Source organism: Pseudopipra pipra, chromosome 3, assembly GCF_036250125.1.
Source record: "Pseudopipra pipra isolate bDixPip1 chromosome 3, bDixPip1.hap1, whole genome shotgun sequence".
In the NCBI taxonomy this organism is placed as follows: Eukaryota; Metazoa; Chordata; class Aves; order Passeriformes; family Pipridae; genus Pseudopipra; species Pseudopipra pipra.
The window spans coordinates 113,698,279-113,838,776 of record NC_087551.1 but is presented as its reverse complement, the minus strand read 5'-3'; the positions used below and the strand labels follow the sequence as shown (position 1 = coordinate 113,838,776).

At 49.2% G+C, this 140,498-nt stretch overlaps 4 protein-coding genes and 1 long non-coding RNA gene across 9 annotated transcripts; 3 read left to right on the top strand and 2 right to left on the bottom strand.

Moving 5' to 3' along the window:
- Window positions 1-49,938: 49,938 nt before the first annotated feature.
- LOC135412447 (uncharacterized) lies at window positions 49,939-53,267 on the bottom strand. The gene is made up of 2 exons (XR_010429652.1): window positions 52,336-53,267; window positions 49,939-50,109 (listed from the first exon to the last, which is right to left on the bottom strand). It is a non-coding gene; the product is annotated as an uncharacterized LOC135412447 (long non-coding RNA).
- Window positions 53,268-53,666: 399 nt separating this feature from the next.
- Window positions 53,667-84,142, top strand: GATA4 (GATA binding protein 4). Of its 2 annotated transcripts, none has more exons than XM_064651223.1 (6): window positions 53,667-54,528; window positions 73,202-73,368; window positions 76,663-76,788; window positions 78,064-78,151; window positions 78,422-78,564; window positions 79,864-84,142. In XM_064651223.1, the coding sequence occupies exons 1-6, from the start codon at window positions 54,003-54,005 to the stop codon at window positions 80,044-80,046; spliced, it is 1,233 nt and encodes a 410-aa protein (XP_064507293.1). In that variant the 5' UTR covers window positions 53,667-54,002; the 3' UTR covers window positions 80,047-84,142. The 2 variants fall into 2 exon arrangements, with proteins under 2 accessions (XP_064507293.1, XP_064507292.1); XM_064651222.1 differs by having other exon boundaries at window positions 73,199-73,368.
- A 4,668-nt stretch (window positions 84,143-88,810) lies between these two features.
- On the top strand, window positions 88,811-92,546 carry NEIL2 (nei like DNA glycosylase 2). Its single transcript, XM_064651143.1, has 4 exons — window positions 88,811-89,059; window positions 89,838-90,163; window positions 90,856-91,052; window positions 91,399-92,546. Exons 1-4 carry the CDS (start codon window positions 88,922-88,924, stop codon window positions 91,713-91,715), a joined length of 978 nt encoding a protein of 325 aa, XP_064507213.1. The 5' UTR covers window positions 88,811-88,921; the 3' UTR covers window positions 91,716-92,546.
- A 1,225-nt stretch (window positions 92,547-93,771) lies between these two features.
- On the top strand, window positions 93,772-106,062 carry FDFT1 (farnesyl-diphosphate farnesyltransferase 1). Of its 2 annotated transcripts, XM_064651142.1 has the most exons (9): window positions 93,772-93,936; window positions 95,238-95,335; window positions 98,923-99,106; window positions 101,006-101,134; window positions 101,752-101,943; window positions 102,674-102,850; window positions 103,098-103,250; window positions 104,386-104,582; window positions 104,920-106,062. In XM_064651142.1, the coding sequence occupies exons 1-9, from the start codon at window positions 93,835-93,837 to the stop codon at window positions 104,927-104,929; spliced, it is 1,242 nt and encodes a 413-aa protein (XP_064507212.1). In that variant the 5' UTR covers window positions 93,772-93,834; the 3' UTR covers window positions 104,930-106,062. The 2 variants fall into 2 exon arrangements, with proteins under 2 accessions (XP_064507212.1, XP_064507211.1); XM_064651141.1 differs by lacking the exon at window positions 104,920-106,062 and having other exon boundaries at window positions 104,386-104,821.
- A 1,016-nt stretch (window positions 106,063-107,078) lies between these two features.
- CTSB (cathepsin B) lies at window positions 107,079-119,613 on the bottom strand. 3 transcript variants are annotated; one of them, XM_064650806.1, is made up of 10 exons: window positions 119,476-119,613; window positions 113,750-113,901; window positions 113,111-113,196; window positions 112,582-112,696; window positions 111,795-111,913; window positions 111,071-111,156; window positions 110,247-110,393; window positions 109,454-109,570; window positions 108,508-108,636; window positions 107,079-108,425 (listed from the first exon to the last, which is right to left on the bottom strand). In XM_064650806.1, the coding sequence occupies exons 2-10, from the start codon at window positions 113,873-113,875 to the stop codon at window positions 108,328-108,330; spliced, it is 1,023 nt and encodes a 340-aa protein (XP_064506876.1). In that variant the 5' UTR covers window positions 113,876-113,901; window positions 119,476-119,613; the 3' UTR covers window positions 107,079-108,327. The 3 variants fall into 3 exon arrangements, with proteins under 3 accessions (XP_064506876.1, XP_064506877.1, XP_064506878.1); XM_064650807.1 differs by having other exon boundaries at window positions 119,399-119,511; XM_064650808.1 differs by lacking the exon at window positions 119,476-119,613 and adding an exon at window positions 115,820-115,843.
- Between the last annotated feature and the right edge of the window lie 20,885 nt (window positions 119,614-140,498).

Here is a 140,498-nt window from a genome sequence, read left to right as displayed (position 1 = left end):
TAACATACCTTGTGGGGAAGCAGGAGCTAATATTTCTTTCCCCCTTGGATTGGATCATTCAGCTCAGTTCACTGATAAAACATCAGTTTCCACTGTAAAATCTCAGTGTGGAAAGGGCTGAGCCACTGGTGTCTGCAGAAACTTCTGGTGGTCCTTCAAGAAAACATGTACACCTTGAGGTCCTAAATAGCTCCAGAGATCAGGAAGAGGGTAGTGAAGGGGGTCCCATAGCATAGGGATTCCTCGTTCATTTTCAGCCTACAGTAGCTGCACCGGAGACCTTCTTTGGTCCATAAATATTGATTTTGGTCCATTCTCAAAAACCCTTTGCTGATGAGACACAAAAGCTGCCACATCAGCTCATGGATTTGCAGGAATTTTTGGAGTGCTCCTCCAGAGGACAGTCAGAAGATAGGCTGGGTCACACGTTTAGACCATACAAATATCTCTGCACATCTTCTCCCCTTCCCAGATAAATGGCACCACTCTCAGCATTAGAGCCAAAGGATCCCACAAGGTGCTCAACACCCATGTTAAGGCATTTGAATTCATTTTAAGTCTCCAGGCTCCACATTTAATTTTCTTCTTAATGCTTTACTCCTTAATAACTTTGTGCATGTGTGTCTTCTTTTGCCCTCTTTAGTGGTAGAAATTGCTTTGTTATCACCAGAAGGAATGGCTGAAAACTGTAAAGCCTCCATGTTTTAGCTGCTAATGGATAAATTCCCTCTTGAAAATTAGTGGAATCAGTGGAGCTTGGAGTCAGTGGAGCTTGGAGAGCAACTCAGCTGGATGAAGGTGTCTGCTTGAGCATGAGCTGAATCCCTCCAGGTTCTGCTGTCTGAACATCTCCAGTGACCATCATAGGACACATTAAACAGCCACTGTGAGCAAAAGGGAGCTGAAAAACTGCTTAGCTGAGATATTTTTCAGTGCAAAGGCAATAAATGATTAAATCTTATCCTTAGGCTGGAGTTTGATCCGGAGGAAGTGTTGAAACATGTAGGAGGAGGCACAGTGTCTTCAGCTTTTGGAGGCTCCTTATGGGACTGGGTTTTGCTTGGAGGAAGTGGAAAATCCTGGTGGCTGATGGAATTTTCTGTGCTCATTAAACTGTTGTGGCACAGAGCGACTTGTGACAATACAGGGACTAAAATCCCTGAAAATCCCTGAAATCTTCACCTCTTGTTCCCTCCCCCCAGTAAGCTCCATTTCTAGTTGTCACAGGTGTTTTTGGAGAATCTCTTGGTTTGCGTGGGGTTTTGTTCCAGGAGGGTTAAAGGGACAGTCAGCTCCTGGTTTGTTCTGGAGGAATAACGTTGGCTGCAATCAACCCTTCATCACGAGGCACAGGAAGGGCAGTGAACGCCGGGGTAAAGGAGGAAAATTTGGACACTACAAATGCAGAGGGGTTGCCAGGAAACGCTCAGAGGATATCTGAGAGGCAGCAGGGGAAATGACATGGAAGCGGGGTCTAATTTAGGCACAAACTATCCAATTTGCATTTATTATCCTCATCCCACTCCTTGCTCTTGATTTGACCATTTTTAGATCCAGAACCTTTTCTCAGATATTCAGGATTGTTTTCACATTTACTCCAACCACCCAGAGGTAAATGATCCTGTGTGATTTACTGCCTGGTCAGAAACCAGAGGTAAATGAAATCTTCACAATAGATCTATCTCATCTCAGTCCCTGACATCTGGCTTGCTCCAAAAGCTTGTAGCAGCTCCATTGCTTCCAAATCCACACCCGGGGACTTCCTCCAGCTGGGGGAAAGCTGACTTTCTTCTGACATTTCAGATCTTCCCCGTGAACCAAATTTCCAAAGGAAGGGGAGCTGCAAAACACGCAGCTGAGCACCAAAAATGAGTTTCCAAGATGTTCCCACAGTTTAGGTTTTGCTAGTCTGTATTTTATCACTTCGTACAAGTAGTGATAAAAATTTTAGTAGGGCCTGTTGTGAGATGGGGTGATGATTCTATTTTGACTAACTATAAGGAAGAAAATGTTTACAATGATTGTGGTGAAACACTGGCACAGCTTTCCCAGAGAAGTTGTTGATGCCCCATCCCTGGAAATATTCAAGATCAGGTTGGATGGGGCTTGGAGCAACCTGGTCTACTTGAAGATGTCCCTGTTCATTGCAGGACTAGATGATCTTTAAATATCTCTTCCAACCCAAACTATTCCATGATTCTAAGTGCAAATCACAGAAGACCACAAGGAGGGGGAGTCTGTATCCATAAATCAGAGACTACAGCCTCCATCCCCACCAACTGCATCGAGGCAAATGCACAGAGAGCAGCAGAGCCCACCTGTGCAGGGAAGCACCCTGGACATGAAAGGCACCACCAGCCTTCCCTCTCCCCTGTTACCTTCATGGTCTACAGGTCACTTATTTCTTGCTATAGAGTTTTCCACCTTCAGCAAGAAGGCTGGAGAGGAGGTTATGGCTCCTTCCTGGGAACCAGATGATTTGAGTCTCAATTTCCTGAGCCTGAGAGGGGCTATGAACTGAAATATCTTCTTTTCTCCCAAACAACTCAGCCACGAGCCTCCCTTGCACCTTTCCTGCCATGTCACAAAGAGGGTATCCACTCTGGGACAGTATTTGGGAATATGGTGGGAATGGGGACCCAAACTCCTCTCACTAAGTAAGAGTAAAAAAAAGAGTAAAAGTAAGCTTTCCAAGAGTGAATTTATCCATTAGCAGTTAAAACATGAAGGCCTTACAGTTTTCAGCCATTCCTTTTGGTGATAACGAAGCAATTTCTACCACAAAAGAGGACAAAAGACACACATACATAAAAGTATTAAGCAGAAAAGCATTAAGAAGAAAAACTAAATTCTCAGTCCTGTATCCCATTTTCCTTTCCAAAAACATTCAAAGTGGTTAATTTCTGACTGTTCCCATTGCAGTGCCACGGGGCAGAGTGAAGGGAAGCAGCTGAGACCAGCCAACTCAGTGCATGCAGGGCCAGGACTTGCAGCTGGGAAGAACCACTGAGCACTGGGTCACCTTCACGTTGTTCTCAAATCCCCAATCACTCACCAGCAGGCCCTGAAAAGAGATGCAAGTCACTGCAAAGAGTCTCGCTGATTTGGGGGGCAGGGGATGGGGCCAAATCAGTGTTTTCTCATAAATCTGGACAATGTGTATATCACTTTAATTGATGTCAAACTTTCAGCCTGACATGCTTTATAAACCCCGGGCAGCTTTGATCTCCTTGTCTTTGCCTATAAATGCAAGGATTACAAAAACATTCCAAAAAAAAAGTCACCCAAAAAATGTCTTTCACCGAGGTACTTTGCTCCGGCAGATAAGGCTAATAAGCAAAGAAAACCCCAGGTATTAGGGAAACGAGGCTTTTTCAGGAACATACTCCGGGGTGGAGGGAGGGGGGCCCAAAGCAGCTGAAGGATATTGATGCTTGTGCTCCCCCTGTCATTATTCCATACTATTGTTTATATCCCTGGGATGTGGATAAAGGTAGCTGTCACTTCTGGCACCGCTCTCCCCCCGGGAGATTACAGCGAACTGTGGCTGACACTGCCCAACGTCGTGGTGACTGACAGCCCCCCGTGGCATGGTTACTGTCAGACCACTCAGAGGGATGGGGGTGCCCAGCTCTGGGAAAGGGAGGAGGGTTTCCAGGGAGCAACGGGATCTGCTCGGCCTCCAGCACATCCCTGTGAGGGAGGAGGCAGCTCCTCTCCATGCGAGGCTCGACGGTGCTGGCAGAGTTGAGGGAAGGTGTTTTACCGTCCTTTTCATCTGTACAAGACTCAAATCCCAAATGCTGGGGTCTCCTCTCAGGTATTTCAGTGCCCTGCTCCCAGGGGATGCTCAGGGGTAGAAGGGAAGTGGTCCTGCAATACCTCCACCGAGCAGGGAAAGGGGGATCTCTGCATGGGGAAAAGTGGTGGGAATGGAGCAAGTAGATGTGCAAATAGAGCCACGGAGGCTGTAAGACTTGGCACGAGAGTTATGGGTTAAGACTAATAAATTTCTCCAGACCAGTGCCTTCTGTAATGTGGATATCTAAATGCACTTTATATTCCCTCTATTCCCTTTATATTCTCTCTATTCCCTTTATACCCTGAGACACAATTCAGTTGGCCAAACAGAGGCACTGAGAAAATCTGAAAGCATGTGAAATATCAACAGAAGACCAAATGACAGCAGGATCTTTGGCTAAAATTACCTTAGACACTCCTGTGGAAACCAAATCCCACCTCAGTAGTGACTGGACCTCCACTGGACCACACCTTGCTCCACTCTGCAGCAGAGCCCTGGGCTTGGCCAGCTGGATGACCGACCTGTGGACATCTAAATGTGGGGGTTTATATCTGCTTTTCCTCATCTACTTTCATGATGGGAACCACTCTTTGCAATCCCAGGGAAGCTGGGAAGCGTTTGAGTCGTTGGGAAGCTCTGTGGAGTTCTGGCATTATCTTTGAAGTCAGCTATGGAGTTATCTCCTTGGTGCTGGGAAGGTCTCAGCTGGAGCACTGGGCCCCCTCCTGGGCCCTGGGCTTCAAGGAAAAAAGGGGTCAGACTGGGGACAGCCCCAAAAAAATGCAATGGAGTAGAAAAGGAAGATTAAGGAGGGAGCAGTGAAATTGGTCAGCCTGCAGAGACACTTGAGGAGTGACATTCCTTCATGAAAGGTGAAAGAAGGGAGGGAAGGGACTTTTAATGGCAAGGACAGGGAACTCTAGGAAGGAGAGACTGCTTGGGAAACTCAGAACAGCCCTGACAAGGGTAAGAAGATAGATACTGACTCTGCCTTGGGGCAGGAGGATGGGCCAGATGCCCTCAGGGACACTCTTCAGTCCCACAGTTCTTTGACCCTTGTTGGTTGGGGCCGTGGCAGCTGCCATAGAATGTGGCTTGCCCCAGGCATTTTGGGACTTTTGGGGAGGAGCAGGGAACAAGACCCACCTCTGCAGGCACCCACACCGGTGTCTGGCTCTATCTGCCTGCATCTGTCAAACAAGCTGATTAAAACATCTGAGAAAAGCAAAACCCAGGGGCTGGGACTGGTTTTTGATGGCGTTTCTTGGGTCACACTGGGTGAACTCTTAACAGGCTTTATCAATGAAAACAGCAGGCAGGGGTTTCCAAGGGACAGGGATTTCCAAGCTTGACCACCCTTCTCCAGGACCTGTTCCCTTTTCTCACTTTGTGGGCTTTTATTTACAAAAACAACCCCCCTGCAAACTGGATTTTCTTTCCATAAGACTGAGGAATTCAGCTAAACTGCCCACATGATGGGTTCTCATCACAATATGGGTTTCTGAAAAAAAAAAAAAAGGAATCAGGCATTTTTATGAATTAAATGACCCTGTTAATTAACATGATTTAAGATGGCAGACCATCTAGAAGGGACATTAACTCTCCTGATTTGGGGTTGAGAGCAAGCTCTAGTTTTTACAAGTCCAGATAAGTCTTCTTTGAGAAATGGGAATTTGGCTCCTAAATCAATTAGGCCTGCCAGCTCTCCAAAGGGAAATTTATAATGGAGCAGAGAATTAACCCTTGGACCTTGCACACTGGATGTCAGGCTGCTGAGCTCTGCTTTTGCCTCTTCCCCTGCTGGAGTGGAACAGCCCAAGGAGAGAAATTACTTTGCAGTAATGTTGTCAGAGACCAAAGCAAATCTGATGCTCCCAGACATATGGAGGGCACAGGCCTTGACCTGTGACTGTAACCATCTGCAAACAAAGGATTCACCCATCCCAGCATGAGAGGAAGCCAAAAAGTGCAGCATCATTGGTTTTCTGTGAACTGCTTCTTGGCTGCAGATCAGCTGGGTGTGTGAGGAGTCCAGATTTGTTCTAAGATCCACCAGCACAGTTCTGAACTAAGCTTCATACTCACAGAAACATAGAATCATGGAATGGTTTGGATTGGAAGAGATCTTAAAGCTCATCTTGTTCCAACCCCCTGCCATGGGCAGAGACACCTTCCACCAGACCAGGTTGCTCCAAGCCCCATCCAACCTGTCCCACATCATCTGTCTTCATGAAAGATAGAGTTGGGACCCTTCAAGGAAGCATGTTGGACCACTTTGTCTGTCAAACATAGTGACCACAAAGACTGATGAAGGTGCAGTTCATGCCTAAACGATGTTGTAAATACGTCCTTGAGTTTGTTTTAAAGCATTTGGTGACCTCTCTGCTACAACAAACGGGTCACTCAGCAGCCACTTGCAGCACAGAAACACAAATCATGGATGGCCAGTCAATCTGAGCCCAAGCCTGACTCTGGAGCCGCTCCTTAACCTGGTCTGGTGGAAGGTATCCCTGCCCGTGGCAAGGGTTTGGAACAAGATGATCTTTAAGGTCCCTTCCAACTCAAACCATTCTATGATTCCATGATTCTTCCCAGCTATGTATGTAAAACATGGTCAGCTATGGCGAGATATTCAGAGCCCAAGTCATCTACTGCAACTTTATCAGACTGATTCATTTGCCCATGAGTTGGCACCAACTGACATTTTAGATGCCCTCCAGCTGCTCTTCAAGACCTGCACAGGCCTCTCACTGATCTGTTATCACACCTGTGTGACACCAGATAAACGTAAACATCCCAAGAAAATTGTCTTGGAGTTGGAACTAGATGATCTTTAAGGTCCCTTCCATCCCAGGCCATTCTGTGATTCTGCGATTCCAACCCAAACCATGATTCCAATCCAAAACACTCTTTTATTCTAAGATTCCAACACAAACCATTCTATTCTCCCTTTCCAGTGACTGCAGACCCTCACAGACAAGCAGGAATGAATCATTTAATCTCTTTCAGATCCTGCCTTGGTCTGAGTTAGAAGTGCCTTAGAAGTGCCTGTCTCTCTTTGCTGACTACAAAGTGAGCTCAGGATGATTAGCTCAGCTCTGGATGTTTACAGCAAAATTTGACCAGAAGACTCTCACCCTTGGGCCTTTGCTGTTCTGTGTGTCCCTATGTCCCTTCCAAAGCTGAGTTTCTAATGGAAAAAGGGAAAAAAAGAAAGATGAAGAGGCCCTCCCACTCTGACTCTGCTTACAGCGTCCTTACACTAAATGGAGAGGATCCTAATAGGATATTTAGAAGAGGTTAACTCTTCAGAAGCCTCTGCCCTACATCCTGGACGCCTGCCAGAGCAAAGCCAAGGATAACAAACCAGCTTTCGTTCAAGTATTCTGAACCAATTAAAAAAGACAAATTAGTTTGGCCTTATCTCTCCCTCCTCCTCCTCCCCCTTCCCACCCGAGAGACAAGAGGGGATCCGCGGAGGAATGTTTCTCCTCTGTGATGGCTCTGCCTCGCTGAACTCTTCAAGGTCTGTGATGGATGAAAGCTCTCTCTTCCATTATGCTTCCGACAGCCCACTGGGTCCTAATGGGACGGGGGGCAGGGGCAGTGCTGGGGGGACCAGAGTGGCAAAGTGGGGAGGAAGCTTTATGTGGGGAATGAAGGCGAGGGAGCTAATGGACATCTCTTTCCCATCCAAGCTCAGCTTGAGGATCTCTGCAACCTGGCAAGCCCCAGAGTGAGATAAACGAGAACTACCCTGTGTTATCTGCCCTTTTTTTCTGTTCTTTATTCCCTGCATTTTTTGACCTGCAGTTGCTGCATTTTCCGCGCGCTGCAAGCAGAAACTCTGGCACGACCAGAGTATGGCAGGAAGGGGGGAAAAAAAAGCTGGCAAGAAAGGCTTTTGGGAAGAGCTATCTTGTTCAGTTCTGGGCTTTTTAAAGATATCACGTGCTGGTTTGACCTCTGCCGTGGTCTGAGCTCATCTGCATGAAAAGCAGGGCAGGAACATCTGAGCAGCCGCACGGAGTCAGAGCACAGCCCTATCTGCTTACGGCTCTTTCCCAACCCTGGCCACAAGCAAATGTTTATGTAAAGGGTTTAAGAAGCAGCACAAGAGGAGTGATACATCAGCAGGCTCAGCTGTGCTGTGGCCACATGCTCGTTGCACCTAGGGGGGGGTTCATACAGGGCACCCCAAAAGACTTGGTGTTCCATCTGAGCTCCATCTGGGTGAAGCAGCATCCCTGTGCTCCCACCACAGAGACATTGTCCTCTGCAGATTTAGGAGGCCAAAATTATGCCAAGCATCATGTCAATGATAGAGACAATCAAGTTACAGTATCTGTGTTTGACACTTATTTATTAGTGGAGCTGTGTCCTGTGACGGGAAAGATCATCTCATTCCCAAGATTAGAAACCTACTTGTTCTTGTTATTCATGATAGCACCGAGCTCTCTTCTTCTCACTCTTGCACTGCCTTTATTTCACAGCTGGGGAGAAGCATGAAGGAGGGGAGTTTAAATCCCATCTCACTTCCCAGACTAACACTCTACCCAGTGGATAACTAAATATGTCTCACTTGGGTAACTGGCTGCCTGGAGAATGCAGGGACAGGACCCAACACACACTGTGGAAAACCCTGAGACGCTCTGTCCCCACTCTATGGACCTTGGGATGAAGAAAGCCAAAATATCCAACCGATTCTGGAGAACAAGACTGCTTGGTTTCCATCCAGTCTCAGTCTCCTAGAGCCTTTAGGTGTTTTGCAATATCCTGCTTCTGTGAGTCTGAGAGAAATGCTCCAGGATGCCTTCACAGAAATGCTGTGTCTTTACAGAAGGAACAAGAAAGACTCTATAGAAAGGTCCTGGGGAGGTCTCCAGTTCCCTTTGTGGAACATCTGTTGGGAAGGAGTTGCATGTGTTTGACTTTCTGCTAATGCTGTCCAGCATTTGGGAATGTGGAGAAACAGCAGCAGGCCAGGAGGTGTGGGGACAACAAGAGAACGGGCTCACAGAGACTGAAAAAGAATGGAAATAACAAACCAAGTCAGAGATCCACGGAGAGATGATGCTCACTTGTGCTTTGTTAGTTCCATGTGATTTGGGTTGAAAGTTGGGTTTGAAGGGCTGGGAAAGTGCTGGGAAAGTGATGGGTAGTGATGTTCTCCCTTCTCCTATTTAATCCTCCTGACCAGACACTGCTGTCAATGAGGATGCCAGAAAGGGCCAGATTTCCCGCAGCACAAGCATCTCCCAGACTACACAAGTGCAAGACCTCTCTTACCTCACCCCACCACTTGCCTCTTCCCCACCACCACTGCTTTGGCACAGGGTGGGTGCCATCACAAGGAGAGTGGTTCCTGATCTGCATCCCTACATGTGCCCTGGGATGGATGAAACCGAGACTAAGGAAAAGGACACACAGATTACCTAGGAAGTGGTAGCCATGAAGAGCTCCTGGAGATGGGAGACATGAAGAGCTGGAGGGAAACGTCATGTCATACAAAATCACAGAATCATTTAGGTTGGAAAAGCCCTCTAAGGTCATTGAGTCCAACCAGTAACACAGCACTGCCAAGCCCATCACTTAGAGACATTATGGCCCATGTCTCTAAGCCATAATATGGGTTTTTTTAAGGACCTGGTCTCTGCACAGTGTCTGCAGCAGCAGGGACTTTGCAGAGACACATGGCCAACACCAGGCATGGCCTTCCCAGGGCAGAGCTGTGACTATACCCCGTGGGCAAAGTGCCAGGAGGGTTTTCTAGGAACTACTCAAAGGACCTGCAGGGCTCGAGGTCAACACTGCAGCACTTTCACATCAGTCCCGGGGACAGGGAGTGTAAAAGAGGCACAGGAGCAGTCCCTCAGAGGGGCTCTGGCCAGGCTATAAAAGGAGCTGGTCTCTTCTGAATTCCACAGGGAGGGAACATGCTGTAATAACACCGGTGCTGTCTCAATCGACAGTGGCACAAACCAGAACCTTCCAGTTCTGCGGTGGAGGGCAACAGCCGAAAAAAACCCGCCTGGTGCCCTTGAAACAGGGAGCGTGAAAATTAAAGTTTAGTCTGAAGCTTCACTCCTCTGCAAGCTCGGAGCTGGCCTTGGGAAGGGGGTGTGCACGTGGGATGCTGGGAGAGAGAAACAGTGGGAGAAAAAGCAGGAAAGGGAGAGGTGGAGGGGGAGACACGAAAAGGAGAAAAGAAAGATTTAGGATAAACATATCCCAGCTGATAAGCAATCAGGGTCAAGATGGGAGGGGCTGAAAAACCTGCTCAGAATGAATGGAAAGGCTTTTTTTTCTTCTGCCACCTAATGAAAGGCATCGAGGTCTCTCTATATGCAAGAGCCTGCAGCCCCTCCTGCCATGCTGAGGGCTGTGTACAGAGGGCATGAAATCCTTGATGCTCCCCAGGGTTGGGAGCCCAGCTCCACCTCATATGGAGAAGACTGGTCTGACTTCCAAAGGGTCTGGATCACCATCAGTTCTGTGGGTGTCAGAGAAACTTGGCAAGGTGAGACCACAGTGTTTACACCTTGGTATAGAAACTGAAAGCTGAATATTTGTGAGAATGCAGGGTAATCTCCATGGATCAAAAGGTTGTGGGGAAAAGGAGGATTTAGTAAAGAAATCCTGCAAGCAGCAAGGTAGGATTGATGGGGACCAACCACAAGGCAGCAGATCAGGAGCAGAAGGGGACCTGTACTGCAGATCAGAAGCTGAACATGAATCAGCTTGTGCAAAGGAGGTTTATTCCACACTGACATGTAGAAACCTGGGATACAGGAGGCCCAGCACAGGGTGCAGCTTGGGCATCACACAGGGTGCAGCTTGGGCATCACACAGGGCTACAGGAGCAAAAGGGGGAATGCAGAAAACAGCAACAAGGATGAGGAGGAGAGTGGAAAACACAGACAATGAGGAGCAGTTGAAGGACGTGGAGTGTTCAGTTCCAAGATAAGACACAGAGTAAATGTGATATGTACCTCATTTCCCTGTCTGGGGAGAGAGTAGAGAGGAAGAACAGTGTCTCCATCACTGGAGACACTGAGTGGTTTATAGGAACAGGCTGCACAAGCAGGAAAGGTTATGCAGGTCTAATCCAGTGTTTGGACTGAGTTTTTCAAGGGCCCATACCTGTTACAATGTCCTTCAGTCCTGTTCACTTTTTATTCCTCTCTTGCTGAAGACTTGCTCAAGATTCACTCAGGTTGCCCTCCTGATGCTCACACCTTGCAACCCATAGTCTAAGTGGGGTTTTTAGACCCTATTGAGCTGCTGGCAGCTCTGCCCAGTGAAGATCTATTGATCTGAGCTGTGCTCAGAATGGCAGGCAGAGCTCAGGAAAGGCATTTTCCAAGCAGCACATTTGGTGAAAATCTGTCCTGTAAATCTTGCCCAGCGAGAAAACCAAAAATTGATAATGAAGCAGTTGAGGATGAAATGTGCCTTCAAAGAAAAAAAAAAAGAAATTAAAAAAAATTAAAAAAAAAAATTAAAAAAACCCCAGAATATTTAAGAAAGGACAAGTCCATTTTGAAGAGGTGAAATACTAAATTGCACAAACTCCTTGTTTGCTTATGACCTGCAAACCCAGCAGAGACAGTATAAAAACACAAGAAAACACAGGATAATAGAATTGTTTGGGTTGGAAGAGACCTTAAAGACCATCTAGTTTCAATTCCCCCTGCCTTGAACAGGGACACCTTCCACTAGCCCAGGTTGCTCCAAGCCCTGTCCAGCCTGGCTTTGGACACTTCCAGGGATGGGGCAGCCACAGTTTCTCTGGGCAACCTGTGCCAGGGCCTCACCACTTTCACAGATGAGAATTCCTTCCCAATATTCCATCAATCCCTGCCCTCTGACAGGGGAAAGCCATTTCCCCTGTCCTGTCCCTCCAGGCCCTTGTCCCAAGCCCCTCTCCAGCTCTCTTGGAGCCCCTTTAGGCACTGGAAGGGGCTCTCAGGTCTCCCCAGAGCCTTCTCTTCTTCTGGTGAACACCCCCTGCTCTCCCAGCCTGGCTCCATAAGCAGAAAGATTTCATGGATTACTCCAAGATTTCCTGGTGAAAATTCTGGTTGGACTAGATGATCTTCAAGGTCTCTTCCAACCCTGATGATTTTGTGGTTCTTGATTCTCACTGTGGTTTCTCCAACACCTTGATTTGCTGTGCCCTCAAACAAGGAATAAATGTCACAGCTCTCATAAACTGGATTTACTGAAGCAAATCCAACTGAAATCTCCATCCACCAAAGCTCAACCCATGACATTTCAGCACTCTAAGTATGGTATTTGGATGTAGCTCCTGCCTGTAACTCAACAGCTTGCACTTGGCTAAAGCATTGCTTCCAGAAGGGCATCTGTTCCTGATATAAAGGTATCCAGGGATGAAGAACCTGAGTAGCCTAGTGACTATCCTCGGCAGTAACCATAAGCTTGAGTGGTTTAGCTCTGCTTTTCAGCAATGGGAAAGACATTTTTTTCTAGATTAAGGTGATTTTTCCTATCAGGCATTTTTCTCCCCAAGCAATTCTTTTCCAGTCACTTCTCCATCTCTTTTTCTGATAAGCCAACCAGGACAAATTTTCTGAGCCTTCCATGTCAAAGCTTCCTCTTCACATAATCTCTGTAGCCCTTTTTTTCATGCCCTTTCTCATTTTTTTCGGGATCTTCTTTAAAGCAGCAACGTGGCTTTCCCAGTGTCTAGTAACAATCTATCTGTGCATTCACAGAGAGAAGACCTCTCTGGTTTAAGTTGTGTGACCTGGTTAGAAATGACAGGAAAAGAGTTGAGAGGTTTTATAATGGTAAGGAAATAAGGATGTTTTCATCTTTTTTTTTTTCTGGGATTTGGCCTCTTCTCCCAGGCAACAAGTGATAGGAAAAGGGGAAATGGCCTCAAGTTGCACCAGGAGAGGTTCAGGATGGATATTAGGAAAAATTTCTTCACTGAAGGCTTGGAATTGGAATTGGAAGCATTGGAATAGGCTGCCCAGGGAAGTGGTGGATTCACTATCCCTGAAAGTGTTCAAAAAATGAGTAGATGTGGCACTTCATGATATGGTTTTGGTGATGGGTAATAGACTGGACTTGATCTTGGAGGTCTTTTCCAAGCTTAATGATTCTATGATTTGTTCCTTTCTGTTTACAATGAAAACTCATAATAAAAAAATCACTACGGAATCTATATTTGGGGACACTCATCTAGGTGTGTCTGTATGCGTGTGTCTTGTTTTTCACCTTCATTTTCTGAAAAGAGCAAGAAAGTTTCAGAAATGGGGACATTCCCTGCAGATCCTTGCCTTTTCACCAAGCTATTCCAGTCAAGGACATAAGGCCAGGAACAACCTTTGGCACTGACCCACAGTCAGCCACATTTTTAGTGAAGTCTTTGCCATGGCCTTTGCCCTTAGCAACCTTCAGCTGAGCTTCTCAACAAGCAGTTGAGCTTCCCAAGACCTAAATCTTACCTGAAAGACATGACCAAGCCCACAGCATCACTGACCCTGGACTGCAGGGCTCTCCAGCTTTTCCCTGGCCTCTGGCTCCCAAGAGAAGCTGGATAATTAACACAAGAGCCAAAGTGTTGGGTAGTGGGGAGAGGTGAAGGAGAGGGAGCTGCTGTTTAGATGGGGGCTGGTGTGGGTGTGTCAGGTGAGCCATAACACCTCACAAGCGTCCCTTTGTTTTCAGACCCCCAACACGGCCACCCTGACCAGGTCCAGGGAAGACCAGGACCACCTGGCTTAGAAGCAATGCACATCCCAGAGAATTTTGGAAATGGGACTCAGTGTTGTTTGGGGACACAGAAAATGGAAGAGCTCGCCAGAGGCCAAGGAGTGCTGGGTTTCATGGGCAGAGCTTTGTCCCATCTCGTTCTACAGCCAAACCAAAACCTGTTGTGTCCATAGAGGTGAGTGTCCCACCTCTCCTCCAGGAATGCTACGAAGGAATACAAAACCGGGGCATGGACAGAGCAGTGCTTCCCCAACACTCTCTTCCAGCCTCCAGCAAGTTACTACCACGTGACATCCTGAGCTGGATAAGCTGATCTCAAGTTTAATCGCCCTTGATAGAATATTTTTCCTCCACCCAACCGTCCAGTTGCTTTTCTGAACCCACATGAACCTCCAGCTTGGCCTGGAGTTGATCCCATGCCCCGGTGTCAGGAGGCCAAGCCTCTTGCAGGCGTTAGGTTTGAGGATGCAGAGGGGGCCAGAGGAGCCCTATCAGCCTCACCCACCCCTGAACTCCCGCTGACACCGAGAGGAGCCAGACAGACTCCCCGGGATGCTGAGCACAGGCCACATCCCAAACAAACAGGAGGGAAAAGGCAGAAATTGGCCCGCGTGAAAAATGAGAGGGGGAAATAAGGGGCAAAGTGGGAAGGGAAACGTCTGATTCATTACGAGCTTGTTTGGCTTTTGTCTTCTCCAAGGAGGAAGAGGATGGAGCGCCGTCGAAGACGGAGACAGAAGGATGTTTCCTGGCCAGGCCTGGGAGAGGATCAGATAATGGGCAGATAACAATAGAAATGATGACTGAGACGAAATCACAGCCACTCGCAGCGCAGGGACAGCAGCCGGTCCACCTCAGGCAGAGGAGGCTGAGGAGGAAGAGGTGAGAGCACAAGTAAATTCAGGGCATGAGATGTCCAGGTAGGACCTCTAAGAGCCAAGACGCTCCAGGAATTCTGCATCCCATTGCATGAGCCCTTCCACGTTTTTATTTGGGGTCTGAGGACACAGCAGCAAATTTGAACCACAGATGTGGCTGGGGATGAGCAGTAACCATCTCCCATGACTCCTTCTGCCCACCATGTTTTGTATTTCTAGTCTTGCTTTCCCTTCATCAGCACTTCAGAACTGCCACCTAAACACTCCATTTGAACCCACGTCTGTTGAGTCCCCATCACGTGGGATTTCCACTAATCTGAGGGAAGCTGTCCTGTACGGAGGAGAAGGAGCCATAAATGAAAGAGAAATAAATGAAACTGGCTCTGAAGGTCTTCTCAGAAAGATCTGTTTTGGTTTCTCCATTGCAAGTAAAACAAGGTGTGGTCTTCACACATCTCCAGGGGTCAACATGCAAACATAGTCACCTGGGTATGCAAACACAGATGCAAAAGTACTGGTAGGCAAATGCCAAAGCCCCAGGCTGAAGCCTGCTGGCTATGGATGAAAAGTCCAATTGTTCCCCCAGCGCTCCTAAGGCCACCACTAACCCATGTCCCCAAGTGTCACATCTACATGGCTTTTAAATCCCTCCAGTAAGAGTGACTCCACCACTGCCCTGGGCAGCATATGTATGTCCCACTCACCTTCTCCTCTGTGTGTGAGAACTCCTGCAGCTGGAGAACCATGTCCATCATACCCTAGACAATGGCCCAGAGGATGCTGCTTGCATGTGTGCACATGTGTGGGGTTAGTATTTGCAGTTCACTGTAAGCTCCCCTTGTCTCAAGAATCCTGTTGAAGGGATGCAAATGAGCCCGCAGTAGCTTTTTGGAGCTCCATGGACTCCAGAAAAATCAGGCTATTGGGTTTGAGTGAAGAAAATAGGAAATTAGTAAGTTCATTACGAGCACAGGGGAGGATCATCAAGTTGATTAGAGAGATGGAGCACCTCTGCTATGAGGAAAGGCTGAGAAAATTGAGCTTGTTCAGCCTGGAAAAGAGAAGGGTTTGGGATGATCTAGTTGGGCCCTCCAGTACCTGAAGGGAACCTACAAGGAAGATGGAGAGAGACTATTTACAAGAGCTTGGAGTGACAGGACAAGGGGAAATGGCTTCAAACTGAAAGAAAGAAGGTTTAGATCAGATTTTAGGAAAAAAAACTCTTCTCTGTGAGGGTGGAGGCCCTGGCACAGGTTGCTCAGAGAAGCTGTGGCTGCCCCATCCCTGGAAGTGTCCAAGGCCAGGCTGGATGGGGCTTGGAGCAACCTGGGATAATGGAAGGGTCCCTGCCCTTGGCAGGGGTTTGGAATGAGATGATCTTTAAGGTCCCTTCCAACCCAAACCATTCAATGTTTCTGTGATTATAAGCAATGGAAAACCCAATCTGGCACATGTGCCTGCAAACTTTTTCTGATTCTACCCCTGTGCATAAAGTCAGAAAGGAAAAGCACAAAATCCCATCACAGAAGGCGCAGAGAGCATCTGGTGGGTGCTGGTCTCACACCAGAGACTGCTTCAAGAGGGAGTTACAGGGGATTGAAAATGCTGATGCTGCTGACTTCGGCCAAAGGGTGGTTGCCATGTGGGCTGGGGTAGCTGAGTGACACTAAGCCACAATACTCAAGGATGATGCTCAGGTGTGGCTCCAGATGTTTTGTACTGTGGGTTGACAACCTCACTGTTGCTCTTGCTACAGCTGGATAGACTAAATCTACAGCTGGACAGACTAAATCCAACACACTTAATCCTGCCTGGCCGTATACCTCATGCTGCTGCATGGACATAAATCCAACGTACTTCTCTCTTCCTGTGTAACAGCTGAAGTGACTCTGTCCCTTTTACTGTCATCGAGGTGGGTCCTGAGGGTTTAAACCTTAGGAAGCAAAACCTATGAGGCTGCATCCTAATGTTGCTTCATGTAGGTAGCTCCATTTTTCCTCCCTATCCAATCTCAGAATTATTTTAAGCCATTGACTACTTAGGAATGCCAAGTTGCTGGCCGTTTTTGAGAATAAACGTCTAGAGATGTGGAAAAAAACAAACTAACCCCCCTCCCTTCCCCCCAAAAAAGACAAAAACAAACAAACAAACAATAAACTCAAACAAAAATAAAAAAAACCAACCCAAACAAAAAAATGGGGGGGGGGGAAAGACCCTCTGAGCTCAACTCGTGTATCAGTCAGTGAATATCTGCCCAGGAAAGTGCTATTAGGGATGAGCCTCACTAGGGGAAAAGTTAGGGCTCACTGTGCCACCACCAGCTGGGCCAATCCTGCTGCAGAAAGCCAGGTCTGCACCTTCTGGGACTTACAGAAGGAACCAGAGAGGACATTTATCCTGACAAGCGAATGCTTTGATTAAAAATACTGTCTGGAGGGGAGGAGCAGAAATTATGTTCGTTAAATTACTGGTTGAAAACAGCCTGCTCAATTTGGGCTGGTAGCCCCCCACCACCACCCAGCCAGCCCTCCCTCCCTGCTCCGTGCTGGAGAAGGGCTCCTATCTCCTGAGAATCCCGATAAACCCTCCTCTCGCACCCTCCCCTTCCCCCCCCAGAAATAAAAGTGAGCTGTCTCAGTGCTAGGATGCAGAAACCACTTCCAAGCCAGCATTACATCAACATTGCAGCTGATAAAGGGATGCACAATGGAGTGTTAGACTAATAGAAAAACACAGCTCAGATAAGGCAGGCTCCTGATAGCCTGGGCTGATGTAAAATGCCATTGTCTCCCTTTCTGTCAGCTGAGTCACTGGAGTGATAGGGAATTCCAGTGGCAACGGGCAAGTCAGGGGTCAGAAACCACAAACCCTGGGCAACACAGATCCCTCAGTGTGGGCACCAGTGGGCAGATGAAGTTGGAGTGGGAGGATGTGGAGCAGGGGTGGATGTGGTAACAAATTCCCCATGGCTGTAGGGATGGGGAGCAAGGATGAAGGATGGAAAGGATCCAGCCTGCAAGCCTGCACCAGGCTCTGTGTGCAAGCACAGATCCCTCAGCACCACCACTCCTGGCATGGGACCCACGGATTTTCACGGATTTTCCTTGCTGTTTCACCTCCCTCCCACTGCCTCATCCATCTGTATTTTCCCCAGGTGCTCTGAAGTCAGGGAGGGTGGGAAGTCAAAGAATCATAGAATCAACTAGGTTGAAAAAGACCTCTGAGACCTAACACCACCCTGTCTGGGTATTAAGTGCCACATCCAGTCTCTTCTTAGATACCTGCAGGGATGATGACCTCACCACCTCCCTGGGAACCTCTTCTTAATGTCTAACCAAAACCTAAACCTCCCCTGGCACAGCTTAAGACTGTCAGCTGGGGAACACAGGGGGGGGGATGCTGCTGGCACTGCTGTGAGTAACCACAGTCTCCCAAGTTCTTATGGGTCAAGAACATCCCTTCCATGGGACTTGAACAGGCACAAGAGCAGCTGAATCTTGTCTCAATCTTCTGTCCCACACTGAAAGATAAAATGGGAGAGGCATGGAGAAGAATTCCATGCCCGCACCCAGCCGGGTGCCCGGAGCCAGAGGAGGATGTCTGTCTCCATCTCTCCTGTGAGTGGGAACTCCCAAATCCCACTGAAGGCTGTGATTATTCCCCTGGTTGGCTGGTGAGGGTGTTTTTCTCTCTGTGGGCTCTGCTCTCACTTTCCTGTGCTGCCCTTTGATCTCCTCTCACACAGTTGCCCCAGAGGAGGAACTCCAGATTACGTGCCGGGGTTATGTCATTTTTCCAGCGGACGTGCTGGCCCAGCTCCGGACTGGAAGGGCTTTTTTTAGTGCAGACACTGCACCCATTGGGCAGACAGGTCCTAGAGAAACCCTGCAACCCTGCAAAGACCTTGTGTCGCAGAAAAAATCTGGGATGGCCAGATTGGACCCAGGACAGGCCTCAGGAACCAGCCGTGGCCTTTCTCTTTGTGGGAATACGAGGGGTTCAGAGCTGCCACAAGGCAGCTGGTGCAAGATCAGCGCCAGTGTAAAGGCAGATAATGGGTTTTATGCTGGGGAATTGATGCTGCTTTTACCTAAGTCCTCAGAGGTGGAGCAGAGCTATGAGGACGTTGCACATTATAGGGATAGAAAGCATGAAACTCCAGTGGTGGACAAACAAATCTGACTGAAAAGCTTCACAGATTGCCCTTCTGTTCCATCAGAAGTAAAGACTTCCAAACAAACAAAAAATTTGTTTTCAACAAAGCTTTCTTAAACATTTTTCTTCTGATAAACTTCTGATTAAAATCTTTCTCTTTTTCCCAAACTAGTGGACTTTCTTACCCCTCTGGACACTTAGGGACCATTTCATTGTTGTCCAAAGGTGGAAGCACAACCCAGAACATTGAAGAGTGCAAAAAAATTAGAACAGAGGCTCATCATCTACATGATTGTGAAGATGTCCAGGGAAAGCTGCTGAAGGTGGAAGATTGTGGAGGAGACCCTGTCACGTAAGGGGCTCTGACTCTTGCATCTCCATTCTTCCGATATTCTCTTTGTCTTAATAAACTGATGGTGACCAACAGCCTCCCATGTCAGCAGTACTGGAAATTCTTGTGAGTGTGGAAGGATCCAGCCTGAACTTGGTTTCTGACGGTTGGAGGGTACTTTCTTGTCAAAGTGCCTGGCTTTAGTTCTTGGGTGCATAAGGAAGGAGAGTAGGTCCTCTCCATTTGGAAAAAGAGAGGGATGAAGGTTCAAGCCCCCCTTGCTCATCAGGAGTGTCAGGGGTACAGTTTGTGGCCTGGGTTACATTGCTTTGTAGAGCTGTCCCTGTGAGGGACCAACAGTTTTCCAGAAAGAGCTCCCAAGTTCTAAAGGCTTCCTCTGAGTCATAGAGTCATGGGATGTGTTGGCTTGGAAAGAACCTGAAAGATCTTCTCTTTCCAACCCCCTGCCATGGGCAGGGACACCTCCCACTAGACTAGGTTGCTCCAAGCCCTGTCTAACTCGGCTTTGAGTGAAACAAGATGAAGATTTCAGAGGCTGACCCATATTCCCTCAAAACTCAATATCCTCCAGGAAATTCTCATCCCCTGGAGGTTTCTGCCTCTTGTCTACCAGTGCCTGAAGCAAAACATGGGTCACAGTCTGCATCCCCTGTCCTGGATTAGAGCCTGCAGTCTGACAGCACTGATCACCTCCAGGACAGAGAAGGAGAAGAGGTCTGGCTTTGTATGGAAACTCCAGGGAGATGTTCACAGGAGGAATTCATTACCAATGGACGAACACCTCCATTCCAATGGGGAAATCTTTAATGACCACAGATTCTGCATGAAATTTCCCATGAAGAAAGAACTATTCCAGACAAGGAAAAACAACATCCCTTCAAGAAAACAAGAGTCCCTGAAACAGCCACTGTCTTCCAGGAGAATCCACTCAAGACTACTTGAAGAAGGGGGGCTCTGCAGCCCACAAGAGGAAGGTGTTTCTGTGTTGAAATGATCAAAGCTGCCCAAGAGCTCAAACTACAGTTAATACAACCTCAGTGCTGTGCTGTTCCCATTCCCTGACCTCATTGCTTCCTAGATCTGGCTTTGAAAGGTGGAAGCTGTGTTGTGTTATCTGGAGACATGGTTGGGGACTGGGGAACAGGTTTCAGAGACCCAGGGAGAGGGGATGTGAGGTAAATCCTGAATTTCAGGAAGCAGGACAGCCTGGGGCTGCTCCCAGGTTCTCGCAGATGTCCAGTGTTGTTTTTCAGGGAATTAGAGAATCATTAAGGTTGGAAAAGACCTCCAAGCTCATCAAGTCCAACTATCCATTTTGGAAGTGCTTTGGTAAGAATAGTTATGAAACACAAGAGTCTCCAGACCAGATCCTCAAAGACCTTCTGAAGCCAATGGGATTTCCTTATTGATATGGCTGTGGGAGTACTGGGGTCTTCATTGAACACCCTTCACCTCCCCCAGCACAAAACCCATGGCAAGATCTCCTTCAGTTGCAGCAAAATGCATAGTGTTCCTCTTTCTGCAAAGACATGGATGAGATTCAACTGGAAGTTCCAGGAACCCACATTTAGGGTTTAAGAGGGTTTTCCTCACTGAAGATACACTAGAGCATCCAAGATGCCCACATGGGGCTGGAAGGCAAAGGAAATACAGGCGACTCTGTCCATCAGCTGGAGATTAAGTGATGTATGGACTTTGATGATCCTTGTGGGTCTTTTCCATCACAGGATATTCTACAATTCTACGATACCCTGAGTCTGACCTAAACCTGGTGCCTGGATTAAGTTGAGTTAATCTTCTCCTCTGCCTTCATGGACTGGATCTCCAGTGATTTTGCACCCAGCTCATGCACCTGGAGCCTATGGAGACCCCTCCAATGTATGTACCCAGTGCAGGTGTCTGATCCTGCAAGATCAATCCCTCCCTCCATTCCCTGCTGACAGCACAGGGAGGCCTCAAACTGAGAAGACAGTTGCTCCCATCCATTTTAAACATGGAGTTGTTACCATGGACCTTCTTTCAAGGTAGACTTTGATTTTCCCTTTCCTTTTTTTTTTTTTCCACCAGATGTACTTGTGTGTTGCCTCCACATCAGCATGAGGTTTATGGTCCACAAAAGACCTACAGTGGTGACTGGTCACCTACACCCATTGTAGGTCTGTTTAAATGGAAAAAAAACCCCATGGATTTTATTTTGAAGCAAGATACAAGACTATTTACAACACAAGTGTTGGGAAAGGAGCTATGAGGGTAAACTCTGGAGAGTGCAGATGGCATGTTGAAGATGGCTTAGATCCCACCCTTATGGAATTGACCCTTATGGAGCAAGGAACCCACCCTTACAGGATCCTGACCCTACCACAGATAGAAGCCTATCTTGAGGCTGCTGGGAATATTTGGAGTACTCTTTAATCTATTTTTTTTAAGGTAGAAAGCCAGCTTGTTTAGCTATTATTATTGTTGTTGTTGCTGTTGTTGTTATTACACTTTTATATGAAAATGTACTTGTTTCAGTGAATCCTGTATTTTATTCTTGGTTTCTCAGTACAGGGATCACCTTTTACACTTTGGACATTTCATTTTAATGTTTCTCCCTGACAATCCAGAACAAGACACAAGGGTTATGGCTTCTTGTTCATAATCAAATGTTGAATCATCTTGTTTCCTTTCCTCAAAAGTCTCAGCTTGGTGGTCCTGGCATCCCTGCAACACCACATCTTCTGAGGGAGATATGGAAAGGGAGGAGCTTGGAGCAAGCTGTGGTGTGATCCCAGTTTCTCTCCTCAAGGATTAAAAACGATTCAGACATGAATCAGGCTTCTACAGAGTAAAAGTGTTGTCCCCTGCAGGTAATCTCTTTCCATGATCTCTGCCTGCATAGATGTGAATACAGATCCATTATGATGCTCTGTCATGGTAGAAGGGTTTTACATTATTTATTATGAAATCAGGAATAGAATTCTTTGCGGAAAACAGTCTGGCTTAAAAAGCTGATTTCATTTTGGAAGTGGTGGGCTTGGCATTCCTTAAAAACATGTAGTTTTCATACAACAGCAAACTGAGAATTGGAATTGGGATTAGGCCAGAGCTTCTCTCTTGAGAGAATCAAGGAATGGTTTGGGTTGGAAGGGACCTTAAAAATCATCCAATTCCAACCCCCCTGCCATGAGCAGGGAACCTTGCACTATCCCAGGTCACTCCAAGCCCCATCCAACCTGGCCTTGAACACTTCCAGGGGTGGGGCAGCCACAGCTTCTCTGGGCAACCCGTGCCAGGGCCTCATCGCTCTCATCATAAAAAATTTCTGTCTTATATCTAACCTAAATCAACCTTCTTTTAGTTTGAAACCATCACCCCTTGTCTTATCTCCTGCCCTGAGATGAATCTGTAAAGTGACTGGAGTCCAATCTTCCCAAAGCCATCATTGAATGTCTTGGCCCATCTCAAGAAATTGATTTTGCTGGAGGAGACACCTCCCAGTCTGAGCATCACCACCAGCCTCCTGAGAGCAGCTGTGGGATTGGGAGAGATATCAGCAACCAGAAATCTACTTTTTGCCCCCCCAAACTGGAGCAAGGAGAAATCCTCCCTGCAGCAATCACTGCCACTAAAAATACTCCCTCGTGTAAGCCTGTTGGCAAGTCTGACCATGTTCTATCTGAACACAAGCAAGTTGAAAAGTCCAGGTTGTTTCGGTTTGTTTTGCTTTTCAGGGAGGGAAAGGAGTTTCATTCTCAATCAGTATCTCTGTGTCAAAATTTGGAGTCGAAAAGACAACTTGTGGCTTGGATCAATTTGAAGCTGCCCTGAGGGAAAAAGACATTTTGCACCCACAGAAATTATAAACCAGGTGTGTTCATTTTACAAATGTGTTTTGAAGGAAAGCAACAGCTCTCAGAGCATGTTCTTCCATGGGTGCAGAAGGGTGTGTATGGGTGTATTACTGGTGAATTCCCCTTTTTTGGTTCAACAAATTCCTTCCCCACAGCAAGACCTACGGGGGACACAGACTGGGACATCTACAACAGCAGTTTGGGTGCTGGGGGTGGTTTCCATCACCCCAAATGGGAATATCATCCTCTCCTTCTGGTGCTGCTGATGGGAAAGGGTCCCAGAGCTGAAGGTCCTGGCACAGAAGGAGACCATGGTGAGCACACAGGAGGAGGGGGATGAGGATGGAAAGGACAAGGGGAGAGGCAACATGTATCGATTGGTGTGTGAAAGGCTTCCAGGGAGCCTCGTTGCTGAGAGACAGCCCTGGGAGATGCAAGGCTGGGATTAATAACTGCTCCATTGGGGCCCTGTTTGCTCTCCTTGCCCAGAGCCAGAGGACTTTGGTCCCAGCTTATCACCGGGCCCAAAGCCCCAGGAATGCAGTCACAGGCAAATGTGCATGTTCACACGACATCTATTAATCAAACGGCTCCCCCACCCTTTAACCCTTTGCAGGTCAGGGAAGGGGGAGGAGGGGAGCATAGCTCTGCTTTGTCTAAAACCAGGGTCCCAGGAGTCTCTTTAGAGTGACCAGAGTTGGGGATAAGGCTCCTGTGAACTCCAGTTAGGATACCATCCCCTTACTCAGCATCCAGGGTTTTCCAAAATGCTTAGGGAATTTGTTTTGGTGCTTGCATCTGAAGACATCTCTTTCCAGTGGGAGCCAAGCATCTAATCTCATTAAAATGCCTTAAAAGTTTGAATCAGTGGCCCTGAAATATTATCGCAGACACTGCTTCCTCTTCACTCTGTTTCACATTTCAGGTGCTGTTTGGTGGTTATTCCACAGCTTCCCTGAGCTGCCCATGGCCGTGGTTCCTCTACTGCTGTACACATCTGTAATGGGATGGTGTCTGTCTGAACAGCACAGAGCCAATCAGACACTCCCTGGGGACACAAAATATCACAGGCGAGTGTCTGTGTTGCTGCTCCCAGCAGGTGGGATTTACCCCAACTTCACAGAATCACAGAATATCCTGAATTGGAACTTCATGTCTCCATGACAAGATCAACCATCCCAGAATTATAGAATCATGGAATTGTTAAGGCTGGAAAAGCCCTCTAAGATCATGGATGATACTCTCAGGCACATGGGGATAGTCCTGTGTAGGGCTAAGAGCTGGACTCAATGATCCTTGTGCATCCCTTCCAACTCAGCATATTCTGTGAGTCTAGGATTCTTTGAGTCAAATCATAAACCCAGCACTGCCAGGTCCACCACTACACCATGTCCCCTAGTGTCATGTCCCTCCTCCCTTACTGTTGGGTGTTTCAGTCTCTGCGCTGTGCAGAGAAGTGTGTTCTTGCCTTGAGGCATCAGCCTGAGGAAGGTTTTCAGGCTCTTGTTAGTTTAGCCAGTTAAATTAACCAGAGAGTGTCTGTAGGGCCTCCATAAGCCTCTCTTTTCACTGCTCTCTTTCCTCCAGGGAAGAGACAGTGACATTTCCCAAGGACAACTTAGCACACCAAATTTAGACTCGTGCTCTGTAACATCCCCTGCAAGACACTGGTGACAGACACCCCAGGAAAACATCCCCTGCTGCATTAAGTGTTGTTAATTAAGCTGGCCGGGATGGACATGGCTTCATTCCTTACCCTGAGATGTCTCCTAATCCTTGTCTCTACCTGAAATGCACAGCCTGGATCAACAAGTCAATTGAACATAGAGAGACAACAAAAAGACCCTTCAGGAAGGTACCAGTGATGCTGCAGTACTGTAAGACACATGTGAGCCTGGGAAATGCCAGCTGGGCATTAGAAGATGGCTCCTACAGAGGACTGAGGCTCTGGAATGGCCTCCCAGGAGGAGCAGATTGGTCAAGAATCCCACTCATCCTACGAATGGAGCAGCTTCTGGTGTGGTGACCTGGAGTGGAGGATGATGCTGCCCCTCCCTGTCCTCTGTCCCCTGTTTCCGGAAAAACAGTGCCCAGTGATAAGGTGCCCATTTGTAAAAGGGGTGGAGATTGAGCTGCCTCAACAAGTGTGGTCAGTTCCCTGATGTTTTCCACCCAGGTTGGCATCTCCTCCACCAGTGCCACCCCAGGAGCCACTTTGAGTGACAGGGTGAGGCTGTGGCTTTTGCCCCAGGCCAGATTGGACTGGATGACAGGGTGGATGACTTTTAGCCTTCCTGTACCAGGAAGGAAGGATGGATTTTTTGTGCATCATGTCCTGAGAAGTCTCTAGCCCTGGGTCCTGTCCTGTTGACCTCGCGTCAAGAAGGAGGAGCATGAGCTGAAGGAGCTTGAATGAAGACAGAAGGTACCACCTGAGAGGTGGGATTTGGGGTATTATTTATACTTGCATTTGGTTTCCTAACCCAATTAATGAAATCTCCCAGGCTTGGCTCCATGGGTCTCACAAGCCAAAGGCACCAGGATCACAAACCCCTTCTTGTCAGAGCAGGTTTCACCTGCTAAGGACAGTGCAGAAGACAAAGGACATCTGTCTTCTTATTTGACAATCAGCTGGTATTTATAGGTGAGCAAAATTTTGGGTTCCTTTAACTGTCAAAGAATCAGGAACATCTTTTTGGGATTGAATCAGTTAATTTCTGAAGCATCACCACATTCCAGTCTATGTTTTGAGCCTGTTGGATTTTCCCCCCTCAGATCCAACTGTGCCTAAAAACCTGGATTCCTTCAAAAGATGGACTACAGCTGCTCATGGGTCTGTTTTCTGTGGGACCAGAGTAAACTTCTGAACCAGGTGCAGTGAGGACATCATGTGCTCAGGACCAACCATTTGGCTGCATTGTCCTACTCCTACATGGCCAATTCTTTTCTTACTCTTCCACAGCTTCTTGAGTAGGATTTGCCACATCTCTGTGCAGCAAAGGGAGCTGGTGGGGTCCCTGTGTGAAAGGCAAGCACTAATAAAGACTAACCATACTATAGGATCCCATTCCTTATTCCTGATGACTCAATGCACAGAGAAAGAGAGATATAAAGTGTTATGAATTCTGCAGTTCAAACAACCTCCAGCAAATCAGGTATTAAGAAGGAAGGGGGGGGAAATAAACAACCTGCCAAGCAATTTGACACTTCTACCTGTAAATAATTATTCATCCAAACCCTAGTGATAAGGACATGACACTGTCCATGCAGATTAGGACCCTGCTGGAGAAGAAAACCCTTCTTGCTTCCCCTCTTCCCATCAAAGGCTGTATTGTTCCCAAAGAGTTAACAGCAAAGCAGGTCTGCAATTACCCAGGAATAATGGGGTGTGATTGGGGCACTAAAGAGTTGGAATTGATTTTTTTTTTTTTCCAGGCTTTCAGCTCTAGAAGCCCCTCCCTGACTTCCTGGTAACTCATGACCAGCAGGGTCAATAGAGCAGAAATCCTTCTAAAGGGCCAATCTGTATTTGAATTATTTAAACAATGTAGTACAGCCAAGTTAAATGGGGCTTATCAAACGTTACACCTCTCCAAGCACAATTGGAGGCAGAAGGATATTAACTGCTGAATGCTCCAGAGAGGGCAGACAAGAAAAAAAGGGAGGAGAAAGAAGAAAATAAGAAAGGGTGACAAGACAGGATGATTTGGACAAGGGGACAAACAGGTGTCTGCAGCCAGGTCTGACTGGAGATGGTCTCTTCCCTTTGGAGATCCTCCATGGTTAACCTGGAGTCAGGATGGACTTGCCATCCTCAAGAGTATTAAAAACCATAACTTGGGGTATTTGTGTCCTTAATCTGCATCATCTCCCCCCCTCAGGTTGACAGCACATGGGGATCTGGAGTTAGAGGATATAGGTCTTTTCTACACCTTTTCCTGAAAGGAAAGTAAGGAAGGAGTTGTTTCCATGTCCCGATAGACTGGGATTTATTATCCCTGTGTGCACTTTGCCCAAAGAGGGTTGAGACACTGAGCCATCCACAGGGCACAGTGCAAAAAGAAACAGGAAGATAAAAACCATAATAACAGCAGGATTTTTCTTCAAATTCAGGAGCCAAACAACAAAATCATTCGCTGACATAGACTGAGGACATATAGGAAAATTCCAGCTTGCCAAAAGAGAGCTGAGAGTATTTTTTCCCATAAAAGCATCGAGCTTCCTTAGGTATGGGAGCTGAGAATTCACCCAGGAAAACAGCTCTTGATACTATAAAAAAGGTGAAAGAATCCTCCTGGATGCTTTTCTGGCCATTTATCCTGCTTTACCCCCACACTTTTGTGGTGTTTCAGGTGCATTGGGGAGCTCAGGGGCTCCCAGGTGGGAAGCAGAGGGTAAATAGTTCACAGGTAATTCATGCGCTGACATTTTTGTAGGATTTATTTGACCCGGAGACAAGACAAATATGTTTGCAGGTAAGAAACAAACTGCAAACAGTCCCCAAAAGAGCCTGAATTCACTAGATGATATATGGATGGGTGGGAAATAATCCAGCCACATACAGCTATGCAGTAGGGATGGGACTTGTGAATTATTCATGGACCAAAAATGTAAAAATATTGGTTAACTGACCTACAAAGTTTTTCCAGAAAGTCTCAAGTTTAAAGCAAATGAGAAAAGAGGGGGAAAAAATATTAATAACACTGTCTTAAGGACACAAATCCTTCACTTAGCTACTGTGCTGCCTCTGAGCTGATTAACCCTGTTAATTAATGGGGATTCAGGTATCATCCCCCTGAGAGCTGATTTTTGTGGGGACAGGGTTTGCCCACCCTGATCTGGGCTGCCGTGCCCAGGCTGGACCTTCAGCCTGACAACAGCAGGTTGGGAACGTGCAGTCAGCCAGAGCTGGCCAGGAAAACCCAGAGGGAAACATTTCCTGCTGGGAAAGGCTCTCCCAACCAAACTGGAACATTTCAGGAGACATTGCTGATTTCACTGAGGCTGCAAAAAAAAAAAAAAAAAAAAAGAAAAATAATGAGGGGAAGGAGAGGAAAGTTTTCCTGACTCTGTTCCATCCTTTTTATCAGAAGTCAGGACTATAAGAAGGTGCCTCACGGCTCAAATCCAGCCCGGTGCTATCTCAGTATTTGACATTATTTGTCATTTGGGGAAGAATTTCAAAATGTTTAGATTTCGTTATGGTTCAAAATGAAGGCCCAAACTCGACCCTACCTCCCCCTCCTCCTTGCCACCCTTCCCCAGCCACATTTTTAGGAACATCTTTTGCTGCAAATCCAGAAGGAGGGGTTTTTTTGGGACAACGTCTGTAACCTCCAGCTCTGGGCACTGGGTTTGCTGACGTGGTTGTGGCAGATCCAGCCCCAGGCAGCCTCTGCCTCTCTGAGTGGGGCAGGGGGGGGATTCTGCCCCCACCAGCTCAGGACATCACATCTCCAGAGGGTTCTTGCACCTTGGACACTGATGTCACCATCACCAGCAGCCCCTGCTTTCGCCTGTTGCCTTCCCACCCCTCAGCACCGGGAGATGCTGGGAAGGGACGGGATGATCACAATATTGAGAAAGCTCAACCCAAGCAAATGGAAGGTTTATAAACTCCTGGCCTACCCTGCAAGGCTGCAAGGTCGCCCCTTATCTGAGTTTGCAGAGGGTTTGCAAAGTGCTGGCAGCCCTCCAAATATGTTTGGGAGTTTTTTGCTCCAACCTAAGGCTGCCGGACTCCCACATTTGACATTTTCCAAGTGCTGTTACACGACGAGGCAGCGACCGGGAACAATGTGTGATTATAACAGCGGGGCTGGGGCAGGGGAAGCCTCAAGCTGAGGCTTTCCAAGGGCTGTAGAGAGCATGAAGGCTCAGCCTGGATCTGATTTCCTCAGGGATGCTGCAGGGTGGAGGGAGTGTCCGGCAAAGCCAGTGCTCACCCCTTGAAAACCTTTTAAATTGTGACCTAAAGATGGAATAATGAAGTTTTGCAAAGGGGAAAAATTTGGGGTACCTTTATCAGAGCAACCCTGCCTGATTGTCTCTGCTTTGCCTGCACTGTCAGGGTGCAATATCCTGCAAGGGATCCCTTGTGCTGCTCTTGGGGAGTGAGCTGACACCCCCATTTCACAAAGAAACACGACAAAAAGTAGCCACAAGATGATCCAGAGTCAGTAAAGAAGTTTGTGAACTTGAATCTGGGTTTCTCAAGGTCTGTATTAACCCCTGCATCAGCTATTCCTCCCCTTTATTTAACCCATCAGTAGCAAGTTGGAGCTGGATTCATTAGTGCTCTCAATAATTTAAATGAGCTGAGGTGCCCTAATTCTCAGCTGGGAATATTTCTGTTATTTGGGGGGAAAAAAGGGAAGAGAGGAAAACCATGCTGAAGACAGAGCAAAATATAAACTCACTTGTTGTTTTATTTCCCCTTTTTCTTCCTTTTATCTGGAAACTGAGTGTGCAGGACAGGGAGTAAAAGAAAACAAAAGAAAGAGGAAGGGAAACCAGAAAACCAAAAAAAACAAAAGTACTGGTTTTCTTTCTTTCTCAAGAAAACAAACCCAGAAAACTTATTCCAAAACACAGTTTTTCACTCAGCAGCTGCCTGCACTTAAAAATATACTTTTTGAGCAGGCGAATGAAAGGAGAGGAATGGCTGAGGAGAAGTGGGATGTGCTTGGATACAAATTACATTGGAAGTGCAAAGGGGGTTATTAGTCAGATAGGGAGGATTATTTTACATCTCGACCACCTATACAACCAAATGTGCAACTGCCTGAATGAAATGTTGCCTTAATCGTCCTGGGCAAAGTCCTTTGGCTACAAGCAAGGCTTGTTGTACTGTGGATTAACGGAGGGAAATAATAAGGGGTTCTATATACACAGTTTTTTTGGCTTTGGTTAAAAATCCCAGGGTCAGAGCAAAGCTCTGATTTCAAACAACTGTATTTTGAGTGATCCTGTTTATCCCAAGTGTCTGCTGAGGCTTTGACTCTAAGCTATTAATACAAAATAAATAATTTTCGCACGAGCTATTTTTACGTCCCTTGCCAGAGAAATAAAACAAGGAGGCCACAGAAGCTACAAGCGTGAAAGGCAGAGAGGGAGTGAGATGGGCCATGAGCTCTTGTGAGATTTTTGGCTGCTGAGTGACACATGGAGCACTGCTGGCAGAGGATGCTGAGAAAAACTACCTCGACCAGCATGATGAAGGATGTTTCTGCAACAAATATGAGGGGGTGGGAGACTCATTAGATGTGTTAGACCACAGGTTTTATGAAATCTGAATCTGTTTGAGAGGGTTTCTGACCTGACCCTCTGTGAGCAGTAGCTCCACAAGCTGCCCAGATGATGGAGATGTGCTGGCACAAAATCCTGTGGTGGGTGCAGATGCATCCAGGTGACTGCACTTCTGTGGGGATGGGTGGAAATGTGGTTTTTGGGGAAGCAGCAGCCCATCACAGGGCTCCCAAGTAGAAGTGTCATTCCCTGTGGTGTGGGACCCATCCAGGCTGGCTGGGACGTGCTTGAACTCAGAGCATGTGGATGCTCAAGGCAGGTAGCAAGAGGTCAAGAGGTAAAGGCAGCATCCCTGTGTTCCCAGCTCTCAGGGATGAGCTGTATTTGCACACCTGCAGCTGAGCCCCCTCCCATTCTGATGGTCACACACTCACAGGCCACTACCCTTCTCCACCAGCTGCTTTCCTGGTCCCCTTTTTGCAGGTTGATGTCGTGGGTTCACCAGGTCTCTGCACCTGGGTACAGGATTTCAGGTCTAGTGCTGCAGTGAAATGGGAAGGAGGTTCAAATGGTGGCGTGTGCTCCAACAAATGAGGGCCTCAGAGATGGGAAATAATTCTGCAAAGCCTCTGCAGAGGCCACCTGGCCTCCTTCTGGGGTGTACCTTAAGGGCAGTCCTGCTATTTTTCTCCAAAACCAGTTTAAAGTCTCCACCACTTGTTGTGCACCCTGTAATAAAGGGTATTCACTAGAGTTTAGGGGTTCAGAAGTGATGGTGGGCTTGGGAAGCATTAGTAAGGAAAGGAGAAGGCAGCTGGTGAAAGTGTAAAGTGATTTCCTCTCAAAATCCTAGGCCTTAGGAGGAAATCCTCCCCTGTGAGGGTGGTGAGGCCCTGGCACAGGTTGTCCAGAGAAGCTGTGGCTGCCGCATCCCTGGAAATGTTCAAGGCCAGGTTGGACAGGGCTTGGAACAACCTGGGATAGTGGAAGGTGTCCCTGCCCATGGCAGGGAGTTGGAACCAGGTGAGTTTTAAAGTCCCTTCCAACCCAAACCCTTCTATGATTCTGTGATTAGTATCTGTGTCAGGCACTCCAGTCTGCCTGGGGGAAGGGGGATTCCTGCTCTCAGCTCACATTGTGACCCCTCCATCAAAATAAGAACCAGAGCTCTCCCACCTCTGCTGGATATGGATCATGGAGGGATGCAGCCTGGCCCTGAGGAGTTTTACATGCTCAGACTCACACAGGCACAAGGAAGGACCTTCAACATTGCTGGATCAAGGACCCAGTGTCCGAGGCTCCCTCCAAAGCAGGCGGGGGAAGTGATTGCTGTGGAGATGTGGGAGGCATTCACTGGAGTCTGGGAGTCTGCAGGGAGAGCAAGCAGCTGGAAAACTGCCTGCCATTCACATCTGGGTCCTGTCCTTTTGATACTGGATCTTAAGGTTCTATTACACTATGTATTGATCAATCAACTAACCTGCTTAAATCATCAGGTTATAGTAAGACATAAATTTATTTAAGCTGTAAGATCCCTGAAGTTGTGTCAGGGGAGGTTTAGGTTGGATATTACAAAAAGGTCCTTCCCCCAGAGGGTGGTTGGGCACTGAACAGACTCCCCAGGGCAGTGGGCACAGCACCAAGCCTGACAGAGCTCAAGGAACATTTGGATGATCCTCTGGGATACAGGGTGTGACTCTTGGGGATGGTCCTGTGCAGGGCTAAGGGATGGACTTGATGATCTTTGTGGGTCCCTTCCAACTCAGCATATTCTGTGATTCTGTGATCTCCAAGACAGGACTGTGTCCTACAGAAGGTGAGTGTTGTAGGGAGCTGTAAAATTCCTGTTAAACTACTTGGATGCAGAAGAAGCAGACAAGGCTTTAGATACACAGATGTTTCTAAAGGAAAAAATAAAGTGAAGATAAGGATTTAAACACTATTATATCAAAACTGGTTCTAGATATCCATCACTTGCTATTTTCTAGAGGAAGGAGGAGTGTACCAGGGGAAAATCACTGCAAACTCTCTTTGGTCTCATCTCATTCCACTGATATCTCCTAACTGCCACTACTTTCAGTTTGGAGGAAGGAGGTATGAACACAGTCCACCACTGTCACAAGTCATAGATTTCAGTTTTCCATGTTTGGCAAAGTCAGGGCTCAGCATATCCATAGTGCAAAGCACCAGCTTGATTTTACTGTCACCCTTGGAGCTTCCAGATGTCATGTTAGTAAGGTCTTGATCTCAAACAGAGCACCTGTACACTGCATAATATGACTAAATACCAATAAAATTATGTGTATCGTGCCCATTGTTGATGGCACAACTCAGGATCTCCAGTGCCCCAAAGGAAATCTATGAATAACCCAAATCTGAGTTCCCACCAGCACCTCAAGAGAGAGGGGGACCAGCTGGTTTTCCTGAGCCATGAGCCATAGGCATCTATTAACAACCAGCTTTTTGGCTCCACTAAGTGCACTCAGCCTGACTCGGTTTTATTGGCATCACCCATCTCCCAGTAAACGTGATAAGAAACTCTGATTATCCGTGGCCATCAGACTGAGCTTGGAACTAGGCTCCAGCACAGCTGTCTGAGGGCTCCTTTCCACATGTGCTTTCCATGCCACACTTCCAGGCCCAGGAGGGGCTAATGAAGATTGTCCCTCGACCTCATTGTTTACTTTCAGCGAAGCATCAGAATTAAGACCAATTTAGCTGCCCCTTTTTTTCCTTTCTTTTTTTTTTTTTCACCCAGCTCAGTCTAAACATGCATCTCAAGAAAGAGCCTGTTTTTATTGCCAAGGCAACACGTGATAAGAAAAGATCATCTGTCTGAGAGAAAATTACTTCTGTGGGGCTCAGCAAGTGGTCCCAAGGGTCTGATTCCAGCACAGGAACAGCCCCTGGAGAACATTAAAGAATTATAACCCCCACGATAAGGCACTTTCTTTTATAGTTTTTTATTTCATAGCAATAGTCACAGCTTAAAGATAAGGGCAACATACATTTTGTTTAACTAGGCTCTTGTTCCTTGGTGTGGGGCTCGAAGTGAACTGGCATCCATCAAACCCTTTTGTGATTTACATGAATACCTGATTCTTCAGATAAGGGAAAGTGTAAGTCAACACAGTTCTGTTGTAATTGGGTGTTACCTGTTCAGATACTGCACTGCTATCTCAGCATCAGCTCACAGGCAAGCTCCACTTTACCTTTCCTTGCTTGGTGCAGGGAGAATGTCCCCTGGTTTTACATTAGCCCCAGGGGTTGCAACAAGCTGCCTGGAAGCATCTTTACAGCCTAGTGGAGGTGCCCACAGGACATTGGGTATGCTAAAAGTTCAAACAAGTGATGGCAAAAAATTACAGAATAAAAAAAAAAAAACAACAAAATCCCCACTTGAGGTTCAGCATAATCCTTGGCCACAGACTGTGTGATCTGCCAAAGATATGCTACCATATCCTTATTTTTCTGATATAATTATTTATCTTAGCAAGAAACATTTCATGTTTATAATATTAAATAAATAATCCTGACGTGTGTGTGACAGCAGCAATCTCTGGCTCTCAGCGTACCAGGACTTCTTTGCATTGGATGACAGAGATACTGAGGCATCTCAAAACCTGAGAAGTTTTCAGCCTAAAAACAAATCAGAAAAGGAGCCTAGTAAAGGATTTGATGACTGCCATGAAGCAGGACTTCTCAGAAGAGAACCCATAGCTCCTGTCTTGGGCTGTGCCACTTTTAACTAGATGCCAGTGTCCCAGGAAGCAACTGCTTTAGTGCCACTGAAAATAAGAGCACCTGGACTTCCATGACAAGTATAAGTAGAAACAAAAAAAAGAAGGCAAGACCACAAACATCCTGAATCTCCCACCTGGAGCATCTGAGGGCCAGAGGATTGAAGAAATTAAATGTAAATCACTGACCAAAACCACTCATTTTGGATATGGAATGCCCCAGAGGCTGCCTGGTGTTTTCTTTCTTCTGACAGCTTTATCCTAAAGATCCTAAAGCTGAGCTCAGGAACCTGAAGTGGAGAAACAGTGTGGAAGCTGGCCAAGTTTTAATACCAGCCTGCCACATTTCTGATTTCCTTGGCCTGAGTGGCACAAAGCTGCAGGGATCCCTCAGGAGATGCTGGTAGTGGGGTCAGGAGACCACCCGTCAGTGAGATGAAGACTGGGAAGATCCCCACAAAGGCTGTGAGGAGATATCTGAACGTATCTCTCTCTCAGAACAGAAAATGATTTGCCAGGTCCCAGCTGGGATGATACAGGAACACCCAGAGGTCTTTTATTAAGCCAAATTACCCTTTTCATGTGAATCCACCTGACTGCAGGGAAGGTACAGCAACACTTTGCCATGAAAGGGCTGTTCATGGCAGATCTTCCCAAACCACAAGGATATCCCATGTGCTGATCCTTCTGCCCAGATGGGAAGAACATTTCTTCCTGCCAGCAAACACCCAGAGATGGAAAAATAAGAGGAGTGGCAAGGTAGATAGAGCTTTCTTCCCTGAAATGGGATCCAGGTCTTCAACAAGAGTAAGACTCCGAGTCTGATCCCTCCTCAGCCTCCCAAAAGATTTCTGCTCAATGCTAAGCCTTGGTTGAGCCCCTCTCACCCACATGTTGGGCTCCAGTAGGTCATGGATCACCTAAAGCATCATCTTGGCCTTGCTTGGCCAAAACCCCTCTCTGTGGAGTTCACTATGGGTTGGGTGGGCACCTCTCCACAAGTGGAGATTGTGGCTCTGTTGCCCTCAGGTGTCCTCAGAGGCTGGGAATATTTGACATTGGCAGGGACCTGGCAAAATGTCCAGCCTGTGTAGTTGTACAGGTTGCATTGGCTTGTTTTTGTGAGTTTTAAAGAATTTCTTGGCCACCACACTGTTAGAAGGCCAGGATTTTAAGGTGGTGTAGGGGAAGACAGATATGTAGATATGTACTTATACAAACTGCTGAATATACTTTTAGCACAGAAGAGCTCAGGTTTAAGAGGCAATTTCCTGGCTTAGTCTAATTCTCTCACTAGACATTTTCCTTCACACTAAGTAAAATTCTGACTGAATTAAAGAACCACTTTTCCTCTTATCTGCTGCTGCTGTTATCTAACTCCAAGGAAAGGCTGGGAGCAGAGACAGCCAGGGCTTGCCATTTTACTGTTCCCCTGGGCTTGCATCATACACCAGGAAGATTTGTCAAAAAACAGCCCGTCACTCTCCACACAACCATACAACGGGAACAGCAATGGGAAAGCCACAAAATAGGCACGTTTCCTGGATATCTTGATTTTGTTTTTAAGGAGGATCTCCCAAAATCTCCTACAAACCTCAGCGAAGTGGTATCTCTGGAGCAGGGACCAACCTTTCAGTTAAAAGATCCAGGTCCATTCACATGTTTTAGCCCTCAAGAGTGTCATGAAAGGGAAGGAATCAATAACACCAACCCCATTAGTTGTTTACTGTCTCTACTTCTCTCTTGGTCCTGAGCCAGGTTGGGACAACCAGCAGGAGCCAAGAGACCTCAGACCCCCTCCCTGACTCCACCACTGACTCACTGCTTAGCCCTGGGCAAGTCCCTCCACTTATTTTCATAAAATCATAAAACAGTTTGAGTTGGAAGGGACTTTTAGAGGTTTGACCTCTTTCTCCCCCTTCAGCAAAGTCTCTGTCTTGGTTATAGGGGCTTCCAGTTTGGAGGAAGCAGGAGATGTTGGTCCAGCACCAAACAACTCCTCAGCTCCTACTTACATCTGTTCCTTTTCATGCCGTGGTGAGATCAGTGCTCATGTTTAATTAGAGTAGCCCTTAAATAAGAAACTTCTTTTATCCTTGGATTTTCCATTAGTGTCTCGTCCCAGGGTTATTCACACAGTTTTATCCAGGTTTCCTCCAAGTCCTCCCTTGTCTCAAGGTTTCATAAACCTTTTCCACGCTCCTTGTTTATGTGTCCCAGGCTTTGCAGTGCAGTTGGCTCTGCCAAGAACTGCACTTCTCACTCACCCAGCTTTATCAGCTCTGCATTTCCACTGTGTGACGTGCCTGTTCCCAAAATTCCCAACTCACTCTTGGGCATGGAGGTGTTTGGAGCTCTTGAAACCAAATTAGCCACTGTCCATTTTGCCCACGTGTATGTTTTTTATATTTATCCTTAATTCAGGGGTCTTGCAGCCCAACTCCTTGCACCATCCTGCTGTCTCTGGCAACATCAAAATAAGCCACCACCAAAATAGGTCCTTCCTCATTGGACGTGGACATCCTTCCAAGAAGAGTCCTGCTCCTTGGTCAGCTGGGAATTGCAGCAATCTCAAGAAGAGAAGGTTCCAAGGAGACCTTAGAGCCCCTTCCAGTGTGTAAAAGGGCTCCAAGAGAGCTGGAGAGGGACTTGGGACAACGGCTTGGAGGGACAGGACACAGGGAATGGCTTCAAACTGCCAGAGGGCAGGGATAGATGGGATATTCTGCTTATCCTCCCAGCCCTCTCCCTCATCTCCTGGGGAACTTTAGGAAAGTCTTCTTTTATTTTCCCTCCTATAAAACCCAAGGGAAATCTACATCCTCTGAGACTGGATAGTGAAAAGGGATATCCAGCATCATGAAATGACAGTGATTGGATTGGCTTCCCTCTTCCCATAAGAAGCAGACACAGGTCTTGCCCAAAAATTTCACAAAAAATCCAAGACTGAATATCTTTAACACACTGATCTGATTTAAAAAGAAACAGAAACCTGGAGTTAGAAAGCAGGTGACTTTTATCACCTCTTTTATTATTTAATTTGACTGGAATTTCTTTCTTTTCTTTTAAGATGAATGAACCTTCTGCTGACAGCTACTCCCTTACTTTTTGCTTTCAAACCAAAATTGACGGGATTTTAGGGGATTTCCTGATGGGAAAAAAAAAACAAAACCAAAACCAAAACCAAATACTTTCCTCATAGTAGAAAGTGTGTTCAACTGTGGCCATGAAAAACTCTGGAAAACCACAATATCCTTCTGGGGAAGTTACACCATGTAGAGAAGAATTAGGGAATGGTTTGGGTTTGAAGGGACCTTAAAGATCATCCAGTTCTAAACTCTGCTATGGGCAGGGACACCTTCCACTATCCCAGGTTGCTCCAAGCCCCATCCAACCTGGTCTTGAACACTTCCAGGGATGGGGCAGTTGCAGCCCAGGACATTCCTGGTCTATCCTGCTCCAACAGGTTTAGATACCCAGTCCTTCAGATGTCCACATAAATTTGGGCTGTGGTAAGGACAGTTTTAGGGCTCCTGAGATCAGGTCAGCATCCCTGCACCTACATCCCACAATGAGGTAACCAGGGCTTGGACCTCTGTAAAGGTAAAAGTGAATCAGATGTTGGACACCATGACCAATTCCACCCAAGTGTGCGTGAGCCCCACGTTACTTAGAGCAACCTGGTCTAGTGAAAGGGGGTTGGAATGAGATGATCTTTAAGGTCCCTTCCAACCCAAACCATTCTGGGGTTCTATATAACAGCACTGCCTGGTGATAACTGCAAAATTCACTCAAGTCCTCCCACGCAAATCTACGAGGCTACTCACTTGGATAAGACAAATTAGCTGTAAATTCAGCTCAAAGTCAAGGCTCACAGAGGTTTGGGTCTTGTGGCCTTCACAAATAGGTAGCACAGAGAGGTTGACTCACACTATTTTTGTCCAACTACCCAAGAATCACCACCTGTAAAACACCATGTACGACTTGGTTCAGGTGAAAACATAAACAAACAAGCATCACCTCAGTGATAGCCAAGCACGGATAAACCTGTGGATTCCAGGTATTTGCTAGGAAAATTATTTTTCATCAGGAAACCTCTAGACAAATATCCTCCTGAGCACCAGTGTGAGAGCTGAAAGGCCTCCATCCAGCACAGCATAAGCTGGAGAACTCCAGAACTTCCCTGAGCAACCTTAGATCTCCCCAGAGAAAAGAATATGGTCGCTCCTTTGCATCTCTTCTAGGTTATCACATGGGCCTGTCCAGCCAGCCATCAAGGCCTAGTGAAAGGTGTTCCTGTCCATGGCAGGGGGTTTGGAATAAGATTATCTTTAAGGTCCCTTCCAACTCAGGCCATTCTATGATCCAGTGATTCCATGATCAATGCCTTTATCTCCTTCCTCTCATCCTTGTGGGATAGCACTGCTTGGCCCAGAAGTGAAGGACCTCAGCTGATCCAAGAGACTTTCAAAGCAGAGCAGCAACTTTACAACCTGAATAAAAAAATACAGCAGCCAGCTACATATTTTCTTTAGCAAGGCACACCCCAGACAACTGAAGCCTGGACTTTGCTTCTTTCCATTGTGTGGATTTTGAAGGGTTTTTCTTGCTCTAGCAGCAGTCTGTGCTAACCAGAAGCCACCTCTACATGTTTAAGTGCATCATTTCTGGGCCTGCCAAGTGGACAGGAAATTAATGACATTTAAATGAAGAGCTGCTCCCTTTCCCAGCCCTCTGATTATTTCTTTTGATTTAGTAAAGCCCTGGCAGAGCTCTCCTGATGTAATCATGGGAGCTTGCTCTTCATGATCCAATTACTGCCAAGCTTCTGGACGTTTGTTTTGCTTTGATGGGAACATTTAAATGCGTAAACTTTGCAGAGACTGGCTGAGGGCTCTGGGATCTCATTTTAATTATAGACCTGGTGGAAATGGGTGCAAATTGATCATCTGGAAACAGCACTTTGTGCGAGCAGTTTTGTCTTCATGGAAAAGCTAGAAATGTTTCATTTTGGAAAAGAGGGAATAAAATACCGTGATTTTCTATAGATTAGAATATCTGCCTCACCTTTAGCCAGTCACGGCTTGGACATGCAAACAGCTCCTGGCTCAGCATTGCTTCCAGACAGACTCTGTGAATCCTCATACCTGGTACCTATTCCTACTCCTACCTACAGGTCTCCACCCCTCTGCCAAACCTGGCTTGAAATAACCAGTCAGTGCAAATGTTACGTGCAGCCAGCACACTCACTCAACCTCCTTTTGAAAAAGGAAGCTACAGACACAGAGATAACACCAAGACTGTTTTCCAGCAGCCTTCTCCAGCCCAATATGCACAAGTTTACAAGGAGCGATGGCCATAAACTGAAGCACAAGAAATTCCACCTCAACATGAGGAAGAACTTCTTTCCATTGAGGGTGGCAGAGCACTGGAACAGCTGCCCAGGGAGGTCATGGAGTCTCCATCTCTGGAGACACTCCAAACCCACCTGGACGCTTTCCTGTGTCACTTGTTCTGGGCAACCCTGCCTTGGCAGTGGGGTTGGACTGAATGATCTCCAGCTGTGCCTTCCAACCCAAACTATTCTGTGATTCTGTGAAAACTGGGTTGAGAACTGATGATTTCAGTGCACTTTGTGAGAGTCCAAGACATCTGCTTTGCACGATGATTTTTCAGCGCTGTCACCCAAACCCCATAAAGTTGTACCCTCGGTCTTTCGTGCCTAAAGGTTGCCACAGCCACCAATCCCCTCCCAATCCCTCTCTCCATGTAGGGAAAGCAGCTCCCAGGGTCTGCCTTGTGAGATAGCATCACCCCAGTGACTCCCAAAAGCCTTTCTTGAGATGCCACTGCCCAGTGTTTGCTCATGTCCTGCATTGTCCCCAACCCTGATAATGCCTCTGGTCAACACTATCAACTTATCACCACAGCGGCATCAGCCCTGCACATCTTGCAGGGAGGACATCAAGCTCTACCCGCTGATAGACTTATCCATAAGGCCACTCAGGAGTGTTTTGATCAATGCCTTAATCTCTGTTTGCACGGTCAAATCCCTCCCTCCCTTGTCTATGAGCTGGATGTTGGGATGAATGTCCCATCAGCTCGTGCCACCTCAGATCCTGACTGTGTGGAAAGCACGTCGCAGTCAAAGTCTCACCAGTTGCACCCCATGGGGCTTTATTACCTTTATTTTAGCAGATGGACAGCTGAAGTCCCAAGAGAGGTGCAATGGCCATTCCAAAATCTCAGGACAACTGAGACTGTCCTGGGCTGGGGTTTCACAAGCCTTAAGGACATCTCTATCCTTAAGGACATCTTTCTCCTCCAACAGCTCTGTAAAGGATCAGCCAAGTCAGGGTGTTATTGTGCTGACAGCCCAACACAGAAGCCTTGGCCAGACACACTTTTCCATCCAAATTCCTGATATCTTTTGAAGACGTGACCATTTGCTGAGCTTTATTTACTGAGCAACCCTCTTGCAGTCAATGGAGAGGAGATAAGCACATGTAGAGATCTTGATGAGATCAGGACTCATCTGACAGGATAAGAATAGGGTGGGGAAGAAGAAAGAAAAAAAGTAAAAGTAAAATTAGAAGCTCATTGATGATCCTGGCTCCAAAAGAGACCAAATCTAAAGGAAGACTTCTCCCCTAAATACTTCTCTTTTATTGTTTTCAGAAATGTCCATATAAGGCATTTGGGCTCCACCAGCAGCAGAGACGAAAAAAATGAGTGAGGGGAAAAGAGAAACCAGAAAAAATGGATAAAAATAGGAAAAAGCTCTGTATGTTTTCCTCCTTTTTTTTTATCCTCCAAACATGCAAAATGTGAAATTGGCCAAGAATTCTGAAAAAAATCCCACCAAAATCCATCACCGACAGGAGATCTCCAAACCCTCCACCACATGGTGGCCAACATTATACAGGAAGGAAACAGAGACCTTTTCATGGAAGGATCTAACCCGGAGGCCCAGCTATATCCCCTTCAGATGCTTCCCTGTGGTATCTAAATTATTGTCAGTAATTGATGGAGAGGGACAGTTCCTACACCTGAGAAGGACCCACCTCTCTGGAGTGACTGCAGAGGGACATTAAGCCCAGATTTGCTCAGAAGTTCCCGGGCAGCCTGCAGTGGAGCCTTGGGAATTGGCCACAGCATCCTCAGAAACACCAAACAAACTATAGCAGAGCAGGCTGTTTTTTGACCAGGTGGCCACATCCATCCTGGTACACTCCAGCTCAGATAGGCAACAGCCAACCCACTTCATGGAAATGGTCTTGGCATGTTCCCACAAAGTGTTTGGGATATGTCTGCTTAGGTGGCTGCCCCGTCCCTGGAATTGTTCAAGGCCAGGCTGGACAAGGCTTGGAGCAACCTTGTCTAGTGGAAGGTGTCACGACCCATGGCAGGGGGCTGGAAAAAGATGATTTTTAAGGTGTCTTCCAACCCAAACTGTTCTGTGGTTCTGTGACTTTGCTGACAGCCTTGACTGTCTGAAGGAAGTAGAGATGGTGAGAGCAATTTTCCAGGCATCTCCCCCATAGTCAAGGCACCCAGGATCCACCAGATGGTGGAGGAAAGGAAAGGGTGGTCAGGTATTGGAAGGGGCTGCTCAGGGAGGTGGTGGAGTCTCCATCCCTGAACGTGTTCAAGGAACAACTGGACGTGGCACTCAGTGCTCTGGGCTGGGTGACAAGGAGGGGACCGGTCAAAGGTTGGACTGGATGATCTTGGAGGTCTTTTCCAACCCAAACGAATCCGTGACCCTATGTTGTGAACAGCTCTGCGTGGCATCTTAACTCACATCACCTCAGACTTGGGGCTGAAATCCTGAGGACAGACAAAAGGCAGGAAATGAGACAGGCACCGATAAGGCTCAGAGATGCTCTTGGCACAACCAACCACTGGAAAACAGAAGATTTTATGGTGTCTTCAAAAAAAACCCTCTGCTTTATTTCAAATGGGATATGAAGTGTGAAGAACAAAGAATCATCGAATGGTTTGGGTTGGAAGGGACTTTAAAGATCAGCAGGTTCCAACCCTCTGCCATGGACAGGGACACCTTCTGCTATCCCAGGTTGCTCCAAGCCCCATCCAACCTGGCCTTGAACACTTCCAGGGAGCAAAATCTGCCTCTAAGTGTTTCTCACCTCAAGGACAGGGACAATGTGACGCAGCTGTGATGCTGAGATTTGCTCAAAGAACAGGTGAGGAACATCTCAGAGGAACATCTGCAAGGGGTGATGACAGAAACACGAACTTGATGCAACTGAGAGAGAAAAAAACCCTGGAGATTTCTTAGTTATCCTGGTGTTTGCAGTGGAGACTTGTGGCTCTCATATTTTTAATAACATTTTCCATACAAGAAGAAAAGCCAGAATTAAACAACAGCCCCGTTGTTTCTTGGCCTTTTTTCCCTTTGTGTGTTTGGTTTTTGCTTGCAACAATATAAAATGTAACATCTTTTGCCCCTGCTTTGGTTTTCCCACTGCCTGCTGTTAATAGTCAAGGTTTTTTTACTGCAATAAGAAGACTGAATTCTGAAAATGTTCTTTATTCTCTATATGAACCACCCCTCCCCCCTCTCAAAAAAAGAGCGAATTTTAATGCAATCTAAGCAAAATAATTCAATGTTTTTTCAGCTATAATTGAAATTGAATTCATCTGAATTCGTGCTCCCATTATATTGTCTTTTCAAAAGCAAAATCAGAACCCTAAACAGAGCTGAAATTAATAGAACTGTTTAACCTTATTGCTTATAGCAATTCAAGCCTAGATTTTTTTGGTTGAGTTTAAACAGTAATTAACCCAGAAATGTATTATAATTTCCTTAAAACAACGAAACCAACCAAAACCAAACCAAAAAGCCTGAAGTAAAAGTAAAATTCAATTAAATTTACAAAAAAATTGAACAAAACTATTAAACTTTGCAGCTTTGTCCGACCAGAATCAACAAATATTGAACCTTCCAGTTTGCTAATTTTGTATTTCTGCCTCTTCCAGATGAAACAAAAAATACGTTTTTCTTTATTTTGGAGGGATTTTCCACTGAACCAAAAAATGTGTTCCCCAAGGAGTTCTACTTCTGCCATGTGTGTTTTTCTGGAGTGAACATTAGATATACTTTTTTACCACAGTCTATGCGGAAAGGTGCTAAAAACAGTCCTTTTTTCACTGTCAGAAGAAGACAGTAAATCAAAAGTATATATTTTGGGGAGGAGCCCTCTCTGGGTGCCTGCAACCATTTCTCCATGGTGTTTTACATATCTTTGGGTGTTACAAATTGGAATATGCTCCAACGTCCCGCTGGCATTACAGTGAGACTTCACAGCTGCTCTGCCAAAATTCCATAATCCTGTGTTAAGGCACGGGGCTAAGTGCTCTGGGAGAGACAGGTCCTGTCCTGGATCTGCTGTCCCCCACAAGGTTTCAATCATCCTTCCCCATGTCTTCCCAGATAATAAGATCTACCTCCCCTGAAGTGCTGTTGTGAGGCTTAACATGGTAATCTTTGTAAAATGGCCAGGGATCTTTTGTAAAAGGGGAAAGGAAAAGAAGGAAAAAAAAAAATATAGGATCCAGCCTGATTGTGGTCAAGGAGCCACAGGACGACTCACAGGGAGCTGCAAGTGATCTTTAAGTTCCCTTTCAACCCAAACTATTCTATGATTCTGCGACAAAAACAAGACCAAGATCGTGTCTCTCTCTCAGAGGTATCGTTGCAGAGCCCAGCAGCCATCCTTCACTCAGGCTCTTGGGTGCCAGCAAGGGTGACACTGCAGTGACACATTTTTCCAGCCCATGGTAAGACCTGTCCTTTCGAGATGTCTTTGCTTTATGTGCTAAATCAAAGTTTGCTTTGTTCCTCTTCCTTGAAATGCTGTTACTGCAACTTTTCACCAGTGCACTATCCCCTTAGAGCCAACCATGAAGGCGGTGGCAACCCGGATGGGAGGGCAAAGGAAGAGCTCTCCCTCCACCCAAGACCTCTGGAAGGTCAGGGAACCCTAAAAAATGTGAGGGCTCCCAGGCCCTCTTTTTTTCACCAGAGTTGTCAACTGGTTTAACTAAAGCTACACCCTTTCCCTGCCCTCCTGTTCCTCCTCCACTGCTGGTTTTATCTCACCAGCAGGAATGTTGAGCAAGAAATCTCAGACTGATTATGGGACGAGAGCCCAAGAGCAGGTGGAGGATGCAGTTCACACTGTCCAGCTAAAGCAGAGGCTTCATCTTCCTTAATTGTAATAGATGAGGGAGTATGTCCCACTTCCTTATGGAAGGGGACATATCCTTATCCATCCAGAGAAGCTGTGGCTGTCCCATCCCTGGAAGTGTTCCAGGGCAGGTTGGACAGGGCTTGAAGCAACCTGGGATAGTGGAAGGTGTCCAGGATTTCACCTGTCCCCTTCCTACACCACCGGCCCCAGGGCTCACATCATTCCTGACTTGTACAATGAAAACCCAGAGGTGCATCTGTTCCCAAGTGCGTTGCCCAACAGATATAACTGTTTATTAACAATATCAACACTGCATTAATGATCTAAGAACAAGGGCTAATTAGATATAAATTTGGCAACGCGCCTGAGTATTCCTTCCCCTTGTGCTGCACTGGAGCTTTGCCTGACGATAACAATATCATTTCATGATAAAACAAACTTTCATGTTATGATGCCTTTTACAATTACAGCCTGTTGTGTATTTTCTTGCTCTTCACCATGGATGACAAAACGCCACCTTCACCCAAGGTTTTCCATCCTGGACAGCCTTCCTAGGTGGGTGTGAAGCTGCTTTTGGATGAGTCCAAAAGCCAAAGCCAGAGTGGATTCCAGCAGATTTAAGGGACCATCGGATGCATCAAAAAATATCACACCATCCATATTTGTCTTCACAGTACAAACCCAAAGGAGGAGAAGCAGAATAAGGAGAAGACTCTTCCCAATAGTAAAGGGAAACCGTGAGCTTTATTTGTGCAGTCATAGGAATCTCAGTGGCATAGTCTGAATTCCTGCTGCTCTGAGGGAAGGCTGCAATGTTTTCTTGGCTGGAGAACAGCAGAGGAAGGGAGGTTTTGGTGGGATATTTCTGAAAAGTTGGGTGGAAGTTAATTAGGAAATAAAAAAATTCCCATGATGTTCCCTCAACTCCTGAAATTGTTGTGTAGATCACATGGAAATTAGATATAATCCAAAGGAGCCCTGGTAGCACTTCATGAAACTATGGAATAGTTTAGATTGGAAAAGCCTCTGAGATTATTGAATCCAATCATTCCCCCAGCACTGCCAATGTCACCACTAAACCGTGTCCCCAAGTGCCACATCCAGACATCTTTTAAATCCCTCCAGGAATGAGGACTCCACCTGCCAGGACTGGGCAACCCTTTGGGTCCTCCTTTCATTTGCAAAGCTGAGGCTAAGAAATTTGGGAGAGGCTGAGTGACCATGTGCTGGGGCCCAGCCCAGTGTCCCAAGCTCAGGAAATTCATCTGTGACAGATCCAGGTGAAGTGAGGAAGAATCCCAGAAATCCCCAGGTGCCCCCAGAGTCCCTTGCTGGAGGACACTGTCAACCTCAGATCACACACCTTGCGCCAGAGGGAGTTTTTTCCTTGTTGGAAAAGACTAGACTTTTTTGCCTTTTTTTTTTTTTAACTTCTCCTTTTTAGAATTGTCAATGTTTCGTGGGTTTTGCCTGGTAATCTCATCCAAGGTCAAACCATCCTCCTGCATTACCACTTAGCCCTCCAGCACTTGTCTGCACACGCAACCCTGTTTGTCCTTTCCTTGTGTGAGAGCATTTCACATGGATTTGGTCTTGGAACTTCAGTGCTTGGAGTTTTTAGTGCATGAAAAACTACTTTGGCTTTGTCGTTTCGCTTTCATATCTGTCTTATTTTTTTAACTCCTCTCCAGAATAGGTGGATTAATTCAACATCAGTGCAGAGAGAGAAACGCTTTTTTTTTTTCATCCCAGAAGGAAATCGGTGTTGGAACCTCCATCCTGACCCCGGGGATGGAGGATTTGGGTTGGGATCGGACCTTTTTCATCACATCCAACTTCAGCGCTGCGGCTCCCACCGGTGCCCGGTGTGAGATGCTCGGAGGGAGAGCAGGGGCATCGCCTCTGGGTCCAGCCCTTCCCTTCCCTTCCCGGCGGCGTCGGGGCTGGTCGGGGCACTGACCCCAGCGCCGGGGAGTCTGGAGCGGAGCCGGCGGCCGCCGCTCCCCGCCGTCAGCCCACACCTCATCAATAGGGGCTGACAGCCCCGGCCCCGCCGCCTCGACGGCACCGCCGACGGCACGGCACGGCTTGGCACGGCCCGGAGTCAGCAGGCAGACCCCTAAGATGGGTTTGGAGGCAGCCCCATCCAGCCGAGATGTAGCGGGACCAATGGTTTTGGGACAGACGTAGTGAAGTTGAGAGCCTTGTGATCGCAGGGATCCAGGTATTCCCACAGGCAGGCAGCCCCATAGGTCTGGGATGTAGAGTATGAACTTCCCAGTGACAGATTCCCAGACAGACTGGGGGGGGTCAAGGCAGCCACGGATCTGGGGGGGGGGGTACAGGTAGCACAGCTTGTCAGGGGACCCCACAGGGACAGGTAAGGACATCTAGTGCATAGAGACAGCCAATAAACACGTAGGTGAGACAGATACAGACATATGGATAGCTATCTATACATTTAAAAAAATAGGTATTTTGGCAAGTAGACAGGCACAAATAGGTAAATGGACACAGTAATGCCTAGAAAGTTACAATAGATGTATGGATATAGGGATATATGGCTGGACGGATACATGGAAAGATGATGGATAGGTGGCTAGATGGATGGCTGAAAGACATAGGGATATATGGATAGAAGATGGAGAGACGGGTAGTGACTGAGGTTCTGCACTGCCAGGACTCCAGCCCGTGCATTCTTAGGCAACTCAGCCTTTTGCCTGGCGAAGGAGGTTTTTCCAGCCTCTCGGAGAATGGGAAGGGGCTTTCCGTCATTTCTGCTGTTGCTACCAGACACGAGGGGCTCTGTCGGGGCCAGTCGGGACCCACCAGCCAGGAGGGCGATTTCACGGCAGGTGTGCTCCACTGCGTCAAAGGGCCGTGACAACAATGACAATAAAACCACACGTGTGGAGGGCGGTGACGGTGGGCGACAGGGACCCCGGCGGTGAGGCACCTCTAATCACTCCCCACCACGGGGGATGCTCGCCCACTCCTCCCTGTGCTGGTGGCCCCGGGCAATCCCCCTGTCCACGGGTGACGCGCTCACAGGATCCCATTCAGCCATTCACGCCACGGTGGCGCAGCCCCCCTCCCCCGGGGGGAGCCCCCTCTGTGCTGGACTTTCATGTCTCCCCACCAATTTAAAGGATCCCGGGTCAGGGAGTGCAGAGCCGCAGTATTTTAGGCTCAGTTCGCTTGATTTGAGCGGTAAAGCTGAACAGGAATGCAGCACATCGATCCACGCTGTGTTTTCAGTGTCCTCTGGGACACCTCTGTCCCCTGCAGCAGGGATCCTCCACGCACACACACTGGCACAGACACGGGTGGTATCACAATTCTTGTGGCCCCCGTTTCCCAAAGATACAAGTTTGAGGTGGGTTTTGGTTCCTGCCTCTCCCCAAATTGCCCTGGCTCTGACCCTCACAGCTCAGCCTCTTTCCTCTCCTGCTGCATCGGAGCACGGACCGCTGCTCCAATACACACCTCCGCATCACACGGCTTTGTCCCTGAGGAAATCGTTTGTATTTATTTCCATTGGAGGTAAAAAAGAAAAGGAAAAAAAAAAAAAAGAGAGGAAAAAGCAATAATATAATACTTGGAGGCATACGGCGTGGTCGGAAAGGATTTAGAAATGCCCCTGAAGCATCGCTGAGCCGTGATGTTCCTTGGACACCCTTCTCCCACGGGTAGTACCCGGCCTTTGGGAGATGGGGGGAGTAGGCGGGGTGGTGGTGGTGGTGGCATTTTAGGACCACTGCCGTCCTGTAAACAGATGTGACGTTTGTTTAGGGAAGTGTCTCTGAAGGTGTGACAAGAGACTTTCGCGAGCCGGGGTGCGGGGTGGCAGCCACAGCAGGATTCCCTCCTCCTCACACAAGCCCTCGGTTGGGGGGGGGAGTTGTCCCATTGTCCCACTGGTCCCCTCCAGCCGTGTGGGAGATTGTCCGCAGTCTCCCGTGGGGTTTCCTTGGGCTGGAATGTTTCTGTGGGGGGCAGGGATAAAGGGAATGTACGGGGATCCCTGGGCAGGGGTGAGAGGGGTCCATGGGCAGGGGTGCAAGGGAGTGAAATGGGTTCCGTGGGCAGGGATGCAGGGGATTGCATTAGGGTTGCCCCAAAAGGACATCCACGAGCAGGGGTGAAGGGGAATGCGGGGGTCCATGGGCAGGAGGTTCCAGGGGGTCCATGAGCAGGAGTGCAGGGGGTTGAAAGTCGGTCCGTGGCCAGGAATTAAGGGGGTGCAAGCGGGTCGGTGGACAGGGGTGTAGGAAGGCGCAAGGGGGTCCCGGAGTGGGAACTCCAAGGCTCATCGGGGAGGAGGGTTCAGGATCTATCCCCCAGGAGGGCAAACGGGTCCATCCCTCCCCCAGTGGCGGTCCATCGGGGGGTGACGCTCCGGGGTCCCCCCTTTGCTGGACCAGGGGAGGGCTGGAGCAGGCAGGGACGGGGGCAGGGCCCCCCTCTCCATCCCTGGACCCCCGTGACGGGTGGGAAGGAGGCGGGAGGAGGCGATGCCGTCCCGAGACGTCTCCGGGCTCGCAGGGAGCCTCATCCCCCACCCCTGACCAACCCCGGCTCCCAGCCCGGCCCGGTCCTGCCGCGCTGCCCCAAAAAATCAGGGGTGCAGCCGAGCAGTCCCTCCTGCTTTGGGACCCCCCTTCCCATGCCCAGTTGCACCGGCTGCTCTGACACAAGACGGGGCCGGCTGCAGCTCCATATCCCCCGTACCTATGGATACCTATAGATAGATACCTATGGGTAGATACCTACAGATGATCTATACCGCCCGCGAGGGCACTGATATTTTGGAGATCGGTTTCTCCCCTTCCCGGCTAACCCAGGGTGGCCGGTTCCCTCCCGCAGCCCTTCACCACCACCCCCCTCCAGACCCCTTCCCGGCCGCAGCCAAGGCATGGAATAAATAAAATAATTAAAAACATAATAATAAAAATCCGAAATACTGGTGAATGCTTGGCCCAGCAGCCGCTGACCGCATTTATCCCTTTTTCTCTGCTAGAACCACATTTCCCCACTGGTTTTTTTCCCAATTTTTAACGGATTTTCTCCATGATTTTTTAAAAACTCGATTTTCAGCACAGAGAAAATTTTAAGTCAACTTTCCTTCCATCTTCATCACCCCCCCCCCCCCAGTTGCTAATGTCTTTTCTTTTCTTTTCTTTTCTTTTCTTTTCTTTTCTTTTCTTTTCTTTTCTTTTCTTTTCTTTTCTTTTCTTTTCTTTTCTTTTCTTTTCTTTTCTTTTCTTTTCTTTTCTTTTCTTTTCTTCTTTTCTTTTCTTTTCTTTTCTTTTCTTTTTCTTTTATTTTCTTTTTTCCCCCCCTTTTCTTTTCTTTCTTTTTCTTCCTTTGTTTTTCTTTTTTTTCTTTTCTTTACTTTCTTTTGCACCAACCCAATCTTTAAAACCGCCACGGAATTAACCTCAATACGGAAAAATAAAAAAGAAAAAGAACCCTTAAAACAAAAAATACGCATCGTATTGAGTTTTTTCCTGTCTAGGGAAGAAGGGAGGACTGGAAAGGAGAGGGGTAAAGTCGAGTTTTGTTCTTCTGGGTTATTTTCAGCCAGATTTCGTTAATCGCAAGTGAAAAAAAAAACTCCGAGTGCGGAGCAGAGCTTTTTTCTTGTCGCTGCGTTCTGCTGTGTCCCATCTTCTGCTTTTATTCGGGAGAAAAAGTGTCCGAAATCCATCCTGTCCCTCCCTGTTGTTGGGTTACACCAGGCCGGGCTCGGCTCGGTTTCTCACCTCTTGGATTTTTGGGATGCGCATTCCCGCGATTCGCTGCCCGGACCGATATTTCCCCGCGGAAAGAGACTGAATCCGTCCATGGACACGCAAAACAATCCACGGGAATTGCTTTTGCACTTTTTTTCCTGGAAGTTGCAAAGCCAAGGCAGGTCCTTGAAGTTCTCTCTGCTCCCCGTGTTGCTGCTCGGGCGAGTTTAATCAGTTTTAATTGTATTTTGGCTTTATTTTTTTTTTTTTTTAAGGAAAGCGCTTCTATCCTGAAGTAATTCAACGAATCTTCAGCAAATCGCTGCTTTGGGAGAGAAAATCGTCAGGGATTTTGCAAAGGAGGGAAAGATGCGTCTCAAAAACCCGGCATATCTGGATAGGCAGCTGCTTCGGATAAGGGATATAAAGAGAGACACTGATATATTTAATTCTCCTTTCTTTCCCTGCATGCTGATAGCTCGATGTTCATAAGGGTTTTTTTATATATACAAATATTTTATATATATTAATATCCTGTATATATATATTTAGATATTATATATTAATTTTATATACATTAATTAGTATAGTATATGTCTCTTTATAGATATGTAATAGTTTACATATTTTATATATATATCTAAAATTTATACCATAGCGTGTTATAAATTATAAATTATTTTGCTATGAAAGTATATACATGTTTATATGTAAAACACATTCCTTTCAATTCTAATACCCATTAAGTTCCATCTGTACTCAATTTTTTATCGGTAGGTATATAATTACACATTTATTAAATACATATTTTTGTATTTACATATATTTATATTAAATACTCTTTAAATACATAGTTTTCCCAGTGTGCTTAAAGTACAAATATCTACAGTAACACCGTTGCTGAAATTTATTTATGTATTTCTGTACTTATAATTTTATTTCTATACGTCTATAACTATTTTCATTCCGATGTTTGCGTTTCAACAGGATTTCTCTCCTGCCGCGTTTTTAGCCTCTGCCAATGCACACCGGTATCCCCCTTTTGGGGTTTTGGGGAGTCCTTGTGCTCCCTCTGGATTCTCCGGAGTAATAAGGAGAGTGCGGGCGGCTGCGGGCAGAGGATATGGGGATGCCACGTCCCCGGGGACCCATTTCCGACCCTGGAGCACCCTCCAAGTGCTCCCTTCGCCTTCCATCCCTCTCCCATAAATCGTTTTCCCCACCCCCTCTTTTTTACCCCCTCCTCCTTTTGCCTCTTACATACGGAATTTTTAAATTTTAATTTACTTTTTTTCTTTCCAAGCCCCAGAAGGCGCTTCCAGCCGCCTCCCACCCTCCCAAGCAGGACCCTCAGATTTCCACGGGAACCCCGGAGTGTAGGAAATTTTTAGACTGTGAGGCTTATTCCGGGGAACGGGGCAGTGGGAAACTCCCCCCGACAACTCTCAGAGGCTGGAGCCATCCCAGCGTGAAAGGAGCCCCCGGGAGAAGGGGGACAGTGGAAAGGGGACTGAGCCCCCCGTGGACTCCGCGCCCGTGGGATCGGGCCCAAATTGCAGAGCCCCCCTGCACTGCATCATTCACCTTTAGACCCTCTGCAGCACATGGGGTGCCAAGAGAGGGGTGCCTAGTTTGAGGAGGGCACCCCCAAACAGGCTGGGATGACGGGCAGAGCAGCTGCCACCTCTCCACTATATGATTTGGGACAAAGATTTGAGGCAGGAGCTTGGAAAAATCCCCCCTGCGCGACATCCCCAAGGAAAGGGGTTGTCTCCAAAGGGATTGGGGAACTGGGGGGGGGGGGGGGGGGGGTGTCCGTACCCCTCAGGAAACACCCCTGATTATTTCTGGGGGCTGGACACGGGTGTCCCTTGGGTGCACGGGGGACACGACGCTGCCCGGCTGGACTTTGCCTGCAGCGTGGGCTGCCCGTGGGGCCGTCCCGTGGCGCTGCTTTGATTTTATTATTTTATTCCTTTTTTTTTTTCCTTCCTTCCCAGCAATGAAACCTGGCGCCCGGCTGATGGTGCAACAGATACCAACCACCCCCCTCACCCCCCCCCTTTTCCTCCCATCGCCGCCCACTTCCACGTGACGTGGGCAAACCAGTCAGAGAGTGGAACTGGGGAGCCTGGCCATACTGGGGAGCCAAGGAGGGGGGAGACAGAGCCCCCCTACCCCTAAGCCCCCCAAGAAGCAGGAGCCAGGCATGTCTTAGCCCTGTGCCTTTCCCGCAGCGAGGGAGTGTCCTACCCCACGGCCTCGCCCCCTCCGCCCCCTGCCCCCCCAGCACCGAAGGTGGGTAGCTCTTCCCTGTCCCCTCGCTCCTCTTCCTCGCTGTCACGCCGGGACCCCAACGAGCCCCTTCCTACAGGCCTCCCCGAAAGCTTCCTCCTATTGTCTCCTCGGGCTTGAAAACGAACTCGATTTTGGTGGGTTTTTGGTTGATTTTTTTATTATCACCATTCCTGTTTGTAAAGCAGGAGGGGAGCTCGCTCCTTTTCCGTCTCCTGTGGAGATTCCCGTGGAAACGCTCCGTTCTAGGCCGGTTACACACCAACCACCCCTGAGTTTCAGGGGGACACAGAGCTCCCTTAAACCCCCTTCTTCCCGGCTCGATTCCATCCTTACCCCTTCCCAACGCTGTCTCCGGCTTCTCTCCCTTTCCTCGGCCGCCTGCCCGTCTCCCGCTGTCCTCCCAGGGTATCAGTCCTTATCTCTTGGTTATCTCTTCTGCTGCTAAATTCGGCCCAGCGCAGGGGTTCAGCCGGGGGAATCTGTTAGTTAAACCTAAAGCAGTCCCAGGAGTTATTTCTCCGGCCATAATTCCCCCCCCCCCATCCAGGCCTTGTCCCGGCGTGAAACGGTTTTCAGAGAATCCTAGAACTCCAGAATAGTTTGGGTTGGAAGGGATCTTAAAGATCATCTACTTCCAACTCCCCACCATGTGTAGGGGCACCTTTCACTAGACCAGGTGGCTCCAAACCCCATCCAACAGGATCCCTCCATGATCTACAGAGAAAACAGCATGTCAAATTTTCATACCCCCTTCCCAGACCCTCCCTGGGAAGACGGTACCCTCCTGACTCCCTTGCATACGTGTTTTTTGGGGTCTTGCCATTGTGAGCCACCTACAAGGCCCTGATGGCATCCCACGGCCCAAACCCACCCCAAATTCCCCTAAAGGAGCCCAAATCAGAAACCAACCAATGTGAGACAAAGCACCTCTCACCCTCCCCCTGCCCCACGGCTCCAGAAGGCACCTCCCTACCCATACCCATGGCATTCCCGGTCCCCAGTGGGTCACCTTCCTATGCTCACAGCTTCTTCCAGCTCCCTACACGGAAAAAATGGAAATGAGAGATAAAAAACACAAGGAAGGGGGAGTTTTGAGGGTGCTGCTGGAGGTCTGCTCCCCCTTTTGGGCAGCACTGATGGGGGGTGCAGTGGGTAACAACCCCCCTCTCCTTTAAGCCCCCCTCGTTCACGCATGGTCGGGCTTTGGGGGGTGCGCACACGAGTGGGGCAGGCGCGGGGTGGGAGGGTCGAACCAGCCTTCCTCCTCCTCCTCCTTTTTCCCCCCTTTTCCCTAATTTAACTCCCCCCAAGCCCTCCTCAGCCGCCTCCCGCCGCCCACATCAAACGCCGGCCCCGGGGGCCATTAACAACTTAAAGCACTGATCGTACCTGCGGGACAAAGGTTTTTGCTCCAGGCCACAGGAGAGAGCATCGCTGTCTCTCACCTTCCCGGCTGTGAACCCCCTCCTTTCACCTCCCCCCTCTTCTCTAACCTCCTTATCTCCCCGCCCCGGAGGGGTCCCGGCCCGGCCGCCGCCGCATCCCGCATCCCGGCAGCATCTCCCCGTGCTCCCCCGGGGGGTGTTGGACGGGGGGGGGGGGGGGAGGAGACTGACCGAGGGTTTTAAACAGCCCAGCCCCATGGTGGAGGGCGGGGGGGGGGGCGGGAGGTGATGGATGGAGACCGGTGGTAGCAGCTAAATCCAGGCGGGAGCTAAATCTCCCCTCCGGAGGGACCTGGACTTCTTGCTTGGGGTCTGGAAGACGCGGCGGGGACCTGCTGAAGGTGGGGAAGGTGGGCGGTGGGGAAAGGGGGGTGGTGGAGGAAAATCGCATCGCTGGTGGTGTTTTGGTTTTGGCTGGAAGGCTGTGCCCACGCGAGACCGCTCCGGCCGCTGCTCACCTCGGGGGAAAGTGGAGCCGGGGGTTTTCCGCCCGCTCCCCATCGCTCTGGATCGCGGCCGGGGACCCGGCTGGGGTTTGGGGAGGCCCGTCGCGAGATGTACCAGAGTTTAGCCATGGCAGCGAACCCCGGCCCTCCGGCGTACGAGGGGGCAGGTGGCTTCATGCACAGCGCGGCCGCAGCGTCCCCGGTCTATGTGCCCACCACGAGAGTCACCTCCATGCTCCCCAGCCTGCCCTACCTCCAGAGCAGCGGCTCTTCCCAGCAAGGCAGCCCCGTCTCCAGCCACTCCATCTGGACTCAACCCGGAGCCGAAAGCGCCGCTTACAATCCCGGATCTTCTCACCCTCCCGTGTCACCTCGGTTCTCCTTCTCCACCAGCACCCCCATCCCTGCCACCTCTTCCCGGGAAGCGGCGGCGGCTTACAGCGGCTCCTTGAACCTTTCTGCTAACGGGAGGGAGCAGTACAGCAGGGGCTTCGGCAGCTCCTACTCCAGCCCCTACCCGGCCTATATGAGCCCCGAAATGGCCACGACCTGGACTTCCTCGCCCTTCGACAGCCCGATGCTGCACAACCTGCAGAGCCGAGGGACGCCCGCGGCCGCCCGGCACGCCAACATCGGTGAGCACAGACGGGATTGGCACAGGGGAGGGAGGCTTTCACCCCGTCACCCCCCTAGATTTTGGTGCACGTACCCCTCTGCGTGTAGATTCAGGATGGGCGAAGGGCAGGAGGGAGAAATTCGGGGTATTCGGGATGTCGCTGTCGGAGCCGCCTCTCCGGCTTCAACCCCGCTGTGCTGCGGTTGCCCCCCCTGCACACGCATTTACTCTGAAAAACCATTTCCAAATATCCTCAAAGACTACAGCCGCCAAAAAAAAATTGATAAAATTTAAATAAAATTTAGGGTAGGCCCGAGGCAGCAAGGAATGATGTGACGAGCTCTGGCGCCAAGGCCCTGCTGGCTCCACAAATAGCTCCGAGGGGATTTGGGGGTTGCGATGGGGATGGTCGTGGTCTCCAGGACCACAATATTCCATGGGCACGCAGGTAGCCCCTCCCTGAGCTGGATTTAGGTGTAAAACGGGGAAAGTTTGTTTGGAAAATCAAGAAATCAAAGTTTGGCCAGTGAATCCCAGATCTTTCCTTTGGGTTGTTTTACATTCCAGCCTTTTTAAAATTATTTTTGGGGAGTTTAGTTAGGCCGGGAAAAGGGAGATTGAAGGGAAATTTAGAGCTGAGGTGAGAGAGACAATGGAGAAGGAGAAAAAGAAATGCCTCCACATTTATTATCCTGCTTTTTGGGGAACTCAGGCACATCGGAACAACCCAACCGTGTATTTCAGCGTCACTTTGGTCCTAAAAATCTCAGCCCTGATCTCTTGTGCTGTTCCCAGTCTTGGAACTTTTCATTTCATTATGCCTCTGGTTCCTACGACCAAAAATTGGTCCAAATGGCTTAAAATATTGTTTTTATTTTTTCCTGGGGTGGAAGAGGGATAAATGGACAGAGAAATGTGGGGCACAAATTCGCATTGCAGCTTCATAAACCCTTTTTTCCTTCCCGCCTTCTCTCAGTGAAGGTATTTCTGTCGGCTTCGGGGTCGGGGTTAACAAAGAAAATGCCTCAAATTTGTCTGCAGATATTTTTTAAGATTGTGTTCTTAAGACTGAATTTTGGAGTGTGAGCTTTTCATCGTGTCTAGCAAGATTTGCGTTATCTTTAGCATTATTTTAAGATGCTAAAAGATGGAAAGTTGGGCGTCGGTGAAGACTTGGCCTTGCCAATGTCTTTTACTTTTCTTTGGGTGCTAAGAAATTGGTTAAGATGGGGAACAGATTAAGGATAAAATTTTAACCAGCCAGGCAATGTTTTCGGGAAGCCATGAGAAGGTGGAAAGTAGAGGAAAAAAGCAAGATGAATTAAATAATCAAATATTAATTGAATATCAATGAAGACATATTAATATTTGTATTTGACTGTGGTGCCATCTGTTCCTTGGGGAAAAAAAAAATCACCTTTTTTTTTGCTGTGGTCTCAAAAGACTCTTAATAAAAAATAAACTAAACCCGAAATAATATTAATGAAGAATAGCAGTTGAAAAATACCCGGCAGCTTTTAAAGTGCCGGAGACTAAGCGTGGGGATTTGGGGGTTTCGAGCCCTGTGGTTTGCATTGCAGGTCTGCATGTTGGTGGCAAAAAGTGGGTTTTATCCAGGCTTTTAAATAGTACTGGGAAGGGCGGACGAGTTAAACCAGTCCAGAAAAGGGTTGTTAATGACGGAGAAAGGCGACGGGACTCCCCTTCATGGCCAGGTCCTGATTCGGGTGCCGGATTCACGGGATCGCCGAGGGCAGCGCGGCAGAATCCACGGGATTCATTAGCACGGGTCTGATTACGTCTCTGCCTTGAATATGGAAAAGCCCTTGGATTTTAAATCAGAAGTGCTTGGGTTTTGATTAAAAAAAAAATAATAAATAGAAACTTCCAGAGAGCTGGAAAGTTTTAAATCCAGGATTAAGATGGATTTTTGGAAGACAGCTCCTTGGGGAAGCAGGACCTGCCCCGTTCCCCCTTCTCCCCCGAGTCGGGACGCGATCGCTGCCCGGTCCCTCCTCGACGGCCGGGCGATGCTTTGCGCAGGCTGTGGGGATCGAGGGGGTTGTGTGAAGCGTGTAAAGGCTGGCTGGGTGTTCTGAGCTTGGAGAAGTGTTTTATTTTAATGATTTTAAGAGTAAAAAACCCTGAAGGCACTGAAAGATGTAGTGGGGGGGGGAAACACCGTTGTGGATTGCACCCAACACAGACCCACTTTAACACCACATCCGAGCCTGGCTCACCACCTGAGCAGTCCCTGCATGTGGAATCGACTCCTTCTTTGCCTTTCCTTAATTTTATTCTCCACACAATGAGGAATCTCAAGGTGGAAACGGAATCCTTCGCTCAAGGCTCTATTAAATCAAGCGATATTTGCAATGGTCTTGTTTTCTCTTCCCAAAGAACCACTTTTGGATAGTGCTAAATGCAGGGTATCTGCAAGGCCACTGAAATTTTAATTATTATAATTTTTTAATAATAAAGATCAAATCTAGGCATGCATAGCTGATTATGCAGACATGGATTCACAGTCTATGCAATTGGGCATTACATTTTTTCCCCTTTTTATGTGTATATATATCCCAGTAACAATAAAGAAACACGCAGGGGAAAGAAGTTTAGTGAAAATGTATTCGGAGAAAATAACACTAAAAGAAATACAAATCTTCTTTTTTTTTTTTTTTTTTCCTAAGAAGAGGAATTTTGGCTTGGGTTGAAACATCATAAAGCACTGAGAAGGCTGGGTGGGTAAACTACAAGGGCCCATTTGAAAAACTTCCCCTTGGTGTAAGTTCAAAATGCCGAATTTGGGCTTTTTAGGGTAAGTTTGGTGACTGATTTCATTACCCTGAAGAGCAGGATCAGACCATACGGTCGAGGCAGTGAACTTGCTCCAGGCATTGCCTGGGATGGAGTTACAGTGAATTCCCGACTTAATGAGGCATGAAAAGGACCTGCTGCAAAGTCCCCTCTCAAAAGACTTCCCTGCCAGCACCAAAAATCTCTCGAAATCTCTCCCCAAATAAGCCTGGATGGGCAATTTGCCTCTTGCCCCTTCTCCAGGCAGAGGGGAGCAGGGATGGAGGGCGGCACGGGCGACTGAGCGCATCCAGCCCACGGCGATTTGCTGCCTCCTGGATGTTTCCAGGCTGGGAATAGAGGGTCAGATTCCAGTTTGCCATCCCCACTCCCTTTAATTTTGCTTACAGCGGGGATTTTACTTTTCCTGTGGGCTCAGGAGGTTAGGAATAAATCGGGGCGGGGGGCTGTGGGCATTCCTGGTGGGTGCTTTTAGGGCTTTTTTTGGCTAAGTCGAAGTCAGGGCTCCTCAAACAGGCACCGCTGGAACACAGTAACAGCATCTGGGAAGATCAAAGCCTGGAGCAGACGCTGGGCTGGAAAATGCTGGTGGTGGGGGAGATATTGGGAAACAGATCTTAAGCTTTGCCATAGGGATGCTAAGAGATTTGTCCTGTCGCATCCCGGGGCCGGCATTCCCAGTGATTCATTGGCATTTGTTACAACCCTCTGCCCTACAAGCAGCCCCTGACCTTCCCCACTCACCGCAGGACACGGTGGTTTGTCCCTGTGGGGTGGCAGGCGATGAGGAGAGCCCAGAATCTCTCCTGTCCCTGCCCCCGGAGAGATGGGACCGTCCGATGGAAGGATGGGGCTGTCGGATGGAGGGTTGAGACCGTGGGGTGGTGGGATGGGGCTGTAGGATGGAAGGATGGGGCCACAGGACAGAGAGACGGGGCTGAAGAATGGCGGGAATGGCTGGAGGATGGCGAGATGGGGCTGTGGGACAGCAGGATGGGATCGTAGGACGTGTCTGCATTTTACAGGGGATCCTACATCCCCTGTTTCGCAATCGGTTGCATTTCTCACCTCGGGGAAGGTTTGCCCAGGGCTTTGTTCCCCTCTGTGGGTTTCAAGCCACCTCCTGCTCTCCTGCCTAATTTAATTGTCACTCGTCAGTCTGGGATTTGGGATGAAACCCACAGAATTAGGGTTTCTAATCTTTGAGCAAGACCAAGCTCAAACAGGCAAATGTTTATTCCCCCTCAAATTCCCAAACAGTAGATTTTAAATTGCAAATAAAGCAGCAATAATAATAAAAATATCACCGTCATGGGCACTCTGTCATCCTTATTAATAACTCAATTCCTTAATTAAAAATTGCACCCCATTACCAAATACCAGTGCATATGTTGCATAGAACATTTGGTGTAGTATATAATATATTATAAATGGTCATCAATTTTTGTAGAGCAATAAAACTTAAGGTAGTGGATAGTGGTGCTTAATGTAAGCCTTTATTAAGCCAGGATTAATTATTTTTCTCCTCCACACACACCCTCATGTGCATTTCTTTATCCCTACAAGAATAACAGCAATATTTTTTTTAAGAGCCTGTATTATGCTCTCCATATTTTTTTTTGCCAGCAATTTAGGAAGAAAGAGGTAAAATCCTTGGAAACAGATGAGTATTTATCAGGCAGTGTTTCCCAAAGGAAACCAGCCCAAACCTGATGCCTCTGTATTCTTCTCATGATGGGAAAACCTTGGCTTTGAGGGCAGGGAGGAAGCCCCCAAAACTAGTTATCCCAAATGCAGAGGGGTATTTTGAATGTGCAAACTCTCTCACTCTAAAAATTTGAGGATAAATTAGAAAAAAAAAAAAAAACCACCAAAAAAGCACCAAACAGCAAATAAAATCCCAAACTGGGTGAAAAAGCGGCAGCACAGTGAGTTTTTGTGCCTGAAGGTCAGCAGCCTGTTGCTGCTGGGGGAGGACATGTGGAGGGGCTGCTAAAATAAGGTGGGAAAATGTGATTTGAAGGAAAATCCAATTTAAAAAAATTGATAGTGTTGTCCCAAACTCACAGAGACCTTGTTTCTCATCGGCACAGGGCTCTGCATTGAAAATTTTGCTCCTTGAGCCCCGTGGAGTGTTGTGAACACAGGAAAAAAGGGATGGAGAAATGGGATATTTGGGGATCTCCCCTTGCTTGGTGATGTTCCTGGGGGTACACAGGACAGAGAAAGGTGGGGGGATCCAGATCAACGTCTTGGGTCCTTCCAGGCTTTTGCAACCTAATTATAATGAGACTTAAAGAAGCTTCTGCTTCCCATTTGAGGCTCATCCCTGCCTGTGAAACCAGGTGGAAACCTACCCAGAGAGCTCAGTGCATGGGCTGAAAGCAGACAGTTTTGCTCATGCTGGGAGGGAAGAGGCAGAAATGCAGATTTTTTTGCTGGGACAACCATGCTGGCCCCAAATTCCAGGCACGTATTGTCCCCGAATAAGGTGATTACGCTGCCAAAACCTCTTGGTTGTAACAGCGAGGTTGGGTTGTTACAGGCACCACTCCATTTGGAGAGAGGAATGTGTGTAATTATGCCTGTAGGACTGCAAAAAAAGGGAGATTGGAATATTTGGAAATGCCAAACATTCACCTTGTCGATGGGTCTGAATTCGCGGTGCCGTCTGGCAGGAAGGCGTAAATACACCTTTGGCAGGCGAATGTGAAACACTGCTTAAATAACCAGGGAAATAGGTGAGAATATGCTCTTACCTCTCAAATTTACTCTAATAATAGAAGAAAATTTCATTATAAGGTTGGATTGAGGTTTTTTTTAATCTAGTGCCTAAGAAAAAAGCGGTGGGTCCCCTTTGCAGGACAAAACCCTTCGCAGCGTGTCTACGCTAACATCCCACATTATAAAACATTAAAACCTCTCTGGCCTTTCCAAGTCTTCCCCACATCACTGGTCACAGTGACCCAAGCTGTAAGTACATCTGTAATGACAAATTAAACCCAATTATCTGCCATGCCTGAGCAGTGAGGTCTTTCTGCACACGGGTGCGTGACAGCGCTTGAGAATAATTCGATCACCGTTGGCTGTGGCACGAGTGGTATTAAATTAAAGGTTCTTCTGAAAGGCCCTGAGTTTCTGCCATGCCTAGGGATGCCGTGTTCCTGCTCCAAAAATGTTGGGTGTTTTCCTTTGCACTTTTTCAGGAGCTCCTTGCTGCAGAGTATGTTGAGCTTGCAGCACACCCCGTGCTGTTGCAGCCTTTCAAACACTTGCGGCACTCGGTGGTGATTTCTTTTCCAATATGATAAGTTTGAGCTGGATTTTCTCATCCCCCAAAAAAGCACAGGCTGGGTTTGCTTAGAAAGAAGAGTCGGGTAGAGATTTTCCAAGCTGGATGCAGATCTGACCCCGCCATCAGTGCTGAAATGTTTCAGCTTTCGGGTTTTGGCAAGGGCTGGGTTTTAAAGCCAAGTATGGGGCAGTGTCAACGGGAAGCAAATATATTATTTTCCTTTCCAAGAAGTGCCCAGTGATTAATTTTTTTCTCAATTATTTGCTGGCACAGAGGGGTTTTTTATGCTTAATTAGGTGGATACCTAAATGTAGACTGAGCCCTTTGGCTGGGGGGAACAAAGTTGAGTCATTCCCATGTCTTTTCACTGTTTTCTCTGTCTTTCTAAGGCCAAACCCGGGGTGTTTTGCCCAGGTTGCAGGACCAGCCCTCCCCCAAAAACCAGATTCTATATGGACAAAAAAACCTCAACCTCAAAAATACCCACATTCATTGCTTAGAGGTGAAACCATCCCTGTTTTAAAGTACAGGGAGGTTCACTGGGAGCTGATGCAGGATCAGGCCCATGTAAAAAGATTCCATAGGGAAGAAATGCAGCCCACTGCAAATTACATGGGAATTTACATGTTTTCTTGGGAAGATGAAGGCCCAAAATCCAGTGGGACCTCTCTTTTTTTTTTTTTTTTTGAAAAGCGGTCACTTGCTTTATATGGTGCAGCATAAAGGGATTTGTGATTTTTTAAAATTATTTTTAGAGACCCGTAAAGCTTGTGAGCTCCTTATCAGAGCCAGCTGGGCTTGCACCTCTCACACCAGCCTTGGGACACACTCAGAAATTCATTTTGTTTGTGAAAGAGGAAAACAAAAAATCATGGAAAGTCAAGGAAAAATAAGTTTTCCACCAGAGGTGGGGTGAGGGCAGCCGGATGAGGGACACAGCCGGGCCAGTCTCCCATCTCCACCAGGGACTGGTACTGGATGCTTTTGAATCTGGGATAACAAAATCGCTGCCTGGAAATGTTTCCTCCTAATCCCTGGGAATTAAGTTGGTGTCTGCTGGGGGAGCATTTCAGGAGAGGTCCCGTGGTGGGGGACCTGCTCTTGCTCTTCTTCGCAAACCTCAGCCCTTTTCCATTGGTCGGTGCTTCCAGCGACAGCGGGGTGGAATTACAGGGTGCTGGGATAGGGCTGGGAGCCTGTTGCCTCCAGGCTCTTCTAAAAGGTTAAAACCCAAGTTTGGGGGCAGAGATGGAGAAAGGGGGGAGAAGGATACCAGGCCGGTCCATGAGAGCAGGATTTTGCCAATTCTTCCTGGTTTTTCCACACTGCTTGCACAGAGCTCTCTAACATTTAAGCAAATTCCAGGTTGTCCTCTGACCTCGAGGGCCAGGGGGTTGTGTTGTCTCCTTTGGCTCTGCAAACATCTCCAGACAGTTCAGGAGACATCCCCCTCTTGCAAGATTCTCAGCTGCCTGTGCTTTGGAGAACGTCAATTTTCTTTCAAGCTCCAGGTTCCAGACTCATGTTATCATATGTCAGGCTCTGCTTTTGCAGAAAAGGAAGGAGCAACTTTTCTGGACAGGGGAGAGGATGGAAAACTCTGATTCCTTAATCTTAATGCTGAAATTCTAGAAGAGGCAAAAAAAACACCCCAACTAATATTTATTAGTTAAACTCCTATGAGTTTCCAAGCCAGGCTCTTGGGTCTGCAAGTCAGGGAGCCACCATTATTCAATATTCAGGGAGCCACCAGTGTTTAATATTCAGAGAACCACCACTATTCAATATTCAGGGAGCCACCACTATTCAATATTCAGGGTTTACAGTGCTGGAGCTGTAAAAAAATCAGTGAGGCTGTGAGCCCCAGACATCAGGACTCCTCTGAATGACGCTTGGCCCCAGATGTCTGAGATTATTTTGGGAAGAGAGTGCTGGCCCCAGGGGCTGGCTGCTCTGGGGACTGGTTGCTGAGAAGTTGGGACACGCCTCGGTGGCGTGGAGCATGAGAGGGGAAGCTGGTTCGGGAGGGTTGTCTCATCCTCATGCTCCCCTGGGCTGGGAGGATGCTCTGGGTCCCAGGCACGACTGAGGTTTTTATCCGGGGGTATCCCATGTTCAGTCCTTCCTTACTTCAATATGACAAATCAGTAGTGCTGTATCCTGACCCTCTGGATGTGAAGATCTGTCCTGGAGGGTCTTTCCACCTCCCAAAACAAGTAGGACCACAAGCAGGAGGGTGAAATCCCTCTCATGCCCCTCCCCTTTGCCTCCAGCCAGGGAAGGGTCTCACTCGGTCAGAGTGAACTGCCTGCCCTCCCCATCCACTTCTATTCCTAAACCCACATCCCAGTCAGGCTCTGCCACCTCCCTTCACACAAAATCAATAACAACGGGTGAGCAGGTTAATTATAATCACAGAATAAACGCCACGGTCTCAAAGTTCACTCAACTCCAGCAGCATTTCGAAAATGAGCGGACGACGCCAAGAAACTTTCATTGATTCCTCCGGGGCAGGTGTGGGAGTTTGAACCTGTCCCCAGGCTGATCTTGATTTGAGACCTGCTCAATTTTCCTCCTTATCTCGACTTTCGCCTATCTTATAATGCCTGTTATTTTAGATAAAAAGTCCAATCAATTGAGTTAGAAAAACTGCAAGTTATATGTTGCCCTGATAAGTTCGGTACCTGCCGTTTTATTGGCCTGGGCTGTGAACTGACCTCTGCAGATGCTTTATTGTCCCTTCCTCCCGCCCCGCTCGGGGGCTGAGTTGACTTAACATCCAGAATAACTAATAAAAGAGGAAAAGAGAAGGGCCAGGGGTTAGACAAACTCACTGTCCCCTCTAATGGCATGAGCCATAGTAAACACCTTTTTTGTTTATCCCTGGCTGGCATCCCACAGGGAAGCCAAAATCTGGCCTGGCTTATGGTGGAGCTCCTCTGAGCGGGATTTATCAGTGTAACACCTCCAAACTGGAGGCAGAGTCTGTGACTAAATTAGTGAAATTAGAAGAAAACTGGGACAGGGGTTTGGATATGTCAATATTGGCCAGTGCCATCATTCTCAGCCATGGGCTGGACATGTGGAGCCCAGCATATCTCATATATTCCTACACATGGTATATACATGTTTTATGTTCATAAAATGGAGGCTTTTAATGTATCACATGTGTTTTACATATACAAAGTGAGTTTTTAAAAATATATGTGTGTCTGTGTGGGTTATATTTGTGCACATATGTATAGATATAAATGCACACATGATTCTATATGTTCTATATCGTAATATAATAATAATAATTTTAATAGCAAAATCAGAGAGAATTGATTGGAGATGATTCTTATCTTGTTACAAAGGAATTCTTAAGGACATTCCTGGCACCCTTGCCCTTGGAGGGGGGGTTGGAACTACAAGATTTTTAAGGTCCCTTCCAACTCAAACCATTCTGTGATTCTATGGCATGGTATATATATATATGTATATACACACACACACATATAATAATAATAATACAATTGACTGTATTCCTACAAGAAGGACCTTGCCCATTTGACTTGGATAAATGTCTTTCCTTCTGATCTGCACCAGCCTGAGAAAAAAAGCCACCCCAACCTTTGAGTTTCTGGAGTTGCAGAAATGCGGGTTGGAAGATCTCTAGTCCAGTCTCCTGTTTGAAGCAGGACAACCAGCAGCAGTGGCTGAGGGCAGTGGTGATTTCATGTGGATGAGACTTGGGAATGCCCAGGGATGGACACTACTCCAGCTCCTAAAGAAAACCAAACAGACCACGCTCTTCAGTCACTGGTGGTTTTTGGAGTTGTCCTGTGCAGGGCCAGGAGTTGGACTTGATGATCCTTGTGGGTCCCTTCCAACTCAGGATGTTCTTTGACTCTGTATCAGGGCTCCTGACACAGTCCAAGCACAGACCACCTCAGCCTGACCACAGCATCTCCTGGTGCAGCTCCTGGGGAGCAGTTTGGATGTGACCACTGCAGATTGGGGTCTCAGAACATCTGAACATGGCCTGACTCTGTTGGCTGGGCTTAGGGTGAGGGTTCACTGGTTACCCAGTAACTGGTCCAGGTTCACCAGTTACCCTGTAGCCATAAGGCCAATTCCCATGGCTCAGCCACAGAACAGCAGCTTGGCATGACTCCACAGCACACCTGCTTGTGGTCCCCTGTGGGTTCACCATGTACAGCTGCATGACAGCCGTGATCCTTTACATGTGCTCGACTCGGGAACAGCTGCCCAGGTGGGATCATGGCATTGCAGATTCCAAGCTTTTCTGATCTTCTACATTTTTTCCCCACTGTCCCTTCCCTGAGGTCATCAAAGAAGAGTCTCTTGTCGGACCAGTCCATTTGGAGATGGGCCATATTTCAAGGAGGATAACATTGAGGCTGTTTTTCCCTAGTCAAAAGAGAGAAAGACCATTTCCAGATGCCTTCTGCCAAGTAGACCCCAGGCTGTGGATGGCCCCATCCTGCCCATTCCCTGGGCTCTCTGTGCTAATCTGAGATTTGTTAAAAAATATTTGGACAGTCGATAAGCAGAGGAATCTCCTGTTTAACAGAAGAGCCCCAGATATTTACAAGTGTAAGAATTGTAAGTACAAGTAAAGAAGGGGAGGTCACCTTGGTGGGTGGGATCAGGCCTGAATCCCAGCAGAAGGAAACAGACCTTGGAGTTCACTCAGGCACAGCCTGACAGTCAGCAGAAGTTGCTGTTGGACACCAGGTTGCTATCAAAGGGGTGGCCATGTTCCAACCAAAAGACCCTGCATCCTTGGGATGCCTGCATTCCTGTCCCCTGCAGAGCAGGCTGTGCACCTTTGGGATGTGAAACATGGTACTTCAGTGTGGAGGTCGACTGTCCCTCCACTCAGCACTGGTACAACCATTGGGATTGGTGGTTTGGGGTCTGGTGGTTCTGGTGAGCTGCAGAGCTGTGAGTGCTTTTCCGAGCAACCAGGTTGGCCAGTCCCCAGGGACCATCTCCTATCCCTTCCTACAAACAGTTTGTTTAGACATGATTTAGAGGCATCCAGGCTGTTTCCACCCACCCTTCTTCCACCCATTTCTTGCCTCCATACTTATGACTGTGGCCTTTGAAAGCTGTCCTCTTGCCCCCCTATAGTTTTGCTCCTTCTCATAGGGGAAGAACATTGCCACAGAGAGATGAAAAGCGTTCAAGGGAATCTTTTTGCAGAGCCAAGACTGAACTCAAAGCCAGGCCCAGAATTTGACCAACTGTGTCTCTCTTGCACATGATCTCAGCTGGTCCTTTGGCTGCTTCTACCTCCACTGTCCTTCAAATCGGAGAAAACATATCCATAAAGGAAAGGAGTATTCCTGGCTGCTGGCAATGGTGTGTGCCACAGACCTTGGCTTGCCTCAGGCAGAGGAGGGAACGTTGCAGAGGAGGGACACAATGTTCCCTTTGCCTTGACAGGAAACATTTGGCCTGGGAAGGATTGCACAGGAACAGTCTCTCAGTGGTGTTTCACGAGGCGAGGGAAAACCAGCTTCCTTTGCCTTTTAGAAAGCCAGACTGGAAGTTGAATGTTTCATCAGCAGTCAGTAGGGTCTTTATGTTTTCAGAGGAAAACTGTTGGGTCCAGGCAGCCAACTGAGTACACAACCATTTTCTCCACCATAGACGTGTGAGATAAACCCTAAACCTTTCTGGGACAGCACCAAGCCATTTCTGTGCAGCCGCACAATGGTGCTTTTTGCTTGAAACCATATTTCTGGCTAAGTCTGGGGAATTTACCTGTTTCTCCACTTCCTGCAGATCATCAATCACACAAGTGATGCCTTCTGTTAATCCAGAGCAGGGGAGAGTAGGGAGTCACATTCCACCAGCACCCAGACCAGTGATGGGCATTACTCAGACAGGCGCTGTTCTGCTCTCCCTACATCTAGGTCCACTAGTCTCTAAAATAGTGGGGCCTTGGATGAATCTCTCCCAAATTCTGTCATAGGGGAAACAGGCAGAGAAGAGGGAGGTGGCAAAAAAGCCAATGGGCAGAACCTGTTTTTACAGAAAAACGCTCAACTCCATTAGCTCCATTCTCAGCTTTCTGATCCCAGCCTGTGTGCTGAGCTGATGACGTCCCCATGGACAAAGGACAGCTTTCCTTTGGCTCCCCCATACATAAATTTGGGCTTTTTTATTTACAGTCACTCCCTGCCCTTCTACTTTTCCTTATCCTTGTTTTGTTGTTACCTTCCTTTCCAGTTCAGCCCTTCTCCACCATGGTCTTGGACCGAGCAGCACTTTTAACTGTTGTGATCTGACCAGAAAAATTTTGGTGGTTTTTTTCCCCTTGAAACTTTGGCTTCTGGAATTGTGCAATTTATGGGAACATCTCAACCCATTCCAAAGAAATAGAAGATGTGACTTTGAGCTCCACTACCTGCAGCAAAACACCGACTAAAAGGAGCCTGAAAGGCTTGTAGTGTAGGAATGGTTTCCATACCATCACTTTTTAATGGAAACAATCTTGGGATTTGGGACAAAGCAGCTGGGAATACTGAATCCTTTTCCCCCTTGCCATGCTGTTGTGGCTGTCCCCTGAAGCAGAAGGTGAGGGTGTCTTGATGGAATTCCAGTGTGTCCACGTCCTTTGCCTCAGCTGCGAGTGCCCCGAGAGTCCATTTGGAATTTGTGTATACACAGGATCGTGGCTCTCACCTCTTATCATAACAAATTGTTTTAGGAAACTGCTTCTCTGCTGGGAAAACTGCTCTCAGGGTCTGTTTAGAGCCTGTAAGTGGCCTGACTGTGTTTGAAGGACAGCTTCTCCTTTGTTGAGTTGCTTCATTGGGTTGAGAAGACACTTCTGCAGGGGGAAATGTTGATATCAAATATCTCTCCAGTTGTAAACAAAACTCCAGTGCTGTATTAATGGAAGTCTCTTTCCATTCCTCTTCACCCAGAGGGGGTGAAGGCAGGAGGGGGCTGGAGGGAAGCAGAAGGTAGACAAACTCATTGTTTCTCATGTGGGAGGATCTGACCCAAACCAGTGTAGGGAGGGCTCTTTGTCCCCTTCCAGAGGCTGGTTTGGGAATAGAAACTTAGGAACTGGGTGCTGGCTCTGAGCTGAAGGATTCAAAGTCCTTCCTTTTTCTGTTTTTATTTCTTTGGGTCCTGATCCATCAGTTTCATGTGTTCAAGATGATCCCTTCATTGCTAATAGATTTCTCTGTAGAGTCATGGAATCCCAGAACAGTTTGGGTCGGAAGGGACCTTGAAGATCACCTTGTTCCAACCCCCCATACCTTCCACTAGACCAGGTTACTCCAAGCACCATCCAACTCAGTCTTAAACACTTTTAGAGGTGGATTGTTTTAAAAAAGCCCAAAGATCTTGACCTAGGAGTGGACATAGTGTCAGGTTGGCAGAGTTGGGGTTTTCAGAGATGGTGGAAAGGCCCAGAGAAGGTGCTTCAAGCCTCTCTCTAGACTCAAGCCCTGGACAAGCTCCCTCTGATCCCCAGCTGACTTGTTGCAAGAGGATATCTGGTTTTCCTGACTGGGAAGGCAAAAGTCCTCAGGCTTTGGGTGAGCCACGTCCTCGATCAGAGATGCTGTCATGACCTTCCTATGCTAGGAAAAGTGCCTGTAGGAGTGGGCTGGTTGTGCTCAGATCTGCTCTGTTGTTGATCCCAGCATTGTCTCTAAAGGTTGATCCCTTCAGACCTGGAGGTGGATGTGAAGGACCCCTCCCAATGACTAAGAGTCATGAAGGACCATATCCAAGAACTCTTTTTCCCTACAAGACCGCAGCACCCCACTTAGGAGTTGCTCCTGGCTCCCTGGGGACTGAATGTCCCATTGTGGAAAGTATTTCTGACATGAGTGTGCTCAAGGCCTCACCCAAGATTAGGAGGCTGTTGTGCAACACACAAGTGACATTTCCTGCCCTGGGGACCTTGCAGTGCCCATAAACTGTAGGTGTGAGGGGAAAAAATCTCCTTTGACAGAGCAAGATGATGACCAGGATAGGGATTGGACACAATCCGTCCTCTCCACTGGTCATTCAGAGACATTTCATGATCTGCTTTCACGTGACAAGCTCCTTCATTGACTAAAGGCAGGGTTTTATGAAGAATTAAGTAGAGGGCCATCAGCATTAGTCAACACCAGGAGCCTAGCCCATAAAATGATCCAAAGACTGATATTATACAAGATAAGGCCTCTACAAAGGCACGTGGGGGAGTTCAAAGAGGAAGATGAGGCCACTCAGCAAACACAAGGCTACTCCAGCCATGAGCTGGCGTCCTTCTCAGCCTGATCAGCAAACCTTATCCTTCCCCCAATCCTGTCCCACTGCTGGCCATACCTGGCTTTGGGAGAGGGAGTAAATCTTTCCAGCAGAAAGGCTGTTACAGAGGTCACCGGATGGACCCATAAATCTCCATTATCAGGCAGCGGCTCCTGTGCCACGGGACGGAAATTATTGCCCTGAGTGTGACTGGGGGAGCCTTTCCTTCCCCCCTCATTGTTCAGGGCCCTCCGGGAGCCGCTCGGGCAATTTGCTGCCTGAATAAACGTTTCCTTTCCCGGCTGCTAAGTACAAGGAATAAGTGTCAGGAGATCTCATAATGCCAGGATTTAGAGCTCCAGTCCCGAGACAGAAGCCAAGAAAACACTTTGCTGCTTTTTCCTGGGGAGTCTCCCTAATCCCCATTATTAATAACAGTGACAAATTAAACAATTAGTGCACTTGAAGGCCAGTGACCTCCATGCCCAATATAGCTCGGACTGATGGTGCATCCTGGTTCCTGTGGGCTTGGAGCCCTGGGAACATTTGGGTTTCCTAGGTCTTGGACACCCATCCACATCAAACCACATGGGCTGTGGGGCTTCAGGTGATATCTTCTCATTATTTTGGAGACCTTCAGGTTTTTGAGAGCAGGTGTGGCCGGAAGGACAGCTCAGAAAGCTCCCCTTGAAAACTTCATCCCTAAATTTAGTGATGTTATGAAATCATATATACATATATATATATATATAATTTCTTTGAGAAAGAAATCCAGTCCCTTGTCTTCCTTCTTTGGGGCTCAAACATCCTTTGTTAATTAAAGGACATGCACTAAGCCCATGCCATCTTCTCTAAGCCAATACCCAGCAGTGTCCCAGACGTTTCCTTTGCCATCCTCAAGCTCGCTTTGGAGCAGGTGAGGATATTTTTCCTCCAGGTGGTATCTCTGGAGGTCAAGGAGCTCTGAGAGGGCTCCAGGAATGTTTTTAATGAGGTTGCACTCTGTGGATGTCATCTTCTGACTCAGCACAGGGTGGTGCACGTAGGGGACGCACCCATCTGATATGGCCCCGTGATTAGGGAGAGCCACCCATCGCGTGGAGCCTCTGTGTGCCCTGGGAACAAAGTCTGTGCCTTCCCCGTCTGATTCCTGTTTAAGAATATTCCCAAGGATCACCTCTGTCTGCAGCTGAGAGGGAAAATCGCACAAATATTTATTATTATTACTATTATTATTTATTATCGTTATTATCGTTGTTATTATTATTATTATTATTATTATTATTATTATTATTATTATTATTATTATTATTATTATTATTATTATTATTGGAAGACGACGACTTCTAGAAAATTAAACCAGTGAAAGTCTGGATGGGAATCTGAGTAATCTGGTCTAGTGAGCAATTTGCCCATAGGAGGGGGTTGGAAGGAGATGATATTTAAAGTCTCTTCCAAACCAAAACTTTCTGTGATTTTACGTTTCTATGATTCTATGAAAGTCCCTCAGGAGAGAAGTTCCAGTTCAAATCCCATGTAAAGTGAAAAAAAAACCAAAATCAAAACCAAACCCACCAAAGAAAAAGGGAAGAATACAGCTCAGACAAACACAGATTGGAAAGGAGAGCAAGTCTCAAGACTGGTTTGTACTGGTGTTTTGGATGTCTGATGACAACTACCAGTGAAAATAATGTGGGCAAATTAGCTGGGTGCCACACAAACTCTTGGGAAATAACACTCAGCAGCAAATTTGATTATTTTCAGAAAACAAGAGACTCACACTTTTCCTGGTTTCTACTCCACATCCTCTTCTTTTTTTCCTAAAAACAGAAATATGCCCATACTTGACATTTCTTCATATCAAAATAATTTTCAGAGACCTTCTTATTGAAGAGCTAGTCCAATTCTTAGCATTTCTGAGAGACATGAGGGATTTCCTCCTTTTTATTTGATTAAAAACTTCCATAGTTTGTTTTTCTGGTAGAGAAATGTCCAGGAAAGATTGTATTTTGTAGTTAGTCACACAACTCAAATCACTCAGGTTTCAACTGTTACCTTTTGATTACCTCTGCTCTGCTAAATTCTCCTGGATTATGTCCACAGTTCTGTACTGAATTACTTTCAAAGAAGAAGGGATTCTTCTCACAGGACAAAAATTACTGTGAAAGTAATTTGCCTTTTTCTTTGGAAAACGATAATCAAAAACCTCAATAACTTCTAAGATGAAAAAAAAAAAAAAGTGAAATGTTTTCCTTTCTTGAGATTTTTCAAAGAAATGAGTTCTTTCCTGACCAGCTGTTCCAATCCCTTCTCTTTTCAAAGGGAATTTATTTGATCTAGATTTTGGCTGTAACTCAATTGCCATTTTAAAGGGGAAAGCGAGGCATTATGGTTGTGGTATCACTGAATCCATGTGGATAAAAATCACCTGGAGGGATTCCCGTCTCTTTGAAACCACCAGAATTGCTCAAGAGTAATTTTCCTAAGCTGCTGAGAAGATATTGGATTCCTACTTTTCTGGCTCCAGAGCCCCTTGGATACACTCATGTACTGCTTTCTACCATTTCCTCATGGGCACATGGTGTAACCTCTCAGAATTTTTAGCCTGATTTTCTAGGGAGAATCAGGCTCCTGTAAATCATTTTTTATGGATCTCTGTTTACTGGCGCCACTTCATTATTTTTTTAATCCTTTGGCTCCTCCATGGTTATGCAGTTTCCTGCAGATTTTCCAAAAATAGTCTGGGTAAAAGAGAAAATAAGGCTGATGTCTGAACATAACCCCTGCTGGATATCAGAGAATCCACTTGGGGTTGAGACACAGCTCGGCAAGAAGCCAAATTTTTTTGGTTTGCTCCTTGGGGACCTATTGTCTTCCAGCAGGAAGATACTCATATATATGAGTATCTCATATATGAGATACTCATATAACAAGCAGGTGGACAAGCACAAAATACAGTGATGTTCTTGGCTTCTTGAAGGCTTTGTAGGGAAGGGTGAGCTGATTTATGTCTTTCCAAATGATGGTGCAGTCGAGGTATGTTGTGCTGACCTCTGCATCGCCTTGCAGATGATCTGGACCTCCCACAGTCAGAGGGATTGGACTGACCCAGCCCAGGGCAGTTCATAGAATCCCAGGACGGTTTAGGACAGAAGGGAACTTAAAGATCATCTCCTTCCAAACCCTATGCCACGAGCAGGGACACCTTCCACTATCCCAGGTTGCTCCAAGCCCCATCCAACCTGGCCTTGGACACTTCCAGGGATGGGGCAGCCACAGCTTCTCTGGGCAACCTGTGCCAGGGCCTCACCACTCTCACAGGGAAGGATTTTTTCTTAACATCCAATCCAACCCCGCTTTCTGTCAGAGTGAAGACATTCCCCCTTGTCCTGTCACTCCAGGCCCAATTGTCCCCGCTCTCATATCACATCTGCAGCTGAGCCTGGTGCAGGATGAACCAGGAAGGTGATTGGTGAGTGCACCAAGCCCTGGATAGTGACATCGAGAACGATGGAGATTTCCATCAAAAGCTGAGCCTCTGACACATATTAATGTCCAATGATGCCTCTTATCTGTCAGCCTGAGCTGGGGTTAGAATCACAGAACCATGGAATATTTTTGGTTGGAAGGAATCTTAAAGATCATCTTGTTTCAACCCCCTGCCATGGGCAGGGAACCTTCATGTTACACATGTGGATTTGTGTAGCTCAGGAGATGCTTCTCTTGCAGAGAACAGGGAGGAGGCACATGAACATCTCTTCCCTTGTCTCTCTGCAGCCCTTCCCCTTGGGAAGGGGAGCATTTCCATGGGGGAGCAGAGCACACGGCACAGCTTTCCTGCCCCACTGAGACGCTCTGGCAGCTCTTTGATGTTGGAGCAGTTCTGCTCTGTGGGTCCAGGCCTGTGTTTATCCATGGTCACAGGAATTTGTCTGGATTGTAAACACAGTCGTTTGCCTGTCCCAATCTGTTTGCCCTGGCTATGTCCAGTCCTGAAAATTGGATAACGTCAGAGCAGAAGGGAAGGTTTCTATTTCTGTCTCCCGGTATCCGTGTCCCAGCACATCCCTGCTGCCACTGAAGTCCTGCAGCCAACACTGTATGGCAGGGAAAGGAGTTCCTCTTCCCAATAACCCCGGGGGCTTCCTTGAGAAAGGAAGAGCTGTTTCTTGCAACCTACAAAACCTGAATATTTTGTGATTTTTTAAAATGTCCTTTCTCTGGGCTAAGCTGAGAACCAGAGCAGTAATTAAATGTATGGCCACCTAATTAACCAAGTGTTTTCCCTTCTCTCCTGCCATGGCAGCAGAATTCTTTGACGATTATTCCGAGGGGCGAGAATGTGTCAACTGTGGGGCCATGTCCACCCCGCTCTGGAGGAGGGATGGCACAGGGCACTACCTCTGCAACGCCTGTGGGCTCTACCACAAGATGAACGGCATCAACCGGCCCCTGTTCAAACCCCAGAGGAGGCTGGTAAGTCCCGATCACACAACGCGTGTGGGGTGAGGATGAGGCACAGACCAGGGCTAGCTGGAGGTGACAGCGATGTTTCAACTCCTTGGGTCCCCATCTGCCCAGCTTAGGTGGTTTTGGTCCAGATTTCCAAAATAAGTCAGATTTTCTCGTGCTTGTGACACTCCAAGGCCTTGTACTGTCCAGACCAGTTCTCCAGGCACTCAGGCCAGGCAGTGGAAGGGGCTCTAGGACAAAGAGCAGTACTTTGGTGTTGATTTAGCAACAGCCACTCTTTGCTGTAGTATCCCTCTTACCCCTAGGGTCCTTATTGCCTGGTCACTGCTGGATGACCCCTCTCACTTCCTGGTGACTGGACACCTTTTCTGGATACCCTGCTCCTGGCTCCATTGGTTGAGCTGAAACAGAGCTTGAGGGGCAGGTCAGGGTATCCCAAAATCTATGGAGTCAGGGTGGGGTACGCATGAGGAACCTGGGGGACAGAAAGGTTCATCCTGGAGAAGAAAAGGCTTTGGGGTGACCTAACTGTGGCCTTCCAGTAACTGAAGAGAGCCTGCAAGGAAGATAGAGAGAGACCTTTCACAAAGACATGTAGTGACATGGAGGAAAAGGTGGAATGGCTTTACACTGACAGTAGATTTAGGTTAGATATTAGGGAGAAATTCTTGGCTGTGAGGGTGGTGAGGTCCTGGCACAGGTTGCCCAGAGAAGCTGTGGCTGCCCCTGGATCCCTGGAAGTGTCCAAGGCCAGGTTGGACAGGGCTTGGAACAACCTGGTGTAGTGGAAGGTGTCCCTGCCCATGGCAGGGGGTTGGAACAAGATGAGCTTTAAGGGTCCTTCCAACTCAAACCATTCTGGGATTTTATGAGCTTGACATTGATATCCCATCTGTCCCTGCCCATTTTGGTGAGGGACTTTTGAGAAGGTCTCTGTGTCCTCAGGGACGCGAGTACATCACAACCTTAGGCAGAAAGGAGCCACCGAGGCACCCCTGAGAGCCTGTTTTCCCAATCCTTGTCTTCCACGAGGCTCCATCACCAACCTGCCCCGCCCTTTGCGTCGCTCAGACCTGTCTGTGCTCAAACCCGGCCGTCCCCTGCAAGCGTCAAAAATGCCACCGGCAGCTCGAGCGCTGCCACCAACCACAGACACCCAGCGCCCTCTTGTGAAAACCCCTTCCAGACACTGCACCGGCCGATCCAGGCAGGATTTCGCCTTGGCACCCAGGACCTTCTCTCTCTCATTTCCTGGCCTACAGATTATCTGTATAGTCAGGAATGGCCCATTGGGTATCAGGGTTGGTCCTTTACAGCAATGGATCTCTGCACAGTCTCGGGATAAGGCTTGGAAAGCTCCATAAGAAATATAAATCCATGAGTTGTGCAGATCCTTATGCGCACTTTTGTCACTTGGCTGGGCAGTTGGCAATCTGGAAATCTTGCAAAAGTGGCCAAATTTCTGCTTTTTCCTCTAGAATATAATTTCCATGAAGAAAAGGAGGACATGTCTCTGGATGCAACACAGGGGTGTGGTGAAAGTAATGCCAGCTGATCTGCCTAAATAAATATATTCAGTGCAAGTGACTTGGTTTAATCTGTGACTGTGTAATCCAGGTTTTTTTGGAGACTGAGATATTCCAGAGAGCCTTACTAGGGGAGATCTTTGCCTTTGCTGCAAGCTCTCTCTTAAGCTCTCACTCCACTTATGATCAAAGCTAAAACATGGTGAGATTACAACTAAAGTTTGGTTTCTATGCACCAAAGGGGTTTCCAGCTTTCAAAGTCTTAAGAAGTACTCTGAGTTTCAATTTTTTCTTGTGCTACAGCTGTAGATTAATTGATCCTATTTAATAATGAGGGAAAAGACATGGAGAGAAAGCTGTGGCAAAGATCACAGAGGAAAGTCCTGGTAGCTGCCAGGTCCTCATCTCCCAGGCTTTCACCCTATTACACAGATGCCAGCTGTGCTGTTCAGGGCTGCAGAGCTGGCTGGATGTCCAAGACCACCAGATTTCCTCCCTGTAGGCTCCTCTTCACGAGAACAGACATTATCACACAGCTCTCATCCTTCTGTTCAGTCCCAAATTTATCAGCAAGCAAAGAAGGAATTTGACCCCTGCCCATTCAGACTTTATCCTCAGCCTCTAAGAGCTGAGCTTTGAAGGACGCTGGGAGGAGTCAGGCAGGTGTGGAACACGTGGCTTTTTCTTCTTCCACCTCCCACTCAGCTTCCAAGCTCAAAACTTGTATTTTTTATGTTTTCAAGCCCATTGCTTTCTCCTGTGGCCTTTTAAGCTAAACCAGTTCACCCAGAAAGGGAACTTCAGAAGGCCTGTTCCCTGCACATTAGTGGGGATTCCTATCCATTATCCCATCGACTTTTACGAAGACAATGCTGCTGGAAGCTCTCTTTTTCTTATCTTCCTCTCAAGCCACATGAGTCACATCACATAAAGCCAGAAAGGAGTATGTAACATTCATGGCATTGAAAACATTCTCTTGGGACAGCCATGATGCCTGGAAAGCGAAGGGTTTGGAAGTCTGAAAGGGTGGGACAGTCTGAGATGCAGACACCTTAGTGTGTGTACAGGTATAGAGGGTCTCCAAGCTGCTACTAGATCTGCTGGCAGTCTGGGCCTCTGTTCAGGTGATGTGTGATTCTGGACAAAAGGAGGCTCAGGGGGGACCTTCTCACTCTCTGCAACTCCTGACAGGAGGGTGGAGCCAGGGAGGGTCCAGCTCTGCTCCCAAGGGACAGGACAAGAGGAAATGGCTTCAAGCTGTGCCAGGAGAGGTTCAGGCACAGCATCAGTAAGAATTTCTTCACTGAAAAGGTGGTCAAGCATTGAAAGGGGCTGCCCAGGGAGGTGGTGGAGGTGTAACATCCCTGGAGGTGTTCAAGAAACTACTGGACATGACACTCAGTGCTCTGGTTTGGTTGACAAGGTGAGGATCAAAGGTTGCACTTGATGATCTTGGAGGTCTTTTCCAACCTAAATGATTCTATCTTATGTCTCTGGCACCATCTGAGATGTGCCAGGACAGCTGAGACATCCTGGCAGGCATGAGGCAGTGGAAAGGCAGTGGAGCAGAAGCCAAAAGGCGAGAGAGGCAGCAAAAGGCAGTTGTGTCACCCACTGCAAAAGACAAGAAAGAGGAAAAACCAGAGAAATAAGAGAGGCAAGAGGAAAGGAAAACCTGGGGCATACTGGTGTGAGCTCACTGGGATCTGGGACGCTGCTAGTGGCAACAGGGGAGGGCTGATGAGTTTTCTCTCTCTGCATCTCCCCGCAGTCGGCGTCTCGCCGCGTCGGCCTCTCCTGTGCCAACTGCCACACGACCACAACCACGCTGTGGCGCAGGAACGCCGAGGGAGAGCCCGTCTGCAACGCCTGTGGACTCTACATGAAGCTCCATGGGGTAACGTGGATCAACACAGTGATTTCTACTCTCTGTGGGAGGGTGCCCATAGCACCAAGCCGGGAATTGGGTTCTTCGCACAACTCTGTGCTCTCCTGGAGCTGTTCTTCCCGATGTTCCTTTGGGTTTTAGTGCCCCTCAACATCCTGGTTATACTGGCAAGGGATGCATGCAGGGCATTTCTCACATACTCATTAGGTCTCCTCTGCAACAAAGTCTTAAAACCTAATAAAACCAGGTCCAGATTCTTCCCACCTAAATTCAGGCCCAGATTCTTCCCACCTAGCTCCTCCACCAGGGTGTCAGATCCCAGCTACAGCTTGGCTGCAGACTTGTCAGGGACTGATGGGTGACTTTTCTTGCAGAAAAGTCTAGACAGTCTCTTCCTGTCAGTGGGGGCTTTCTGTATTGATGTCATGTGTGACATATCCAGAAGAGTCCTGCTGGAGGCCAAGGCATAGCAGGACTTCAAGATGCAAATCTTCAGCCTTTCTCTCATCAGTCAGTGACAACAAGACCACCCCCATGGTAGATTCAGAGGCCCTCAACACCCTGGTGGTCGCTTAGTGGCCAACCCCAGCCCATGGCAGAGGGGTTGGAACTAGATGGTCTTTAAGATCCCTTCCATCCCAAACCATTCCAGGATTCTGTGACTGTTGCTCCTAGCATTTTTATACATCTTTAAATACAATAAAAATCATATAAAGCAATAAATAATTGCTTTATTTTCCTGTATTTCTTGCTTGAACAGTTTGTACCTGACTAAATTTGCTTTCAGTGATGTTCAGTGACTCAGAGTAGATGGATTCATGAGAGACAGGTCAAAGCTGGAAGACAAGTGGGAAACCTTACCAATTATTCCTAGAAATCCCAGCATGTTTCTGACTGTCCCACTTCAGTGGGATCAGCTCCTAAGGGGGGTCACCCCACACAGGCTTGGTATCTTTCCCAAAAGCAGGTATTAGCCAGAAAGAGTGTTTTTGTTCTGAGTTATACAGGAAATTCAATCAGAGGAGTTGTTGTTCCTTCTGGCCTTAAAACACTCAGTACCCAAGGTGTGAGCTGCCTACTTATTCCCATTTGGATGCACATCTTGGAGCATTGACATCTCTCTTCACACAGAAGAGACCAGGGAATCTGGGCTCCATCTTGTTGCTGTTTCTAGTTAAATCACCTGGTTTTCATGGAGCCCACAAGGTAGAGCTGGAATCACGTTCTCCTAGATGATCTTAAGGACCTTCAGAAACCAATGGGCTTTTATACTTTGATCCACAGGTTCCAAGGCCTTTAGCAATGAGAAAAGAGGGCATTCAGACGAGGAAGCGCAAGCCGAAGAACCTTAACAAAACAAAGACACCAGCAGGTGAGTGTTGAACAGGAGGAGTTTATGATATGTGTACAAGTTTGCATTTGTGTTTCTGACCACACTGTTGTATGTCAGAGATCCAACCACAAAACAGGTGGTTTTCCAGAAGAAATGGGGAATGTCTGAATGCCTTTCAGCAGCAACGAAGCCCTTCCCGCTACTTTTTAATCTGTTTTTACCACACTAACTTCTTGGTGGGTGGGTGGGTACAGCTCTGCACTGAAAGGTCTTTGGAAAGAGCCTGTTTTTCCACCTGCTTTCTCCCAGGCCCATCCAGCAGCGAGAGTCTTACCCCGACCACCAGCTCCACCAGCAGCAGCAGCAGCGCCACGACCACCGAGGAAATGCGGCCCATAAAAACCGAGCCCGGGCTCTCATCTCACTACGGGCACCCCAGCCCAGTTTCTCAGGTACAGAGGGGAGGTGATGGTAGTGGGACAAAGATGGGAATTAGGACAGTAGACTTGGGGAGAAGAACATCCTCAAAATGTTACTTAGGTACTTAGAGGTAAGTACCTGAAAGGAGCTTACGAGAAAGATGGAGAGAGACCTTTTACAAAGACATGGAGTGACAGGACAAGGGGGAATGGCTTCAAACTGAAAGAGAGTAGGTTTAGATTGGATATTAAGAAGAAATCCTTCCCTGTGAGGATGGTGAGGCAGTGGAAGAGGTTGCCCAGAGAAGCTGTGGCTGCCCCATCCCTGGAAGTGTCCAAGGCCAGGTTGGACAGGGCTTGGAACAACCTGGGATAGTGGAAGGTGTCCCTGCCCAGGGCAGGGGGTTGGAATGAGATGATTTTTAATATCCTTTCCAACCCAACCCATTCTATGATTCTACAAATCTCTATGGAAAAAGGCTGCTTCTTTTCACCTCAGGGGTCTAGGAGTTCCCAGTGAGAGATTTATCCTTCGGGATGGGGTAAAACCTCAGATTTTTGTCAATTAGGCTTTTTAATGATGTGTGGCTGTTCTAAACAGACAACAGGAAGTAGCAGCTTTTTTAAAAACATTAAATTCTGCTGTTTGAAAAATATTAAATTCTTTTTAGTTGGGCAGCTTTACATGTCCCATAGCAGAAAAATACCCATTACCTTTCTATGATTTGATCTGTCTTGAGCAAGGCAATATTGCCCTGGCAATATTTCCCTACTTTCTCTGCACTGGCTGGCTGAGTGTTGGGTGATATGAGCATGAGGGCAGAGAGCTGCAGAGTAAAGTGGTGTGATCTGTACCACAGCCACCACTAGATGTCTGAGGACCAGCATGATGTGGATTCACACAAGATGTTTTCATTTGAAAGCCATAAGAGCCCAAGGCCAATGAAATTTTAAGCCTTTGAAAGCAAAATGATAATTTCTGACATTTAAAAGAGAACCACATGGCCTGTGTGCAGCAGTAGGAAAGAACAGGGTCTTGGAAGTGTTCAACACCAGGTAGGACAGGGCTTTGAGCAACCTGGTCTAGTGGAAGGTGTCCCTGCCCATGGCAGGGGGGTTGGAACAAGATGGTCTTTAAAGTCCCTTCCAACCCAAACCATTCTGTGATTCCATGATTCTAGAAAAAGAAGGAAAGAGGCTGCCCAAGGTATCACACATAAGCTGCAATCTGCAGCAAATCCAGAGACATTATTACAGTAGCACCAGCTAAATGGATTCACATGTTCCTCTATGGTTGGAAGGTTTGTTCACAGGATTATCCTTTTTCCACAGGCATTCTCAGTCTCTGCCATGTCCGGCCATGGATCCTCCATTCACCCTGTGATCTCAGCTCTGAAGCTTTCCCCGCAGGGTTACCAGTCAGCCATCAGCCAGTCTCCCCAAACCAGCTCCAAACAGGACTCCTGGAACAGCCTGGTGTTAGCTGAGAACCACGGGGACATCATAACTGCATAACCTGGGCTCCCACCCACCAACTTCAGGCTGATCCGCTCAAGAGATGAAGAAGATGCCACGTCAATGCTGTTTCCCACCTCTCCTGCTCTCCTGCCTTCTCTTTCCTTTGTGAGATGTTCCAGCAAAGAGGTAAAGAGGACTGATCTGAGGTCCAGGAGAGCTCTAATGAAGCAGAGACTAAAATCTCAAAGTAACCACTGGATACGAAGCATTTTCCCCCACTTTAAATGAGCCTCTCTATTTGATTGTCACCACCTTCTATGAAACACACAGATGGACCCAGTTCTTGAGTTTTATTTAAAAAGATCTGGCATTTGAGACTCTGACAATGGTGGAGCAGAGACACTTCTTTTCTTCTGTCACCATCCATTCTCTCCCTGACCAGAAGAAAATGCCACTGTCTTCTCATTACCCAAATTCTGTGATCTTCCACCAAATGGAGCCAGTTCCAGAACAGTTTGCTGAACAGACTTCACTAGAGATTCTTTAGTGGCTTTAGTGGATTTGAGATGATCTAGGGCAGAGAAAAAAAGAGACACCTCCCCCTCCTCAGCTCACACATGTAGAGCACTATCTTTATTTTCCTAGATGGTCTGGAAAGCTGATGAATGTCTGTATTTAATAGTAACTCCTTTCCTATTTATCATTATGAAATCATGGGACTGTGTTTCCAAGAGGTTGTTGGCTCAGCCTGGAGAAGGTCTGTCCAAAGTCAAAGCAGGATTTTGGAAGAAGGAACCTGCTGGAAGCAGGTAGAGGAGATCCACGTTGGTAATCAAATCCTGGAGGAAATGGCTGGGCTCTTCCCTTATGGATAGTAACAAGCCAGGCTTAGAGATGATTCAAGTGCACAGCAAGTGAAAGATGCTCTTCTAACGCTGCTGTGCCACTGCTTTTGAGACAGATAATTTAATTATTTTGCCTACTTTTATGTTGTTTGGATGTCATTGATGAAATCTGACTGTCACTTCTTTTTGGCTGTACTGTGAGTGCCCACTTCCTCCCCTAACAGCTGGCTCGTGACCATTTCCCACATCTAATCCTTTAGGATTTCACCTCTGGCAACAAGCAAAGGCTCCAGCCTCTAATGGAGGTGGCAGGGGCCGTTTTCTTTACCAAACATGTACACAGACTTGCTTGCCTGCAAGAGAAGTGTAACTCCATTCCTGCATGAGTACTAAACAAGACTTGTCTATTTTCTTGCCCATATGGCTCTCAAGAACCAGGGAATTGTAGCAAATGGAGTTGGAAGAGGTGCTGAGAGCTCACTGACTCATTCCCTTTTCCCAAAGGGATCAATTCTGCCTAACCCAGCCCTGCCTACTCTGTCTTTAGCATGTGCTTAACAAACTCCAGCATTGCAGATGCCACAGCTCCCCTGTGCAGTCCAAGTTCTTCACCAGATGCTTGCCATGGTGTTTTCATCAATATTTCCAAGGCGAGACAGCTTTGCCTGTCTAGGCAGAGAATTTTTGGGAGAATTTATCCTACAAGATTCTCCACCCTTGTTTCTGTCCACTCCCAAACTCTGTTCCCCTTCCTGTCTTCCCAGCTCCTCTCTTTTCCTCCCTGCATCCATAACTCGAGTATGGAACTACCAAGTGAAAATTTCTAAGAGGGACTGTGCATCCCTCCCAAATGTGCCATCCTCTGTCTCCTGCTGTTCAACATTCCCACAGGGAGTGTTTCCACCCAAACACCAGGCTTGGTGAAGAGGAAAGCCACGTGCAGGTTTGAAGCAAAAGAAGGGCATTGTGTTGTCTTTGTCTGAACTCACCATTTTCCTCCTTAGCCTCTCTAAGGAGAAGGATTCAATTGGATTGGTCATGAGAAAGACTAGGACTGGCACAGCAGAGACCTGGACCCTTCCACATTCCCTCTGCTCTCCGTAACTCAGATTGGCAGGGATTTGGAGGGGTGACAGAGCCTCTGCAATCCCTAGAGAAAAACACCATGGCAATGGTGCCATGGGAACGGCTGCATGATGTTTGCACCAGAGTTTCCACCCTGCCTTGCTGGGCTAATGTAGTGTTTAGCCTCATTAGTGCTAATTACAGATGAGGAAAAGACATTTGTGAAACATGAATAAAAATAAATGAGATTCTGTGATTCTGCTCAGGCCTGGCAGGCTGCAGAGAGGAGGAGAAATAGCACATAAAAATATGAATTTGGGGTGAAAACACAAAGGTGTTTCTCCGTTGGCGTGAAGATTTTTAACCAGCCTCCTCCTTGAACTAAATTCCTTTGTAAATGACACTTGAGCTCTCTTGGGATCTGCCTGTGAATCCCTGGCCATAACAGAGCACCACAACATGCATGAACCACTTGGCTTATGCACATATTGGAGATACCCAGAACTACCCTGGGTAACCTGAGAGGAAGGGGAGCAAGCGGCCTCTTGGAGAGGAGAAGTTCAGATCAACCCCCTCCCCCATTTCTCTTTCCATACTGATGCTCCCATTGGTTCTGCCCACCCTGCCTTATTGCTGTGCTCCTCCTCCTCCCCTCAAAGCCAAAAATCCCTGGTGGAATTTTTCTTCTGTCCTTAAAACACTCCAAGATGTCATAAAGGACTCTGCTTGCAATGCCAGGGGGGAGAATCCCTGCAGAACATAAGTGTGGTTATGCTCCCTCAGGTTATCTAAATGACCACAGCAGAGATTTATTAAATGGTTTTTACCCTTTCTCAAAGCCTTAAAAATAATTCTTGAAACAGAGTGAGAAGCATTCACAAGACCCTAATGGCAGAACAAGATGTCTGCTTTCAAAAGGTGAAGCTCTGGGGGCTGTGAGAACAACTTTAGGCTTAGAGGACAACTACTTAGAGGTCGAATTCAGCTCTTTTGTCCCCCTATTTGCACCAGAAGCAGTAGAAGTTTGGCTACACCTGGTTCTGCAGTTCTTTTCAATCACCCAAAACTGTTGCAAAGCAACACACATGGTGCAAATGTTTTTCCAAATAAATGTTAGATTATAATAAGAGGCATAATCATTGGTAAATTAATTGCTCAGACTTGGGGAGTCCCAAGCCCAGGAATCACACAAAGCCCCTACTCAAAGGTGGGAGCTGGGAAGGCCAATGCAGGAGGACAAACTCTGGAAGTGACAGATGAAGGGATACTCAGAAGACAAGAGGATAAAAGTGCCACCAACTTTCAGGACACTCAGCTCCTTCTAGCAGGAGGGGTAACTCACAAAATTCCAGGTTCCACCTGAGCTCTGCTTTCGTGCCCATGATGGGGGGAGCATTTCGAGCCTGCTTTGGTAATTAAACTAGACACAATTCTTAGAGACCCAGACAGGGTAATTATTGCTATTATTATTGCTATTATTGCTGGAGAACCTTGTGAGGACCATTCCAGGCCAGGTCCTCCACAAATGCAGGACTGAGAACTATCCCTGCTCTGAGGAGCGAGAGGGAAAGAGCCCACTCCTGCAAAACACTTCAGCACGAATATAAATGCATTTGTGGGACTCGTTCCCACAGAGATCATCACTAATCATGAAAATGTTAGTGCTGAAAGGTTTTGCAGCACAAGGTTTGGTTGTGTCAAACCAGACCTTGGCGATGGCTCAGCGGCCACCAAAGTGAGATGAGCAGCTGAAAAGCAGGATGGGGAGACAGGGCGGTAAAAAGGTCACTTAACCATTTCCAAATGTCTTTGCTCTTTGTGGAAGTGCAATATCTTGATTCACTTCAGCTATTCTTTGTAAACTGATCAGAAGAGATCCTTGGATCACTTGCAATCTTATGGGCTTAGATGGAGAGGGTGCAATCAGGAGGAGCTCAGGAATATTGCAAGGGAGCTTTAAAACCAATCACCAACTCAATGCAACATTGAAGCTGTGACTATGTTTTGTTTTGCCTTTTTTTTCTCCCCATGTATAAAGTTTGAAGCTTCCCATGTCATCTGGGAAAGTCTCATGGAAACAGACATTTCTTTGTAAGGGGGAGAGGGAAACCAACCAACTGAACAAGCTGTAATTATTTAAAGATGTAAAAAAATATCTATTATGAAGTAGTATGGCTACCAATCCACGTAACTTCTACACCTTTAGAACTAATGGAAATAAAACAATGATAATAAAATCAGAAGGTTTCTGCTTGACTGTTTGCCCTCATGGGCTTCTTGGAGAGGGATGGGGGTAAATGATAAGATATTAAGTGCACCTGGAGAAGAAATGGTGCAGTGGGTCATGTCCCAGGGAGCTCATAAGGATAGAATTACAGAGTGATTTTAAGTCAGAAGGGAAAAAGATCAGGTTTTTCAAAGCCCTGTTCAGTCAAGTTTTGAATATTCCCAAAGATGGAAATCCTACCACCTCTCTGGGTTCCTGTTCCAGTGTCTGATCACCGTCATGGAGGACATGTTTTGCAAGTCACAGAATCATAGAAAAATAGAATGTTAAGGGTTTGCAAGGAACCTTAAAGACTGTCCAGTTCCATCTCCCTGCCATGGGCAGGGACACCTTCCACTATCCCAGGTTGCTCCAAGCCCCATCCAACCTGGCCTTGGATACTTCCAGGGATGGGGCAGCCACAGCTTCCCTGGGCAACCTACTCCAGTGTCTCACCATCCTCACAGTAAACAATTTGTTCCTAATATCTGTTTCCCCTTTAAATGTGTAGCCACATAAATGTTAGATTATAATGAGAGCTACAATCTTTAGTAAATTAATTGCTCAGACAAGCAATGAGTCATTGCAGGAGACTGAATGTTGTCCCCAAGCCCTGGAGCCACACAGAGCCTCTTCTGTAGAAGTTGGGATGGCCAATGCAGGATGACAAACTCCAGAAGTGACAGACTCAGCAATGGAGCAACTCAAAGCCAGGATAGACCAGAAATGCCCTGGGCTGCAACTGCCCCATCCTGGAAGTGTCCAAGGCCAGGTTGGACGGGGCTTGGAGCAACCTGGGATATTGGAAGGTGTCCTTGCTCATGGCAGGGGGTTGGAAGGAGATGACCTTTCAGGTCACTTCCAACCCAAATTATTCTGTGACTCTGTGATTTTAATGCGAGTGAGGAAAAGCACCCAGTGTGTTTTCCATGGAGCTGGGAACATCCCCAAAAGCACAGAGCAGAAAAGCCCCTCAGGGCACTCTAACAACACTGTGATTTATCGGTTTGGTCTTCTCACTAACATTTTTTTCAATTAGTCAGCTATTCTTCGGCCTAAATCCTTTCACCTGAACTCAGAGGCAACACCCTCAAAACAAAATCACGTTTATAAGAGCAGTGCTCAGCCACCCCCACCCTCCGCAGGAACACAGCCCCCGCAGAAGCACCCACCCTCCTTCCCAGGGTGCCCAGCTTCCTTCCCAGTCCAACCACACCCTCGAGACCGGTACAACTGGTGGGGAGCACCTGAAACCCGCCCACTCCCTCCCCCACCAGCCAACTGAGGAGCTCTCCTGAGATTTGGGGGGAGGGCCCTCCTCCCCTATGAAAGTAGGTGGATGGAAGGGGTTTGGTTGCAGAGGGGTCTGTTGGGGTGGGTAGGGGAGACCGTGAAAGTGCTGTGGGAGGTGGTTGGGGGCAGAGGAAGAGAAACTGGAGACTGTGGAGCCTGGAGGAGCAGTAGGGGGGGAAGGCTGCCCACCCTCCTTCCCGAATGGATGCACAGGGGTTGGCCTGGGGAGAGCTGCGTCTTAAAAGCTGGATGTAGGAATGTGGGGTTTTGGGGGAGTGCAGTGGGTGCTTCCACTGCCCTGGGGAGATGTGGGTGAGAATGTGGGGTGGAATTCAGGGCTTGGTTGTTTTGGAGAGCTGCAAATTGGTGCTTGGCTGAGTGTGAGAAGATGGGAAGCTTTGCGCCCCTCGGATTGCATGTGGAGAGTCAGGGCTGTGCCTTGAAATCCCTGCAGGAGCCTCGTGCAGGGGTGTAAGTGAAATAGAAAATGAAATAAAATTTAGCTATTTAGCGGTGTAAGTGTGACTTTGCAAAATGTAAAACTGCTTAAAAGTTTCTGCCCAAACTGTGGGCAGAAACCTGAAACTGCTTGAAATGATAAAACTTTATGTAACTACTCTATAATGGTAAGAACAGGAGGTAAAACTAAATGTGTATTTAGATAAGGCAGACTGCAAAAAGAGTGTGTGTAAATATAATTTTGAACTTGCTACTTTCATACTGTATAAAAGGCTATGGTATTTCTTGGCTCGGTGGAGTGCACTGGGGAGAACACCTGCCCCTTTGCATTCCCCGGCTGTAATAAAAGTGCTTTTCAGATTGGCAGAGGTTTCTTTGAATCATAAGGTCACAGTGGGATTTTCTGCCATCCCTGGGTGCAGGTGAGCTGGCAGAGCTGGCTTGGGGCAGGTGAATCTGGGCAGCCTTGAGCTTGCTCTGTTCTGCTGTGGGTTCCTGGCTTCTGTCTGAGCGCAAGGACTGGAAACGAGCCCGTACAGGGGGGAGGATTTCTCCTGGAAGCCTGGCTCCGTGCCTCAGACCTGTAGAGGTACCAGCTCAGGTGGTCATGCTCCTGGAGAGATGGGTGTCATGGCCCGTGGAGGGCTGGGGTTGGTCACCCTGCTCTTCCTCCTTGGAGTGTGGAGCATTTTGGAAGAGACTGAAGCAGGTCTAGAGGAAGAAGGTGAAGTAGGGAGGTCCATGGAGAGAAGGGGATCAGAGACATCAGATGCTGGTTATTCTGATGTCCTGGGGAACAGGGCAGTTTCTCCTCTTGAAAAGGAGCATTTTTCTGCTGTCAGAGGGGCTACAACTGGGGAAGTGTGGGCATTAACACATTATGGAGTGCCCAGCACTTCCAGTTTCTCACAATGAGCCTGTTAAGAACTGAATCAGCAGCTGCCTGACATGAAGCCAGTGCTTGAATAATCAGGGCAGACCCCTTGGATGACCTGTGTCCAGCAGCCAAATGCTGCTCCAGGGATCAAGACTTCTTCTGGTGCCTTTGGCAGCACAAGCATCTCTTTAGCTGTCTCTTAATCTGCCTGTTGATCATCACAATATGCAGATTTTTTGGGGTGAAACCGGAGCAGGCCTGTGAATAATTATCCCATGTCCTTGGAGACAGAGGACTAAAGTTCAGTCTTTTACCCTGGTAAAGCTGGTTTGTGTGACCACTTAATATCTGTACCTGGATCTAAGACATTAAATTCTTCCCCTGTACTCAGCGCTGGTGAGGCCACACCTGGAGTGCTGTGTCCAGCTCTGGGCCCCTCAGTTCAGGAAGGATATTGAGGTGCTGGAGCAGGTCCAGAGGAGGGCAACAAGGCTGGTGAAGGGACTGGAGCACAAGTCCTATGAGGAGAGGCTGAGGGAGCTGGGGTTCTTCAGCCTGGAGAAGAGGAGGCTCAGGGGAGACCTCATCACTCTCTACAGCTCCCTGAAAGGAGGTTGTAGCCAGATAGGGGTTGGTCTCTTCTCCCAGGCAACTATCAGCAAGACAAGAGGGCATGGCCTTAAGCTGCACCAGGGGAGGTTTAGGTTAGATATTAGAAAGAATTTCTTTACAGAGAGGGTAATCAGGCATTGGAATGGGCTGTCCAGGGAAGTGGTGGATTCTCCGTCCCTGGAGGTTTTTATGATAAGACTGGATGTGGCATCAGTGCCATGGTCTAGCAACCGCAGCGGTAGTGGATCAAGGGTTAGACTTGATGATCTCAGAGGTCCCTTCCAACCCAGCTGATTCTATGATTCTATGCAATTAATGTTCTCTGACATGTTTTCCTTTTGAGCCCTTCTGAGAGGGATTTGGTTTGTGCTGCAGCACAGGAAGGCTTTTCCAGGCCTTGCCTGCTTCCTGTTGAAGGTATCCCACACCTTACTGCTCCTCACAGCTGTGCTAAAAGTTGTCCCTTCACTATGGCAGGAGCACATGGCACTGGAAGCTTTGGTTTTAGTCAATCTGAGCTGATGAAAACATGGGCTGCTGTCTCTGAGCCAGCCCAGGCAGCAGAAGAAGCTGAGATGCTGGAATGAGGTGGGAATGGCTTTTCTGGTGGGGGACCATGCACAGGACTGCTGTTGATTTTCACATGAAGCTGTCTCAGAACTGTGCCTCAGAGCCTTCTACTGAGTGCTGGGGAGCTTGAAACTGAGCGTCTGGTCAGTGCTGGACTCTGAGAGAATTGGCACACCATGGGATGAAAGCCAGACTGAGCTTTCCTGGTCCTGGAGCCTGCTTTCCTGTACACCCAGTCCTGACAGAAATCCTCAGAAGAGCTGCAAGTGACTGGGATTTCATGCCAGAAATAACTCCTTATATACTGGTGTGACTTCCTGGAGGGAGCCACAGGAAGCTGTAGGATGGTGCTGCTTCATCTCCCCCTCATCCAGAGTCTTCTGATCCCAGATGCTGTTAGTAGAGTGTAGGAATGCTCCCTAACTGGTTACATCTCATTGCATCTCATTGCAGTGGAAAAAGCAAGGGGTGGAGATATGCTAACTCCAGAGCAGCACTTTCCATGGTAACTGTATCAGGAAAAAGATAGGTCACTGGCCTGTGCTGGTTCTGGGTCATTAATCATAAAATCACAGAATGATTTGGGTTGAAGGGACCTTAAAGATCATCTAGATCCCACCCTGTGCTGGGGCAGGAACACCTTCACTAGACCAGGAGAAAGGACTTCTGGAGATCCCCAGGCCAAATTCCTGCTTGTGGGGTGAAAAACTGCCATTGGAGCAGGTTATTATTCAGGGATGTGTTTGATTAAATTACATATATTCCCAGGGATGAAGACTCCTTCACTCCCAGGTCCTCAAAGAAACTTAAGGAAGAAGACTGGGGTGAGGAGACAGTGGTGAGCTCTGCCTCAGACTGGTTTTGTGTATTTCTGAGTGGCAACTTCCCTTCAGGTTTAGGGAAGAGTGTGAGAAGGACCTGCTAATCCCTCAACAACTGCTGGAGATGCCAGAGGGCCCATCAGTGAGGAAGTTCCAGCTACTGACCTCCCCTTTTGTGGGACAAGTGGTGGCCAAGGTGGGGGGAAGCAGCCGCAAGATCAACGTGAATGACCTGAATGCCCTGAGGCTCCAGGACTCCCAGGTGAGCTGTGCTAAAGGATGACACGTCTCAGGGAAACCACCCTTGTCCTGCATCTGGGTCACAGAAGGTGCAGAACCTGGGAGTGTTTCCCTCAGGGTTTCCCCTGGCTGAGCTGAGATGTCTGTGCTGTTGATATATATATGAGATGGTCACACTGGGTTGGTCCTGCTGGAGGCTTCACTTGCCTGACATCGCTCAGATGATGATTTGGACCTGACTGGCCAAATGCTGGTGCAGCCCCAGCTCGGATTAAAAGTGGGAAGCAAAATGAGAAGCACAAAGTGCCCACAGCAAAAGGTGGTGAGGTGAATCAGAAAAAATGATGACAGATTTCGTAACCCTGAGTGTCTCTCCTGGTGCGTCTCTTTGTCTTGACAGGAGCCTCAGGGAGAGATTTACATTTGAGTGGCATCTAAGTACCTTGGCTTCTTAAGGAATGCTGAGAGGATGCCTGCAATCCTGACGGGAATGACTCAGATGCTGATGAATCCTGTGTTCAGGGTGGGGTGATGTGCCCTCTGTCTAAAAGAAGCTGTAGAAAATAGTCACTTGTATGGAAACAGCCAGAGGAAGTGTTCCTCTCTATACCCCCAGTATATCCCTGAAAATGTTCCAAGTCAGGTTGGATGAGGCCTGAACAACCTGGTCTAGTGGAAGATGTCCCTGGCCATGGCAGGGGGTTGAAATGAGATTGTCTTTAAGGTCCCTTCCAACCCAAAGCAGCCTGTGATTCTATGATCCTATATGGATCCTTAGTACAACCCACCTCTTTCCTCAGGTTCATGGGAAGAACTTGTACCTGGCATTTGTGGCAGCCGAAAATCCCTCAGGACCAGCTGCAGAAGAGACAGTGCTGCAGAAAGAAGTTGCTGCTGTGGCAGGTTCTTCTGTCCAGGAAGGGCAAGAACAGGTTTGTGCTCCCCATCCCCAGGATGAGGAGCTGCAGGAACTCCAGCACTCAAGGTCTGAAGCCCCAGAAGCAGCAGAAGGTCCAGGCCACTGGCTGCACTTCCACTTCAGCTTGTTCGGCAGCGTCCGGGCAAACGAGTTCTCCAGAGCAAACAGAGCCAATAAAAGGGGGGACTGGAAGGACCCTGTACCCAGGTATTTCATGGAGCCCTCTCTCTCCCTGCCTCTCATTCTGGAGAGGCACTCTTCTATCCAAACTAAATTTGCCTGGGGGTGCTCTTAGCCTTGATTTTTCTCTGATAATTCCTAAGATAAGTAGGCACGAGAGATGGTGTGAGTGGGTGTGGGGTGTGTTCGATCTGCAGTGGAATTGTGGGATGCATGTTGCCTGCCAGCTTGGGGATCATAGTACCAGCTCTGTTACCATTTTTATCTTAGAGAAGTTTTAGGATGCCAGGCTGAATCATGCTCTGAAGATGCCAGTTTCTCCCAGTTAAGTGTTTAAAAAAAGCCTTGGATGAATGGCAAACGTCTAGGGCAGCTGGAATCACTGTACTTGTTAGGGACACACTCCATGCACCACATCCTGCAGTCTTTTAAAGGATTACTTCATTTCTCTGCAAACGTTTTTAGATACAGTTTTTTGTGCTACTTTTGGCATTGGTTTCCCTGATCTGTGGACCCTACTGCTGGAGCCTTGGTTGTCCAGGGACCACAGGGCAGGAGTAAGAATCCACACAACCTGTGGAGAGTTGTTCACCATCAGGTTTTGTGGCTGAAATCATTAAAGAGGCTACCTTACCTTGAGACAGTGGCCTGGTGCAGAATAGGACAAATGGTTCAAGGATGTTTCTGATGAGACACTTCTGCTTTTCTGCTTCTCCCAGGCTGATTCTCCACTTTGAGAGTGGAGGCTTCCTTGTTTTCTACAACTGCAGAATGCACTGGTGCTCCTCTCCAAGGGCTGATCCCGCTTCTGACATCCTGTCCATGGAGTTCCACCGTGGCCGGGCACTGGATGCCCTCCGTGCACCCAATCCCATCAGCTACACCCTCTTAGACCAACGATACTTTTCAGGGCTGGGTGAGTTCCAGGGAATACTTGGCAGAGCAAGAACTGGAGGGAGGTGGGTAGGATGTCAGCAGATCCAGAGCTGCATGTCTGAGAGTTACTCCTTTGCCTTGTGGCTTCTGGTTCATCCAGCTGAGGGTACATGGTCATCTTCAAGTTCTGCTTCAAAGGTAGAGGGAAGAGAACTCTGTCCAGTCCAATCCCAGCTCTAAGTCTACTCCTTGCATGCCACCTCTGAAACAGGGAATGACATTGTTGGCTGTGATCCTTGAGGGCGAAGTCACGGATTGGAGCCAGAAGTCTGCATTATCTTGATTAGAAAGACCCTTATTGTCTCCTTGTTTCTGTCCCTTTCCAGGGAACATCATTAAGAATGAGATTTTGTACCTGACCAAGATCCACCCACTAACACAAGGCTCTCTCTTGGCTCCCTCGGATCTGGAGCGTCTGCTGGACTGTGCCCTTCAGTTCAGCTCTGACTGGCTGCACCACAAGCTCCGTGGCCAAGGGCTGCACCTCCAGATCTACCAGAGGGAGCAGTGTCCCCTTGGCCATCCAGTGATGAAGGGAACTTTTGGACCACTGGGTGCCTTTAAAAGACTTACATGGTGGTGTCCTCAGTGCCAGCCTGAGGTGCTGCCAGGGGAAGGGGATCCTTCTGCCGTCACAAAGTGACCTGGCTTTGCATTCCTCCTTTCCTGGAGGGTGGTAGGTGATGTCTCAACCATGCTCCTAATTGCCTTGAGGAGGTCTTGGTTTCTTTGAGCTGTTGAATTTGGTTCTTAGTGACAATGAGCTGGCAGAGTTAAGTGCTCAGTGGAGGTCACAGGACTCACTGCAGCACTGAGTGGATGCAGAAAGTAGTAAAGTGGTTGTACATATCTTTTTTTTCACAATGAACAGTATAAAAGGGTTTGAACAAGTATTTTGGTCACCCTGTTCAGACCACAGTGGATGGAAAGTGTAGAGTGTTGAGCAGGTGTTTGCTGTGGTCTGAAGTGACCCTATCCCTCGACCCCAGTGGAGTCAGCAGAACAGAGTATATCCCACTGCCTAAAAAGCTTGATTAATTAGAAATTAAATAATCCTGCCTCTGTTTGGAGCTGAATACCTGTGTGCTGGGTGTGGTTAAATGTAAGGGGCTGTTTCCTCTGTCAGATCAGGAACATCTCCCTCCTTTCAAGGGGACAAAACCTACGTCAGCAGTGCTTGGTGGAGCTCATCTTGTTCACGGGTTTCAGCTTTGTGGCAAACTGCCAAATCCAGATCTCACTGTAACAGTAAAAAAAACTTAAAAATGCTGTGTGTGTAACAGAGATTGCATAAAACTTAGGATCTCCAAGGAAACCTGCAAGCAGAAAGGTTTGGAAATAGAGATGAAACCTTCTTTATTGAGCATCTCTGTATGTGAGGCAGGAGCTGCTGCTGTTCTCTCTCTGTGGATTTGGGTTTATTTTAACAAATTGTTTGCTTGAGGAAAAAAATAAAAGCTGGAAATGGAAAACTGGTGATGTTCATCTTAAATTCAGTGTCTTTTCTGGTAGTTTCTTGGTTAAAAACTGAGGTGTACAGGGAAATTCCAGCTACCTGGAATTGAATAACAGTCAGCTGTTTGGTGCTGCTTGTAGAGGATGGTACTAGGAGCTTTCCTCAGAAGTTTGTTTTAATGGGAACTGGATCTAAAGATGTACTGCAAATCATCTGGGAATGCTAGAGGTAAACTGCACTGTTTTAGGCTGCTGTTTCCCAGGCAAGGCCTGTGCAGCCTCTCCCTTGGGAACTGCAACACCCTTGAGTGGTTGCAGGTTACAGGATTGCTGAATTAATAGGGTTACAGTGTCAAAGAAGGCGGTTGATGTTCCTTCTGATCCTATCCTGAAAGGTATCAGTGAAACGCCCTTTCAGTGCCCTTACAAAACAAAGAATCATAGAATATCTTGAGTGGGAAGGGACCCATAAGGATGATTAAAGTCCAACTTTGGACTTCCAGAAGATAGTCACGTACAATAAAAAACCCCAAAAGCTGAACCTCACACCTTTAAGGATGAGGAGGCAGCAGGGATCTGTTGGGTTCTCAGGCCATGGAGATGCTCCGAGGGCTGGAGCCCCTCTGCTCTGGAGCCAGGCTGGGAGAGCTGGAGGTGTTCACTTGGAGAAGGCTCCAGGGAGACCTGAGAGCCCCTTCCAGTGCCTAAACGGGCTCCAGGAGAGCTGTAGAGGGACTTGGGACAAGGGGAAATGGCTTGAAACTGCCCGAGGGCAGAGTTAGATAGGATATTGGGAAGGAATTCTTGGCTGTGAGGGGCTGGGATGGAATTCCCAGAGAAGCTGTGGCTGCCCCTGGATGCCTGGAAGTGTCCAAGGCCGGGCTGGACGGGGCTGGGAGCAACCTGGGATAGTGGAAGGTGTCAGGGTTGGAACTGGATGAACTTTAAACTCCCTTTCACCCGAACAGCTCCACGTTTCCCTGACAACGCGGCCCCCTCCCCTGACCCTCCCTCACACTCGGGCTCCGGGGCCGCTCCTTCCCGCCCCGCCTGTGCCCACACCCGCCGCAGCCAATCAGCGCCCGCCGCCGGCCGTCACACCAGCCGCAGCGCCTTCCCATTGGCTGGCGCTGCGCTGGTGCGAGCGCGTCTCCGCCAATGGGCGCCGTGCCCGCCCCACCGAGCGATGCGAGGGGCGCTGTGATTGGTGGAGGAGCGCGGCGGGGGCGGGGCTGGCCGGGGCCGGTAGAGCGGCGGGAGGGGGGCGGCGGGAGCGGCGGCGGCGGCGGGGACCGAGCGGGGCCCCCATGGAGCTGCTTCGGAAATGGCTCGGCCACCCCGAGGACATCTACAACCTGCTGCGGTTCAAGATGGGCGGCTACCGCGTCGTCATGCCGCGGATCGACCCGGTGAGCGCGGAGGGATGCAGCAGGGGACGGAGGTGGGGGGGACTGTCATCTCCCGGCGGGGATGCGGCGTTGTCATGGGTGACTGTCGCACGGCCTGGAGTCCATAGGACCGGCCCCGGTGCTACCGGTGGGCAGCGGCCCCTTTGTGGGCCGTGTGTGTCCTCGGTGCTTCCCGGGCATCCCACCTGCTTCGGGCGTCCCGTGTCTTGCTCGGTGCCAGTACCCTGAGAGCATCCCACCGGCTCCGGGTACCCCTTGCATTACTCGGTGCCGGTACCCCGCGTACATCCCACCGGCTCCAGACATACCGCTGGCTCCGGTGCTTTCTGCGCATGGCACCGGCTCCGGGCATCCCGGCGGTTTCAGGCTTCCCGTGCATTGCTCGGTACCCGTACTCCACGAGCATCCCCCGGGCTCCGAGCATCCCCCGGGCTCCGAGCATCCATTGCATTGTCCACTGCCGGTACCCTGCGTGGATCGCACTGACACTGGGCATCGCAGTGTCCCGGTGCTTCCCGAGCATCCCACCGCTTCTGGCTTCCCGTGCATTGCTCGGTGCCGATGCCCTCTGGACATCCAACCGGCTCCGAACATTCCACTTGTTTCAGGCTTCCCCGAGCATTGCTCGGTGCTGGTACTCTGCGTGCATCCCACCGGCTCTGGGAGTTGCACAGTCCCGGTGCTTCCCGAGCATCCCACCGGCTGCTGGCTTCTCATGCACTGCTCGGTGGTGGTACCCTCCGAGCATCCCACCGGCTCCGAACATTCCGCTTGTTTCAGGCTTCCTAAGCATGGCTTGGTGCTCGGTACCCGCGTGCATCCCACCGGCTCCGGGCATCCCTTGCATCTCTCGGTGCCGGTACGCTCCGAGCATCCCACCGGCAGCGAGCGATGCTCGGCCCCGGTGCTGCCCGTGCATGGCATCAACCCCAACCATCGCACAGTCCCGGTACCCCGCGGGCATCCCACTGGCTCCCAGCGACGCTCTGCCCCGGTGCTGCCCGTACATGGCAGCGGCTCCGGCCGCGGGACGGGGCGGGTTAAGGGGCGTGTTTGGGGCCGGGGGCGGAGCGGCCGCAGCCCCCCGCCGCCGCCGCGCCCCCATGGCGGCCGGGTCCCGGGCCATGTCGCTGCTCCGGCGGACACTGACCCTGTCCCCGCCGCGGAACACCCCCCGGGCTCCGGGCCGGCGGCGGGGGCAACAGCGGCAGCAGCAGCGCGGGGTCCCTGCGGCGCCCCCGGTCCCGCCGCCCGCCGCCCCCCCGCTCCAACCGGCCCCCCGGGCTCCGCTCTGCCCGCAGGACTCGCTGGGATGTGGCCTCCGCACCTGCTACCGGTACCTCAACCAGACCAGCCGTAGCTTCGCCGCCGTCATCCAGGCTCTGGATGGAGAGCTGCGGTAAGAGGAGGGTCGCTGGGGTCCCGGGGAGGGGGGCTGAGGGTGCGGTGACCCCCTCGGCACTGGGGCTCTCTCAGAGGTGGTGGGTGTGATGCCCTCCAACACTGGGGATCCCCGGGAGATGGTGGGTGTAATTCTCCTCCTCAACAGGTGGTGTGTGATGCCTCCCAATACTGGGGATCTCCGGGAGCTGGTGGGTGTGACACCTCCCAGTACCAGGGCTCCCTGGCAGAGCTGGCAGGAGTTGGTCCGTGCAGTGCCCTCATATATCATTTTTCTTTGGGAGAGCTGCTGGGACACGCTCCCTCTCCCATCGGGAGCTGCTTGGACTCACTGGGCTCAGCCCCACCCCGTGCAGCGGGACGTGGGGTTTTTCACGTCTGAGCTGGCTGTGCCCCATCCCCCCTCCCCCAAACTGGGTCCCGGGACTGAGCAAGCCCTGGGACAGACACTGCAGCTTCCTGGCCAGCAGATTGTTAAACACAGGGCCTGGCCGTGTGCCGTGTGTGACACTCTGGGAATGTGTCCTGGCAGTGCCAAGGCTGGCACTGGCCTTCGGGCTGGCCAGAGGGAGGAGGTGAGGAGAAACCTGGGGCTGACCAAGGGTCTGGACCCTGCCTGGAAGGTGCTTTTGGAAGCAGCTGCCTCAAAACCTGCACAGTCATGGGAGAGGGATCGTTGCACGCTCATTTTTTGCTGTGCAAACTTTGCTGCCCCGTGAGGGAAAGCAGATGGGAATAATAACAGAGGATGCAAAGCTCAGCTGGCCCAGGGCTTCGTATGAATATGTAAATATTCTCCATATAATTCATTATATTCATATGGTAGTTACTGATTGCAGTTTGTAAATTGCCAGTTAATCCCAAAATGGGTTAGTCATCAAATTAGGGGGTTCTGTAAGTTGAACCAGACACGTTGCAGCTCTGCCGAGCAGTTGAACCCAAACACTGGGTGATCTGTTGGAATTCTGAGCCCTGGTTTGGCATTTTGGATGATGCTCCATAGCTGTGTCCAACAAATATGAAACGGTGTCTGCAGCCCAGTTTACAGGAAAGGCAAAGAAATTCAGTGGTTTGGCTGGAATTGTGTGGAAAAGTACAAGTGGGGCCAAGAATTAAACTTTTTTTTCCGTGCTTGTAATATTAGCTAATGTAGCAATTAAGGGAAAAAAAAGGCCAATTAATAAAACACCATGAAACCTGTTAGCAGTGTCCATCTGCCCTGTGCATGCCTTGATCATCCTGCAGTTATCTTTGTCTGGTTTTTTTTTCTTCTTTAATCCTTGCCTTGGGATCAGGAAGGCTTTCTCCCTTCAGGGCACAGAAACTTCTGCCTGGCATCCTAAAAATGCTCTTGCAGGATCTTTGCAACCCACTGCCATGCAGGGCTGGCGGTTGAATTACAGTGGTGCTGTAGTGGATCAGGAGAAGCTCTAATTTTCAAAGCACAGTAGCTCTGCTGGAGAATTTAGGGGCAAAAGATGGAAATACAAAATAGGGAGGATATAGAAATAGGCAGAGCAGCAACCTTACCAAAGGAATTAATTTTGCTGGATCAAAAAAGTGCTTTCATTGATGTTAACCCCATCAGGGAGTTCAGTTGAACCCCTGTGGTTACAGATATACATCCCAGAAGGACTGCTGGAAAACAGAGAACTTCTGGATGAGTGCTTGAAGCAGAGCTTCCCTGGCCAGGCAGGGTACTGGTAGTTGAGCTGAAATGTTTAGTTCCTTCTTGCTTTTTTTTTTTGGCCCCATAACCTGCATGTTTTGCTGGCCAGGGCCTTGTCCAGCTCATTGCTCCGTGGTTAGGGCGTTGTCTTGGAAGGTGGGAGGCTCAAAACTGCAGTTTCATGGGCAGCTGAGCCAACATCTCAACTGCTGCTGGTGGAGAGGAGTGTGAGCCAACATCATAGCTCCTCTCCTGGGGATGGAGAGGAGGAGAGGGATGCTCCTGCCTTCCCCCTCTGCCAGACCCACAGTTCTACCTGTCGCTGGGACCCTTCCGGATCCATCTCTGAAGGTTTGGACTGTCACAAGGTGAATGTGATGGAAGGAAAAAAGGAGACCTCCTTACCTGGGAACTGGGGAGCTGTGTCTAGGACAGGGCTGAAACTTGAGCCCTGAGATGATCCAGACTTGCTCTTTGGAAGTGGGTGCTTCCAGATGTGCCCAATCCAGCCTGACCTTGAATATTTCCAGGGATGGGGCATCCAGCACCTCTCTGGACAACCTGTGCCAGTGTTTTACCACCCTCACAGTAATAAATTTCTTCCTTTAACTTGCCAAAATTGCTATGGATCTAAATTCAGTATATGATGTAAATTAGGGATGCAGTTATGCTCTGGATGCAGAAGTGGGGTTAAATAAATGTTTAATTATGTTGGCCTCTGGAATTACTACTGGCTCTTCCCTTGGCATGGTACCACTGTGAGAGGTGCTTCTGGGATGGCATTTCAGGTTCTGCTCTGCCTTTCTTGATTACTGCTGCTGGAAGTTGCTGCTGGAATTGGGTTGGAGCCCTGGGCGCTTGGATCCTGTTGGATGAACCTTTGCAGCCCAGTTAGTATGGAAAGGAACAGGAATGAGAGAGCTGCTGTGAGCCCTCAGATGTGTGGTTTGATGGAAGTGTTAAATACCCTTCGGTCGAGGAAAAAAAGCCAAATTTAACAGCATTGGCTCTAAGAGCAAGTCAGTTTTCCCTGGATACTTAATCACTGCTTGCACGTTGTCATCCCAGGAGTACAACACTGTCACCAAGTAATTAGCATTTAAGCAGTCCAAGCTAGTTTCCATTTGTTAAACAATTAATAAAGCCTCATCTCCTTGACATATCACTGTGCTCATGGAGGGCTAGGGATTATTTTATATAAATCCTGGAGCTGGAAACACTGTTTCCTGCCATCAGGACTTCTTTTTTTGCTTCTACTGCAGGAATGTGGAGGCAGGGCTGGGGAAGGCAGGGAATGGGAAAGGAAGCAGGAATAAAGGAAGGCAGGGGCAGTGGGACTGGGAGGAGAAACAGCTTTCCAGCATCTGGGACACGTGGGATGGCCTGAATGTCTTGTGCAGGGAGATATAAAATACAGGGTAGTTTGGCTCTAATGTTCCTGTTGCGCAGTAAGGCACCCTTTTACTGCCCCCCAAACTGGATAAAAGGCTGCTGTGTGCAGAGAAGGGGAAGTGATGAGAAAAGTATGGCTGATTTTTTCCCCTTCCCTATTTCACATTTGCTTTTTCCAATAAAATGACTTCAGGCTCTGTCCTCTGGGTCCTGGCTTTGCTTGCAGGGTTGGATCTTCCCTGCTCAGGGAGATGACAGGCCTGACCCTTCCCTGCTATGCATTTTAGAAAGCCAAAAGCTGGTCATAGTTCTCCTCAGGAAGGGAAAACCTGGATTTCCTGACCCAACTCAGGTGTGTTGGAAGTGCTGGTATTTTCCAGTGGTATCAACAACCTGGAAGTGCCAGTGTGTGTCATACTGAGCTTGAAGTGCCCCTGCTGAAGGCTCTGTGGTTCATCTCAGCTGTTTATCCTGCTCAATAGAAAATCCCAAGTAAGGAATTCCTGTTTTTTCTCTCCTCTCAGACATGCTGTCTGTATATTCTACCTGGTGCTCCGTGCCCTGGACACTGTAGAGGATGACATGAGCATCCCCTTGGATGTGAAGGTCCCAATGCTGCAGGAGTTCCACTCCTACCTCTACCAGCCAGAGTGGAAATACATGGAGAGCAAGGAGAAGGACCGGCAGGTGCTGGAAGATTTCCCAACGGTAAGGAATCCTCCTCCTGGCTGCAGCTGCCTTGTGGCACCTTTGGGAGCCTGGTTGTCTCTCCATGTTGAGCCTGCAGAGCTTGTTCAGTCCCACAGCTCTTCCCAAGAGCTCTATCACCTGCCCATGGGGCTGGATGCTTAGCTGGAGTGAGAAGCACAAGCATTGTGCAACTCTGTGAGTCAGAGGTGATCTGGCTGTGGAAAAGTGCCAGCTCTGAAAAGTGGCTTTTTGCCTCCTCTGTTGAAGAAGTTAAAAAACCATTGTCTTGTGGAGAGAGATTTGGGTTTGTTACCCAACACTGTGCATTGCTTGGATCGGGTGTCCTGTGTCCCCTGACAGGTTGGTGGACAAGGAAGGCTTGTCTGGCACCTTGTCTGGACCACTGGATGGTCCAGTGTTCACAGTGATCCTGCAGGATCTGCTCTAGAGCTCTAGGAGTGTGTCTGCAGATCTTTGAGGTGCATATTAAGGCCAGGCTGGATGGGGTTCTGAGCAGCCTGGTCTAGTGGAAGGTGTCCCTGCCCATCATGGGGGAATTGGAACCAGATGATCTTTAAGTTCCCTTTGAACCCAAGCCATTCTATAATTCTATGATACAAGATAAAAAGCACCCTCACTGTTATTAGTAACAATATTGCCCAAAGTTACTGCTCTAAGGATCCTTCTAAAAGGAAGCCACAGAGAGCCAAGCAAGCCACAGCATTCTGGGGTCTGTTCTCCAGGTCTTCAGCCTCGAGGCTGATTGAGAAAGTCTGACCATGTTCAAACCATTAAACTCTCAATGTGCAGAGTGTAAAATCACAGAATGGTTTGGGTTGGAAGGGACATTAAAGCTCATCTGATTCCAACCCTTTGCCATGGGCAGGGACACCTTCCACTAGACCAGGTTGCTCCAAGCCCCATCCAACTTGACCTTGAATTTTTTGGGGCATTCACAGCTTCTCTTGGCAACCTCTGCCAGTGCCTCACCACCCTCATAGGAAAAAACTTCTAATAATATTTGGTAGAGGTATTTGTAGGTTGTGCTTCTCTTTGTAGGGAGTTGAAGCCACTGAGGCAGAAGCAGAGCTGAAATATTTCTTTTACAGACAGACTGAGACACAGGGCAGGGACGTGTCAGCAGCCATGGAGGAAAACCTGGATCTGCAGTGGTGTCAGGGCTGTGATCATTCACACTGCTGTCCTTACTGCCTGCACTCCTTGGGCTGGCTGCAGTTACTCCCTGAGGGAGAATAAAGCTTAGCACAAAAAAATGTGATGCTCCACAGCTTTGGGAAGGGAAGGATGGAATTTTTAACTTTTTTTGCAGTGTGAGAGCGTTTGAGACCTTGCAGGTGTCCCTGCCCATAGCAGGGGGGTTGGAATTAGATCACCTTTAAGCTCCCTTCCAGCCCAAACCATTCTGTGATTCCATGTTACTGGGCATGCAAAAGAAAGATTTCACACTTCCTCCATTGCTTGATGCCTTTTTTTTTGTGGAAAATGTGCCTCGTGAAGCCAGAGCTGGAGGGAGCTCAGGAGAACAGAGCACCACAAACCTCCCCGTTTTTTTCCCATGGCTGGTGTGATGGAGTGCTCTCAAATTACAAAAGAAAACAACTCTGTGCACCAAGTGTAGTTAGTTTTGTCCTGCAGCTCCCAGATGATACCAGTCCAAGGCCACAGAGCCTTCCCAAAGATGTTGCTGTGTCTGATCTCCCTCCAGAGCCCGTCCCGTTTAGACTGAGAACAGACTGAGCCTGTGCTCCAAGGACCTTGAAACAACTCTGGTTGGGGGAGTTGTCCCAGATCTCCAGCCAGGGCAGGATTAGAGCCTGATAAACAGTACTTTTCTGATTTTTTAATAAAGCTGTTTTTTCCTGACACTGTCTTTTATTTTTTTTTACCGTGCTGCAGATCTCCATGGAGTTCAGGAACCTGTCAAAAGTCTACCAGGATGTGATTTCGGACATTTGCCACAAAATGGGTGTTGGAATGGCAGAGTTCTTGGAGAAAAAAGTAGACTCTCAGCATGAATGGGATAAGGTGAGTCAGCCTGGACAGCAGAGTGAACTGAACATGAGTAGAATCATGGAATCATTAAAGTTGGAAAAGCCCTCTAAGATCATCAAGTCCAACCATTCCCCCAGCACCGGTAGGGCCACCACTAAACCATGTCCCCAGGTGCAAGATCCACACATCTTCAGAACACTTCCATGTAGGGTTCACTGTGTTTCCATGGAAAGAGGAGACAGAGCATCCCTGTGGCAACAGCTAGATGAGGGAGGCTGTGTGGGCTTGGGAAGGCTTTGAGAGTCTGATGGTCCTGTGGGTGACAGGAGGATGGTGTGGACTGTTGGTGTTGCTCACCAGCATGTGTTTTGGGTGACCCATCACATCAGTTGTTCCCTCATGGGCTGTTCATTTGTCTGCTGGAGGCAGAGTGACACCTTGGTGGGACATCCTTAGTGAGGTGTTTGGGAAAATGTTTTGTTTTCGTGGCAAAGCTGAGACAACCCAGGGAGAGAACTTGTGTAAAATTCAACTGTCAGTTCCTTCTGAGCATCATTTTTGTAAATCTCCCTGTGGCAAACAGGCAGCTCTTTGTAACTGCTCTTTTCATCTTGTTTTTTCCCACCCTTTCCCAACCTGGCACCTCACAGTATTGTCACTACGTTGCTGGGCTGGTGGGGATCGGCCTTTCCCGTCTCTTCTCTGCATCAGAGCTGGAAGATCCTATTGTGGGGCAGGACACGGAGCTGGCAAACTCCATGGGCCTCTTCCTGCAGAAAACCAACATCATCCGTGACTACCTGGAGGACCAGATGGAAGGAAGGGAGTTCTGGCCCAGAGAGGTGAGGGAAAACCTCATCAAATCACTACTGTTGGCTGTGCATCTTCTCTGTAACAACGGTTCTTCTAATGACAGCTGGCTCACAAGTTCCACATCTGTCTACAGCTCTCTGGGTACACATGAAGGGATGAGGTGATGTCTCCTCACGCTGCCAAGTACTCGTTGGGCAGCTTTTTCCCCTCTCTGTTAGATTGGCTCTAGAAATGAGGGAGGATAAGGCTGAGTGAGACCTCGAGAGGGTACCTCGTCTGCTCCCAAAGGCAGGATTAGCTCTGCCTGTGCCTGACAGCTGCTTGTCTGCTTGTCTTGATCCTCCAAGAATTTTTCTGTCCCTTTTCTAAGTGGCTCACCTTTCTTAAAGAGCATTTATTGATGTTCAAGTGTTCAAGGCCAGGTTGGACGGAGCTTGGAGCAACCTGGTCTAATGAGCTTTAAGGAAACCATTCTGTGCTTCTGTGTCAGCCTGATGTGTGCCTCATCTTTTCTTTGCCCTACCTAGAGAAGATGTGGGGACGAGTTCATCCTTCTTTACAACCCCTTTGTATCCACCAAGGCCACTGTCACGTCTCCACAGCCTGCCCTTCCTGCTTTCCTTTATCCTAGTAGTGCTTCAAGGCTCTTGTGGGTCTCTGGTGCTTCCTGTTGCTCTCCCACACCTCAGGCTGTTCCTGATGTCTCTCCTATGACATGAATGTCCCCTCCAGCTCATGAGTCCCCATCTTGGTGTGTAGGTTTGGAGCAGATACGCACAGAAGCTCTCGGACCTCGCCAAGCCGGAGAACATCGAGATGGCCGTGCAGTGTCTGAACGAGCTCATCACCAACGCCCTCCACCACGTCCCCGACGTCCTCACCTACTTGTCCCGCCTGAAAAACCAAAGTGTCTTCAACTTCTGTGCCATCCCCCAGGTGAGTTCTGCTTTCAAGTGGTTCTTCACCATCTGGTGAGAAGCTGGAGGTGAAGGAGGTTGTGGATCATGTGTTTCTAGCCTGGTTTATTCTCCCATCTCTTCCTTCTTTCCTGGTACCTACCACTTCTGCCCTTGGTGAGCTTGTGGCTCTGTTACAGTGTCTTGCCATCAATGTGACTAGAATCAAGGTGAGCTCTTGGCATGTTCCTCACAGTGCAGTAAAGGCTCTCCATGTGTGTCCTTAGGTGATGGCCATTGCCACGCTGGCTGCCTGCTACAACAACAAGCAGGTGTTCAGGGGCGTGGTGAAGATCCGGAAGGGACAAGCCGTCACCCTCATGATGGATGCCACCAACATACAAGCTGTCAAAGCCATCATGTACCAGTATGTGGAAGAGGTGGGTTCAGCAGTTGGCTTTGAGTAATTTCTGGCTGTGCCTGTGCCCATTCTTGGTGTGGAATTGGGAACACGTGGTGACTCTTAATCCTTTCCTTGTATCCTTTAGCTCAGTGGTGGCAGGGAATGTGGTTTTGGCCTGGGCCAAACTGGGTGCTTGATGTGTTCCCTTGAACACATCTGGGCCTCTGATGAGAAGTAGAGACTGAGGCCAGTGGCATCCTGGCCTGTGTCAGCCATAGTGTGGCAGCAGGACCTGGGAAGTGATTGTCCCTCTGTGCTGGGCACTGCTAAGGCCACACTTTGAATCCTGGGGTCAGTTTTGGGATCCTCATGACAAGAAAGACATTGAGGGGCTGGAGTGTGTCCAGAGAAGAGAGTGGAACTAGGGAAGGGGCTGGAGCACCACAAACAGCTGAGGGAGCTGGGGGGTTTAGCCTGGAGAAAAGGAGGCTCAGGGGAGACCTTCTTACTCCCTGCTTTAAGGTCTTGTGAAGGTTAAAAATTCGTGTGGAGGAAAAACTACTGTGTGGTTTCATGGGACAAAACCCACCCCACTCCCCAAAACCCAAATCCAGTGGGGGCTGTTAAGTAAAAAGACATCACTTCTGTACTAGAGAGACCCCAAACCATGGGTTATTAGAGCTGCCCTTGTGGGCTGGCCTTGTGGCTCTGCTTGTACCCACCTTGCTAAGACTCGTGCAGACACTTATCCCAAATGCCATGGGATTTGAAGAGAAAACCCAAAAGACCATGGAATTAGCTGATGGATGTGGCTGTTTCCAGGCAGTCACACGCTCAGCTGTCCCCTCTGGTTTTAGCTGAGCTGCAGCACATGTGCAGTGAGTGAGGGTTGCAAGGTGAAAACCACTGGTCCCAGTACCACCACCGGTGGTTGAGGGATCTGTGTGGTCCATGTCCCGTCATGGGGTGCCCTCAAGAGGCAGCTTGGCTTAGTGCACTTCCCAAGGGAGACTCCCTGGATCCATCCAGGCATCCGGTGCTCCATGGCAGTCCACCACCGAGGTTACTCTTGAGGACATGGTGGCCCTTAAACCTTCCTCTTCCACCCAGTGTTCCCATTTCTCTCCTCACCTTTGTGTGGAAACCACAGCTCCTCTTTTCTCCTTCCCTAGATCTACCAGAAGATCCCAAGCACTGACCCCTCCTCCAACAAGACGCAGCAGGTCATCGCCTCCATCCGCGCCATGAGCCTGCCCGGCAGCTCCATGGCATCCCGGCACCACTACTCCCCCATCTACCTGTCCTGTGCCATGCTCCTGGCAGCCCTGAGCTGGCAGTACCTCAGCACCCTCTCCAAGGCCACCGAGGAGTACGTGCAGGCGGGAGAGAACTGATGGGCAGCGGGTGGGCAGGGGGAGAGCTGGTTGGCAGGTGGGCAGCAGGGGCAGGAGGCTCCATCCGTGGGGATGGCCAGGCCCTGGGCACTGGGAATGTGAGAGGATGGGACCCCCCCGGTGAGCTGCAGCCCCGGGGTGACACTGTGGCATTGCTGGACTCCATCCTCACTGCCCTTGCCAGCTGCTTGGATGGTTACAAGTGCTGATTGGAGTCTTTTTGTTTGAGGTTGAGTTATTTTTTTTCCCCTTCTCTTCTGTTGGATGGTTTTACCTGAGGTTTTCTTTTTTTTTTTTTTTTTTTTTTGTTAGGATGATTTGAAATAGAAACTCCAGTTGCTTGTTTTCTTCCTTGAGATTTGAGGCATCTTTTCCAGCTCAGAGCTGAGCAAAACCCCGAAGGTTTTGCCTCCCTTTCTTAGGCAGCCTCTTCCCCATTGCCTCCTGTGCCTGGCCCGTTCTGGAAGGACACTGCTTCAGCTGGGAGAGGAACATGCTTTCTTATCCAGGGAAAAAGCTCTGGCCACCTTCTGGCCCCCAGCCCAGGCTGGTTTACATCCTGCAGCCTGGAAACAGGCAGAGGCAGTAGTGCTATTTCTGTTGTGCTGAAGGATGCTGAAGGAAGCCTTTTTAATGTTAAAGAAATAGAAGGTGAGATGCTCTGTTCACTAAAATGTGCCCCCGGCTGAAAGGCAGCTGTGCAGTTCCCTGCCCTGTGACAGATGATCACTGCACTGGCAAAGCCCTTGTTTTAGTAGTGGGGAGGGGGTTAAAATGAGGAGGATGATGCCAGCATGGCCCTGAGCTCATAACCCCAGGCCTGACTCCTCTGCTGGGTCTGGGCTCAGCCCAAGGGGATGGGTGGTGGTGGCACAGCAAGGCAGGGGAGTGAGGGTTTGCACCCTGCTGTCCCTCGTGGGATGTTTTTTGGGGAGGCACTGGCCACCCTGAAAGGCAGCAGCAATGCCTGCCATGGGCTGGGAAGACTGGAGCCCCTGAGGGGGCGACCAGGGCAGGTTTCCCTGGCCTGCTTGGCTCCAGCTTTGGAATGGTGCTTTGGGTTACACTGATGTGAGAGCTGGAAGAGGCTGGTCTGAAACACATCAGACACATTTGGACTTAGAAGAGGAAAAAAAACACTTTAAAGGCAAGTCCTGTTATCCTGGGGTGGATGGTTGTTGTCAAGGTCCCTACCCACCCCCATCAAATGCTGCTTTGCTGTTGTGAAGGGAAGGAGGGCCCATGTCCTGGAACAGGACAGAGCTGCCAGGGACAGTTTGGTGGCCTTTGCAAGGCCCATCCCCTGTGGCCAGGCTGTTCAAAAGGAGAACCCCAACTCCACAGGTACCAATGTAGATAAGTTTTAAGTTGTCATTCTGAAGAAACTTGCGGTAGCTCTCTTTGTGCAGCTTCCAGTCTTGTTGAGATTAAAGTTTTCTTTGGGAAAAAAAAAAAGTGTTGGATTTTTTTACACCAGTAATTCCACACACAAGTTACAAGCCCTCAGCTCAGATACAATTCCAGTGCTTCCTTGCTGCCAAGTCAGGGTATCACAGCACAGTCCTGTGTGCCAGACACAAAGGAAGAATTTTAACCAGGGTGACAGCTGAGGGGCAGTAAATTAACTTTGAAAGGAGCTTGCCCAGCAGGCAGCAGGAGTGGTGGCACAGCCCTGGGTTGCAGACACGTGCTCCAGTGCCTTGGTGCATCCTCCTCCTCCTCCAGGGATGCTGGGGACAGGTCTGGCTGTTCTCTAATCCAGGCTGAAGCACCTTCCCCACCACCAGCACAAGCCCCAGGCAGTGGCTGTCACCAGCCAGGGAAGTGCAAGTGATTTTCCTGCTCTGCTCAGATCAGACCCCACCTGCAGAGGTGCCTCCAGCTCTGAGTCCCAGCATCTGAAGGACATGGAGCTGCTGGAGAGACTCCAGAGGAGGCCACACAGATGCTCCAAGGGCTGGAGCCCCTCTGCTCTGGAGACAGGCTGGGGGAGCTGAGGGTGTTCACCTGGAGGAGAGAAGGCTCCAGGGAAACCTTAGAGCCCCTTCCAGAGCCTAAAGAGGCTCCAAGAGAGCTGGAGAGGGAATTTGGACAAGGGCCTGGAGGGACAGGACAAGGGGGAATGGCTTCCTACTGCCGGAGGGCAGGGTTAGATGGGATACTGGGAAGGAAATCTTCCATTTGAGGGTGGGGAGGCCCTGGCACAGGTTGCCCAGAGAAGCTGTGGCTGCCCCATCCCTGGGGGATGTTCAAGTGTTCAAGTGTTCAAGGACAAACTGGATGGAGCTTGGAGCAACCTGGGCTAGTGGAAGGTGTCCCTGGCCGTGGCAGGGGGTTGGAACTGAATGATTTTAGAGGTCCCTTCCAACCCAAACTATTCCATGAAGACAGAGAGGTCTCACTTGCTTCCACACCAATCATTTGAGGTGGTTGGAAGTTGAGCAGAAGCAACCAGGGGCCAGGAGACAAGACACTGGAGAAATCATTTATTGGCACGGTTGTTCCAACCACAACAGCACAGCTCTGGCTCACTGGTGTTTGAGTAAGCAGAGGTAAGGGGCTATTTTACAGTGCATGGGAGAGCCTGCTTCACATGTTTCAGCCTGCAGCCTCAGCTCAGTAATATACTTTGTGCTTTAATTAAAAAAAGAAAAAAAGCTCTTTTGCTATATTAGTGTTGGCAAATCATGATTCCTCCTACACAACTATTACACCTCCCCCCAGTAACAAAAATAAGGGTTTTTTTCTTCCTTAACACCTGTGGCTCAAGAAAAAAAATGCTTCAATTGTGTGCAAGTCAGTGAGATACCTCCAAGCATCCGCAGCAGACTTGGGAGCCATCCCTCAGGTCAGCATTCAGTACCTCCAGCGCCAAAGCACCCCCATTTTGGGTGCTGCACCCTTGCCCAGGGTTCTCACACCAAGCTGCCCAGCCATGGATATAAAGTGGTTTGCTCTTTCCAGTGTCCTCCTGGATGCTGGCAGGATATTTGATCAAAGGCTCACGGAGCTCCAGCCAGGCCCTTCCCCGGGATCAAGAACCCCAGACTACAGCAGATAGAAACCACAGCTGAAGTGGTTTAAAAAGCCAAATGGATGGAGCAGAGCAAGCAATGCACAAAGGACTTGGTGCAGGCAGCTCTGGCCAGAGCCAGCCCCACATCAAGTTCATCAGTATTTTGTCACTAATAGGTCTAAATTTAGCCAGTTCAAGGCACACACTAACATTCCCTGCTTGTTTTGGGTACTAACAGTCAGACCAATCCAGCCAAATCCCTCCTGGCTATGGCTTCCCAGCAGGATCTGTCTCTGCTGCCCCAGCAAGTCCCTAATCCCAGCACAAAGCTACTGCTTCCTGCCCTCCCAGTAACAAACTGGGCTGGAAGGGGTCCAGGCTAACCAAACACCAAGAGGCCAGCGAGCTCCCCAGCAGTCCTTTGAGCAGGGAATGCCCCATGGCTGCAACCCACCAGGAGCAGAAGGTTGGCAGAGAGCAGCTCCACCTCCAGCTCTGATGTACAAAAAAAAAAAAAAAAAAAGAAAAACCACCAAAAAACCTGAAAAACAACCAAAAAAAAAAAAAAAGGAAAAAAGAAAAGATAAAAAGCTTTAATAAAGTAATCTCAACTATAGTCTCTTAGAAGGGGGGGGTCTCTGCACCCAACCCACTATCAGTTAAAAGCATCAGGGACTCAGGATTATTTGTGGTTTGATCCAAGGTTACATCCTCTTCCAGTACTGCTCCGTCCTGGGGATGCCGGCCACGACCTCGGATTCGATGCCGCAGTGGTCCTCCCCTCGGAGGATTTTGAAGAAGCCTGGAAGCACACCAAGAACAACACTCAACCTCAACTCACCGTGCCCAGGAGAACAGGGAGGGGGTTCCCTGCAGGGCCTCACCGTTGTCCCCCCAGTCGGTGTTCCAGGAGTTGGCCACCAGCCAGTACGGGGTGTCGTTCTCCACCCCCCAGCCCAGGATCCGGATGGCGTGGCCTCCAACCTGCTCCCCAGACACGTGCTGGTACACCCCTGCAAGGCAACACACCAACATGTCCATGGGCACCGTGTCTCCACGCCACAGAGCAACGAGAGGTTGTGGGACACCTGATTTGGCGACCCAGAGGGCAGCTGAGAAGAGGTTTTTGGTTAAATGTGAACCTGAAACTCAAGGGTCTGGAGGAAGGAATTTTACATGGGGAGACAGTGGCAAGACAAGAGGGAATGTTGTTAAACTAGAAGAGAGATTTAGATTGGATGTTAGGAGGAATTCTTGGTGTGAGGGTGGTGAGGCCCTGGCACAGGTTGCTCAGAGAAGCTGTGGCTGCCCCATCCCTGGAAGTGTTCAAGGACAAATTGGATGGAGCTTGGAGCAACCTGGGCTAGTGGAATGTGTCCCTGCCCATGGCAGAGGGTTGGAATGAGATGATCCTTTAAAGTCCCTTCCAACCCAAACCATTCCACAATTCTATGACTGACGCTCAGCACCAGCTCAGCACACAGGACATCCAGAGACACTCAGCAAGGGGCCAAAAAGCAGTTCAGAACAAGGAATTGGGGTCCTTCTGCCAGGATTTTACCTAAAATCCAAGCTGTTGTTCTCAGCCGGAATTTGGGGCAGTCCCCATTGGGGTTCCCTCCCTGAACCACTCCCAAGCACTGATTCCCTTTGCTATAAACCAATGGATACAGCAGATGGCATCAGCCCATGGTCCTGCCACACCAGATACTCAAGGGTGAGCTTGAGATCTCCTTTCAGACTTGAGTAGAGGGACAAGGGCCACAAAGGAAGGACCCTCTGGATGAAGTAGGGAACAGGGCTCCCCCCAGCCTCAGTGCTGACACTCACCAGACTTGTACATCAGGAAATCCTCATAGACAATAAAGGCTCCTTCCACTGGGCCGTTCTTGTAGATCTCAGCCATGATTTCCTTCTCACTGCGAGGGACTCCATAGGAGGTGATGCCTAAGGAGGAAAAAATTCCCATCATTAGGACAGAACAGTCAGGCCACACAGGGATTGGATAGCTCGGCTGAGACTGCTCAGTGTGACCCTGCAAGAGGCCTCTTCCACTTAAACTCAGGTTAAATTCAAACCCAGCTGCTCTGGAGACACTGACACAGTCAGGCAGGCAAAGTGGGCTCCAGATATCCCTCTTCTACAGGGAATTATTTCATCTGAGTCCTATTCTGTACCCAAAGACCTATTCCAGACAGCTTCAGACGGGATGGACATTTTCTTCTTGTACATCCTCAAAAAACAATCCAAATTACTCAAGGCTGAGACAAATCTTTAAGAAACAGCTGGATTATCCTAAATGTACAGGGCTGGCTCTACCAAGGAGTCAGAAGGAGGCGGCTTTGACACCACACAGGGCTCAGCACCACACTCTTCAACCCAGCCACATGCACCATGAGGACTCAAACCATTTTCTTTCCCCAGTCTCAGTTGATGGGGAATACAAATACAAACTGTGCATCTGCCAGGCTGCTGTTTGCTCCAGGACCATCAGGCTGGGGTCTCCAGGGACAAGGCACAGAAAATAACCACAGTAAACCAGCTTGGGAACAGGTCCAACCCTGCCAACCCCACCAAGTTGCCACAAGGAGCAGCTCTGGAGCTGTGCTGTCAGCTCCCTTACCATAGTGCTTGTCCTCCTTGTAGGAGGGTGAGTACCCAGGTTCACAGTGCCGGCTGCATCTTGGGGTTCCCCCTCCTTCTCCAGTGCAGGGGGGCCGGGAGCCGTTCACGTGGTGCTCGCAGGGTGGGATGGAGTAGGGACGGCAGCCTGTCGAGGACAGAGGTGACATGAACTGGCTGTCCCCAGATTTCCTAACAGCCATGCTGGAGAAGGCACCAGATGCCCCAAGAAAGGGTCTTTCTGACCCAGGAACCCTACAGACCAGTGGGGTGCAAGAGTAGGTCTCTCCCCTGGCAGTTGGGCAATCTCTCCGTCAGCAAAGGGTTTCCCTCTGGATCTGCTTCCCACCACCTGCCTCTTGACAAGGAGATGGAAAAGATGAAAACATGATGGGAACGTGGCCATGCGAGGAGGAGGCTGAGGATTCCACTCTGGAAGTGACTTTTGGAAGGGGAAACATGCCAGGAAGATCTCCTGACCTCATCCAAAATGTACCAAACTAGTCCAAAACCAGCTACAACAAAATATTCACAGCCTGATTCATTCCTGCAATGGAAGCAGGAGCCTTGTGGGATTGTTAAGGGCTACCGGCTCCCTTCCTGGATGGGTCTCCTTTCTCTAGGTGCTGCTCAGGGACTCTTGTCCCAAAGGAGCCACCAGAAATGGGGACAGGAGCTGGGACAGCAGAGGTGTTTGAGCCCAGACATGAAGGAGGGAGCAGCCACAGGGATGCAGAGCAGGACAGAAGCATCCCGAAGGACATGAACCTTAACCAGGCAGAGATGGTCCTCTTTGTTTTCCCAAGGGTATCTGCCAGGACTTACCCACATGGGAATCGTAGAGGCCCCCAGACACGAGGCCCCTCTCTGTCCAGTACCTCCACGCGCCGGAGGGGTAACCACCATTGCACCTGGAGGAAGAGGCAGCAGTTCCAGCCCCAGCCTGCCCATTTCAGGGGAGGCAGGGGAATGCAGGGAGCTTGGGTGGCTGAAGGAAAGTTTTGGGCATATTGAACCCTCTTTTACTCTGTTCCTGCCTTCCCCAGGACTCGCCTTGAGACACCAAAGCCTTCAGGTAAGGAGCTAAGAGCCTCCAAATCCCAAAGTGCCTCCTTACCAGGTCCCTTATCAGCTTCTGCTGCCAGGAGCAACAGGACTTGGAGACCAAACTCCCTACTCTGTGCTCAACAACTGGAAAAGCCACAGGCAAAAGCCTTGTGTCTGAAAACCAAGGATCTGGGACTAGGAAAAGATCCTTCCCTTGGCTTTGGCAACTGCCAGCTCTACATGGGAGAGCATTGCTGTGTGCTTGCCCTCCCTCCACCAGCCATCATCATCCACTATCCTGGGGGCAGGATGTGTCCCAGAGGACTTCCTGTCCATGAAATCACCTTTTTGTTCCCATCTAACTCACAGCACAAAGCTCTGGTGGATCTTCCTGCTCATTAGGGAGACCAGGAAGACAGAGGTGAAGCAATGAGCATCTCCAGGTTGTGGCCCTGCTCCTCCCACCCTCCTTCCAAGTGCACAAGGAACAGGAGCAGCTCACCCCATGCCGCACTCGAAGCCACAGCACGACAGCAAGTCCTCAGCTGACACCTCCACACTGACCTTGGCGTTGGTGTGGACACAGATTCGGTCTGAAATCGCTTCTACGGCGCCAAAAGCCTGTGGGCAGCCCCAAAACACCATTAGAGCTGGTCATGGGAGAGAAACCAGGAGACCTCCTGGCAGTGAGTGCAGCAGGCATGGGCCTGGCTGGGAGAAGACACTGAGGAGCTCAGACACTACAGGATCCCCCCTGTTCCCCCATATAGGGCAGCAAAGATGCTGTGAGGGCTGGAGCCCCTCTGCTCTGGAGACAGGCTGGGAGAGCTGGGGGTGTTAAGCCTGGAGAAGAGAAGGCTCCAGGGAGACCTTATACTCCTTTCCAGTGCCTAAAGGGGCTCCAAGAGAGCTGGAGAGGGACATTGGACAGGGACAAGGGGGAATGGCTTCTTCATAATGCCAGAGGGCAGGGTTAGATGGGATATTGGGAAGGAATTCTTGGCTGTGAGGGTGATGAGGCCCTGGCACAGGTTGCCCAGAGAAGCTGTGCCTGCCCCATCCCTGGAAGTGTTCAAGGCCAGGCTGGATGGGGCTTGGAGAAACTTCGTCAAGTGGAAGGTGTCCCTGCACATGGTAGGGGGGTTGGAACTGGATAAGCTTCAAGGTCCCTTCCCACCCAAACCACTCTGTGATTCTATGATTTATACAGTTCAGTAGCAAACCCAACAGCATGGTTTTTGTCCAGCAAAGTCTGTATTAACAGGACCTTAAGCTGCCTGTGTTCTTACCCAGCAGGAGCCACAGGAGCCCTGGTCTCTTATCTCACTGATGGTGGGACAGTTGGGCCACTGTGTCCGTGAGTCGAAGTTATCAGGCAGCTCCATGTCTGCAGCAAAGTCCACCCTGCGAGTGAAAAGAGGGAAGTCCCGTCACAGGAGCACCAGTGTAACAGGACTGGTTGCTCTGGACTCTTCAACCTCCTCTGAAGGCGACTTGGAGGATGAGGGCTCTTGTTGTTTGCTTACTGAAGGAGCATAAGTGCTTCTGACGTCCTCAGACCAGGTCAGCAGCTCCTCTAGTGTGTTAATTTTCAAGGATAACAAATTACACAGTTGGTCAAGTATCTGGCAGGACATAGGACAGATATTCCCCTCACACATGCTCCATGCTTAATTCCATGCCTGATGTCCACCAGGCCACACCCATGGGAACGCTGCTCACAGTCTGCCAGAAGAGTCCCTCACCCACTCCCCAGACACATCTAGAGGATCCAGACAAGCTTTTACAGGAGCTTCACCTTCTTCTGCCAGCACTCACCTCTCAGGGAGCTTGGCCCCACCCAGGAAGGTGCCACAGAGCTTCTTCACATAGCTCATGTCAGCATTGGGGAAGTTGTGCCCTGCCTGGGAAGAGATACACAGAAATGGGACACAACTCTTCACAGCCACCAAGCACATTGCTGGGACCAGCCTGGTACTCCAGAGCTCCCTGAATCCCAACCAGAGACTGACACTTGCTGTAAAGCCCAGGGGTCAAGAGCCAACTACCCAGAGACACAGAACACAGCCCCTTCCAGGATCAGCCCATCATGACCAGTAAGGTCCATCTCAAGGGTCTGGCCACAGCAAACTGGCCAAGGAGGGTTTGGGCAGGTCACCAACAGAGCTGGACACCTGCTGCTTGTTTCCAGTCTCCTCCAGAGTTTCCTCCTCTTACATTGCTCCTATTCCACAAACTCATCAGTGCTCTGCTCCAAAGAGGAGAAGCTCCAGTTACTGTCACTCCAGGAACCCCTGAGAGCATCACTTCACTGGAAAAATCAACTGGTATCAAGGCTGGTTTGATGTCACCACTGTGGTGAGACTCCCAAAGCCCAGCCACTGAATCCCACAAAGAGACAATATATTACCAATGTATATCCCCCGAAAAACCCCCAAAAATCAACCCAGCACTCACCTTCCAGGTAGTGTTGAGCTTGTTTATGTGGTTGACCAAGTCACTGGAGAGGGGAGGGAAGTAAGGAATGCTGCGAGCATTGGCGAAGGCCACCAGGACACACAGGATGGACACGGATGGCCACATCTTGGCCACAGAATGGGACAATCCACCTGCAGCCAGATTGGAGCATCATTGCAAACTTCCCAAGGTAGGCTCAGACCACAAGCAACACCAAAGGACCATCACAGCAACACGTGGGAGGATAAAACATGTGGCTGCACCAGGCCCCTTTGTATCCTGAATTACCCTAAAAGTCAGGAGAGACACAGGAGCAGAGAAATAACCCCCCTCCTGCAGCTCAGGAGAAATCAGACAAGGCAACCCTATTTGTTGACCAGTGCAGGATTAGCAACAGCAGGAAAATACTTTTTGAAGCAGATCCAAGGGATTTGGAGGTTATTAAAACCTGTGTTTACTTCAACAAAAATGGAGAATAAGGACTAGGAGAAGGAGTAAATGACATCCCACCTCCATGGCAAACCCCAGGCAGGGCTGCAGCCCCAGGGACTTGCTGACTCCTGGCCCTACTGTAGTACTCTTCCTGAAAAGATATCACTCCAAATTTGGACTTTTTGGACTTCACAGCCTCATTTTGGCCAGCCTGTTGCCCTGGGGACCCTGATCGGAGTCACAGCCCCCAGGTGTGACCCCCTGCCCACCCAGAGGGGGTCCCACATGCACTGAAGCTGCCTGTGGCTGCTGCCCCCCTGCTCCCACTCCCATTGGGGCTTTTCAGCAGGGAGGTGCAGGGCACCAGGGCAGTCCCAGTTTGGGGAACAGAGATGCAGGGGAAATCCAAGAGCACGAAAGAATGGACAACAGCCTCCCACGAAGGACCACAAGCACTACCCAGCCAAAGATGCTGCAAGGCTCAGTGGTTTCTCTGCTCTCCTGCCTCCTTTAATATAACTCACATCCAATTGCCCAACTCCAGTTTAACCCCCAACACCAGCAGCTTGTTCCACGTCCCCACGCCTTACTGAGACACATCACCAGGCCACGAGCTCCTCTATCTCTACAAACACACCAGGGCACCCTCCTCCTCCTCCAAACCCTCCCAGCTCCCTCCCGCCAACTCCCACACCCACCCCGGCGAGCTCCAAGCCCGGTGAGCAACCCAAGACCTCGTATGCTCCACAGCAGAGACACTCAGGCTTTAATTCCTGCTCATCCCAGTGAGCTGAATGTGTAATCACCTTTGCAAGCCTGGGCTTAAACCGGACACGCAGCTCCTGCCAGCAGCTCTCCAGCCCCACCGAGGCAGAGCTGGATGAGCAGGGGATGGGGATGGGAGATCACACACATCTCCATGCCGGCTGCTTCCACCCACTCGCAGCCAAGTTTAGCCTTTCCAGAGAAGAAAACCCAGCAGGAGTGTCCTACTTTCTGCCAGCAGCAAGCCCAGGAGGCTGCAGCTCACTGTATAAAGGGGCTTTTTTTCCTTTCCCCCTCCTACTTCCACCGTTTATTTATTTTTTTACCCCCTTCTTTGTGCTTTCAGCAGGATGCTCAGCACAAAAAACGGTTTAGTTTCAGCAGCACAGGGGTGCTCCTACCCCCAAATCTCACCTCTTTGAAGTGGTTTAATGCATATTTGCAGGGGTTTCGTGCATATTTGCTTGCTTAGAGGTTTCTACAGGCAAGGGACTTGCTGGCATTCCCGGTGTCCCCTCCGCGCTCTCCTGCTTACGCAGCAGGAAGGAGTTACACCCAGAGAAATAAATACACATTTCTAAGACTACTGTGGTTTTTGCCTTGTGCCCCTTCAACACGGTCACAATAAGCCTGCAGGTGACCAGCCAAAGCTGAAAGCACCTTTTCAATGAAAAATATTAAAAAAAAATAATAAAATACACACAACACAAAAAAAAAAAAAAATCTAACCCCCAAAAACCTCTGTACTTCCTGCAGTCAGCTTTGTTTATTCCATAGCACAGGAAGGAGGTATTTTCGAGGCCAGAAGCCACATGAGAGACACTTTTCTTTTCAGCAGGATGCTTGTAAATTTGCTGACAGACTGAAACTCACCCTGCGAGGAACCGACAGGCTGCTCACACCCAGCTTTTGAGGGACAGACACGGGAGATCTCACGTCCTCAGGTCACCAGACCACACTCCAGGCAACCCGAAACCAAACTGAAAATAGATCCCTGCAGTTTCCTCTCCTGAAACCAAACTGAAAACAGATGCCTGCAGTTTCCCTTCACTGCTTCAGCTCTGCTGCTTTGCATGTGCCCCACGACATGGCCCAGGGCCAGCAAAACCGGCAAACCAAAGAGCTGGGAGCCAGCCCCTTGCTTCAGCAAACAAACCTCCTGCCAAGTCTCCCCTGGGCATGGAGCCTCCCTGTGGGGCATGAGAGAGCTGGGCATGTTCGACCTGGAAGAGAGAACACTCCGGGGAGACATGAGAGCCCCTTCCAGTGCCTAAAGAGGCTCCAAGAGAGCTGGAAAGGGACTTTGGGTATGGGCTTGGAGGGACAGGGGAAGGGGAATGGCTTCAAACTGACAGAGGGAAGGGTTAGATGGGATATTAGGGAGAAGTGGTTCCCAGTGAGGGCAGTGAGGCCCTGGCACAGGTTGCCCAGAGAAGCTGTGGTTGCCCCGTCCCTGGAAACATTTAAGGTCAGGTTGGATGGGGCTCTGAGCAACCTGATTTATAGTTAAAGATGCCGCTGCTCATTGCGGGGGGGTTGGGCCAAATGACCTTTAAACCTCTCTTCCAACCCACACCTTTCTATTATTCTAGGAGATGTGCCATGGCCATGAAGTTTCAAGGGGGAGCTGATACTCCCAGCTGGCTGGCATGGAACATCCCAGCATCTGGCTGGAAAAGGAAAGGGAAATCCTTGATCTCGCGGGATTTCTTCCTCCCTAACCCCCTCCTTCTCCTCACCAGCTTCAGCCAGCGCCCTGTGCATAGCAGATCTATAAATAGGGCACACAGGCACGGGACTGACAGGATGGATTCCGGATTCCCACTGAGGGTGGGTCACGCGCAGCCGGAGCCACAACAACCCCGGAGACGCCGCAGCAAGAAAAGGCTGCTGGTTTCCACCATCTCCCCCCTTTCCCAGCTGATTCGAGCTGCAAGAGCTTCCTGTGGCAGCGTTATCAGGCACGTGCTTCCCCCACCACCTCTATCTCCTCCACACACAACCTCCTCCACTAAAACCCCACGGCTGTTCCAAATACCATCAGAGGAGCAGCACCAAACCCAGAATTGCGAAACAGCTGCTGCACCCCACAGATATCTGCTCCTCTTCACGCACAGTGAACAGGTCAGGAGTTGCTCCAGCAAACCTAGAGATCCCTTCCCTTTGCAACCCTCCCACGGCTCCGGAGGTGCCTCGCAGCTTCGGAGCCTCGCAGCTTCGGGATAACCCTGGCTAAGGCTGTTTTAACAGGTCACATCCCACCACAGCTCATTAGCTTGAAAATGAAAACAAGGCTGTTGGATTTCTTAGGACACGGCAGCTTCACCCTAGAAAGCTCTCCAGGTGGGAGGAGGATGTTTGGGGCTTACAAAGAGCCATCCAAGCTGCTTCACCTCCTCTTGGGCTGCAGCACCAGGAGCAAAGAACCCCCGTGGTCTGGGATCCAAAACTGCTAATGCAGTTTATTGAAGAACGAGCAAGAAATAACTACCCAGCAGCACACCTGTCCCTGGGCAGGACGTTCACAATTTCACAATTCAGCCAGCTGGCTCCTTAAAAAGAGGAAATATGGGCCCCCGAGTGCAGCTCTCAAGCCCCCCACTCCCAGCCAGTGAGGAGGAAGCGCTGAGGCCGAAGGCTCTCCGATAGGAGCTGCTCAGAGCAGCTGCAGCCTGAGAGGGAGGAGAGTATATAAAGGGAGATGGCTGTGCTAGTGCTGCAGAATCCACCCACATCCTTCTGTGCTGTCGCAGAGGAGGAGGGAAGGAGGAGACACCACCCAGGTGCTTTCTCCATCCCTCTCAACCAGATCTAGGAGCCGGGGGCAGTTCCCTGCCGACTTTCCCAGGGACAGAGTTCCTGCTATTTAAACCCTGTTATTCCAGACATCAGCAGGATCCCACAGCCCCCCCCCCTAAGCAGCCAAGGGAGGTGCCCGGAGCCCACAACAGCAAATCCCTTCGCTGCTGCAGAGTCCCATCACGAAGGTCTTCACCAAATCACCCCAAAAATCAAAGCCTACAAGTCCCATTTAACTTCTATTTAGAAAACAACAACCCAACCCCAAAACCGGCTGTTCCAAACCCAGCTCACATGACTCAGCTGAGGCAGGTCAGACCATGAGATAAGTCACAGCCCTGAGGCATCTCAGCTCCTCCACTGTCTGGGCCAAACCCCTCCAGGCACAGACAGAGTCACACACCTTCTCCAAGGGTCTGAGGAAGATAAAAGCTGTCTCACCCTCAATTCTAAAACACCCCCCACCCCTGCAGGGCCAGGGGTGCCCCTCCCGGTCGAGGGGGGTGCTCAGCAACGCCCAAGTCATGTGTCCTCCTCAGCACCAGCCCTTTGCCCAGGCCAGGCTTTGTCCTTTGTCCTGTTTGCCAGGGTTAGTCTGTGACTCCAAGCCACAACAAAGCCAACCCATTCAGGTTATGATCCAGCTCAGCTTGCTGTGCCACCAGGTGAACTTGGCAGCACCAAACCTGTGGCCTGGTGACTTCATTACAGCTCTCACTGCACTGTCAGAGCTTGAATTCTTTTTTCTTCAAGAAAAAAACAACATGAGGCACTCTTTCCCACACTTACTCCTTTCTAGCAAAGCCAGATCACAAGCACAGGTTAGATAACAAAATCCAGGAAAGGTCTGGCTTGGAAGGGACCCTAAAGATCATCTAATTCCTACTAGACCAGGCTGTTCAGTATCTGGCAAAATAAATCCATCTTGACACAAGCTGCAGTGCTCACCTCTACAGCTTCCATGCACAGAAAGCACAAGATTCCTCACTGATTGCACTGATTTTTTTTTTCTATTCTTACAGTCCAATCCCCAAACCAGAGCCTTGCACAAGACCTCAGACATCCCGTGCTACGGAAATTCCTTCATCCGCAACCAGGAGGGAAATGCCCGAAGGACGCGATCTTTGCTGTATCACGCCTGCAGAGCATCCCTGGGATCGGGATACAGGGATGAGAGATTTCTTCCAGGCCAGGGCGACGCATGGCAGCTTCTCCAGCGCCATTCCCAAGCCACGGTCCTGGTCCAGACCCAGGCTGGGCTGCGATCACGGGATGTTCCCAGGGTGCCAAACCGACCGCAGCGTCAGCTGACGAGCAGGGCTGGGGTGTTTTTCCTGCCTTTATTATAAAAACAACGCTTCCTCTCCCTTCCCGTGACCCTTTCTGAAGGTTTGCTGATTTTTGACGGTTCAAGGCATTTTTCCTGCAAGAAGCCGCACCCTCGAGCCGCAGCGCAAACCCCTTCCCGCATCCCTCAAACGAAATCCCCCTCCCGCGCCAGCCACGGACAAAAATCCCCAAAAAACGCCGCTGGAAAAAGCGGGAGACGCTGCCGCTGGATGTTCCGCAGCCCCCACGGATCCGTGGAAAGGGGGTGCCCCATGCCCACCGCCCCACGCGTGTCCCCCGACCTGCAGCATCCCCCGCCCTTACCGGTCCCGTAGCCGCGCCCGCACCCGCGCCCCGCTGCGCCCCTTATGCGCGTCCCCGGCCCGGCCCCCAGGACTCACCGCCCCGCACGGCCCCGAGCCTCGGTAGCGGCGACCGGGGCAGCTCCCGGAGGCTGAGTCACCTCGCCCGGCCCGCCCCCGCCGTGACAGCATCCTGCCGCCTGCCCGCCTCCTGCCCGCCCCTGCCGCCTGCCTGCTTCCCCGATTCTGCCTGCTTCCCCGATCCTGCCGGCTTTCCTCCACCTGCCAGCCTCCATACCACCGAGTTTTCCTACCTCCAGCCTGCCTGCATCCCTCCTCAATCCCGCCTGCATCCCGTCTCCATAGTGCCTGCATCCCTCCTCCTGCCTACCTGTGACCTTATTCAATCCTACCTGCATCCCACCCTCTGCCATCCTGTCTGAATCCTTCCTCCTGCCTGCTTCCCTTCTGCCTGCTTCCCTGATCCTGTCTGCTTCCCTCCACCTGCCAGCCTCCTCAATCCCACCTGCATCCCATTTCAATTGTGCCTGCATCCCTCCTCCTGCCTGTTTCTGTCCTCCTGCCAGCCTCCATCCCATCTAGTTTTCCTCTTTCAATCTGCCTGCATTCCTCCTCCAGCCTGCCTGGGACCTTACTCAATACTACCTGCATCCCACCCTCTGCCATCCTGCCTCCATCCTGCCTCTATCCCTATTCCTACCTGTTTCACTCCACCTGCCGACCTCCATCCCCATTAGTTTTCCTACCTCTAATCTTCCCATGTCCTTCCTCAATCCCACCTTCCCACCTCCATCCTGTCTCCATCTTGCCTGCATTCCTCTTTCTGCCTGTTTCTGACCTCCTGCTGGCTTTCATCCCATCTAGTTTTCCTCTTCCAACCTGCCTCCTCAGTCCCACCTGTGTTCCACTTTCATCCCTTTTCAATCTCACCCACATCCTTCCTGCTTCCATGATCCATCCTATCTCCATGCCGTCTAGTTTTTCTCCACCAACCTGTCTGCATACTTCCTCAATCCCAACTGTATCCCATGCTCTGCTCTTCCATCTCCATCCTGCCTTCATCCCACCTGCATTCCAGCCCCATCCCTCCTGAACACCACCTACATCACTCAGGTTGCCCAGAGAAGCTGTGGCTGCCCCATCCCTGGAAGTGTCCAAGGCCAGGTTGGGCTGGGGCTTGGAGGCACCTGGGCTAGTGGAAGGTGTCCCTGCCCATGGCAGGGGGTTGGAATGAGATGAGCTTTAAGGTTCCTTCCAACCCAAACCATTCCATGATTCTGTGATCCTGCCTGCTTCCCTTCTCCAGCCTGTCTCCATTCCTCCTTCTTCCCTCCTCCAGCCTGCCTGCAGCCTGCCTCCATCCCATCTAACTTTCCCTGCCCATCCCACCTCCATCCTTTGAACTTTACATCTGGAAACACAGCAAGATTTTACTGTGTTACTTTGCTAACTGACTTTCCCCCCCACTTTTGCTGATTTTCAGAAGTGTGAACAATACAGAAAAGTCATGTCAGGAGCCACTTTCAAGCCCTGTTGTAAAGCACAAGGATGCCAAAGCTTCTCTTTAATGATAAAAACCATCCCTTTTTTATTCTTTTCTCATCCCTCTCTGCGAGGAGGTGGGAATAAAATATACTCCCCACCACTCTCAGGAGTGCAAAAGCCTGTAATAGAAAATAATTAATCAGTGATCAAAAGTCTGACATCCAGCAGCCAGTGTGGAAAATCAACGCTTGGCCAAGGGAACCACCTGGGTGAAAGAATTAATGGTTGATTTTGGTTTAGAAGGTTTTCTAGTGAAGTGATGAAAAAAATAAGAAAAATAACATCAAATGCACTTGACTGCACCCCACGGTATTTGTGAAATAAAACTGGAAGGGTTTTTGCTGTGTTTAAGTGTTTTTATTCTTCAATATTCTGTATGCAAAGGCCCTGGGACCATTGCCTGCCTTTGCATGTAATTTTTAACCATCTCTCTACTATGTTTTTACTTATGCTTCAGCAATAAAAGTAATTAAAAAAAAAAAGTAAATAAGTCACTTGTAACCTGCCAAACCTCCCTCTGACTTCACAGGCTTTCTTTGCTCTCCTTGTAAGGCTTGATTTCAGTTTTCCATGTTGTCTATGAGATTTTGTTGACATAAAACACAGGAAAAATCACCTGTTTTTTGTCCTGCCCTTCGTACAATCTGGCTCTGAAGTCCTTGGTGCATCCAGTCACATGAGCACAGTGTGGGACGAGTGGGAGCTGGAGTCAAAAGATAGCTAACACTTATTTCTCCCAGTAACTTGCTGCAATTCCCTCTTTATTCCCAATAACTCCTTATTTTCAGCTAGGTTTTTGCCCACAAGTTACATAATAGTAATTTAAAACCCGTGCAGCCCCATAAAACACCTTTAATTTGCCTTATTATGAATCATATTGGGGCACATCCCTGGGGCTGTGCTGGTGCCCTCCATGGTTTTTCAGGACAGAGGAGCCACCTGTTTTTCTGCAAGTATTTTGCGTCTTTCTCAAGAAGCGAAAGTATGAACTAAAACGTTGCAAGAACTGCTGACTTTTTGCCCTCTTTGGGGAAGTGTCAAAGTTGCTGTGCCTTTTTCAGTTGGTTTGAGCTGAAAACATGCCAGTTTTTGAGATAAGTTGATAATTTTTTGAGATAAGATGCTCCAAGGGCTGGAGCCCCTCTGCTCTGGAGCCAGGCTGGGAGAGCTGGGGGTGTTCACCTGGAGAAGAAAAGGCTCCAGGGAGATTTGAGTGCCCCTTCCAGTGCCTAAAGGGTCTCCAGGAGAGCTGGTGAGGGACTTTGGACAAGGGTCTGGAAGGACAGGACAAGGGGGAATGGCATCACACTGACAGGGGGAAGGGATAAATGGGATATTGGGAAGGAAATCTTCCATGTGAGGGTGGTGAGCCCCTGGCCCAGGTTGCCCAGAGAAGCTGTGGCTGCCCCATCCCTGAAAGTGTCCAAGGCCAGGTTGGGCTGGGGCTTGGAGCAACCTGGGCTAGTGGAAGGTGTCCCTGCCCATGGCAGAGGGGTGGAAAGAGATGATCTTTAAGGTCCTTTCTAACCCAAACCATTTTGTGATTCTATAATAACTTGGTTTTACATATGAAGCTGAATGCAGCCAGAAAGTTTCCTCGTTGGAGACTTTCCCAAGAGCCTGTAAATCCCTTGTGTGTCCTAATCAGGCATGAAACAACCCCCCTTTCTTACTTTTTGTGGCATTTTTTTGGTGTGTCAGTGAAACGAATGGTGTTTGAGGAGACTTTGGCAAGCTCCAGCCTTTGGAGCAAAATCCACCAGATAAGGAAATGGGTCAGGAGGCCTTGGGCAAACTTCTCTTATCGCTTGTTCAATCACTGCTGATTGAATTATGGTGTCTCTGCTTCAACACTGAGCAGCAAATAGCTCTTAACGAAGCTGCTGCAGGGCCAACACCTGTAAGTTTTAGGAAAAAAACCCTGTGTATCTTCATGTCCCACCACAAAAAAAAAAAAAAAAAAAAAAAAAAAAAGACCTAATTAGTGCAGGTATGTGTTTTTTTCATCTTCAGGGTTTAAAATCATGATTACTTAAAACAAGGGTATGAAATGCAGATTTATTTAATAACCAAATAGCTTGGCTTGCCTTAGGGTAGGAGTGAAGTGTGCTCCTCCCTGAACCCAAAGCCTGTTGAGTTGGGCTGCCAGACCTCCTTCGGGGAGTATCAACCTAGGTATTTCCAAATTCACCCTTTTCAGCCGCTTTTAAACACTATAATTTTACTACCAAAGCAGCTCTGCAATACTTGCTCCTGAGGTTTTTTTTGTTGGCTTTGTGTCCCTCTTTGAGCATCATCCCTGGAAATGTCCAAGGCCAGGTTGGACGGGGCTTGGAGCAACCTGGGATAGTGGAAGGTGTCCCTGCCCATGGGAGTTGGAATGAGATGAGCTTAAAAGTCCCTTCCAACCCAAGTCTTTCTGTGATTCTAAGATTTCTAGGACATAATTTTGCAACTGACTGGAACACCCTGGTAGTGGCACAATGTCTGTGAGGTCTTGACGGGGATAATAATGGTTATTACAAATTTGCATCTGTTGCCAAAGTAAAACACTTGCCAAGGGCAACTGGTAAACAGGATTTTATAAAGCCATAACCGTGCCTTATAAATCCTCACTGGAAGGCTTGGACACTGGTGTAATCCTCGGACACTGATGTAATCCTCACCTCTCCATGAGAGCTGGGATATCCTGACTTCAAATCCTCGCTCTCCAAGCATTCAGTGTCTGCCAGAGTCACTGCTGGAGCACATGGCTTTAAAAAATTCACCACAACATGCCTTGGGCTGGCTGTTGGCTAACTCTGCTGGATTTAGGCTTGTCTGGTGGAAGCTGAGGGTTTGTTGGCCAGATATTAATGTCCAGACAGAAAATGAGCTTTGCTGCCTGCATTGAGCAAGAGGGTGGCCAGGCTGTCCTGCCTGGTGGGGGCTGAGTGCTCCTGGTGTGGATGGGAGATAAGGAAAGGCATCAGCAGAGCTAAACCCAACCCCCAGCCTGGATTTCCATCCGTGCAGCAAGGCAGCGGAACCCGGGGGGCATCTTTGTGTCCTGCACCCCCTGGGCAACCCTTTTGCCTTTTGCTGCTGATGCTGAAGACCCTTCTAGATCTGGAGGATCCTGCACCATCCTGCCCTCTGCTCCCTGTAAATCTGTGCAAACAGGGAACTCCGGTTACACAACCCAGCCCAGCTGGCTCACGAGGAAGCGTGTGACTTCCCCGGGAGGTGACTCAGGAATACATGACATAAGCAAAAAGCTTCTTCCCACCGTTGCTGGGACAAATCGAATGCAGGTCTGGGTGAGCAGCCAGACGGTGAGGGCAGAGCCTGCTGGCCCTGGCTGGGTGGGGGGAGGCGATGGCTGGGATATCATTTGCTCCTGCGAAGTTGGTCTCCCTTTGCACAGTGACAAAAATTGATCCTTAGCACCAACATAAGGCAAAATCCTTGTCTGAATTAAACATTAATAGTGTTTTCTCTATTTCCTGTTGACAAGCCCTCCTTGGTTCCCTTGCTCCATCCATCATGTCTCCCTGGGGTGTCTCCCCACTTCAGTTGTCAAGCAAACATGATCAGCTGTGCCCAAGGAGGTGCCTGAGCACTCTCACCCAAAGGTGAAAATGCCTTTGTTCATGTCTGGCAGGTCAGAGGGGCTGAGAAAAAAACTTCATCCTACATCTGCCTCGAGACAGACTTTCGCAGCCTCTCAGTCTGAAGGTCGCTGCTTGGCCCAGACATCTCTTCCCAGCTCTCCCAGCAATTTTTGGCTGTGCTACTCCAGGAGCCAGAGCTGGAACTTAGTGTTTATCAGCCCCAAACTGATTTTTTATCCATGATCCCAATAGATTTTTGTATCTATGGGAACCTCTTCCATCTACTCTGTCCCTTGGTAAGGGGACATCTTTGTCAGCTGTTTGGGCTGGGGCAGCTCCCCAGTGCTATCTCCCATCAATGTGGGGCTGGTTGGGGCAGCTGCTCTGGACCCAGGTAGTCCAAGGTGTTCCTCTTGGAAAACACCTTAACTCCAGGCCACCTTTCCCATGTGCTTTCCATATGAGGGGTCATGGAGTCATTTAAGTTGGAAAAGCCTTCTGAGATCATCAAGTCCAACCATTCCCCAGCACTGTCAAGGCCACCACTGCCCCATGTCCCCAAGTGCCACATCCACACAGCTTTGAAATCCCTCCAGGGATGGGGACTCCATCACTGCCCTGGGCAGCTGGGCCAGGGCTGGACAACCCTTTCCATAAAGAAAATGTTCCTAGTATCCAACTTAAACCTCCTATGGTGCAACTTGAAGGTGTTTCCTCTTGTCCCATTCCTTGTTCCCTGGGAGCAGAGCCTGACCCTCCCCTGGCTCCTCCCTCCTGTCAGGGAGTTGCAGAGAGCAAGAAGGTCCCCCCTGAGCCTCCTTTCCTCCCGGCTGAGCCCCCCCAGCTCCCTCAGCTGCTCCTGCTGCTCCAGCCCCTTCCCCAGCTCCATTCCCTTCCCTGGACACGCTCCAGCCCCTCAATGTCTCTCTCGTCTGAGGGGCCCAGAGCTGCCCCCAGGACTGGAGGTGCCCCAGCACAGGGACAGTCACTGCCCTGGACCTGCTGTCACACTATTCCTGGTATAGTCCAGTTGCCATTGGCCTTCTTGGCCACCTGGGCATCCTCTGGCTCATGTTCAGATGGGTCAGGCAGGTTCAGACACTTTGGGGTAGATGCTGTGGTCTCATTTATCATTTTGGCCCTGCTCTTACCATGTCCCAACCTCCAGGAAATTCCAGAGAGGTGGGAAGTGCTCAGAACTCAGCTGCTCTCCCAGGCACGTGATCACTTGCTGAGCTTGTGCTTTCAAGGCTCCAATCTGTGTCCATCCATCCTGTGACAGAAAGTGGGAGCTGACTTCCCCTCTGTGCCCCTCTGTGGTCAGGTGACAGCTTCATGTAAGATGGGGACAGCTCTGGTGCCTGAAAAAGAAACCTTCAGCTGACCTCGAAGGAGGAAATCCACTGAAAAGAAGAAGTGAGACAGGAGCAGGGACACTGACATATGAAAATGTGCTTCCTGAGCATTTTTCTGTGGGTGCTTTCCCTCTGTACAGAGAGAAAGTAAAACCCCTCCTTCTGTGTCCTTTGCTCTTCTGCAGGAAAAACATGTCAGTACGTTACACCCAGAGCAACTTTGACACCCTGACTTTACAGGGAGAGCTCTGGGCACAGCTTGTTGGGGCAATGTTTAACAATTTTGTCTTTCTCTGCAGGCTCAGAGATTGGCCATAGCTAAGACAAGAGCTTGAGCAAGATGGGCACCTGGTCTCTTGGCTAATGGGGCTTCCCCCTACACTCACCTGAGTCTTCCCTCATGATACAAGGTTGGGAAGATGCTTTTCCAAAGTGTCTGGCAACGGAATGGGGCTGTGATTTCCTTTGTCTATTCAAAGATATCCCCAGGCTCTTGCTCTCTCCTACTCACAGGATGAACCACACAATGGGGGGTGGGTTTCTTAGGGCCAAAATATTTGTTCTGTGTTGTGTTTGGCTTTGGAAGGTGATCTAGGGATGGAGACTGTGTCTTGTACGTGCAGAATTTGAGTTCAGGGAGAGACCAGTTTCTCTGCAGAGCCATTTACAGTGTCTGCTTGGCAGAAGGGAAACTGAGGCACGAAGGCTCCATCCCATGGTGAGTCCACATGAAGAAAGCCACAGTCTTGGCCCATGGAGAGCTCTGCTGCAATGACTTTGCAAAGCCAGAAGTGCTGCTGGCTCCTAGCAGGAAGGGAAATCTCTCAGGATTCTTCAGAAAAAGGTTGATTTTGGTGCTCCAGTGAAAGGTTATCTCATCAGGCACCATGCCAGGAGCTCGGTGACGTATGAGAGCCCGTCACATGCCACTCAGGACCCATTTTCTCTTGGTAACCCTGTTTTTCCCTGTTCTTTGCTTTGTTTATACATGAGCCTCAGGGGGGAAATGGAAATAGGGGGAGAACCGGTGGAACTGGAAATTGGGGTCGTTCACAAGGAGCTGAGGAAGGAAGGGCAAAGTGCTGGGAGGGTTTTGTGAGGGTCAGCAGCAAGGGATGGGTGACATGGGACCCTGGACCTGTTTGGGATGTGGGGAAACTGGAAGCACGTTCAATTTCGTTTTAATCTACTTAGAAAAAAATGTGTAAGACAAGGAAGCCAACCGGGGGTTTCCTTCCCAGGGGCAGTAGGGACAACCTCGCAAGGAGGGACGCTGCCCCGTCCAACCCAGTTTGCTGGGTGAGGCCAGACCGGGGGAAAAACCTGTCTCGTTCAGGCTGCACTGGTTTTTGATGCCATCTCGTGGTCCGGGAAGGCTTTACAAAGGGATGTGTGGAGCGTATTTCCTTGGCCAGGCAGAAAGCTGCGGAGTGGAGCAGCTCCTGCTGTGGCTTCCCAGGGAATCGTGAGATCTGCCCCTTGCCCAATCACTTCGAACAGGTCTCATTCCCAGAGGATGATTTCTATCACCTCATGCCATGTCTGTTTGGGAATTGTCATCCTGAATCCCACAAGGGAGCTGGGCTGTCTCGTCCCATCTCATTTTAAGCTCTTATGGGGAAAAGTCTCTCACTGCAGCATCCCCTCCAAGGGAGTGGGGAGAGATGAGAACCTTCACCTTCAGCCCTGACCCTCTCCAGGTGTGATCATTATCCTCTGTAACCACAGAGCATCTTGGGTGGTCCTTCTGCCCCTCCCTAAATGAAACAAAGGCAGATCCACATCAGAGGTGAGGAAAAGCAGGAGGTGATGAGATACTGGAGCTGCAGCATTCTTATCTGTTCTGCAGGGATTGAATCATGTCCCAGCCCAGTGACACCTTTGTTAGACACTCAGGTTGGGAACAGCATTCAGTCAGGCCACACCTGGAGCTGTGAATCCAGCTCTGGGGCCCCTAGGGCAGGAAGGACATTGACCTGTTGGAGCAAGGCCAGAGGAAGCCACAAAGATGCTCCAAGGGTTGGAGCCCCTCTGCTCTGGAGACAGGCTGGGAGAGCTGGGGGGTTTCACCTGGAGAAGAGAAGGATCCAGGGAGATTTGAGAGCCCCTTCCAGTTCCTAAAGGGGCTCCAAGAGAACTGGAGTGGGACTTGGCACAAGGGCCTGGAGGGACAGGACAAGGGGGAATGGCTTCCCTCTGCCAGAGGACAGGGTTAGATGGGATATTGGGAAGAAATTCTTTACTGTGAGGGTGGTGAGGCCCTGGCACAGGTTGCCCAGAGAAGCTGTGGCTGCCCCAACCCTGGAAGTGTCCAAGGCCAGGTTGGACAGGGCTTGGAGCAACCTGGGCTAGTGGAAGGTGCCCCTGTCCATGGCAGGGGGCTGGAATGAGATGAGCTTTAAGATCCCTTCCAACCCAAACCGTTCCATGATTCTGTGATTCAGCAAGTACTGGCCCTCACAGAAACTGGTGGAAACATTTCAAGAGCCTGCTGGCAGCTTAGTAAAGCAACTGCAGAGTCCTGTTGCATCCCAGCAGAGAAGGAAAAAACCACGTCAGAGCCTGAAATGCCAGGGATGTGTGCTCCAGGAATGAACAGGAAGCTGAGCACCATAAAACCTTCATATCTCAATGCCTGATCCTCCATTGCTGCCAGCCTGACTGCCCAATATCAGTCCACGTGCTGTGGTGTATGGCAGGAATCCCTTGCACAGCTTGTTCACACCTGCATCTGCAGGGATTGAGTGAGTGGCTCCTGGCTGGCATGAACAGGGCTTTCAGCTGGGAACAGATCTTCCCAAGGGATGCAAAAATTCAAGGAGTAAAAGGCAGCTGCACACTGTCCTGTCTCACTGTGGGGTTTTGGGAGAGGTTTCATGTGTCATTCTCCTCTGATCTCACTGCCACAGGAGACCGTGAAGGTGTCAAAACTTTTTTTAGGTCCTTAAATGCATTGATCTCACTTGTATCAGTAAGAATTCCCAGTTCAGGCTGACTATCCCTGTGGTTCAGAAGGACAGAGTGAGGAAAAATTGATTTGAACCATCTCCTGCTCAGAAGAAAAGTGACACCAGTTCATCCTGCTTATCCCCAGTTGGATGTGAGGATTCTAAAGGTTTGGGAGGCAGGCAGGTCTCCCTCACAAGGAGGACCCCAGCTGGCCAGGCACGAGGGTGCTAAAGACCTACAAATTACCTGCAGAGCATGACAAATTCAACAAATGATGAGCAGCCTCCCGGCTTTACACTGGAATTACCCCGAGAGGGATGTGAGAGCATCTTACAACAGCCACATCAGGCTGGAGGCGGCTGCAGGTTTTCTCCCACGGCTGAATTCCAAGGTCACTCCACCCCCACTGCCTCCCCAAGTACTTTCCAACCAGCTAAATCATTCTGATAAGTATAGCAGGAGGAAGGCAGCGGGATTGGCTTGGGAAGGGCGGACGGAGCTGGCTCTGAGACAGCGAGCACTCTTTGTGCTCATTGCAGCAGAGTCACGTGCCTCTGTTTAAGCTGAGACCTAAGTGTAAAGTTATGCTGTTCTGGGACTTTGGAGAAGTCTTGAGGTTTGGAGGGGAAGTTGGCAGATGTTTTTTTTCCTCAGCTGATGAGGTAACAAGTCAGCTAGATTGAAATGGGTCATCTTTAGTCATGAGGTGGCCATTTCATGGCAGGGAAAGGGTGGCAGATGTCCCAACACACAGACCTTGAGCACAGTCATAGAATCATGAATTATATGAATGGAAAGGAATTTAATGAAATTTAACAGAATTTAATGAAATGGAATAAAGTAGAATGGAATAGGAGAGAAGAGAAGAGAAGAGAAGAGAAGAGAAGAGAAGAGAAGAGAAGAGAAGAGAAGAGAAGAGAAGAGAAGAGAAGAGAAGAGAAGAGAAGAGAAGAGAAGAGAAGAGAAGAGAAGAGAAGAGAAGAGAAGAGAAGAGAAGAGAAGAGAAGAGAGAAGAGAAGAGAAGAGAAGAGAAGAGAAGAGAAGAGAAGAGAAGAGAAGAGAAGAGAAGAGATGTCATCTCCAGCTATGCCTGTGCTGTAGGAGAAACCATGACCTTAACTTCCCTCCCCCTCCACTATTCCTCAATATTCCTCTTCCAGCATCTTTTCCTTGTCTGCCAAGGCATCTTTCCTCATCCCAAGGCATTACGTGGCTCCAGGAGGTTCCTGGCATGGAGAGACTCTGAGATGGGGAAAGAAGTAGTGGTAGCTTCTGGCCACAGCCTTCACTGTTCTGAGGCACCTGGTCACCCCCTTGGGGGATGGACTTCAGAGTTTGAGGGCTGACAAAACACCATAGGGCCTTCCCAGAGGGGCCTCCCTGCATTTTCCAAGCATCTGCAGTCTCTCCAAGGACTTGTAGGTGACAAACACAGCATGCTGGTGTTTGCATGAGCCACAGGCTCCTAGGACTGGCCCACAAAGGTGTATGGTGGACATCACCTGTGGTAGTGCTCACAGAACAGGCAGCTGTCCCATGGGATGGGCTGTGTCACTGTGGGCCCATGTGTCCACCAAGTGCCTGTAGATCCCACCCTAAGGGGCAAGGGATAGCCCTGAGTGTTTCCAGCACCAGGCACGGCGAGGTCTTTACCCTGAATTGGCACCCACCTGAGGCAACAAGCGCCAAAAAAAGAGGGGACCCTCTCCTGGGGAATTGCTGTGTCAGGACTTGGCTCTCCTAACACTGTCTCCCCATGGCCTTGAGCATCTCCCTCACCACAGTGCTGAGCTGCACGTCCCAAGGTGAGCAGAGGCTGAACAAACAATTGCCCCCCAGAAAGGACTCTGGCGCCTGCTGGGAAAGCCCAGACCGGTGTTTGTGCCAGAAGACACACAAACATCTCAGCCCAGCAGCCCTGACCTCCTCCTCCTTCCCCCTTCCAAGAGACTTTTCCTGCTTATCTCTGCATCCCTGGGGTAACCCTTGGTGGAGATATTCTGGGAGCCCAGTGCCGCTGTTTCCTCCTGGAGCTGTTTCCTTTGGCGTGGGGTCAGCACTGTCACCCTCTCCCAGCTGGACCCCACGGGATGCCTGTGGTCCCCCGGGATGCTCGGGGCTATCGCTGGGAGGACATTGGCCAGAGGAGGAGGAAGCACTTCGACAGGAGCTGATGGTCCAGGAGCCAGGGAGGCTGGAGGGTGCTGGGCGAGGAAGAAAAACAGGAAGGTGGCGGCAGATAAGGAAAAGAACCTGGAAGAGGAATATTGAGGAATAATGGAGGGTAGGAGGGAAATGGAGATCATGCCTTCGACTTCAGCAGAGAGGAAGCTGCTGAAACAAAAGCAGCCTGGAAATATCCTCCTCATCCTATTAGGAAACAGGTCTCAGCCTCACAGCAAGGTGGGAGCTGGGGATGCTCCAGCAGGCCTGTGTGCAGGGTTGTCACACGCCCACGGGGTCATACCTGACTGGGATACTCCAAGTACAGCCCTGTGGGAAGATGTTAATTAGCCTGTTGTGAAACCTGGTAATTAGTCTGTTAGTGGCCCTGTTTTTCATTGTGGTGAGATGGAGTCACTGCCTTGTGCAAGCTGTCCCTAAAGAGGGACAATCCTGGGGACAAGGACAGTCCTGGAAGTGTTCAAGGCCAGGTTGGACAAGGCTCTGAGCAACCTGGTCTAGTGGAAGGTGTCCCTGCCCATGGCAGGGTGTTGGGAAAAGATGGTCTTTAAGGTCCCTCCCAACCCAAACCATTCAGTGACTCTCTGTTTCTATGACTTGATTTGAACCAGCCTCTTGTCATCCTGCTGGGGTGAAACATCAGAGAGAGGGGCTTGTGCCCATGTCCCAGGTCTGTCCTGCCTCAGGTTCCCTGTGCTGGTGTCCTGGTGTTAAATCTTAATGTGGTAGAACATAACAACTGTGTTTCCTGACTGATTTCTGCAGACACCACCACTTTCTGATGATCTCTTGGGTGTATGATCACTTCCAAGGTCTCACCTTGGAGCAGGTTGCACTTGTGGCACATGGAAATCTTTTTCCTGCTCCAAAATATTGCCTTTCTTCTACACCTGTGTGGATAAAACCCCAACCCTGGTCCTTATCATTTTCCATCCTGATTATTGTAACCTGTGATGTAACCCTGCCCAAAACACAGATGGGAGTGGTGGAGGGACACATGACATGGTGTTCCTTCAGAATCATTCCAGGTCTGAGACTTCTTCACTGCAGAAGAGCCTGTTGGGAATGTACTGATGGCCGAACTGTGCTGAGGACTTGTTCAGTTCTGTGCTGGAAACTGAAATCTCAGCCTGAGAGTCACGATCACGAGTGCACAGGGAACTCTGCCACGATGTGGTTGGTGATCACATCCTGGGCATGACACAAGTGTGGGCTATGAGAAAGTGGTGCCTGGGATGGGCTGTGACAAGGGACAACCATGATGCAAAACTGCATTTAGTTAGTGAAATAAAAGAGGGCTCAGTGAGTTGTTTGTTCACGGGCTACATAGAGGAACAGCCCCTATGAAGTGAGTGATATAAACAACATCCAGCTCCGAGTCCTCAGCAGAGGAAAGACATGGACCTGTTGGAGCAGGTCCAGAGGAGGTCACAGAGATGCTCCAAGGGTTGGAGCCCCTCTGCTCTGGAGACAGGCTGTTCACCTGGAGAAGAGAAGGCTCCAGGGAGACCTGAGAGCCCCTTCCAGTGCCTAAAGGGGCTCCAGGAGAGCTGGAGAGGGACTTTGGACAAGGGCCTGGGTGCTCCTTTAGGTACTGGAAGGTGCTAAGGTCTCCCCAGAGCCTTCACTTCTCTAGGCTGAATAACTCTTGAGCTCAAAGGACAGTTCCAGGCACCTGTAGCAGAGCTGCCAGCTGCCTGCTTTGTGGTCAACTCACAGACACATCAGCACAACAGGTTAAACAATATAAGGAAACAGGATTGCTCTTTTACTGTACACAAGAGCTGGCTTCTTTCTGTTCCTGATGATGTGTGGTGGTTTGTCCTGGGACACTTGGCCAATATCAATAGAATCATAAAATCATAGAATCAGCTGGGTTGGAAAAGACCTCTGAGATCATCAAGTCCAACCCTTGATCCACTACCACCACAGTTATATATTCATGTCTGGTTCCAATTTCCTTGTGCCACTGTGTCTTGGTCCATGCAAGGTGGTCCATGCTTCACCTGTGTTATCTAGCCTGTGGCCCCACTAGTGGGGTCCTTTCCCCATGTACCATTAGCTCACCTTCCTTGGTGCAGGTACCACCTCTCCAGAGCAAGTTTTCCCCATTTTGATGACCTGCAAGCTGTGAAGACAGAGAGAGACAAAGAGATGGTCAAAGAGCACCTGATCAAGGAAACAACTGGAGATGTCTCTGACCTCTGCCAGGTTGCCACCCTGCAGTCCAGGTGAACTGCTGGATGGTCAGGTTTGGAAGACCTTCTGAGGTTCCAGAGAAAACTCTTCACCTCTTCAGTTGCCTGGATGGTGAAAGAGCAATCTGGCAAAAAGTCTTCTGTTCTCAGAGCAGCACAACATTGACATGGATGCATTGTGCTTATGTACAGGTAAGGGAGGATTTCCGCAAAAATCCAAGGCACCTTCTCCTTCCTCACACTACCAGAGGATATTTCATAGAACCATAGACTGGTTTGTGCTAGAAGGGACATTTAAAGTTCATTTAGTCCATTCTCCCTACAATGGCTGGTGACACCTTACACTATCCCAGGTTGCTCCAAGCCCCGTCCAACCTGGCCTTGAACACTTCCAGGGATGGGGCAGCCACAGCTCCTCTGGGCAACCTGTGCCAGTGTTTCACCACCCTCATTGCAAAAACTTCTTCTTGTATATAATTTAAATTGACTCTCCTTTAGTTTAAAAGCATCACCCCTTGTCCTATCACAACAGGCCCTGCTAAAAGGCCCCATATTTCTTGGCCTTACAGCACCACCCTCCTCCACAAACCTCATTTCTTGGCCTGAGGTTGACCACTGCTCTGATGAGAGAGTTACTGCTGCAGACTAATCTGTGAGAAACCCATTTGTCTTTGACCCATGCCCAAGTTACAGAAAGTCTCCACATTTTTATCTCGGGATGATCCAGCTTGGAGACTGGCAGTGTCTGGTGGGATGATTCTGCCAGTCTCTGAAGGCATTTTTGAAGGCTTTCACCAAGTGACTGGTGAGTGACAGGGCTGTTGTGGGGGTTGATAACTGGATTAGCTCGAGCCAAAATTGCTTCTGCCTACACTCAGCAGGACCTCGGTTCATCCCCCACTGTGTCAGTTCACAAAATCCAAGAGACCCTTTTCCAGCCTGTGCTTAACCCACCACAGTCTGTCACCCCCCAGGGGACTCTGCTAACGAACTGTGCTTGAGGAACATCATCTACCAGCAGATAGCAGCTCCCAGAGGAACAGGCAGCCTGGGAGGGATGATGCTGATGGTGAAACCTCCCATTAATCACAGAAGCACAGCTGCCACCTCCCCACCCCGGCTACCAGAACTAATCACACCACGGAGCAGACAAAACATCCACATTTTCCCCGTGCCTTGTGCTCCCATGTGTTTTCTCTCCATGTGCTCTCTGTCAGGAGATGTCTGGTGCTCAGATAGGGCTGCCCCTGGACTGTGGATCATATGCTGAAGGATTGTGTTGTCTTCCAGCCCCTTCCTTGGAAACATCAGCCTGGAGAATCCGTAATGCAAATCCTCAACTGTCCATGATGCATAGAGACCATCAGGCAAATCAATAACTGTCCTCCTTGGGGAGATAAACGTGTTCCCATGCCCTGCAAGGAGGCCCTCAGCTTCACCTTTGCTTTCAGAGATGTCTCCTTTGGGCAATCACCTCCCCGTGGTGATAACATAAGACAGCATTGCCAAATTTCTTGCCTTGAAGTAAAACCAGGACAGCATTGTCTTGGGCTTTCCTTGCAAGCAGCAGCTTGGAGGGAGAAGTTATTTAATCTCTTTTTTTTTTCAATCCCAGGAACTGTGTTTTATTTGAGGTGGCTGCTTCCAAGGGCTGCTGTGGGCCAAGCAGAACCCCAGAGCCTGGGAGAAAAGGGGCTAATTGCAAACATGGGATATGCATGAATTTGGAATAAACATAGTGATTTCCAGAGCAAATGTACAGACTCAATGAAATTAGGAAGAAATTCTTTACTCTAAGGGCGATGAGGCCCTGGCACAGGTTGCCCAGAGAAACTGTGGACTTCCCATCCCTGGAAGAGTTCAAGGCCAGACTGGACTGGGCTTTGAGCAACTTGGTCTAGCGGAAGGTTCCCTGCTCATGGCAGGGGAATTGGAATTAGCTGATCTTTAAGATCCCTTCCAGCCCAAACCATTCCACGAGTCTATGAAATCACACCTGTATCCTCAGCTCCTTGTTCTGCATTCCTCACAGGGATGTGTTGCCCTTGCAAGTGGTGGCAGCTCCAGACCTCTATCTGAATTCTCACCAAGTCTGGTAGTTCCCTAAAGCCTTCCCATCACCCAGCTGCCGGTTTGGGTTTGTCACTACAGCTCCTGTAGCACAGACTTTGCTGTTTCTTGGTGCTCCAGGACCATGGCATCAGGTCCCCCAGGCTGGGCAGGGACTTCCAGGCTTGAAGAACCATCCCTTATTTCTTCTCCTTCTGTCTTCTCCAGACGAGAACTGAGAAAGCCAGGTTTCAGGTTCTATTCTACAAAACAGAATTGTGGCCCAGGACTCCTCCTTCCCAGACCTTTTGGAGTTTTTGGAGTGACCACTGAAAAACCCCAGCGAGATGCAATCACTGTGATGGGATCTCAGTTGCTCTGTCGTGGTCTGATACAGCCAAGATTTTTGCTGCATTATTATCTTTCCTGCTGGCTGGAGCTTCCCCCAGCCCTGGGAAGGATCTGTCTGACGCCAAGGAGGGGTCATACCCCTTGGGGTCTCACTAGCCCAGCCAACATCCTTGCAGAAGGTCTCTCCACTTGTATATACACCCCTATGAATTAAGAGATGTGTGTTCAGGAAGAGAGTTTTAGGATCTTACCCAAGAAATTTAGGACTGGCTCTACTGGGCCAGGAGGCTTTAGGTCTGACACAACAGGTTGGACAACACATTCCTCCAAAAAACTGGTTTTTCCTCTCCTTCTTTCATAGATTTGGGGATCATGGGGTGGATGGAGGATGGGGTGGGTGGGCATTCATGCCCATGAACCTCTCCTCCTTCCCTCATCCTCCCCATCACCCTCTCCAGTCCCTTCCCCTTTTCTCAGCAATGATAAGCTCCCTGATGGAAAAAATGTTGTCACACATATCTCACTTCCAGTGTGTGGGAGTTGCTGATAACGCCATGAAGATCTGGACAATAAAGCCTCCTGACAGCTTTTCTGTTCATCCCAAGCACAGGGAGATGATCCTGAAGGAAGAGCAGAGTGTTCACAGGGTTTAGAAGAAGGGTCCTGCAAGTTGGGGATTGGGGATTGGGGAGGAGAATGGAGAGGGGTAAAGAGCTCATTTACCCTCTCTCATCTGGGATGCAAAGCCATTCCCCTGCACATTCCTCCAAATTCCCCACTGCCCTGGGGCATCTCCAGGCTGAGAGCCATGAGATTTTGGCTTCAGGTGGCTTTGCTGTCACACTGGGGAGCAGCCTGGCAGCTGCTCACCACAGTGTTTGTTTTGGAGCATCCAGTGCTCCATCCCTGGGGAGAGGGGTCTGTGCTGCTCCAGCACTGCTGTCCTTCCACGTGGGGCTGCCAAAAGAGCCCAGAGCACCTTGCCAGAAGGGTGAAGTCATTTATTTATGCTTAGAAAAGAAATGGACTTTATTGCACAGCCTCTGAGCAGTCAGGGCTGACCCACTGCCAGGCTTTGGCTGGGATGTGAACAGCCAAGGTCAGCACAGGGCAGTGCCAGGGGCTGCATTGCTTCTTAGTCCCCTTGTCAGGGTCTACAAACAGGGAATCAATTTATTAATGCATAAAAAAGTGCCAAGGTTTTGCTGGCAGAGGTTCATTTGACCAGCATAATCACAGAATCACCCAGAATCACAGAATCTTTTAGTCTGGAAAAGACCTCCAAGATCCTCAAGTCCAACCTGTGCCCGATCCCCACCTTGTCGCCCAGCCCAGAGCACTGAGTGCCACGTCCGGTTGTTCCTTGGACACCTCCAGGGATGGGGACTCCACCATCTCCTTGGGCAGCCCCTTCCAGAGACTGACAACCCTTTCCATGAAGAAATTCTTCCTGATGTCCAACCTGAAGCTCCCCTGGTGCAGTTTGAGGCTGTTTCCTCTTGTCCCATCCCTTGTTCCCTGGGAGCAGAGCCCGACCCTCCCCTGGCTCCCCCCTCCTGTCAGGGAGTTGCAGAGCCAGAAGGTCCCCCCTGAACCTCCTTTTCTCCAGGCTGAGCCCCCCCAGCTCCCTCAGCCACTCCTGGTGCTCCAGCCCCTTCCCCAGCTCCGTTCCCTTCCCTGGACATGCTCCAGCCTCTCAGTGTCCTTCTTGTTGTGGGGGCCCCAAAACTGCCCCCAGGACTGGAGGTGGCCCAGCAGTGCCCAGCACAGGGGAAGAATCACTATCCTGGCTCTGCTGCCACACCAGTGCTGGTATAGTCCAGGTGCCATTGGCCTTTTTGGCCACCTGGGCACACCTGGGTCATGTTCAGCTGCTGTCAGCCAGCACCCCCAGGGCCTTTTCCAGCTTTCCAGCTGCTCCTCCCCCAGCCTGGAGCTGCAGGGGGTTTTTGTGACCCAAGTGAAGGACCTGGTGCTTGGCCTTTTTCAACCCTTTACCATTGTCCTCAGCCCATGGATCCAGCCTGTCCAGACTTCTCTGCAGATCCTTCCTGCCCTCCAGCAGATCAACACTCCCACCCAGCCTGTTGTTGTCTGCCAACTGACTGAGGGTAAGAGTGTCCATGGTGGTGGCTTGCCCTGGGCTCCCTTTGTCATCCACAGAGATAAGAAAACCCTTGTAAGACATAATTCCTTGTTGCACAGAGCCTGTTCCTCTGGTTTCAAGGGAGCTGTAGAGGCCATGGGGATGGAAAACTGTGCTTTGTAGATATTGAGATTGCTTACCACACACAAGGGCTCAGCTCAGCCTGAGATGAAGGGGCTCTTCTGAAACAGGGCTGAGGGTCCCTGCAGGTGACCCTGATTTTATAGCACTCCTAGTTTTTCAGTATCTATTTTCTCACTGCAATTACAATACCTGAGAATGACTTTTGCAGAAAATCTTATTTATTCCAAGCAAAAGAAAATGATTTTTATAAATTTTCCAGACAGACAGAGAACCACTCATTGTTTAGATTTCTGTCCTCTGCCTCAGGAGCTGTAGATCCTTTCCTCAAATTCTCCATTTTCCTCTAAATCACCAGTCTCCAAAGTGAGCAGGATGATCCATCAGAATGGGGAAAATCAATATTCTTTCTAGAATTAATGCATAATACAAAATTAAATATATTAAAACACCATTGGTGTAGGGAAATCTCTCTCTCTCCTTGGGCTACAGCTCCTGTGTCCCACAAGGCTTTTCCCTCCTGTTGCAGGAGATAGGAAGCACAGTTTGCTCTGGATTTAACCAAAAATATTTCATACTTTTCTGATCAAACCGCATTTCTGGGGGAGAGAAGAAAAAAGGTGGGGGTGCTAGGGTTGTTGCTGTTTTATGGGGAATGAAGGTTGGCCATTTCAAGTGTGAAAAACAAAAATTGCCAAAATCTTCCAGAGAGGGACACAGTGCTCCATCTCAAAACTATTTCCATGGTAAACTTGTATCCAGCTCTGCTTGAGATCCTTCCTGAACCCAAGTTTTGGGTGTGGGACAGACAGATTCACCTCCCTCCCTCTGCCCTGACCTCCTCTTTTGATGGCAAGAAGGATCTTCTAACCCTTTTCAGATGGTGGCACAGGATTTTCCAGGTTGTCTGCCTGGGATATGAAAGGTTAAACTTTCCCAGGCCTCAACAGGAGCGGAGCTGGGTGACAGCATCGCCCTTGACTCGGCTGGGCTCTGGCACAGAGTCGTTTTCTTCTTTGCTTCTCCGGCGGCTGATAGCCGGCTCCATCCTGCTGGGAGCGATTTCCCTGCTTCCAGTGAGCTCACACACTCACACACACAGAGCCCTGTGCACACCCAGGCGTCCACGCCTCTCACAAGGCTCACATTCAGGGGCTCCCCGCCTCCTTTCCCTTTGCAGCCCCGGCATCCCGTCCCCGAGGTGTCATCCTGCCCCTGATAAGGCGCAGGGGCGGCTGCCAAGGGAAGGCTCCCAGTTGCTCCCGGCGCCAGGCTGGGTAGAGGCAGACGTGTCTAACCCCTGCCTCCTCCTGCGGCAGCGCCTGCTCCTCTGAAGGGCCAAAAACAGATGACATCACCCCCTCGTCGTGTCCACCCCCTCCAGCATCTCTATCAGCCCCACGGAGAGGCGTGTGCACGGAGGAGCGAGGAGGAAGAGGGAAGGCAGGGGGAGGAGGTCGGGGGAAAGGAGGGAAGGCAGAGGCTGGAGCTGGAAGTTGGTTACTTTGGCAAAGAGACAAGGTTCTGCAAAACTTCACCGGCTAGACTTCAAAAAGGTGGAAAAACTGGAGGCTCGTTTCTGGCAGGTCTTGTTATCAAGGGGAGCCTTATCTCCCGATGGGAATGATGGCTCCTGTGAGCCGGAGTGGCTGCTAACCTCTGGCTGAGCTCTCCGAGGGCCCCGTGGAGCAGGACCGTCCCTCAACGGAGAGGAGGAGCATCCAGGAGAGGGGACTGCATGAAGGAATTGCCTCTGTATTTGCAACCTGCAGATCTGGGAGCAAGGATGGGCTATTCCAACACGGAGCCCACAGGAGCCCAGTCCCTCACTGGTTCAGGAGGAGTGAGGGAATCTTTTCCTGCTCACAGTCCAGGCACAGATAGGATAGATCTCCACTGGCTGACAACTGTCAGCTGGTTTTACTGGTTTCCCTGTTTCCTCCAGGACAAGACTGGTCCCCCTGGGTTAGATAGCAGAGTGGGTTTAGGCTGAAGCCACCTGTGCAGCTGGGGGTTCTAGGGTGGGAATTAAGTCCACTTCATTGCTTGCATGTCCTAGATATCATATACTGGGTGTTTTCCAGAGAGGAATCTTTCAGCTTTTCTCTCTGGGAGACTTTCATATCCTGTCAAACCATCTCTCTCCTCACACCTTCAAGACATCTCTATTGTTGCTCACCCTACACCACCTCATTGCCACCTCACCACCTCCAAGGTGAAGACTTGCTTCTGGGGTCCTGCTCCAGACCACATCACAACAGGCAATTCCTCTTCCTTCTTAGCTCCACAGTCAACAACATTTACTCCCTGGTGAGGAGCTGCTGTAAGTGAACTTGGCCTTGGCCCATTCCCACTCATAATTCCACTCAGTAGACCAGCATATGCAGGAAAAGAGACAGTGACGTCCCTCATGTGATGTGAGTGGCATCTATTTGGGTCGGAAGACACCTTTAAAAGTCATTTAGTCCAAACCCCCTGCAACGAGCAGGAACATCTTCCGCTAGATCAGGTTGGATAATGTGAGTTATATACCCTGGTTCACCTTGTTGTTTCTGTGGGAGAGGAAGAGGCACTTCTGGAGGACAAATCATACCTCTGTCTTGGATTCATCTCCTTGAAAGTATGGGTCCTGCCATGGCCTTTCCTGAAG

What these genes read in the sequence shown, in the direction of transcription:
- GATA4 (XM_064651222.1), top strand. Translation starts at nt 54,003, where the DNA reads ATGTACCAGAGTTTAGCCATGGCAGCGAACCCCGGCCCTCCGGCGTAC. An exon ending in TCTACATGAAGCTCCATGGG is followed by an intron (nt 76,789 to 78,063) that starts GTAACGTGGATC and finishes TTTGATCCACAG; the next exon opens with GTTCCAAGGCCTTTAGCAAT. An exon ending in ACCCCAGCCCAGTTTCTCAG is followed by an intron (nt 78,565 to 79,863) that starts GTACAGAGGGGA and finishes CTTTTTCCACAG; the next exon opens with GCATTCTCAGTCTCTGCCAT.
- NEIL2 (XM_064651143.1), top strand. Translation starts at nt 88,922, where the DNA reads ATGCCAGAGGGCCCATCAGTGAGGAAGTTCCAGCTACTGACCTCCCCT. An exon ending in TGAGGCTCCAGGACTCCCAG is followed by an intron (nt 89,060 to 89,837) that starts GTGAGCTGTGCT and finishes CTCTTTCCTCAG; the next exon opens with GTTCATGGGAAGAACTTGTA. An exon ending in ACGATACTTTTCAGGGCTGG is followed by an intron (nt 91,053 to 91,398) that starts GTGAGTTCCAGG and finishes GTCCCTTTCCAG; the next exon opens with GGAACATCATTAAGAATGAG.
- FDFT1 (XM_064651141.1), top strand. Translation starts at nt 93,835, where the DNA reads ATGGAGCTGCTTCGGAAATGGCTCGGCCACCCCGAGGACATCTACAAC. An exon ending in TCATGCCGCGGATCGACCCG is followed by an intron (nt 93,937 to 95,237) that starts GTGAGCGCGGAG and finishes CTCTGCCCGCAG; the next exon opens with GACTCGCTGGGATGTGGCCT. An exon ending in GCTCTGGATGGAGAGCTGCG is followed by an intron (nt 95,336 to 98,922) that starts GTAAGAGGAGGG and finishes CTCTCCTCTCAG; the next exon opens with ACATGCTGTCTGTATATTCT.
- CTSB (XM_064650806.1), bottom strand. Translation starts at nt 113,875, where the DNA reads ATGTGGCCATCCGTGTCCATCCTGTGTGTCCTGGTGGCCTTCGCCAAT. An exon ending in CAAGGAGGACAAGCACTATG is followed by an intron (nt 109,571 to 110,246) that starts GTAAGGGAGCTG and finishes TTTCCTCCTTAG; the next exon opens with GCATCACCTCCTATGGAGTC. An exon ending in CACCGACTGGGGGGACAACG is followed by an intron (nt 108,426 to 108,507) that starts GTGAGGCCCTGC and finishes GTGTGCTTCCAG; the next exon opens with GCTTCTTCAAAATCCTCCGA.